The 144179-nt window shown below is 34.8% G+C and overlaps 4 protein-coding genes across 7 annotated transcripts; all 4 read right to left on the bottom strand.

Annotated features, from left to right (window-relative positions):
• Nucleotides 1-18170: 18170 nt before the first annotated feature.
• LOC130858378 (pancreatic alpha-amylase) lies at nt 18171-25990 on the bottom strand. The gene is made up of 10 exons (XM_057744731.1): nt 25802-25990; nt 25300-25446; nt 24244-24441; nt 23668-23898; nt 22782-22915; nt 21889-22011; nt 21696-21795; nt 19946-20064; nt 19715-19840; nt 18171-18385 (listed from the first exon to the last, which is right to left on the bottom strand). The coding sequence occupies exons 1-10, from the start codon at nt 25967-25969 to the stop codon at nt 18196-18198; spliced, it is 1536 nt and encodes a 511-aa protein (XP_057600714.1). The 5' UTR covers nt 25970-25990; the 3' UTR covers nt 18171-18195.
• A 21111-nt stretch (nt 25991-47101) lies between these two features.
• Nucleotides 47102-51053, bottom strand: LOC130831041 (pancreatic alpha-amylase-like). Its single transcript, XM_057698541.1, has 5 exons — nt 50814-51053; nt 50621-50720; nt 48818-48936; nt 48588-48713; nt 47102-47291 (listed from the first exon to the last, which is right to left on the bottom strand). The coding sequence occupies exons 1-5, from the start codon at nt 50909-50911 to the stop codon at nt 47102-47104; spliced, it is 633 nt and encodes a 210-aa protein (XP_057554524.1). The 5' UTR covers nt 50912-51053.
• An 8562-nt stretch (nt 51054-59615) lies between these two features.
• LOC130844071 (pancreatic alpha-amylase-like) lies at nt 59616-109424 on the bottom strand. 2 transcript variants are annotated; one of them, XM_057720129.1, is made up of 11 exons: nt 109290-109424; nt 72028-72241; nt 71523-71669; nt 70464-70661; nt 69843-70073; nt 68964-69097; nt 68074-68196; nt 67881-67980; nt 65256-65374; nt 65025-65150; nt 59616-63700 (listed from the first exon to the last, which is right to left on the bottom strand). In XM_057720129.1, the coding sequence occupies exons 2-11, from the start codon at nt 72193-72195 to the stop codon at nt 63511-63513; spliced, it is 1536 nt and encodes a 511-aa protein (XP_057576112.1). In that variant the 5' UTR covers nt 72196-72241; nt 109290-109424; the 3' UTR covers nt 59616-63510. The 2 variants fall into 2 exon arrangements, with proteins under 2 accessions (XP_057576112.1, XP_057576197.1); XM_057720214.1 differs by lacking the exon at nt 109290-109424 and adding an exon at nt 94696-95010.
• RNPC3 (RNA binding region (RNP1, RRM) containing 3) lies at nt 105193-136086 on the bottom strand. Of its 3 annotated transcripts, XR_009051132.1 has the most exons (16): nt 135583-136086; nt 134368-134415; nt 129743-129861; nt 128807-128890; nt 128282-128393; nt 127133-127201; nt 124070-124212; nt 121048-121173; nt 118453-118604; nt 116310-116471; nt 115128-115222; nt 114981-115039; nt 112729-112861; nt 111940-112011; nt 110191-110913; nt 105193-109368 (listed from the first exon to the last, which is right to left on the bottom strand). XR_009051132.1 is itself a non-coding variant. In XM_057719928.1 (15 exons), the coding sequence occupies exons 1-14, from the start codon at nt 135772-135774 to the stop codon at nt 111952-111954; spliced, it is 1554 nt and encodes a 517-aa protein (XP_057575911.1). In that variant the 5' UTR covers nt 135775-136086; the 3' UTR covers nt 105193-110913; nt 111940-111951. The 3 variants fall into 3 exon arrangements, 2 of the variants coding, with proteins under 2 accessions (XP_057575911.1, XP_057575997.1); XM_057719928.1 differs by having other exon boundaries at nt 105193-110913; XM_057720014.1 differs by lacking the exon at nt 110191-110913.
• Between the last annotated feature and the right edge of the window lie 8093 nt (nt 136087-144179).

Genomic DNA, 144179 nt, shown 5'->3' with positions numbered 1-144179 from the left:
ACAGCCAATAAATAAATAAGTAAATAAATAAATATTTATTTATTTTAAAAAAGAAATCTTTTATTAGCGCTTTAATGTTAGAGACCACTGCATTTCTAAGAGGTTTCGCCAAGCGCAAAATCTGTAGGTACTATTTCCTCTATAGAAGAGTCCAAATTCCACTCTGTTGAATTGTCATGCTGGTCCTTATAGTTTATTATTTGGGCTGGCAATCTCATAGTTTTATGAGAGATGTAGGAGATTATTCCTTATAGTTTTTGTTCTTGTTATTTCCTCTTTTCACTAAGGAAGATGTTTGAGTGGAGATAAGTTTACTCTGCAATCTTCAAACATAAGAAAATGAAACATTTCTTAAAGACTTTCTACTGCTATAAGTAAAATATCTGTGATTTGAAGAAGTTTCCTAAAACAAGATTTGCTTCAAACTCATGTTTGATTTTTTGTGAAAGAATAAATTTTAAAAATTTTAGAATTAGCAAGGATCCTATATAAATTTTGAAAATATGCAAAAAGCTTTTGAAAAGCAAATGGTTAAATTTTGTGATAACTGATAACTGTTATGGATTCTTAAAGTATATAACCGATACTGGTAAATACAAGATTAAATAAAGGAAAAACAGAACTAAAATGTAGACTCACTTTCAACTACTTTAAATCAGTAGCTACAGTGTCAAATTTTATCTGCAGTAATAAGGAACTTAATTTCAAGAATACATTGAAATTGTATTCTATTATATGATTCTTTTTTCTATATTTTTGATCAGCCTTTTATATTTTGAATTAACAAGAGAATCAGATGAAAAGTTCTCTGAAGGTATATGGAATTATTGATCAGTTTCCACTAAATGATAGGTCCTCCAAAGTAAAAGCCACACCTTATGTTTTTGCCTCTCATATTTTAGCATTTTATCTTGCTGGTGGTAGTTAGTCTTCATGTGGGTGTGTACTGTACTTCTATATATAATGTGATGAAAGTATTTAAACAATACTCTTTTATTGTTACTTTTCCAAATAATTAGTATATGTCAATTAAAATATTGGCACTTTTTTCATAAGCACCATCTCATTTATTTCCAAGGACTCTGAAGATTCTTTTCAATGAGTTAAAAGAAAACGAACCACTCTCTATTGAAAGGGGAATAGCAAATCTTCAACAAAATAAGACTTGTCAAAAAACAGATATATCTCAGTCAAATTAAGTTACAGAGAATATTGACATTGAAAGAATACAAGTTCCTAAGATAGAATTGGGTAGAATGCCTAAAGTAATACTCAATTCTTATAAAATGTACCACTAGGAAACAGAGGTTTCATTTTACATCTCATTGCACCTGCACTAAGCAAGCATCTTTAGCCAAGTCCCAACATCCCTCTTCAATTTCAATATGACACTTTATTCTGAGGTTACTAGAATTAATAATACATACACTCAGAATATCAGCTACATCAAGACACTAAATATAGAGAAGGTAATTCTGTGGCTTCTATCCCATTAGGATCCAAATCTAACCAGATATAAGATCTTTAGACTCAGTCACTCCACTACTGGACCACACACCATCTAAGGAAATGCCTCAGTGACAGTGTTGTACTAGAACATCTTTCCTGATGTTCTGGATGTTTTGGAAACGATAGGTTTTACCATAACAAGCAGAGTCCTATGAAAGACTTTGAGTTCGTATAAGACGGAGTAAATTATTAAATGCTAAAGATCACAGTACTGAGGGAAAGCATATTTCAAAATATAAGCATTGATGCATTTAAATTGAATTGTTAATATTACAAATACACTAAGTTAACTAAGTGAAGCAACAAGTCAATTCTCAGTAGAATTATTTCTATGCAAGTTGGGTAGGATGTTTGTAGCAGGGTTAGATGCCAAAATGAGTCCAGAGTGATCATTGCAGACAATCAAAGAAGGAAACAAAGAATAGATCTGATGATTGAAATAATTCTAATAGCTCTCTAATTTCTAACAGTGAATGATGGAACCATTGAGAATTCTAAAGTGTTTCCACTTGGCTACAGGGTATGCTCCATTCCATTTTAGTGTGAAGCTTCTATGATCTTAATTTGCAGTGAGATATTTGATTGTTATTGTTCTAAGAATAAGAGGATGTAATGGGGTTGTATCTTGGAATTCAGGCTGTAAACTTAATGTCTGTAAAAATCCATAAGCCCAATGTATCCAATCAGAGATATTTTGTGGTGGGATTTACAATATGGTCAGAAGCTGTACTTATGATAAAATACAACCAGTAAAAAGGACTGAGGGAAACAAGACCTCTCTCTTTCACAAGGAATCAGGAAATCTTGAAAAGAGAACCCATAAACAAATAAAGGCAAGACTTGACCAAACAGTTAAGGGAAAGGAGTGAGTCTGTGTACTACAATGCCTCTATCTCTCAGATGGATTGTGGTCAAATTCCTATGAATTGATTGCTAAAGTCTGGGGAAGAAAAATATGCACACATACTGAAATTCTTTGTGATAGATTTGCCTTAAAAGGCAACAGTGATTTGAGACTTATGCAACATACTATGGTGGGAAAGACATTCTTCCCAAATAAAACAAGACTTTGGTGCTAAAGAGCTCTATTGGTGGCTTTGGCGTGGAAGTGTGATTTCAACAGCATGGACTTTTCACAAGGAGAATTACCATCAGCAGGGACAGGTCTGGTGGTCCACATGAGCCAAAAGGCAGTTTCACATGGTAGCTTAATAGGCATCAAGGAAACCATAATATAAAGGAGGAAAATGCAGGTTGCCACACAGATCAGAAGAATCTGATCACATCTGAGATACAGCATCATATCTTCCAGGTAGAGAGTCTGGAAGACTTTAAGGGCAAGCTGTCAACGCCACAGCAAATAGGTGTAGTCAGACTTTGAGATATACAATGAAACATGTAAATCTTTGGACACATCTTTACTGAGACAAGAAAGTTGATAAGAATAGCTAACTGAGGGAATGGAGATATTGGTTAAAGAACCCATTATATTTAGCTAATCTGCACTTTCAGGAAAAATAACAAATGAATTAATTATGACTCCAGGATATAGTGAAAAATAAAGGTCACATGGAAGTAGATGACGCTTGAAATGAGGAGTCATGTGTGTGCCAGCAAGGGGATATGACAAGTGAGTCCAGAAAAGAGGATTTTGGAGACAGACTGCAGAGCAAAAAGAACCATAGCTATTAGTATGAATGCTTTGGATTTCAAGTGACCAAAACAATCAAGCAAAATTTGTCAGCTTTGTGACCGATAAGTAAGGGATACAAATGGCTTTGGACTAGAATTAAAAGCTCAAAAAGGAAAAAAAACCTCAAGACATTTTCTGTCTCCATTGCTTGTCTCTGCTTTCCAATGTCTTGGCTGCATTCTCAGGCAGGCTTTTCCCACACGGTGGCAAAACTGTTTAAACCCAGTGTCAATCTTACTTCCCACCAGATTGGCAAACTCAGAGAACAAAACCAAGTACCTCTTTCCCAACAGTTTGAGCAAAAGACTAAAGGCTGACTCTTAATTGGCCTGGCTTGGTTTATCCCTGAACCAAACATTGTGACAAGGGACTGGAATGTCCTGATTATTCCTGCATGAATCACATGCCTACCACTGCAGGTGAGAATAAGGCCAATTGTACCTTAAGAGAATGCATGAAACATGGTCTCTGTGTGGTTTCTTAACAGGAAAGTTATGTACTGTTAGCACTAAAGGAGGAAAGGTTGCTTGACAGGGATAAACATTAAATATTCATCACATGAACATGTTGAGATCTTTTGGTTCATGTGGATAATATCCTGGAAGATATTACCACTAAAAGTTTTTGCTAAGTATAGTAATTAATTATAAAAGAAAACAATAAAATCTTAGAAGTATGGCAGGGGAAATTGTGCACACATATGTAAGTATGTTGTCTAATACACTGCTGATTTAGTACACCACATTTGTCCTGAAGTATCCATGATAAAACTGAGCTTAATTTTTGTTTGTACTTGCTTTTGATATTTTTGGTCTGGATTATTACTCTAAATTCTGTAGTTTGTCATTTATTGAAGAAATATATATCTATGTCTTTTCCTGTATGACTTTGCAATTCCTCTTATTAACCTATACATGTAAAATTTCTTACTCAATTGGTATTACTTCTTACTCAAAGCCACTAATAGCACTCTTGGGCTTCACCATGCACTCTTGGGCTTCACCATGTTTCTTGCTTTAACCAATGGAATATTTTCACCCTGAAGCAAGATAAGGCTTTAAATATTCTTCTATGATTAGACTTGATCCCTATATTTCTGCCTTGCACCATAGAAAGAACATACCTTGAGTAGCCAATGATTGAAGAAAATAGATCAGACCTGACCTCAACTCACAGCCTCAAATCAAACACAGGTGAACTGCAGCATGAAGCAGAGCTGTCTCAAATAACCTACACATTGGGGAGCAAGAAAAATAAGCATTCACTGTTTTAAGTTCCTGAGATTTTGAGGTTCTTGATTACACAGCATTGCTGCAGCTGAAAACTAAATATTCAACTTTTTATACTACTTGTGAGTTACATTCCAGTTATTTTCAGCATAATATATTTTATAAAAATCATGCTGTTAAAAGCAGTAAGAAAATTTTAGGGGAGAAAGCAGGAGTAGGGTTGGGGTGGGATGAATTGGGAGATTGGGATTGCCTATATACATTACTACTAATAAAAAAAATCAAATTGTACACTTTGAATATATGCAGTTTATTGTTTGATAATTACATCTCAATAAAAGTTCTTTAAAAAAGTAGTGGGGCTTCCTAGGTGGCGCAGTGGTTGAGAATCTGCCTGCCAACGCAGTGGACACGGGTTCGATCCCTGCTCCAGGAAGATCCCACATGCTGTGGAGTGGCTAAGCCCGTGCGCCACAACTACTGAGCCTGCGCTTTAGAGCCCATGAGCCACAACTATTGAGCCCATGTGCTGCAACTACTGAAGCCCACGCACCTAGAGCCCATGCTCCACAACAAGAGAAGCCATGGTAATGAGGAGCCCACGCACCACAACGAAGAGTAGCCCCTGCTCTCTGCAACTAGAGAAAGCCCACGCACAGCAAAAAGACCCAACACAGCCAATAAAAATAAATTAAAAAAAAAAAAAGTAGTAAGAAAATTTTTACATATAACATAATATTTCATAACTCTTTTTTAAAATAAATTTATTTATTTATGTATTTATTTATTTATTTTTATTGGCTGTGTTGGGTCTTTTTTGCTGTGCGCGGGCTTTCTTTTTAGTTGCAGTGAGTGGGGGCTACTCTTTGTTGTGGTGTGTGGGCTCCTCATTGCCGTGGCTTCTCTTATTGTGGAGCACAGGCTCTAGGTGCGTGGGCTTCAGTAGTTGCAGCACCTGGGCTCAATAGTTGTGGCTCACGGGCTCTAAAGTGCATGCTCAATAGTTGTGGCGCATGGGCTTAGCTGCTCCACGGCATGTGGGATCTTCCTGGAGCAGGGATCGAACCCGTGTCCCCTGCATTGGCAGGCGGATTCTTAACCACTGTGCCACTTAGGAAGCCCCATAATACTCTTTTTTTGTTGTTGTTTTTGTTTTTGTTTTATTATTTTTTTTTATTTATTTATTTTTTTTGAGGGTACACCAAGTTCAATCATCTGTTTTTATACACATATCCCCATATTCCCTCCCTTCCTTGACTCCCCCCTGCCTCGAGTCCCCCCCACCCTCTCCGCCCCAGTCCTCTAAGGCATCTTCCATCCTCGAGTTGGACTCTCTTTGTTATACAACAACTTCCCACTGACTATCTATTTTACAGTTGGTAGTATATATATGTCTGTGCTACTCTCTCACTTTAAACAGTTTAACTTTTAAACATCTCAAAAACATTTTCCATAGAAGGTTTTGAAATTAAAAATTAAAAAATATAGCAATTATCCCAGTCCCTTAAGTCATCACCCATCATTGAGCTGATCCCCCTGTGTTATGCAGCAGCTCCCCACTAGCTATCTATTTTACAGTTGGTGGCGGGAGGGAGGGTATATGGGGATATACATATAAATACAGGTGATTCACTTTGTTGTATAGTAAAACTGGCACAACAGTGTAAAGAAATTATATTCCAATAAAGAGCTTAAAAAAATAAAAGAGGAAAAAACATATAGCATTTACACAATTTCCTCCTGTACTTAAGTATGACAGCAACAGATCATGCCCCTAAGGTTGCTTTTGAGCTGACCTGGACAAGCAGGGAGAAGGTGAGGGCAGGCAATGCAGCCCCCAAACGTCCCACTGCAGTTCCCAACAGAGGAGCCTCCTTACTAGATTTGTAGACATTGATATTCCACACAAGGTTTTCATTTTAAAAGGGGCAAGGGGAGGGCATTCTTCTGATAAGTTAAAAAACAAGTTGTAACCTACTTAACTATACGTTCATCTTACCAAGAATGTTACAAATTTTCTCCTTACTTCTAAAAGTGATTTGTTTAATATCTTAATTAAATTCACATATAAATAGCTTAAAGATAATCAGTAATTATACTAAATTATAAATCAAAAGGGAAATATCCCTTTCCTCCACTACCTAAATAATCACATTATAAAAAGTAAATGTTTTTCTTATCACATGTTTAACCATGCCTTTACCAGAATATGTCCCATGTTAAACGGTGTCTGTTTAAAAGCTCTTCGCTCCTTGTTATGGGCACTCTTGAGAGAGGGAATGAAACATTCTGTCATTTGCACTTATAAGAATCTATTCCTATGGAATATATATGTTACTGCTAAATGGAAAATAAACATCATTCCATGCAACCTTTCAGTGGATGTGTAAGTAGAAGTCATTATGACAGATTTTGACACTCAGAGCATTCTGTAACCTTAAGCAGATTGTGAGACAGTAGTCAGTGACTGACATTTACCAGTAGAAAGACTGCTCAGAATCTACTTCCAAATCTTTCCTGTTATGTTATCACTACCACCGCAGTCACACCTCTGAGTTAAGACATTATCGCCAGGAGACTTTTTAAATAATTATTAAAATTTAATTCAGTCAATATACACTATGTTAAGCCATTAACGTGTACCAAATTTTTGAGGCAGTAGGAGGTGATAAATTTGATATCCTTGGAAGACTCATTTCCCATACTCTTTTGATAACTTACTGAGAAGATTGACTCCACAGGCCTGAGTGAGCTCAAGGGAAGAACAGGTAATACTAGAGGCTGGACTCAGAAGCCATCTTTTCTAACAAAGCCACTTATTTGCTGTTCCCTCCCCATATTTATATCGCATTGTGGGAGTGGGGGTCTCTGTCTGCTGGAGCACCTTCTGTGGTCACCCAGTCCAGATGTGGTAGCCAAAGCATCACTCTCTGTGGAATAATGAAAGCTCTGAAGCATTTATGTGTTTGTAATTTTCCCAGTAAATGCTCTTTTACATTTGCTATAGTATAGTTAGTATCTCCTTTGAATGAGAAACACGTTACTTTTTGAGATTAGTTAACAAAAAGAAAAAAGGTTTAATGGAAGAAATTGTGAGAGTATAACTGTAAAATTGCAGGAACTAGTCTCTTGAGCTCTCCATAACCGACTGTCACACAAGGGTAGGAAAGTTCCAACAGGGGGAGACAATCATGGGGCATAGATAGGAATTCCAAAGCAAATGAACTGTTACAGAGAGCTCTGAATGTTTACTACAAAGTCACTAGCAAAGAATAGTGAAACTATATAGAGAGAAACTGTAATTGAGGTTCTTTATATTTTTAATATTCTTTTTCTCCTTTAAAATTATTGATGTTAACAAAAATACTTATTCCCCTTTTAAAACATGAAATAGCACGAAGGAGATTCTTTTTTCCTACTCATTTTTTTCTTTTTTAAGGAATAGCTTAACTTACAGAACGGTCTGGCTCCTCTCTGTCACTTCACTCACTAGAGGAAGTGAGTAAAGACTTTTTGATGAGTTTGGAAGAAAATATTGGACACATGTAGCCCAGCTCCTTCTCTTTCTCTAGAAGTAATTTATATGTTGATAAAGATATTCTGCTTTTTTCTTCTAGAGAGGTTCTGCCCTGTCCAGCAGAGCCCTGCTCCAGTTCAAGCTGTTGAGTGTAAATGTCTGTCCAATTCTCAGGTTCACCATTAAGAATGCCACTTGCCCCCTGAAAAAAACTATTCTCTCATCTTATTAGCTTTTAAATAAAGGTAATGTTTTGATTTCTATCTTCCTTACACTTTTGTTTGCTTTGTCAATAAGTTTTACCCCAGGACCTGAGACCATGTACTTTATACAGGGACACCTCTAAGCCTGCACACTGAAAATGTTTCCATATACTAAATCAAAAATTAAACCTCTATAAAATGAAACTGTGTTTCTTTAAAACAACATTTTTTCTTTTTTTTAATTATTTTTTTTTTGGCTGTGTTTGGGTCTACATTGCTGCGTGCGGACTTTTCTCTAGTTACGGTGAGTAAGGGCTATTCATCGTGCGGTGCACAGGTTTTTCTTGTTGCAGAGTATGGGCTCTAGGCCACAGGCTCTAGGGCACATGGGCTTCAGTAGTTGTGGCACATGGGCTTAGTTGCTCTGTGGTATGTGTGGTCTTCCCAGACCAGAGAACAAATCTGGGTCCCCTGCATTGGCAGGCAGAATCTTAACCACTGTGCCACCAGGGAAGTCCCTGAAACTATATTGTACATAAATATTCTCTATCTCAAACAAATATCTACTTGGGTATTAGTTCTTTTTATTTTTCTTCCCTTTGTTGCCTGCTTTTTAACAAAAAATAGATACAAATTCCCTCATTGATTTGGTAACTTCAGAACATACAGCAGAAAATACTTTATACCAGATAATGCTTTTCCTTCTGAATGAAAAAATTTAAAGTTTATAGTTATTGAAGGAGAATTTTGCTTGATGTAAATCTCCATTTTAACTTTTTTTTATGTATTAATGCTTTTTTAATGTATTAATGCTCATTATGATACAGGAAAACATTTTATAAATGAGCTTTCTTCTACAAAGCCAGCAATGTTACTAAAACAATTAGTTCCTGACAGACTGGGGGGGCTTTTCAAATTTTATAGTATGCTTAAAGTGTCACTGGCTTGACAGGTAAAGCAAGGGACAGTTCTATTCTTTCCATCCAAAATGACATAAAAATAGTAAGCAGGAGGTAGATTGTCATTCAATATCAACGCATGACAATAGAAGCCTGAAGTGAGGACTAACAAATACAGATTTATGCAAATCTGAAACAGTTCAAAGACTGGCAGACTTATGTGCTGCTAGTGGACTACAGGAGAATTGAGTTTCATATAAACTACACAGCTGAGGGCAGGTGGGAGGAGAAAAGCAAACCATAAAGATAATGTATACCAAACCTTAACAAACTAATTCTATGTTACTATCAATATAAGGCATGATAGTTCCTAGAATTTCCCCATGGTAACATATGACTATTTTGCATAGATGGTGATATCCTATATATTCAGAAATGCCATTGCTGGTATCAATATATCAAATCTAATAGGAATGCCTTGACAAGAAATGTGTTTTTCTGATATTAATCTCATTTTTACCTATCCAACTTAATTTCCACTAGTATCCTATAAATGTCCCTCTCCAGCTCACTAATCAACAGACCTATTAACCACCACACTGTATCACTCATTCCTTTGTGCCTCTGTCACACCTTTTCTTCTTGGAGCACTCCTCCCTCTTTTCTCTTCCTTACAAATCCTCTTTATCTATATCAAGGCCTTCCTTTTCCACAAAGCTTTCTCAGACCATTTCAGAACATCTATCATATTCCTCCTTTGAAGCCAAACAGCCTACTACCCATACTTAATGATGCATAATCTTAAGTATTTTCTTCTATTTTTAATTAATGTATCATATAGTTCTAATTTGCTCTTTCAACTACACTCGTACTTAAACATGGGTAACATGTTTCAAGTACCTAACAGGGTCTTAATAAATGTAAGTATGGATTGACCTGATACGCCCTTTCATTGTAACATACAGAATTTACTTAACCTTTACTTGGGGCCCTACAGAGCACATGTAAGATAATATACAAAGCTAAGGCTGATGTTTCTGATAGAGGCATTCCTACAGATCCTATGACCTAGAACAGAATTAGAAATACTAAACTCAAGATAGATTTTCTGTCAGGTAACTTTTAGCCAATGACACACACTGACCCTGGCAAGATTTCAAATTAGAGTTAAATGTTACTTTCTCCTTCAATTCCAGTGCTTCATGATATTCTTTCTTCCTTGAGTTATATTTTAGGAGAGTATCAGGTTGCCAGGCCTCGGCATTAAGAATAAGAAACACATCTTTACTGAGGAGATGAAGAAATTACAGTTTAGCCAGAAATAATGATTTAGTATTATATCATATACAATTTCTCATTTAATCCATCAGACTAAAAAAGTAGATCTTATTTTCACTTTAAGGTGAGGAAACTGAGGTTCAAAGAGGTGTTTTCAAAATGTCCATTAGTTGAAATGATGAAAATATAATCATTTTGTGACAAAAAAGTGTTTAAAATATCCAAAATTAAGTTGGATTTTCAGATTTGCAAGTAGAGGAATATAATAAATATTACCTTCTCTTCTAGTGTAAATGGTGCTTTTTGTACCTAAACCCTTCAACACACCCATTTCTACCTAAAAACAAATTGTGTAAGTGGCTCTTACCTATGCTTCTTTTTTTGATCCCACAGAGTTTATGATCAAGGACAAAACAAGCAAATAGCCAGCATGTTTACCCAACCATTCAATTTCTTGTGAAAGACTTTTAAAGGGGTCTTTTAATACATCAGTTTTGCTTTTTTTAAAAAAAGAATTGTTTTTATTGGAGCTCTTGTTTGATTTCTTCTAATACTTTTAATTTTCTGCAACAAATTATAAGCTGCCTCTCATAAATTTAGATTTTTTTCCTTTATTTCTAAATGTTTTTAAAGAGACTTGCAAGGGGAAACAAAACATAAGAAAAATTGAGTTAAATCATTTAACTAAACTTGCCCTGAGTAAAGACCCTGAAATTTTTACAATCACTCTCCAATTGGAAGGAAGGAATTTGCTTTGATACATTCATAAGAACAAAATGCAAATGTTCCAAAAACTTTGGTTTTAATAAAGATTTTTCTACCCTTTGCAAAAACATTATCATTTACCTATTTATATCACAGAAAGTAACCTCTTTAGAGACTTGGTTTCTTGAGCAGAATTGTCTTGTTGGAAGCTTTTACCACATAAAAGTCCAGCACCTAGCTGCACTTTATTTGGAAATTGAATACCAATAAATATGATACTAATTATTATAATATTGAGATTACTCTACAAAGGCATGAGCTGCTATTCCAATAATTCTCTGTGTACAGCCATATTCTATAATGATGCTTGTAGGTTCAGCTTTGAGTTACAAATAAAAGTCATATTGTAAACAACACTTTTTCAACACAAATACTTTCCCTTCCATGAGAAAAGAAATAACTCAATATTCACAGGCAGAATTACGTCTGTAGGTAAAAATGAAACAACTAAAGGAAGAAACTGTTAAGTTATTACATATGAGACAAGTATTAGAAAGAAAGCAATATGAACAGAGTAAAAATAGATTTCAAATTATTATACCCAGACCATGTGAAATCTTTTTTGCATGTTTAGGAATACTTGGTAGACATACTAGGGGCATAGGTTGCCAAGCAATCAACTGCTCTTATGGTTTAAAAATCCTGAAAATATGACGGATTTTGCCAGGGACTTGGCCTCCCCATGATTTTTTTCTAGCTGTAGTGAGGAATAATTGACAAATTAAAGTGTATGTATTTAAAATGTACAATGTGTTGATTAGATACACATAAACACTATGCAGTGATTGCTAAGATCAAATAAGTTAACACATTACATCACTTCACATAGTTAATCTATTTTTTTTTGTTAAGAACTAGTAAGATGTATTCTAAGCAATTTTCAAGTATACAATAGCACATTATTAACTAGTCATCTCACTGTATACTAGACCCTCAGAACTTATTCATCTTATAACTGAAGGTTTATAACCTGTGCTCTATACCTCTCCATTTCCCCACCCCTCCTCCCAGGGCCTCACAACTACCATTTCTACTCTCTTCCTGTGAGTTCAACTCATTTTTTTTAGATACCACATATAAGTAATACCACATGATATTTGTCTTTCTCTGTGTGGCTTATTTCACTTAGCACAATGCCCTTTAAGTTTATATATAGCATTACCTTTATCCATTCACTGTGATAGATATTTAGGTTGTTTCCATGTTTTGGTTATTGTGAGTAATGGTTCCATGAACATGAGGGCACAGATATCAATTCAAGATATTGATTGCATTTCTTTCCAATATATACACAACAGTGGGATTGCTGGGTCATATGGTAGTTCTACCGTTAAATTTTTGAGGACCCACCATAGTCTTTTCACTAATAGTCACACCAATTTACATTTCCACCAAGAGTATACTTGGGTTACCTTTTACCACATCTTTGCCAACATTTTTTTATCTCATGTCTTTTAGATATTGGACATCCTAACACGTGTGAGGTCATATCTTGTGGTTTTGATTTGTTGTTTCCCTAATGATGAGGGAAAAAGTTGAGCACCTTTTCATGTACCTGTGGGTCATTTGTTTGTCTTTGAAAAATGTTCATTCAGTCTTTTCACCATTTTAAAATCAGGTTATTTGGTTTTTCTGTTTGTTTGGTTTTTGTTTCTTTTTTGGTTGTTTTTCTGTTTTTGCAACTAAGTTGTAAGAGTTACTTACATATTTTGAACATTATCCCCTTATCAGATATATGGTTTGCAAATATTTTATCCCATTCTATAGATGGCCTTATTTAATCTTACTGACTGTTTTCTTTGCTCTGCAGAAGCTTTTTAGTTTCATGTCATTCCACTCATTTATTTTTGGATTCTTTGTTTTGGAATCATTGCTAAGACCAACATCATGAAGCTTTTTCCTATTTTCTTCTAGGAATTCATTTCAAATAAATTTTTTCAGTGCTGTAAGACAGGGGTCCAGTTTCATTCTTTTGCATGTAGATAACCAGATTTTCCAGCAACATTTATTGAAAATATTATCCCTTTCCCATTGATTGTTATTGGCACCCTTGTCAAAGACCCTTTGACTGTAAACCTGAGGGTTTATTTCTGGGCTCTGTTCCATTGGTTTATGTGTCTATTTTTTCACCAATGCCATACTATTTTGAATACTATACTTTTGAAATTTAGTTTCAAATAAGGAAGTGTGATGCCTCCAGCTTTGTTTATCTTTCTCAAGTTGACTTTGGATATTCAAAGTCTTTGGTGATTCTATATGGGAATTTTAAGATTGCTTTTCTATTTTTGTGGAAAATACCATTGCAATTTTGACAGGGATTGCATTGAACCTGTAGATCATTTTGGGTGATATAGACATTTTAACAATATTAATTCTTCTATCCAAGAACATAGGACATCTTTACACTTGTTTATGTCTTATTCAGTTTCTTTCCTTAATGTCTTGCAGTTTTCAGCATACAGATCTTACGCCTCCTTGGCTCAATTATTCCTAAGTACTTTATAATTTTTGGTGTTGTTGTAAATGGGATTGCTTTCTTAATTTCTCTGTAGCTTGTTGTTACTCTATTGATGTTTTCATATTGATCTTGTATCCTGTAAATCTATGAATTTGTTTATTAATTCTAACTGATTTTTGGTGGAGCCTTTGAGTTTCCATATATGAGACCATGTCATCTGCAAACAGAGACAATTTTATTTCTTCATTTCTGATGTGGATTCTTTTATGTCTTTGTCTCGCCTAATAGTTCTGGCTAGAAGTTCCCATACTATTTTGAATAGAAGTGGTGATAATCGACAACTTTGTGAGGTTCCTGATTTTAAAGGAAAAACATTCAGCTTTTCACCTTTGAGTATGAGGTTATCTGTGGGCTTGTCATGGATGACTTTTATTATGTTGAGGTACATTCCTTCTATACTTCATTTGTTGAGAGAACGATGTTCAATTTTGTCAACATCTCATTCCTTGTTTTATTATGCTTTGCAGATGTTGCACTTTTTGCAAATGGAAGGTCTGTGGCAACCATGCATTGAGCAAGTCTATAGGCATCATTTTTCCAACAGCATCTGCTCATTTTGTGTCTCTGTGATATATATTGGCAATTCTCACAATATTTCGAACTTTCTCATTATGATTATATTTATTAAGGTAATCTGTGATCTGTGATCGGTGATATTATTAATGTAAAAAAGATTTTGACTCACTGAAACCTCAGATGAGAGCCTCTTTTAGCAATAAAGTATTTTTTATTTAAGGTACGTACATTTTGAAAGATATAATGGTATTGCACACTTAACAGACTACAGTATAAATATAACTTTTGCATGCACAGGGAAGCCAAAAAATTTATGTGAAGCACTTTATTAAGATATTCGCATTATTATGGTCATCCAGGAGAGAATGCACAATATCTCTGAGGTATGCCTATACTTTTCCTGCTTCTACTGAGATTCCATGACATTTACAACCTGAGAAATCAGGAGAAACAGGAATTGTTAAAATTGGGAAGGATTAGAGAGAGGATGAGAGGAATATCTCTATTCCAAGGCCTCAACTTTTACTAAGTTTCTACTTCTGAAAAACTGACATATTTTCTTCTCTTCTTCTCTTTCATTATCTCACTTTGTCTTGCAAACAATTAGTGAGTTCCTAAGTAATATGTACCAGACTCTGTCCTGAGATGAAGGATTCAAGAAAGTCCGAATAGACACTGTCCCACTGTATTATGATGAGTGGTAAGAAAGAAAGTACAGAAAGTCATGACAGTAATAGGGGACTTTGACCTAATCCTGGATAAATGTCTTTATGGAAGAGGCCTTTGAACTAAGATTTGAATGATGAATAGGAGTTAATCAGGAAAACATGTGAGAAAAAAATGTTTCATGTAGGAGAGGCAGAATTTCCTGGCATTGAACATCAGGAGATAAAAGGAGCTTGGTGAGTTTGAGTAACTAAAAGATTAGTGTGGCTTGAGGGGAAAAAAAAAAGTTAAAGAGAAGAATTTGGGAGATGAGGCTTCAGATACAGACAGATGTAACAGTCCTGTTAAGGTTTTGCCCTTTTATTCTAAGGTAAGTGGTAATCCATTGACAGGATTTTGGAAAGGTGGTGGTGCTGGTGGTGGTTTTCTGATTTGAAAAGATCTCTCTCTGGATGCACAGTAGAGAATGGAATGACTAGAGGAAGGGTCTAAAGTAGATGCTGATGCTGCAGTGAGCCCCTCCATAATCAACACAAAGTGAAGTTCTATTAGTCTGGTATTGTACTAGTAATAATTTCAATACACATCTATGATGTATTACTCTCCTGGACAAAATCTTTAGCCTCTACAAATATGCTCCCTGTACAAATACTGTTATTCCATTACAGAATCCCTTTCAAGTATCCTTTTAGAAGCTTTCAACCTTAAGTCCATAATGTTCATCTTCCCTTCCCAGAGGTATAAACCTAATTATCATGTTTACCTGACTCCCCTGCTAACCACCAGGAAATTCTTAAAAGAGTACAATCTTATCTAAAAGAAAGCATGTAATTCTTATATGTTATGAAACTGCTGTGAGGGGTTCCCAGGCCCTTGCTTGTGATTGGTCTCCCTGTGTCCATCCTGCAATGCATTCATTATAAACAATAAAGTCTGGCTTAAATTGTGAGTCTTTAGTGTTTTCTTCATAACAACATTGGTAAAATAAGAGATGTTAGTCATTTAAGAAAAGGATGACAAGATAGTGGCAATAGAGAGAGAAAAGAACAAAGTCAAGAAATACATAGAAGGTAAATTAGGAATGTGATGCTGAATGGGATCTGGGTGACATAAGAGGAGATGGTTTCACAATGAGACCAGACTTTTGATTGCAGAACTGAATAACTGGTGATGCCAGTCACTGAGATATTGGACCACTTGCAAAGAACAGAAGCCAGCCATGCCAAAACCTGGATTAAGAGCTCTCTAAATAAAGTATGGGTAAACATCCAAATAAGTCTTCAAGGTGAAAATACCATGGCATATTCAAGAAAATGAAGAAAGGCCAGAATGCCTGATAGTATGGGATTGCCAAGGGAAAGAATAAAACTGAGGTTGGAAGGCTAGGTTCATGCCGGATAATGTGCAATATTGTACTTTACCACGAGTTGAGATTTTGCTCTAAATGCAATAAAAATTTAACAGTTTTAGGCATGAAAGTTTGTAATTTGACTTGAATGTTATGAATATTATTTTGTGGTTTTTAGTAAAATCCATTAAGGGAGTAAAACAGTACAAACAGGAGACAAGTTGTTTCAGAACACAAACAAGAAATAAGGATGACCTAGATGAAGAGGTGAAAAAAGATACAAGAAAAGAATGCAAGTAATTAAGAGATATTTTGAAGGTAAAAGTGAATATGTCATGCTAAGGTTTATGTGAAGAGATAGAGTTAGTTATTAAGAGAAGGAGGAAAATAATCCAGGACATAATGCAGGTTTCCAAGTAAGTGGTGAAACAGAGCAGCAGGGTGTACTGAAAGACTTGCTGAAGAAAAAAATTGAAGGTCACATTTTACATGTTAAGTATGAGATGTCTGTGAAATATTGAAGTAGAGATGTGAAGCATGTGTTATAAATGTGAGGTTTAAGTCCAAGAAAAGATCTGCTTTGGAGATACAGGCCTCCATGTGAAAGTATGCATTTTAATCCATGGAAATGATTGCAAACACTTAGAAGAGAGGATAGTAAAGAAAGAGAATAAGATCCAAATGAGTTCTTTGGTCAAAGAGAAACTAAGTTATTAAAAAACATCTGAAAAAGAGCTATTGGTGAGAGAGATGGAAAACAAGGAGAAAGTATAATCACAGAGGCCAAAGGAAGAGAGGAGGCAAGCATGTCTCTCCATATTGAATACTGTTGTGAAGTAGAGCAAGATGAGGATAAAGAAGTACATTGTGTGAGTAACAAAATAATTTTGATTATGTTGACAAGAGCAGATTAAATGAAGTGATCATGGAAACTGAGCAGTAAGATGAGGAAAAATGACTAGTGTTGATGATGTTGAGATTGGGTGATGAAAACTCAGAAGTTTGACTTGGAAGGGAAAAAGGGTCACAGAATTTTTAGCTGAAAGATTCTAACCTGATACATGTAATCTGAGGGGACTAATCTATCAGAAAGAGAAAGATGGTTAAATCTGAAGAGAAAGGATAATCTAAGAAATAAAGTCCTCAAAAAAGGTAAAAATGGAGGGAATGGACTTTTTGGTAAAAGTGAAGTGCACTTCATTCATTAAGAAAGGAGCTTGGAAGAAAATGATAGGGTTGAGTGTAGATAGATTCATGGGTGAAGAGAGAGCTTCCAAGTTATGGCTTCTATTTTCTTATTCAACCATTAAAATAAAACAGCTGAGGGTTATAAGAAGACCTAGGTGAGAGCGTTAATAAATTTCACATTTAAAGTCAAGGTGAAGGAGAATAAAGAACTAGAGAATCAGGAAGAAAACCCAGAGTAAATGAGGTCATGAGAGCCACACAGAAATATCCATTCATATTAGGGGTTAAGAGATGGAACAAAAGCCATACAACATCATCATGTGAGAGCCATTGGAAAGAGAAAGGAAAAGAGAAAAGAAACTAGAGAAAGTAAGAGAAGACTGCTGCAAGCTCCAGATAATTAAGAATTATAGACTGCATAATTTGTTTCCTTTAGTTTTTAACTTTTTAACCATGAAAGGGCCTTTATATTATGAAAGGCACCCAAATCTTATGACTTTATCATTAAATCAGCTACCCCTAACTGATTGTTAGAAACACACTATGTAAGAAATACAGACACACATTAGAGATACATAGTTGGGCATATGGTGCTAATGGCAACAAACATGTTTTTCCACAGGATTCTCTGAGTTCTTAGAAATGCCTTTCACAAATAGGTTAATGAGAATCTTCTAAAATATAACTAAATGTTGATTGTAATTATAATCAGAGAAATATATGTGTTTTTTTATGCCTTTCTGAGTTTTTCAAGTTGATTACTTGTTACAGCTTTTAGCAAAAAGTAATGAATTACAAGAAGTTATATAATATTATAGATATGTAAGAACAGAAACATATTTCTCGGAATGTATTTAATTCAAATTTTATAATTTAGATTCAGCATGAATTGCAATAAATGGGTCATCAGCAGAGTTACTAATAGAAAAACTAGCATTGCCATCACCAGAAACATAGACTTTAATTCCTGTACAATCACCACCAACTTTATCTCCAGAAATAACATCACAATATGTACCAGCGGGAAGACCAGTTTGCAAAGTTGAAGATAATGCCCTGTAAAAATAAAATTTAAGATTTAACTTGAATTCAACACAATGAAAAGCAAGAATACAGACTATCTCTGAAACAAACAGCTTAACTTTGTGCTATAGAACTCTAAGCAGTCAAAGTCTCAATGAAAATAAAATCCAAACACAAAGTCCTCTCCAGTGGATGTAACTTGTTTTCTCAGGGCCAACAGTATTCTTATGGAAGACTTAGGAGTTCCCTAGTCAATAGTCAATATTATTAATGAAATAAATAAATAAGTTTGAAGGGTATCAGTGGAGATTTGAGTGAATTGCCTCCCATAGAGGAAATTACTTCCTGTGGTAAACACAAATATTTAAAATTTGTACTCATCTGAGCTTAAGAAAATACCGATTATTTTCAAGAATTCAAATTTGATTCTTTCTTCAAAAATCTCTTGTTGTTTTCAAGAGGTTAAAATAAATTTGGGTTGGAGATGAAAATACTCTCTCATTTCTTTGAACAAGCATATAGTTTTAAAATATAAATCTGTCTCATAAATTTATTTTCTTCCTCCCATCTACAAAGGACAGAAATTAAAGGACTACAAATGGATTTTTGGGAAAAATGAGATATACTTGATTGACTTTTGTCAGTACAATATAATTTGGGCTAGAGTGAGCTAAGCATGAGTGGCAGTTGGCCTTTGATTAAGACATTTCAACTGCTTGCAAAGAGGGCTTCTGAGCTATAGTTCTGCATGTGAGGGAATTAGTATACTTAAGAGGTGGAGAATATATTATCACAAATGAAAAGCCAGTAATGAGATGTCTCAAAACTCAAACTAGAGAATCTCCTGAGCTGAATCAATGACCATAACATACATATTCATTATACATATGCTTTAAAAAGTGTTATTTGTCACAGCGACAAAAGTCCAAAGAACTAAACACCAGAATAGGTGAAAAAAAAAAAAGCAGGAAAAAAAGATATTTCAGCCCTGAGGCAATATTTTTCCATTATTGATTTTAAAAATCCTAGAAGACATTCTTCTAGGGATTTCACAACCTTTATATTAACCACTCTGCGTATTTTATGAGAGGTGTATGTGTAAGCATATACATGTGCCTCATGTCTGCCCATGATATGCAAGAGTGCACAAAAAAAAGAATTGTACTTAGAACAGAAAGCCCTTATAAAGAGAGGAGATCAAAAGAATAAGAGTCATCATCTTTTTTCTTCTGGTTCCTTTCTGATAATTATGTTTTCTTCATCTGCTGAGTAAAGGACTTTTCAGATATGAAAAAGGAAATGAGCAGAATAAACCAAGAATGTATTAGTATAAAATGTTATTTCTAATTCATATCGACTTACCAGTCATCATTGTTAAAGACAATGAATCCTCTGTTTCCTCTTCCAAAAGCTACTTGGTTGCTACCATTATCCCACCAGTTTGTAAAAGGTTGGCCATCAACTACATTACGGAACATAACCATGTTCCTAAGAAAAAAATTGCATACAAATGCTGATGAGTACTTCAACAGTTGAAAACAAAGTGTGAAGAAAGTGTATTATGAGAGGATATCTCCTAATAAGTATTCCTACCTTATTTGACGCCATCGATGTTCACAGACCCAGTCATTGCCACAAGTAGTATCTGGATTAATAGTAACTTCTTTAATGACTCCATTATTATTTGGTGGCCCAATCCAATCATTAACATCCTCAATTAGCAAAAGAATAATTAATCATTTTTAAAAGCTCACATTTTTAACATCACACACATCCTTATTTGCTCTGCCAATCCCAATCTGTCCTATTTGTATCTTTGTAGTGCCTTCATTTAGAATCCAACTAGTTCACTATTTTTACTGAATTTATCTCCTCCCTAACTTCTCATTCTCTAGCGCCATATTTCAAACAAGGGTATGATTCTTTTACCTCCTCATTTTCTTTCCAAGGAATTGCAATGACTTCTTAATATCACTATAGGTAGTGCACCAATGTCATTGAAATGGCAAGAATATTAGTGCCAGAAACAGCAGAACTAAAAGATAAGTTCTGTTACTACTACATACAAAAACTTAGTTAATATACAAAATTTCTGTACCTCACTTTCCTCTTCTGTAAAGTGAAGATATGACCCAGTTGCTATAAAAATTAAATAAGGTATGTAAAAATGCTTTCCAGATAATTGCTAAATAAATGTTTCATTCTTTTTTGTTGAATAAATATACTAAACAAAGCATCACAAAATCCCATACTACATTGACCAAATGTTTAATATTGTGTTTTTCTGATTTGTATTTTCAAAGATAATCATAGGCAAAAACAGATTCTGTCTAGGAAGGTTATCAATGTCTGCCTAAATCATGTGGTATGATGAACACCGGACAGGACTAAGAGGTGATAACAGGCAGAAGACCTGAAGAAGTCTTGGAAATGTTTTGGGAAAAGGAGAAATGGACATATGCCATGGCTCCTGCCATCAGAAAAAAGACCAATTAGTGAAAATTAAAAGAAGCTGGCTCAACATAAAGGGACATCTTCTAAATATTAAGACTAACTATAAAATGAGTTGCTGTACAAAGTAGTGGACTTAGTTTGAAAAGAATCTTCTAGAAACTAGATAAATTCTGGTTTGCAGTGAAGAGAAGTTTCTATATTAGTATGAAGTTGCTGTATGAGGCTGCTCTTGAAATCTTCAGATTGAAAAGAAAACTTTCCACTAACTTTACAAATACCTTAATAATCTTATTGCTCAGTTTCTTTTTAAAATTATTACTCAGATTATTGTCTTTACCATATCGGCCAAATTTTTCTAGTCTTTAATGTTCCCAGAAAAGTCAATTAATGTCTCTTCTCTAATACATAAACTTCCCTTCTTGTTGTAAGATATTTTCCCTATTGAAACTTGGTTCAAATGAATAGTTACTCTGCATTCCACAAAATTTCTTTTAAATGTTTAACAAATATTTCTATTGCTAATACTGTAGTGCAGGTACTGTTTTAATGTTTTTGAAGTGTTAATTTGTAGTCATCACATCAACTCTATGAAGTATGTACTTATGAGAAATACATATTTTATCACTGCATCCTTATTTTAAGTTTTTTTATTTTATTTTGGTGAGGGGCTATAATTGTCCTATTTTTAAATGGCTCACATTCTCTTTGTCAGGAGAGATCATTCATTTTTATTTTGTAACATGCACTGCATTGTTAAAAGAGTCCTGCATCAGATTTGCACTCAATAAATACTGGATACAACAAACAGTGAATAGAATCATGTGAAATTAAAACAAAATTAACTTCTTTCTCTTGAGAAAAAGATCTCTTGGGCAACACCAAAACTTACTTGTCCATTCACAAAATGTCTTGCCCAACGGTAGCTTGACATGACTCGTGTAAATCCATAGGGATGAGCAAGCATAAATCCAACTGCCATTTTGTATAGTCTAAACGGCACAAAATTACATCATTGTACAAACAAATAATACTCTTAATATCATTAAAAGGTAGGTTTAAACCTGGGGAAGCCTGTACCTTACCTGGGGTCCCAGAATGTAAGAATAGATGCCCCCCCAGCTCCGTGCCCTCGCTGGTTGTCATGGTTATCCACAAAGACAAGTGCTCGGTCAGAAGGCATGAAACCCCAGCCTTCTCCCCAGTTCCTATTAAAAAAAAAAAAAAACTTAAAAACATATATATGTATTGTTTTACAAGAGCTTTAGAGTAACCTAAATGTGTATTTCTTTTATCATATCACCCTCTAATGAAATTCTCTCCCTAATTAAATGCTTATCCAGGGGGACTTTTTAAGTATAAAAGATACAGATATACTATCTACAAACACATTCCATGCATGTATGTATGTAGGGGTTACTTGAATTCCATTCATGTTACAGGTATAAGATTTTTGTTACAAAAGTTATTTTAGAACTTTCACTATGTTATACTTTAGATGGACTTCAGAAGGGTCAACATCCATATCATATTATACAGATTGGCAAACTGGGTTTAAATAAGATTTCAATATTATATTCTTATAATGTAAACATTTTAATATTTGAAATTAATTGATTAATATATGTAAATTCTACAGGATGGCCACCTTGTAGGGACTTCATAAATTATAGAATCATTTTAACAATAGCCTGGCCTTCACAAATTATGTGCAACATTAGTCATATCTAGTAGAGTCATGTGATACACAGATTAAAATTTTCAGGTTAACTTTTGGGTCTCAAAATATTTGCTGTGATTGATGTTCTAGGTGATAATGAAGGTCAGTCGGCGCCTGGGGAACTATAACACTTGTTATTAGTAAATGTTTCCTTGAAAGTTGTCTAAATAGGAAGGCTTTAAGAAGGAAACTCATGTTGGGGGAATATCAAAAATAGATCTGTGAAATAATTTAAAGGATAAGTCATATTTCATTTACGTTAAGTAAGCCATCTTCTCTCCATTCCACTTGCGCAGAACTGTGCCTAGTTTTGCACCATACTTAAATTCTGTCACACGGCCATTTCCAAAGTACTCACTGCTTTGAATTGGCTCACTACCCAGATCAATTACCTAGTAGAAATCAAGAAGAAAATATCATTTTAAACAAGAACTCTAAAGAATTGCAACTAAGAAGTTAATATTATATAGAAAATAGCTTTATACACTTAATGTTATATGAAATGCCCAAAGTGGTTTTCCTTTGATCAAGATTCTTATTTTTCTTTATTAAAATATATGTTACAATATTAAAAGTAATGTGACAAATTTACCTGTTGACCTGTGAGATGGCTGACCTAATTTAGTCTTGCACATAAATGATAAGAATAGGACACACTTATATAGCACTGAATATCTGGGTGACACTATTTCTAAGTGCTTGATAAATATTATCTCTTTAATTCTCCAATGAAAACAGACATAACCATTATTATTATATGTTTTGATAAATTTAGAAAAAATTGTTGCTCAGAGAGGTTAATCAATTTGCCTAAAGAAACACAGCTAATAGTGCTATAGCCAAGATTTAAAGTCAGAGCCTGGCTCAAGACAACACTATTATTATTTATCTTCTATAATGGTCTCTGGGAAGATGATAAATGACACACAGATTCTTCAGCCTAAAAACATTCTTGGCACCTGCATAAAAAAACATCTTTTGATAGATGTACTGTCTGTGAATAAAAAAGGAGATTAAGGAACACTCTTCCATCCACATGATTTGCATTTAACCTACAGAAATTGTGTTTTTAATGAAATCTGCCATTTATTTTCAGGTGAATTAAATGACATTATTTTATATGCACATATATGTATTGATGTACCTCCTGGTAAATGAAGGGTTTACTTCCTGCAGGGAACCAGTTTGTGTTCAGATTATGCAGTTTATCCAGAACTGCCTTTATGTCTCCAGGCCACATGTGCTTCGAAGCATCGATTCTGAACCCTGCTACACCAATGTCAATAAGATGGTTTAGATAGTCAGCAATTGTGGAGCGCACGTAATCTTTCCCCAGTGCAAGATCAAGAAGACCAACCAGACGACAATCTCTGACCTATTGAGGTAAAAATTTTGTGATTGGTACATAAAACATCACCTTTGCCTGAGAAGCCATTCATTATTCATTAATTTACTCATTAATGCATATTTCTATAGTGATTTCTTTGAAATATTTTCTGCTATAAAAATGGAGAATGTAGGAAATACAGTGGATGAGCTTTTTCACTGTGAAACACTAACTTGGGAAAAATGTTTTAAGTACTGATTTAAGAGTCTTATTCTTAACAGACAGACTTGGAATCCTGTTTTCCTAAGGAATCTAAACTAACATTTAAAATGGAGATCAATAAGCTACAAGTCGGTACTAAAAGGCATCGATGGCTCTTTTTTTGCTAATTACCTGAGAAGGATCATTATAGCTCTCAATTTCTCCACTTCCAGTTTTGCATTTACCATCATTAAAATCCCAAGCAGAGTATGGGACTGCTGGAAAATCCCTAGTTCCAGGGTTGAAGTAACTTCTACAAGTACTGCTCGTTCCTGCAGCCACACCACTTCCACTCATATGATTAATGACAGCATCCACATAAATATGGACCTGGGGGCAAAATTTCTATTTCAGTTTGACTTACAGAGAGGTAGAAATTTATAACACTATTAAGCAGAGTTTACAGCACCTTAATTACACTCCAAAATATTTCTTTGTTATTTTATAACTTTTTCTGGAAAAGCATCAGTTAAGTGTGAAAGGAAATCATTGTGAACCCAAGCCCTACATGCATTCTGGCCACTTGGGCAAATATTTACATATATGATAAATTTAGAGAAGCCAAAACTACCCTAACTCTTAAAAAAATGCAGAGACTTTCTTTTTTTGGCAGGAGATAAGAATCAGTTGAGGCCAGAGAGATTATTGGTTTTTGAAATTTTCATAGGTCATCCTAAGAAGTAAAAAGCCTATTTAGTAAATACTACCTATTTAGGATCAGAAGAAATAGAAGCAGGTACTGTCTCTCGTTACACCCCTCACCAATGAGAAAATAACTATTTATCATCAAAGAACTTATGGGAAGGCAGGCCCAGGAATATGGGTGGAGACACTAGTCACATAAAAGTAACTGCAAATATTTTAACTTCATTTTTAATTCCTAACTGGAAAAGAGTTCCCCAAAAAGGGTATTGCCATATGGGTTAAAAGTTGATATTTTGCTTTACAAGTAAGTTTGTGGCCTTAGACTTTTACTTACATCTTCTTTAGTGGATAAATGGCACATATACTTGTACAAATAGATACAAAGTCTGAACATAAGGCAACAATTAAATGTTAATTTATAGCTAAAGCATGAAATAAAATGTTAAAACATATGAAAATCGTTCTGCTTGAAAGGAACAAGAGGCAACAGAGAGAAGTCATTTCTCTCTATGACACTTTTAAAGGAAACTTTAATTCACTTACACCAACGTTGTTACATCTAGTCACCATGTCTTTGAATTCATTTTCATTTCCTGATCTTGTACATAACTTGTAGCTAACTGGTTGGTATCTTTCCCACCAAGGTCTTGAAGGGTTAGTAATTACAACATTTTCATTGGGTGGGGAGACCTACAAATAAAACCACCTTAGTAAGTATCATATTGTGGCTTACTTTATATCATTGAATATTCTAGAAATGAAGCAATAGTCTAAAAGTATTTCTGAATCTTTGTATTTGCAGGCATATGTCTTCACAACTGTTTGAAAATATTAACATCACATTGGAAATGTCCTGCTGAAAAAAAATATTGCATTAGAAATAAAACAAAGTTCCCAACAATTTCAGGTTTTTTACTTACTCAGAAAACTGTTCTACTTACAGTAGTTAATTGTGAACTAAAATGTTGTTCCAGCTTTACAGACACAGAACACAATACCGTTTACTCCAAGCACAGCAAGTCTGCAATTTATGAGCAATACTCACCTGAACCCCTCCAAATCCTTTGGGAGCTAAGTATCGCTCACATTCAAGAGCAATATCAACCCAGCGCCACTCAAACAGGTGGACAATAGATGTCAGTCCAGATTTGGTATTTGGGGCATACTGAGCCCAGCAGAACCCAATGGCTGAAAGCAATAGAAAGAACTTCATTTTACTTTGAAGTTGTCAGTGTTCTTTCCAGCAACTATTTATATTCCTGTAAGAAGCATATTTTACAAAGTAAATGTTAACTTGAATAAATACTTGGAGCACAAACTGTTTATTCATAATCTGAAAAGACTATCAACAATAATGTTAAACAGGTGAAGAACATGTATAAATTCTCCCAGGAATACCATCTAAATGATCTTTTATAACAATGTTTTCCTTATTGAATGAATATTAATCTTTTAAAAATCTGCATCATATATATATATGTATGTATATACACACATATAAAGTCTGTAATCATGTATTATTTAACTAGAATTAGATCTTATTTCTGAAGTCCTTCACTAACAGAAGGAAAATAACAATTAGAGCCAACTGAATTCACAGTCAAAATATTGCCTTAACTATGTATTGTAAGCATTGTAATGTTTCAATTTCAAAAAGAACCAGCATATTCAACTCAGTTCTGGTATCACCCACAACCACAATTTTTATTTAAGTTTCTGCACTAAAATTTAAGAAACTATTTGGAAGATGAATGACCATGAATTGAGGATCAGACCTTTCCTCCTTCCCCCTCCATAGAATTGTGCTCTTAATGCATTGGCCATAGCAGCAGAGTGTGGCTTTTTTTTTTTTTTCACTTATTTTCTATAACCAAATATCTCTCATATCTGAAAAAACACTAAATTAATAAATTTACATCTATTTTTCTTCTTAATGTACATGAAATCCAACTAGAGAGAATATAGTAAAGGTGGGAAAAATCCATTCATTCAACAAGCATTAACTGAGTGCTTTTTGCTAAGCACAGGGAAGATATTCAGGATAAAATGATTAACAAGACAGGCAAGATTTTGTTGTTGAGCAACTGACATGCTATTGGAAGGAAAGAAAATACATGAGTAAATAATAATAATAATAATAAAGCAATTTAAGATGGCAATAAGAACTAGTATGAAATAGTGTAATACAATTGAACATGACTTCACCATAAGGGTATTTTAGGCTGAATAGTCAGGGAAGGTATCTTCAAGAGAGTGATCTTCAGCTAGAATTGGAAGGAGCCAGTTATTTGAAGATCGGAAAAAGAGAAATCCAAATAGAAGAAAGTGCAAGAGTAAAAGTCCAGGTAGGAAAAAGCTTACAATACTCAAAGTCTCTCTCTCTCTCTCTCTCTCTCTCTCTCTCTCTCACACACACACACACACACACACACACACACACACACGGTCAGTGCAGCTAAACAATGTGTGATAAAGAGTAGAATAAGTAAAACTAGATTCCTGTAAGAGGCATATTTTACAAAGCAAATGTTAACATGGATAAATACTTAGAGCACAAACTGTTTATTCATAATCTGAAAAGAACTATTGATAATAATGTTAAACAGATGAAGGACACCCATAAATTCTCCCAGGAATACCATCTAAATGACCTTCTATAACACTGTTTTCCATATCAAGGGAATATTAACCTTCTAAACATCTGGCATTTTACAGATATATATAAATATATAAAGTCTGTAATCATGTATTATTTAACCAGGATTAGATCTTATTTCTGAAGTCCTTCACTAATAGAAGGAAAATAACAATTAGAGCCAACCGAATTCACAGTCAAAATATTGCCTTAACTATCTATTGTAAACATTTGTAGAGCTTCAATTTCAAAAAGATACAGAATTTTCTCTTCAGTTCTGAATTCACCGCCAATAAAAAATGCTTGTTTTTTTCAGTTTCTTCATTATGAAATTAAGAAATTTCAATATGGCATTTTATTCTGTTAATAGATATGAATAATACATACAACCATAGGATATCAGCTACATCTAAACATTAAGCATAGAGATGATAATTCTGTGGCTTCTGTCCCATTAGGACATCATCACAGCAACCACATCTGGGACCAGATATAAGATCTTTAGACTCATTCACTCCACTACTGGATCACAGAGCATCTGAGCAAACCCCTCAGTGACAGTGTTGTACCAGAACATCTTTCCTGATGTTCTGGATATTTTGGAAATGATAGATTTTACCATGAAAGGCAGTGTCCCATGAAAGACTTTGGATTCAGATAAGATATGGTAAATTATTAAATGCTAGGGATCGCAGTACTGAGGGAAAGCATATTTCAAAATATAAGCATTGTTGCATATAAATTGAGTTGTAATCTTATAAATACACTAGGGTACTAAGAGAAGCAAGAAGTCAATTCTCAGTAAAATATTTCTATGCAAGTTAGGTAGGAGGTTTGTAGCAGGGTTAGATGTCAAAGTGAGCCTGGAGTGATAATTCTAGATAATCAAAGAAGGAACCAAACAATAGATCTGATGATTGAAATAATTCTAATAGCTCTCTCATCTAACAGTGAATGTGGAACCACTGAGAATTCTAAAGTGTTTCCACTTGGAGCTACAGGGTATGCTCTATTCCATTTTAGTGTGAAGCTTCTAATGTCTTAATTTGCAGTGAGATATTTGTTGTTGTTTTAAGAATAAGAGGAGATAATAGAGTTGTATCTTAGAATTCAAACTGTAAATGTAATGTCTGTAAAAATCCATGAGCCTGGTGTATCCAATCAGAAACATTTTGTGGTGGGATTTGCAACATGATCAGAAGCTGTAATAATGATATAATTTAACCAATAAAAAAAGATTGAGAGACACAAGACCTCTCTCTTTCCCAAGAAATCAGGAAATCTTGAAGAAGGAACCCATAAACAAATAAAGGCAAAACTTGACCAAACGGTTAAGGGAAGTCTGAGTACTATAATGCCTCTATCTCTCAGATGGATTGTGGTCAAATTCCCATAGATTGATTGCTAAAGTCTGGAGAACAAAATATGCATACACACAGGGAAATTCTTTGTGATAGATTTGCCTTAAAAGGCAACACTGATTTGAGACTTACGCAACATAGTGTGGCAGGAAAAAGATTCTTCCCAAATAAGATTTTGGTGATAAAGAGCTCTATTAGTGGCTTTGCATGGGAGTATGATTTCAACAGCATGGTCTTTTCACAAGGAGATTTAGCATCAGCAGGGAAGGGGCTGGTGGTCTATATGAGTCAAAAGGCAGTTTCAGGTCATGTGTGTGCCAGCAAGGGGATATGACAAGTGAGTCCAGAAAAGAGGATTTTGGAGACAGACTGCAGAGCAAAAAGAACCATAGCTATTAGTATGGATGCTTTGGATTTCAAGTGACCAAAACAATCAAGCAAAATTTGTTAGCTTTGTGACCGATAAGTAAGGGATACAAATGGCTTCAGACTGAAGTTAAAAGCTCAAAAGGGAAAAAAAACCTCAAGACATTTACTGTCTCCATTGCTTGGCTCTGCTTTCCAATGTCTTGGCTGCATTCTCAGGCAGACTTTTCCCACACGGTGGCAAAACTGTTTAAACCCAGTGTCAAGCTTACTTCCCATCAGACTGGCAAACTCAGAGAACAAAAGTAAGCACCTCTTTCCTAACAGTTTGAGCCAAAGACTAAAGGCTGACTCTTAACTGGCCTGGCTTGGTTTATAAACCCATCCCTGAACCAAACATTGTGACAAGGGACTGGAATGTCCTGATTATTCCAGCATAAATCACATGCCTACCACTGCAGGTGAGAATAAGTCTAATTGTACCTTAAGGGAATGCATGAAACATGGTCTCTGTGTGGTTTCTTAACAGGAAAGTTATGTAGTGTTAGCACTAAAGAAGAAAAGGATGCCTGAGAGGGATAAACATTAAATATTCAACACATGCATATGTTGAAATCTTCTGGTTCATGTGGATAATATCCTGGAAGATATTACCACTAAAAGTTATTGCTAACTATAGTAATTAATTATAAAAGAAAACTATAAAATCTTAGAAGTAAGGCCAGCAAAAGTGTGCACGTACATATGAGTATGTTGTCTAATACACTGCTGATTTATTAGAATATCATAGTTGTCCTGAAGTATCCATGATAAAACTGAGTTTGGCTTTTGTTTGTACTTGTCTTTGATATTTTTGTTCTGGATTATTATTCTAAATTTTGTAGTTTGTCATTGTTAAAGAAATATACATCCATGTCTTTTGCCATATGTCTGCAATTCTCCCATTAAAGTATACATATTTTCTTACTGAGATGGCATTATTTCTTACTCAAAGCCACTAATAGAGCTCTTAGGCTTGTCCACTAGTCTTGCTCTAATCAATGGAATATTTTCACACTGAGGCGAGCAAACACTTTAAATGTTCTTTCAAGATTAGACTTGGTCCCTCTATTTCTGCTTTGCATCAAGAAAAGAATATACCTTGAGTAGCCAGTGAATGAAGAAAATGGATGTAACCTGACTTTAGCTCACAGCCTGAAGTAAAGCCCATGTAAACTGCAGCTGTCTCAAATAACCTTCCAACCTCAGAGCAGGAAAATTAAGCATTTGTTGCTTTAAGTTCCTTAGATCTTAAGGTTCTAGGTTATGCAGAATTACCGAAGCTGAAAACTATTCAACTTTTTACACTACCTGTGAGTTACATTCCAGTTATTTTCAACATAATATGTTGTATAAAAATGGTGCTGTTAAAAACAGTAAGAAATTTAATTTTTGACATATTACAGATAATTTCATAATACTCTGTTAAAACAATGTAACTATTAAAAGTCTCAAAAACACTTTCCAAGAAGGTATTGAAATTAAAACTTCAAATATATAGTATTTACATAACTTCTTCCTGTGCTTCAGTTTAACAGCAACAGATCATGTCCCCTAAGGATGCTTTCAAGCTGTCCTGGACAAGGAGGGAGAAGGCGAGGGCAGGCAATGCAGCCCCGAGATGTTCCACTGCAGTTCCCAACAGAGGAGACTCATTACTAGATTTGTAGACATTGATATTAAACAGAAGGTTTTAATTTTAAAAGGGGCAGGGGGAGGGCATTCTTCTGATAAGTTAAAAAAATAAGTTTGTAACCTAATGACTACATGATCATCTTAATTAGAAAATTATAAATTTTCTCCTCACTCCTAAAAGTAATTTATTATGTATACACTAATTAAATCCACATATAAATACCTAAAAAATAATCAATAATTATGCTAAATGATACATCAAAGAAGAAATATCCCTTTCCTCCGCTACCTAAATAATCACATTATAAAAAGTGTTTTTCTTATCACACGTTTAACCATGCCTTTACCAGAATATGTCCCATGTTAAACGGTGTCTGTTTAAAAGACACATTAAAATTCAAAGTACTTGTTAAGGGTACTCTTGAGAGAGGGAATGAAACATTCTGTCATTTGCACTTATAAGAATCTATTCCTGTGGAATATATATGTTACTGCTAAATGGAAAATAATCATAATTCCATGCAACTCTTCAGTGGATGTGTAAGTAGAAATGATTATGACAGATTTTGACACTCAGAGCATTCTGTAACCTTAAGTGGATAGTGATATAGTAGTCAGCGACTGACATTTACCAGTAGAAAGACTGCTCAGAGTTTACTTCCAAATTTTCCCCATTATGATATTACTACCACCACAGTCACATCTCTAAGTTAAGACATTTTCTCCAGGAGACTTTTTAAATAATTATTAAAATTTAATTCAGTCAATATACACTATGTTAAGCCATTAACGTGTACCAAATTTTTGAGGCAGTAGGAGGTGATAAATTTGATATCCTTGGAAGACTCATTTCCCATACTCTTTTGATAACTTACTGAGAAGATTGACTCTGCAGGTTTGAGTGAGCTGAAGGGAAGAACAGCTAATACTCAATGCCATCTTTTCTAACAAAGCCACTTATTTGCTGTTCCCTTCCCATATTTATATCGCATTGTGGGAGTAGGGATCTCTGCTGGAGCACTTTCTGTTGTCACCCAGTCCAGATGTGGTAACCAAAACATCACTCTCTGTGGAATAATGAAAGCTCTGAAGCATTTATATGTGTTTGTAATTTTCCCAGTAAATGCTCTTTTACATTTGCTATAGTATAGTTAGTATCTCCTTTGAATGAGAAACATGTTACTTTTTGAGATTAGTTATCAAAAAGAAAAAAAGGTTTAATGGAAGAACTTGTGAGAGTATAACTGTAAAATTGTGGGATGCTAGCCTCTTGAGTTCTCCATAACTGAATGTCGCACAAGGTAGGAAATTTCCAAAAGGGGGAGAAAAACCAAAGACAATCATGGGGCAAAGCAAATGAACTGTTAGAGCTCTGAATATTTACCATGTCACACAATATATTAGAGAAACTGTAATTGAGGTTCTTTATATTTTTAATATTCTTTTTCTCCTTTAAAATTATTGATTTTAACACAAAATACTTATTATCCTTTTAAAACATGAAATGGCATGAAGGAGATTTTTTTTTCCTACTCATTTTTTCTTTTTTAAAGGAATAGCTACATTTACAGAACACTCTGGCTCCTCTCTGTCACTTCACTCACTAGAGGAAGTGAGTAAAGACTTTTTGATGAGTTTGGAAGAAAATATTAGACACATGTAGCCCAGCTCTTTCTCTTTCTCTAGCACTGATTTATGTGTTGATAAAGATATTCTGCTTTTTTCTTCTAGAGAGGTTCTGCCCTGTCCAGCAGAGCCCTGCTCCAGTTCAAGCTGTTGAGTGTAAATGTCTGTCCAATTCTCAGGTTCACCATTAAGAATGCCACTTGCCCCCTGATAAAAACTATTCTCTCATTTTATTAGCTTTTAAATAAAGGTAATGTTTTGATTTCTATCTTCCTTACACTTTTGTTTGCTTTGTCAATAAGTTTTACCCCAGGACCTGGGACCATGTACTTTATATAGGGACACCTCTAAGCCTGCACACTGAAAATGTTTCTATATATTAACTCTAAAATTTAACCTCTATCAAATGAAACTGTATTTTAGAGAAAATATTCTCTCTCAGAAAAATGTCTACTTAAGTATTAGTCCTTTTTATTTTTCTTCCCTTTGTTGGCTGTCCTTTAACAAAAAAATAGATACAAATTTCCTCATTGATTTGGTAACTTCAGAATATAAGCCAGAAAATACTTTATGCCAAATAATGCTTTTCCTTCTCTAATGAAAAATTTTTAACTTTGTTCTCATCGAAGGAGAATTTTGCTGGATGTAAATGTAAATCTCTATTTTAATTTTTTTTAATGTATTAATGCTCATTATGATACAGGAAAACATTTTATAGCTGATTTTTTTTTTTTTAACTGTGGCAATAAAGAGCAATAAAGCTGAAATTTTGCCTAGAAACCCAGCAATATTACTAAAACAATTAGTTTCTGGTGGGTGCTTCAAATTTTATAGCATGTTTGAGGTGTCACTGGACTGAGAGTTAAAGCAAAGGATAGTTCTATTCTTTCTATCCCAAAGGATACAAAAATAGTAAGCAGGAGGTAGGTTGTCATTCAATACCAACACATGACAATAGAAGCCTGGAGTGAGGACTAACAAATACAGATTTATGCAAATCTGAAACAGTTCAAAGACTGGCAGACATGTGCTAGCTGACTACAGAATTGAGTTTCATGTAAACTACACAGCTGGGGGCAGGTGGGAGGAGGGAAGCAAACCATGAAGGTAATGTATACCAAACCTTAACAAACTAATTCTGTTACTATCAATATAAGGCATGATAGTTCCTAGAATTTCCCCATGGTAACATATGATTATTTTGCATAGATCGTGATGCACTATATATTCAGAAATGCCATTGCTGCTATCAATATATTAAACGTTATAGGAAAGCCTTGGCAGGAAATGTATTTTTCTGATATTAATCTCATTTTTACCTATCCAGACTAATTTCCACTTGTATCCTATAAATCCCCCTCTCCAACCTCATTAATCAACTGAACTATTTACCACCACAGAGTATCACTTATTCGTTTGTGCCTCTGTCACACCTTTGCTTCCTGGAGTACTTCTCCCTCTTTTCTCTTCCTTACAAATCCTCTTTATCTATATCAAGGACTTCCTTTTCCACAAAGCTTTCTCAGACCATTTCAGAACATCTATCATATTCCTCCTTTGAAGCCAAACAAGCTACTACTCATACTTTATTATGCATAATGTATTTTCTTCTGTTTTAATTAATGTATCATATAGTTCTATTTTGCTCTTCCAACTAGTCATACTTAAATGTGGGTAACATGTTTCAAAGTACCTAACAGGGTCTTAAGCAATCAATAAACATATCTTGGACTGAACTGATATGCCCTTTCATTGTAACATACAGAATTTACTTAATCTTTACTTGGGGCCCTATAGCACATGTAAGATAATATACAAAGCTAAGGCTGATGTTTCTGATAGAGACATTCCTACAGATCCTATGATCTAGAACAGAATTAGAAATACTAAACTCAAGATAGATTTTCTGTCAGCTAACTTTTAGCTAATGACACACAGACTGACACTGACAAGATTTTAAATGAGTTGTTACTTTCTCCTTCAATTCCAGTGCTTCATGATATTCTTTCTTCCTTGAGTTATATTTTAGGAGAGTATCAGGTTGCCAGGCCTCGGCATTAAGAATAAGAAACACATCTTTACTGAAGAGATGAAGAAATTAGCATTTAGCCAGAAAAAATGATTTAGTATATTATATATAATTTCTCATTTAATCCAACAGACTGAAAAATTAGATCTGATTTTCACTTTACTGGTGAGGAAACCGAGGTTCAAAGAGGTGTTTCCAAAATGTCCATTAATTGAAATGATTAAAAAAATAATCATTTTGTAACAAAAAAAAAGTCTTTAAAAGTATCCAAAAACTGAGTTGGATTTTCAAATTTGCCAGTAGAGGGAAATAATAAATATTACCTTTTATTCTAGTGTAAATGGTGCTTTTATTACCTAAACCCTTTCAACACACCCATTTCTACCTAAAAACAAATTACGTGAGTGGCTCTTAGCCACACTTCTTTCTTTCTTCCCCCAGAGTTTTTGATCAAGCACAAAAAGAGCAAACAGTCCACATATTTGCCCAACCATTCAATTTCTTGTGAAAGACCTTTAAAAGTCTTTTAATATATCATTTTCCCTCTTTTTTTTAAAAAAAAAAGTATTGTTTTTACTGGAGCTCTTGATTGATTTCTTCTAATACTTTATAATTTTCTGCAACAAATTGTAAGCTGTCTCTTACAAATTTATATTTTTTCCCCTTTATCTCTAGATTTTTTTAAAGAGACTTGCAAAGGGAAACAAAACAGAAGAAAAACTGAGTTAAATCACTTCATTAAACTTGCTCTGGATAAAGACCCTGAAATTTTTTCCAATCACTCTCCAATTGAAAGGAAGGAATTTGCTTTGATACATCTATAAGAACGAAATCCATATGTTGCAGAAACTCGTTTTAATAACAATTTTTCTATTCTTTGCAAAAACATTATCATTTATCTATTTATATCACAGAAAGTGACCTTTTCAGAGATTTGGTTTCCTGAACATAATTGTTTTTTTTGGAAGATTTTACCACATATTGGTCCAGCACATAGGTGAACTTTATTTGGAAGTTGAATAGATGATAATAACAATACTAAGTATCATAATACTGAGATTATTCTGCAAAGGCATGAGCTACTGTTCCAATCATTCTCTGTGAACAGTCATATTCTATGATGATGCTTGTTGGTTCAGTTTTGAGTAACAAATGTAAGTCTAATTGTAAATAATACTTTTCCAACACAAGTAGTTATTTTCCCCTACATGAAAGAAGAGATAACTCAGTATTCACAGGCAGAATTACCTCTGTAGATAAAATGAAATATCTAAAGGAAGATACTGTTAACGTTACCACATATGAGACAAGTATTAGGAAGAAAACACTATGAACAGAGTAAAAATAGATGTCAAATTATTATAGCCAGATCTTGTCGCATCTTGTTGCTTGTTCAAGAATACTTGGTTGACATACTAGGGGCATAGATTGCCAAACAGTTGACTGTTCTTATTGTTTAAAAATCTGGAAAACATGATGGGGTTTTCCAAAGGTACTTGACTTTCCCATGACATTTGTCTAGCTTTAATGAGAAATAATTGATAAATAATACATAAACACTATGTATTTATATATACATAAACACTATGAAGTGATTGCTAAGAAAAAGTTAGTTAACACATTCCATCACCTCCCATAGTTAATTTTTTTTTTTTGTTAAGAACTAGTAAGATCTATTCTAAGCAATTTTCAAGTGTACAACACCATATTATTAACCATAATCACCTCACTCTATACTAAATCCTCAGAACTTATTCATTTTATAACTGAAGGTTTATAACCTGTGCCTTACACATCTCCATTTCCCCCATCCCCCTGCCAGGGCATAACAACTACCATTTCTACTCTCCTTCTATGAATTCAACTCATTTTTTTTTAGATACCACATATAAGTAATACCACACAAATTTGTCTTTCTCTGTGCGGCTTATTTCACTTAGCACAATGCCTTTTAAGTTTATATATAACATTACCTTTATCCATTCACTGCTGAAGACATTTAGGTTGTTTCCATGTTTTGTTTATTGTAAGTAATACTTCCACGAATATGAGGGTACAGATATCAATTTAAGGTATAGGTTGCATTACTTTCCCATATATACGCAAGAGTGGGATTGCTGGGTCATATGGTGGCTCTACTTTTAAGTTTTTGAGGACCCTCCATACTCTTTGCAGTAATAGTCATATGAATTTACATTTCCAACAAGAGTATACCTGCGTTACCTTTTCCCACATCTTTGCCAACATTTGTTATCTCATGTCTTTTAGATATTAGGCAACCTAACACATGTGAGGTCATATCTTATAGTTTGGGTTTGGTATTTCCCTAATGATGAGTGATGTTGAGCACCTTTTCATGTACCTATGGGCCATTTGTTTGTCTTTGAAAAATGTCCATTCAGTCCTTTGGCTATTTTAATATCAGGTTATTTGGTTTTTTGCCACTGAGTTGTAAGAGTTACTTATATATTTTGAATATTAACCCCTTATCAAATATATGGTTTGCAAATATCTTCTCCCATTCCATAGATTGCCTTTTTTCATCTTAGTGTTTTCTTTGCTCTCCAGACCTTCTTAGTTTGATGCTGTTTCACTTGTTTATTTTTGGTTTATCAGTATTTTTGGTGTCATAAACATGAAATCATTGTTAAGACCCACATCATGAAGTTTTTTTCCTGTCCTAGGAGTTCATTTCATATAAATTTTTTCAGTGCTGTCAGACAGGGGTCCAGTTTCATTCTTTTGCATGTGGAAATCCAGATTTCCCACCACCATTTATTGAAGAGACTATCCCTTCCCCATTGATTGATATTGGCACCTTTGCCAAAAATCATTAACGGTATATATGATGGTTCATTTCAGGGCTCTGTTCCACTGGTTTATGTGCCTATTTTTGTGCCAATACCATACTATTTTGATTACTATTGTTTTGAAATTTAGTTTGAAACAAGGAAGTATGATGCCTCCAGCTTTGTTTGTTTTTCTCAAGAAGACTTTGGATATCCAAGGTCTTTGGTGATACCATATGGGAATTTTAAGATTGCTTTTTTATTTTTGTGAAAAATGCCATTGGAATTTTGACAGAGATTGCATTGAACCTTTAGATCACTTTGGGGGTATGAACATTTTAACAATATTAATTCTTTCATTCCAAGAACATAAGACATCTTTCCACTTGTTTATGTCTTCGTCTGTTTTTTCCCTCAATGTCTTACAATTTTCAGCATACAGATCTTACTCCCCCTTGGTTCAATTATTCCTAAGTATTTTATTATTTTTGGTGCTGTTGTAAATGGGATTGCTTTCTTAATTTCTCTGTAGCTTGTTGTTATTGTATTGATTTTTCTCATGTTGATCTTGTATCCTGTAATTACTGAATTTGTTTATTAATTCTAACTGATTTTGGGTGGCGACTTTAAGAATTTCTATATATAAGATCATGTCATCTGCAAACAGAGACAATTTTACTTCTTCCTTTCTGATTTGGATGTTTCTTATGTCTTTGTCTGCCTAGTAGTTCTGGCTAGACGTTCCCATACTGTGTTGAATAGAAATGGTGAGAATCGACATCCTTGTCGGGTTCCTGATTTTAAAGGAAAAACATTCAGCTTTTCACCTTTGAGTACGAGGTTATCTGTGGGCCTGTCATGGATGACTTTTATGATGCTGAGGTATATTCCTTCTATAATTCATTTCTTGAGAGAATGATATTGAATTTTGCCAAGTACAGGCATATCTCATTCCTTGTTTTATTGTGCTTTGCAGATATTACACTTTTTACACATGGAAGGTCTGTGGCAACCATGCATTAAGCAAGTCTATTGGCATCACTTTTCCAACAGCATCTGCTCACTTTGTGTCTCGGTGATACATTTTGGCAATTCTCACAATATTTCAAACTTTCTCATTATGATTATATTTATTAAGGTAATCTGTGATCTGTGATACGTGATGTTATTAATGTAAAAAAGATTTTGACTCACTGAAGCCTCAGATGAGAGCCTCTTTGAGCAATAAAGTATTTTTTTAATTAAGGTATGTACATTTTGAAAGATATAATGGTATTGCACACTTAACGGACTACAGTATAAATATAACTTTTGCATGCACTGGGAAGCCAAAAAATTTATGTGAATTGCTTTATTAAGATATTTTCATTATTATGGTGATCTGAAAATGAAGCCACAATCTCTCTGAGGTATGCCTATAGTTTTTCTGCTTCCATTGAGATCTCATGACATTTATGACCTGAGAAATCAGGGTAATCAGGAATTGATTAAATGTGGGAAGAATTAGAGAAAGGATGAGAGGAATATCTCTATTCCAAGGCCTTATCTTTTGCTAAGTGTCTCTCAAAAATTGACATACTTTTCTTTCCTTCTTCTCTTTCATTATCTCAATTTATTTTACAAATAATTACTGAGTTCTTAAGTAATATGTACCAGACTCTGTCCTGAGACTATGGATTCAAGAAAGACCAAAATAGGTGCTATCGCATAGTATTATGGTGAGTGGTAAGAAGGAAAGTTCAGAAAGTCATGACAGTAATAGGGGAATTTGACCTAATCCTGGATAAATGCCTTTGTAGAAGTGGCCTTTGAACTGAGATTTGAATGATGAATAGGAGTTAATTAGGAAAAGAGGTAAGAAAAAAAACCTGTCAAGTAGAATAGGCAGAATTTCCAAGAATTCAACTTGAGATAAAAGGAGCTTGGTGATTTTGAGTAACTAAAAGATTAGTGTGGTTTGAGGAAAAAAAGTTAAAGAGTACAGTTTGGGAAATGAGGCATCAGATACAGATAGATGTAAGAGTCCTATTGAGGTTTTGGCCTTTTATCCTAAGTTAAGTGGTAATCCATTGACAGGATTTTGGAAAGGTGGTAGTACTAGTGGTGGTTTTCTGATTTGAAAAGATCAGTCTGGATGCATAATAGAGAATGGAATGACTAGAGGAAGGCCTAAAGTAGATGCTGATGCTGCAGTGAGCCCCTCCATAATCAACACAAGGTGAAGTTCTATTAATCTGGTATTCTAATAGTAACAATTTCAGTACACATCCTTGATGTTTTATTCCCCTGGGCTAGCTCTTTAACTTCTATCACAAACATGTTCCCTGTACAAATACCGTTATCTCATTACAGAATCCCTTTAAATATCCTCTTTGAGTTTGCAACCTTAAGTCCATAATGTTCATCTTCCCTTCCTGGAGGTATGCACCTAATTATCATGGTTACCCTACTCCCCTGCTAACGACCAGGAAATTCTAAAAAGGGTACAATCTTACCCAGAAGAAAGCATGTAATTCTGATATATAATGAAACTGCTGTGAGGGGTTCCCAGACCCTGGCTTGTGATTCATCTCCCTGAGTCCATCCTGCAATGCATCTGTTATAAACAATAAATTATGGCTTTAAGTTGTGAATCTGTGGTGCTTTCTTCATAATATTGGTAAAATAAGAGATTTTAGTCATTTAAGAAAAGGATGACTAGACAGTAGCAGTGGAAAGAGAAAAGAACACAGTCAAGAAATATTTGGAAGATAAATTAGGAATGTGATGCTGAATGGGATTTGGGTGACCTAAGAGAAGAGGGTTTCAGCAATGAGACCAGACTTCTGATTGCAGAGCTGAATGACCAGTGATGCCAGTCACTGAGTTATCAGACCATTTGTAAAGAAGAGGAGCCAGCCATGCTAAAATCTGGGTTAAGAGCATTCCAAAAAAAGTAGGGGTAAACATCCAAAAAGTCTCCAAGGAGATCAATAGCATGGCATATTCAAGAAAATGAAGAAAGGCCAACATGCCTGAAGTTATGGGATTGCCAAGGGAAAGAACAAAACTGAGGTTGAACGGTTAGGTTCATGCCAGATAATGTGTAGTATTGTAGTTTATCATGAGGAATTCAGATTTTACTCCATATGCATTAAAAAATTAATAGTTTTTAGGTATGGAAATTTGTAATTTGTCTTAAATTCTATGGATATTATTTTGTGGTTTTTAGTAAAATCCATTGAGTAAATAAAACACTACAAACAGGAGACAAGTTGTTTCAGAACACAATCAAGAAATAAGGACAACCTAGATGAAGAGGTGGAAGAAGATACAAGAAAAGCAGTGCAAGGAATTAAGAGATATTTTGAAGATAAAAATGAACACATCATGCTAAGGTTTATGCAAAGAGACAGGGCAAACTGTTAAGAGAAGGGGGAAAAAATCCAAGAAATACCTCATGTTTCTAAGTAAGTGGTGAAACAGAGCAGCAGGCTCATTGAAGAAAAAACTTGAAGGACACATTTTAGATATGTTAAGCATGCGATATCTGTGAAATACTGAAGTAGAGATGTGAAGCATGTGTTGTAAATGTTAAGTTTAAGTCCAAGAAAAGATCTGCTTTGGAGATACAGGCCTCCATGCCAAAGTATGAGTTTTAAATCTGTGGAAATGATTGCAGACACTTAGAAGAGAGGATAGTAAAGAAAGAGAATAAGATCCAAATGAGTTCCCAGGTCAAAGAGAAAATAAGCCATTAAAAAATAAAATCTGAAAAAGAGCTATTAGTGAGAGAGAAGGAAAACAAGGAGAGAGTATAATCACAGAGGCCAAAGGAAGAGAGAAGGCAAGAGTGTCTCTCCATATTGAATACTGTTGTGAAGTAGAGCAAGATGAGGATAAAGAAGTACATTGTGTGAGAAACAAAATAATTTTGATTATGTTGACAAGAGTGGATTAAATGAAGTGATCGTGGAAACTGAACAGTAAGACAAGGAAAAATGACTAGTGTTGAGACATTCTGATGAAAACTCATAAGTCTGACTAGGAAGGGAAAAACTAAGGGTCATGTATTTGTTAGTTGAGAGATTCTAATGTGATACATGTAATCTTAGGGGACTGATCTGTCAGAAAGAGAAAGATGGTTAAGTCCGAAGAGAAAGGATAATCTAAGAAATAAAGTCCTCAAAAAGGTAAAAAAGTAGGGAATGGACTTTTTGGTGAAAGTGAAGTGCACATTGTTCATTAAGAAAGGAGGTTATGCCTAAAGAGGCAAAAGACCTGTACGCAGAAACCGATAAGACACTGATGAAAGAAATCAAAGATGATACAAACAGATGAAGGGACATACCATGTTCTTGGATTGGAAGAATCAACATTGTGAAAATGACTATCCTACCCAAAGCAATTTACAGATTCAATGCAATCCCTATCAAATTACCAATGGCATTTTTCACAGAACTAGAACAAGAAATTTTATGATTTGTATGGAAACACAAAAGACCACGAATAGCTAAAGGCAATCTTGAAAAGGAAAGATGGAGCTGGAGGAATCAGGCTCCCTGACTTCAAACTATACTACAAGGCCATAGTGATCAAGACAGTACGGTACAGGCACAAAAACAGAAATATAGATCAATGGAACACAATAGAGAGCCCAGAGATAAACCCACGCACATATGGGCACCTTATTTTTGATAAAGGAGGCAAGAATATACAATGGAGAAAAGACAGACTCTTCAATAAGTGGTGCCAGGAAAATTGGACAGTTACATGTAAAAGAATGAAATTAGAACACTTCCTAACACCATACACAAAAATAAACTCCAAATGGATTAAAGACCTAAATGTAAGGCCAGACACTCTAAAGCTCTTAGAGGAAAACATAGGCAGAACACTCTATGACATAAACCAAAGCAAGGTCCTTTTTGACCCTCCACCTAGAATAATGAAAATAAAATCAAGAATAAACAAATGGGACCTAATGAAACTTAAAAGCTTTTGCACAGCAAAAGAAACCATAAACAAGACAAGAAGACAACCCTAAGAATGGGAGAAAATATTTGCCAATGAAGCAAAAGACAAAGGATTAATCTCCAAAATATACTAGCAGCTCATACAGCTTAATACCAAAAAAGCAAATAATCCAATCCACAAATGGGTGGAAGACCTAAATAGACATTTCTCCAAAGAATACATGCAGGTGGCCAACAGACACATGAAAAGGTGCTCAACATCACTGATCATTAGAGAAATGCAAGTCAAAGCCACAATGAGGTATCACCTCACACCAGTCAGAATGGCCATCATCAAAAAAACTGGAAACAGTAAATACAGGAAAGTATGTGGAGAAAAGGGAACTCTCCTGCACTGTTCATGGGAATGTAAGCTGGTAGAGCCACTCTGGAAAACAGTCTGGAGGTTCCTTAAAAAACTAAAAATGGAACTACCATATGACCCAGCGATCCCACTCCTGGGCATATACCCAGAGAAAACCATAATCAAAAAGGAAACATGTACCATAATATTCATTGCAGCACTATTTACAATATCCAGGATTTGGAAGCAACCTAAATGCCCATCAACAGATGAATAGATAAAGAAGATGTGGCATATATATATATACAATGGAATATTACTCAGCCATAAAAAAAGAATAAAATTGAGTTATTTGTAATGAGGTGGATAGACCTAGAGCCTGTCATACAGAGTGAAGTAAGCCAGAAAGAGAAAAGCAAATACCGTATGCTAACTCATATATATGGAATCTAAAAAAAACCCAAAATGTTACTGATGAACCCAGTGACAGGACAAGAATAAAGATGTAGATGTAGAGAATGGACTTGAGGACACAGGGTGGCGGGGTGGGGTGGGGGAGCTGGACAAAGGGGAAGCTGAGACGAAGTGAGACAGTAGTACTGACATATATACATTACTAAATGTAAAATAGATAGCTAGTGGGAAGTTCCTCTATAACACAGGGAGATCAAGTCAATGATGGATGATGACTTAGAGGGCCAGGATAGAAAGGGTGGGAGGGAGTTGCAGGAGGGAGGGGACATGGGGATATATGTATAAATACAGCTGATTCACTTTGGTGTACCTCAAAAACTGGCACAACGATGTAAAGCAATTATATTCCAATAAAGAGCTTTAAAATAAATAAACAAATAAAATAAGAAATTTCCATTTAAAAAAAAAAAAGAAAGGAGGTTGAATGATAAGTTTGAGTGTAGATAGATTCGTGCATGAAAATAAAAGAGAGCTTCCAAGTTACGGCTTCTATTTTTTTATTCAACCATTAAAATAAAACAACTGAGAGTTATAAGAAGACCTAGATGAGAGTGTTAATAAATTCTACATTTACAATCAAGGTGAAAGAGAATAAATAGCTAGAGGATCAGGAAGAAAAATGGTGTCAGGAGAGCCACACAGAAATATCCATTCACATTAGGGGTTAAGAAATGGAACAAAAGCCATACAACATCATCACTTGAGAGCCATTGGAAAGAGAAAGGAAAAGAGAAAAGAAACTAGAGAAAGTAGGAGAAGATTGTGGTAAGTTCCAGATAATTAAGAATTATAGACTGCATAATTTGTTTCCTTTAGTTTTTTTTTTTTAACTTTATATTTTTTTATTTTTTACAATAAACTGCATATATTTAGAGTGTGCAATTTGGTATCCCAGTCTCCCAATTCATTCCCCCCACAACCCTCCCTACTTTCCCCACTTGGTGTCCATATGTTTGTTCTCTACATCTGTGTCTCTATTACTGCCTTGCAAACCAGTTGATTTGTACCATTTTTCTATGGTCCATATATATGTGTTAATATACAATATTTGTTTTTCTCTTTCTGACTCACTTCACTCTGTATGACCATCTCTAGGTCCATCCATGTCTCTAAAAATGTCCCAGTTTCATTGCTTTTTACAGCTGAGTAATATTCCATTGTATGTATGTACCACATGTTCTTTTTTTATTTTTTTAAGAACTTTTATTGAGATACAGTTAACAGACAATAAACAGTATATATTTAGAGTGTACAATTTGGTATCCCAATCTCCCAATTCACTCTCCCCCAACCCTCCCTGCTTTCCCCACTTGGTGTCCATGTGTTTGTTCTCTACACCTGTGTCTCTATTTCTGCCTTGCATTTCCTCTTTCATAGTTGTTAGCATTTGCCTTAGGTATTGAGGTGCTCCTATATTGGGTGCATATATATATTTATAATTGTTATCTCCTCTTCTTGGATGGATCCCTTGATCTTTATGTAATGTCCTTTCTTGTCTCTTGTAACATTTTTTATTTTAAAGTCTATTTTATCTGATTTGAGTATCGCTAATCCAGCTTTCTTTTGATTTTCATTTGCATGGAATATCTTTTTCCATCCCCTCACTTTCAGTCTGTATGTGTCCCTAGGTCTGAAGTGGGTCTCTCGTAGACAGCATATATATGGGTCTTGTTTTTGTATCCATTCAGCCAGTCTGTGTCTTCTGGTTGGTGCATTTAGTCCATTTACATTCAAGGTAATTGTTGATATGTATGTTCCTATTTCCATTTTCTTAATTGTTTTGTTGTTGTTGTTTTAGGTCCTTTTCTTCTCTTATGTTTCCTGCTTAGAGAAGTTCCTTTAGCATTTGTTGTAGGGCTGGTTTGGTAGTGCTGAATTCTCTTAGCAGTTGCTTGTCTGTAAAGGTTTTGATTTCTCCATTGAATCTGAATGAGATCCTTGCTGGGTAGAGTATTCTTGGTTGTAGGTTCTTCCCTTTCATCACTTGAAATATATCATGCCACTCCCTTCTGGCTTGCAGAGTTTCTGCTGAGAAAATAGCTGTTAACCTGATGGGAGTTCCCTTGTATGTTATTTGTTGTTTTTCCCTTGTTGCTTTTAATAACTTTTCTCTGTCTTTGATTTTTGTCAGTTTGACTGCTCTATGTCTTGGTGTGTTTCTCCTTGGGTTTATCCTGCTTGGGACTCTCTGCACTTCCTGGACTTGGATAGCTATTTCCTTTCCCATGTTAGGGAAGTTTTCAACTATAATCTCTTCCAATATTTTCTTGGGTCCTTTCTCTCTCTCTTCTCCTTCTGGGACCCCTATAGTGTGAATGTTGGTGCGTTTAACATTGTCCCAGAGGTCTCATAGGCTGTCTTCAGTTCTTTTCATTCTTTTTTTTTATTCTTTTCTGCATCAGTGATTATCACCATTCTGTCTTCCAGGTCACTTATTCACCCTTCTGCCTCAGTTAATCTGCTATTCATTCCTTCTAGTGTATTTTTCATTTCCGTTATTGTGTTGCATATCTCTGTTTGTTGCTCTTTAATTCTTCTAGGTCTTTGGGAAACTTTTCTTGCAAATTTTCGATCTTTGCATGCAATCTTTTTTCAAAGTCCTGGATCATCTTCACCATCATTATTCTGAATTCTTTTTTTGTAAGGGTGCCTATCTCCTCTTCATTTAGCTGTTTTTCTAGGGTTTTATCTTGTTCCTTCATCTGGTACAAAGTCTTTTGCCCTTTCATTTTCTCTGTCTTCCTGTGGCTGTGATTTTCAGTTCCATAAGATGAAATACTGCTGATACTGCTTGATTCTGCTGTCTGCCCTCTTATGGAGGAAGCTGTCTAGGAGGCTGGTGGGTGCTTCCTGATGGGAGGGACTGATGGTGGGTTGGGCTGGGTGGGTGGAGCTCAGTAAAACTTTAATCCAATTTGGTGGGTGGAGCTCAGTGACACTTTAATCTGCTTCTCTGCCAATGGGTGGGGCTGTGTTCCCACCCTGGTGGTCGTTTGGCCTGAGGCGACCGAGCACTGGAGCTTACAGGCTCTTTGGTGGAGCTAATGGTGGACTCTGGAAGGGCTCACGCTAATGACCACTTCTCAGAACCCCTGCTGCCAGTGCCCCTGTCTCCTCGGTGAGCCACAGCTGCCCCCCACCTCTGCAGGCAACCCTCCAACACCAGCAGGTAGGTCTGGTTCAGTCTCCTATGGGGTCACTGCTCCTTCCCCCTGGGTCCTGGTGAGCACACTTTTTTATGTGCCCTCCAAGAGTGGAGTCTCCATTTCCCCCAGTCCTGTGGAGGTCCTGCAATCAAATCCCGCTGGCTTTCAAAGTCTGATTCTCTGGGGATTCCTCCTCCTGTTGCTGGACCCCCAAGTTAGGAAGCCTGACATGGGACTCAGAACCCTCAGGACTTCTGTGGATAACTGTTCTCCAGCTTGCGAGTCACCCACCCAGCATTTATGGGATTTGATTTTAATGCGATTGCACCCCTCCTATCATCTCATTGTGGTTTCTCCTTTGTCTATGGATGTGGGGTCATTTTTTTTGGTGAGTTTCAGTGTCTCTCTATCAATGGTTGTTCAGCAGTTAGTTGTAATTCTGGTGCTCTTGTAAGAGGGAGTGAGTGCACATCATCCTACTCTGCCATCTTGATTCTTCTACTGTTTCCTTTAGTTTTTAACTTTTTAACCATGAAAGGGCCTTTATATTATGAAAAGCACCCAAATCTTATGACTTCATCAGCTACCCCTAACTGATTTTTAGAAACACCCTATGTAAGAAATACAGACATACATTAGAGATACATAGCTGGGCATATGGTGCTAATGGCAACAAACATGTTTTTCCACAGGATTCTCTGAGTTCTTAGAAATGCCTTTCACAAATAAGTTAATGAGAATCTTCTAAAATATAACTAAATGTTGACTGTAATTATATTATACCACTAGGATTATATGTGTTTTTTCATGCCTTTCTGAGTTTTTCCTGTTGATTACTTATTACAGCTTTTAGCAAAAATTAATGTTATGCGAAGTTATATAAATTACATATATGTAAGAACAGAAACACATTGTATTTCTCTGAGTGTAAGTATTTAATTCAAATTTTATAATTTAGATTCAGCATGAATTGCAATAAATGGATCTTCAGCAGAGTTACTAATAGAAAAACTAGCATTGCCATCACCAGAAACATAGACTTTAATTCCTGTACAATCACCACCAACTTTATCTCCAGAAATAACATCACAATATGTACCAGCAGGAAGACCAGTCTGCAAAGTTGAAGATAATGTCCTGTAAAAATAAAATTTAAGATTTAACTTGAATTCAACACAACGAAAAGCAAGAATACAGACTATGTCTAAAACAAACAGCCTAACTTTGTGCTGTAGAACTCTAAGCAGTCAAGGTCTCAACGAAAATAAAATACAAACACAAAGACCTCTCCAGTGGATGTAACTAGTTTTCTCAGGGTCAACAGTATTCTTATAGAAGACTTAGGAGTTTCCTAGGCAATAGTAAATTCATAAAACTATAATAATAATAAGGTTGAAGAGTACCAGTGAAGATTTCAGTGAATTGGCTCCCTGAGAGAAAATTAATTCCTGTGTTAAACATGAATATTTAAATTTTGCTCTCTTCTGAACTTAAGAAAATACTAATTACTCTTAATTTAAATTTGATTCTTTCATCACTAATCTCTTTTTTTTTTTGCAAGAGGTTAAAATAAATTTAGGGAGGAGATGAAAATACTCTCATTTCTATGAACAAGTATATGGTTTTAAAATATAAAGCTGTCTCATAAATTTATTTTCTTTCTCACATCTACAAAGAACAGAAATTGAAGGACCAGCAATGGACCCTTGGACAAGAACAAGATACACTTGATTGACTTTTGTCAGTAAAATATAATTTGGGCTAGAGTGAGCTAAGCATGAGTGGCAGTTGGCCTTGGACTAAGACATTTCAGCTGCTTGCAAAGAGGGCTTCTGAGCTATAGTTCTATATGTGAGGGAATCAGTATACTTGTGAGGCAGAGACTATAGTATCACCAATGAAAAGCCAGTAATGAGATGGCTCAAAACTAAAACTAAAGAATATCCTGAGGTGACTCAATGACCATAACATACATATTCCTTATACATATGCTTTAAAAAGTGTTATTTGTAAGAGAGAGACAGGGAAGCTACAAAAGTACTCTGAAGAAATAGATACCAGAGTAGGTGAAAAAATGATATGTCAGCCCTGAGGCTGTACTTTTCCATTATTGATTGTAAAAGACCTAGAAGACATTCTTCAATATTAACCACTCTGCATATTTTATGTGAGGTGTAGATGGAAGCATATACATGTGCCTCATGTCTGCCCATGATATGTACGAGTGCAGAAAAAATAACGACTTAGAGCAGAAAGACCTTATAAAGAGAGGAGATCAGAAGAATAAGAGTTATCATTGTTTTTCTCCTGATCACTAGGTTTTCTTAATCTGCTGACTAAAGGATTTTTCAGATATGAAAAAAGTAAGTGAGCAGGAAAAGAATAAACAAAAACATATTAGAGTAATATTATTTCTAATTCATATCGACTTACCAGTCATCATTGTTAAAGACAATGAATCCTCTGCTTCCTCTTCCAAAAGCTACTTGGTTGCTACCATTATCCCACCAGTTTGTAAAAGGTTGGCCATCAACTACATTACGGAACATAACCATGTTCCTAAGAAAAAAATGCATACAAATGCTGATGAGTACTTCAACAGTTGAAAACAAAGTGTGAAGAAAGAGTATTATGAGAGGATATCTCCTAATAAGTATTCCTACCTTATTTGACGCCATCGATGTTCACAGACCCAGTCATTGCCACAAGTAGTATCTGGATTAATAGTAACTTCTTTAATGACTCCATTATTATTTGGTGGCCCAATCCAATCATTAACATCCTCAATTAGCAAAAGAATAATTAATCAATTTTAAAAGCTCACATTTGTAACATTACATGCATCCTTATTTACTTCATCAAACCCAGTCTGTCCTATTTGTGTCCTTGTAGTGTCTTCATTTAGAATCCACCTAATTCAGTATTTTTATTGAATTTATCTCCTCCCTAACTTCAGATTCTCTAGTGCCATACTTCAAACAAGGGTATGGTTCTTTTACCCTCTCATTTTCTTTCCAAGGAATTGCAATGACTTCTTAATATCACTATAGGTAGTGCACCGATGTCATTGAAATGGCAAGAACATTAGTGTTAGAAACAGCAGGACTAAAAGATAAGTTCTGTTACTGCTAGCTACAAAAACAGTTAATATACATAACTTCTGTGCCTCACTTTCCTTTTCTGTAAAGTGAAGATAAGACCTAGTTGTTGTAAAAATTAAATAAGATATGTAAAAATGCTTTCCACATGATAATTGTTAAACAAATACTAGTTTCTTTCATTTTTCTTTGTTGAATAAATGTACTAATCAAAGTATCATGAAATCCCATAGTATATTGACCAAACGTTTAATATTGTGTTTTTCTGATTGGTACTTTCAAAGATAATCATAGAAAAAACAGATTATGTGTAGGATGATTACCAATGTCTGTCTTAAATCATGTTGTATGATGAACACTGGACAAGACTAAGAGGTGCTAACAGGCAGAAGACCTGGAGAAGTCTTGGAAATGTTTTGGGAAAAGGGGAAACGGACATATGCCATGGCTCCTTCCAACAGAAATAAGACCAATTAGTGAAAATTAAAAGAAGCTGGCTCAACATAAAGGGCCATCTTCTAAATATTAAAGCTATGCAAGTATAGAATGAGTTGCTATACAAAGTAGTGGACTTCTCAGTTTGAAAAGAATCTACTAGAAACTAAATAAATACCTATCTGGTTTGCAGTGAAGAGAATTTTCTACCTCAGGTATGAAGTTGCTGTATGAGGCTACACTTGAAATATTCAGTTTGAAAACAAAACTTTCCACTAACTTTACAAATACCTTAATAATCTTATTTCTAAGTTTCTTTTTAAAATTTTTACTCAGATTATTGTCTTAATTTTTACTTATTGTCTTTACTATATACCCAAATTTTTCTCGTCTTTAATGTTTCAAGGAGATTCAGCTAATGTCTCTTCTCTAATACATATACTTTCCTTCTTGTTATAAGATACATTCCATATTGAACCTCGGATCAACTGGATAATTTCCTTGCATTTCAGAAAACTTTTTTTTAAAAGTTTTTAACAAATATTTCTATTGCTCATACTGCAGTAGAGGTCTTAATTTTTTTGAAGTGTTAATTTGTAATCATCATATCAACTCTATGAAGTAGGTATTTGTGAGAAGCACATATTTTACTCACTGTATCCTTATTTTTAAGTGGTTTTGTTTTGTTTTGTTTTGTTTTCGGTGAGGGGTTATGATTGTCATCCTTTGAAGTGGTTTACATATTTTTTCAATAGAGCTCATTCATTTTTATTTTGTAACATGCACTGCATTGTTAAAGCGTCCTGCACCAGGTTTACACTTAATAAATATATGAGGCAACAAAGAGTGAATGTAATAGCATCATGTGAAATTAAAACAAAATTAACTTCTTTCTCTTGAGAAAAAGATCTCTTGGGCAACACCAAAACTTACTTGTCCATTCACAAAATGTCTTGCCCAACGGTAGCTTGACATGACTCGTGTAAATCCATAGGGATGAGCAAGCATAAATCCAACTGCCATTTTGTATAGTCTAAACGGCACAAAATTACATCATTGTACAAACAAATAATACTCTTAATATCATTAAAAGGTAGGTTTAAACCTGGGGAAGCCTGTACCTTACCTGGGGTCCCAGAATGTAAGAATAGATGCCCCCCCAGCTCCGTGCCCTCGCTGGTTGTCATGGTTATCCACAAAGACAAGTGCTCGGTCAGAAGGCATGAAACCCCAGCCTTCTCCCCAGTTCCTATTAAAAAAAAAAAAAAACTTAAAAACATATATATGTATTGTTTTACAAGAGCTTTAGAGTAACCTAAATGTGTATTTCTTTTATCATATCACCCTCTAATGAAATTCTCTCCCTAATTAAATGCTTATCCAGGGGGACTTTTTAAGTATAAAAGATACAGATATACTATCTACAAACACATTCCATGCATGTATGTATGTAGGGGTTACTTGAATTCCATTCATGTTACAGGTATAAGATTTTTGTTACAAAAGTTATTTTAGAACTTTCACTATGTTATACTTTAGATGGACTTCAGAAGGGTCAACATCCATATCATATTAGTAGATTGGCAAACTGGGTTTAAATAAGATTTCAATATTATATTCTTATAATGTAAACATTTTAATATTTGAAATTAATTGATTAATATATGTAAATTCTACAGGATGGCCACCTTGTAGGGACTTCATAAATTATAGAATCATTTTAACAATAGCCTGGCCTTCACAAATTATGTGCAACATTAGTCATATCTAGTAGAGTCATGTGATACACAGATTAAAATTTTCAGGTTAACTTTTGGGTCTCAAAATATTTGCTGTGATTGATGTTCTAGGTGATAATGAAGGTCAGTCGGCGCCTGGGGAACTATAACACTTGTTATTAGTAAACGATTCCTTGAAAATTGTCTAAATAGGAAGGCTTTAAGAAGGAAACATGTTGGGGGAATATCAAAAATAGATCTGTGAAATAATTCAAAGGATAAGTCATATTTCATTTACGTTAAGTAAGCCATCTTCTCTCCATTCCACTTGCGCAGAACTGTGCCTAGTTTTGCACCATACTTAAATTCTGTCACACGGCCATTTCCAAAGTACTCACTGCTTTGAATTGGCTCACTACCCACAAAAACTACCTAGTAGAAATCAGGAAGAAAATATCATTTTAAACAAGAACTCTAAAGAATTGCAACTAAGAAGTTAATATTATATAGAAAATAGCTTTATACACTTAATGTTATATGAAATGCCCAAAGTGGTTTTCTTTTGATCCAGATTCTTATTTTTCTTTGTTAAAATATACACTACAGTATTAAAGTAATGTGACAAAGTTACCTGTGGACTTGTGAGAATGCTGACCTAATTTAGTCTTGTACGTAAATGATAAGAATAGGACACATGTAGCACTGAATATCTGGGTGACACTATTTCTAAGTGCTTGATAAATATTACCTCTTTAATTCCCCAAAGAAGACAAAGACATAGCCATTATCACTATTCCTTTCAGGCTGTTGAGTGTAAATGTCTGTCCAATTCTCAGGTTCACCATTAAGAATGCCACTTGCCCCCTGATAAAAACTATTCTCTCATTTTATTAGCTTTTAAATAAAGGTAATGTTTTGATTTCTATCTTCCTTACACTTTTGTTTCCTTCTCAATAAGTTTTGCCCCAGGACCTGGGAACATGTGCTTTATATAGGGACACCTCTAAGCCTGCACACTAAAAATGTTTCTATATATTAACTCTAAAATTTAACCTCTATCAAATGAAACTGCATTTTAGAGAAAATATTCTCTATCTCAAAAAAATGTCTAGTTAGGTATTAGTCCTTTTTATTTTTCTTTCCTTTGTTGGCTACTTTTTAACAAAAAAATGAATACAAATTTCCTCATTGATTTGGTAACTACAGAATATAAGGCAGAAAATACTTTATGCCAAATAATGCTTTTCCTTCTTGAATGAAAAATTTTTAAGTTTATTCTCATCGGAGGAGAATTTTGCTGGATGTAAATCTCTATTTTAATTTTTTTAAATGTATTAATGCTCATTATGATACAGGAAAACAATTTATTGCTGAATTTTATTCTACAATGCCAGCAATATTACTAAAACAGTTTCTGGCAGATTGAGGGGGGGTGCTTCAAATTTTATATTATGCTTCAGGTGTCACTGGACTGAGAGTTAAAGCAAGGGATAGTTCTATTTTTTCTATCCCAAAGGATATAAAAATAGTAAGCAGGAGGTAGGCTGTCATTCAATACCAACATATGACAATAGAAGCCTGGAGTGAGGACTAACAAATACAGATTTATGCAAATCTGAAACAATTCAAAGACTGGCAGACCTATGTGCTAGTGGACTACAGGAGAATTGAGTTTCATGTAAACTACACAGCTGGGGGCAGGTGGGAGGAGGGAAGCAAACCATAAAGGTAATGTATACCAAACCTTAACAAACTAATTCTGTATTACTATGAATATAAAGAGTGATAGTTCCTAGAATTTCTCCATGGTAATATATGATTATTTTGCATAGACTGTGATATCCTATATATTCAAAAATGCCATTGCTGGTATCAATATATCAAATCTAATAGGAAAGCCTTGACAGAAAATGTATTTTTCTAACATTAGTCTCATTTTTACCTATCCAAATTTATTTCCACTTGTATCCCATAAATCCCCCCTCCAGCCTCACTAATAAACTGACCTATTTACCCCCATAATGTATCATTCATTCCTTTGTGCCTCTGTCATACCTTTTCTTCTTGGAATACTCCTCCCTCTTTTCTCTTCCTTGCTAATTCTCCTTATCTGTATCAAGAACTTCCTTTTTCACAAAGCTTTCTCAGATCATTTCAGAATATGGCTTTGAAGCCAAACAACCCCTCCTTTGAAGCTCATACTTTATTATGCATAATGTTAAGTATTTTCTTATGTTTTTAATTAATGTATCATATAGTTCTATTTTGCTCTTCCAACTGTCAACTACAAATTGCCACTTGCCATTGGCACTTGCCATCTACCTCTACAAGGATTAAATCACATGTGCTACTGCAGCTACTGACCTTCAACATCCCCTGAAGGGAATTCAGGGTGGAGGTCAGGAATGAGGTACTGTATGCTTTGGAAAAATGAGTGGAACAGGTATTCAGATAGTTAGATGTTTTCAGGAGCTGATCTTGTGAGCCAATCCTTGTATCTCCTCATATCTAGAAAAGCACTAAATCCCTTCATGGTGATGTCTGCTCCTCCCCTGACTAGTAGAAATCTTCCACAAAAATATGTGTTTGTTTGCATGCACTCCTCCTTCACCAAGATCACATATATTCTGACCTTCCCCCTACCTCTTTGGAGCAGTTTCTCAGAGATATCTGAAATGTTGTCTCCCAGGCTGCAGTCTTCACTTTGCCCCAAATAAAAATTACTTTTCAACTCTCATGTTGTGCTTTTTTTTTTTTTTAAGTCAAAACAACTACACTCATACTTAAAAATGGGTACATGTTTCAAAGTAACTGAGTCCTATGCACTTAATAAACACATGTTGAATTGAACTGATACAGAATTTCATTGTAACATACAGAATTTACTTAATCTTTACTTGCAGCCATATAGCACTTGTGAGATAATATGCAAAGCTAAGGCTGATGTTCCTGATAGAGGCATTCCTACAGATCCTATGACCTAGAATGGAATTAGAAACACTAAACTCAAGATAGATTTTCTGTCAATGACTTTTTGTCAATTGTCTTTTAGCCAAATGACACACAGACTGACACTGACAAGATTTTAAATTAGAGTTGAATGTTACTTTCTCCTTCAATTCCAGTGCTTTATGATAGTCTTTCTTCCTTGAGTTATATTTTAGGAGAGTATCAGGTTGCCAGATCTCAGCATTAAGAATAAGAAACACATCTTTACTGAGGAGATGAAGAAATTAGCGTTTAGCCAGAAATAATGATTTAGTATGTTATATACAATTTCTCATTTAATCCATCAGACTAAAAAAGTAGATCTTATTTTCACTTTACAGATGAGGAAACTGAGGTTCAAAAAGGTGTTTTCAAAATGTCCATTAGTTGAAATGATGAAAATATAATCATTTTGTGACAAAAAAAGTCTTTAAAAGTATCCAAAAACTGAGCTGGATTTTCAGATTTGCAAGTAGAGGGATATAATAAATATTACCTTTTATTCTAGTGTAAATGGTGCTTTTTGTACCCAAACCCTTTCAACACACCCATTTCTACCTAAAAACAAATTATGTAAGTGGCTCTTAGCCATAATTTTTTTGTTCCGCAAGAGTTTATGTTCCAAGAAAAAAAGAGCAAACACCCTGCATGTTTACCCAACCGTTCGATTTCTTGTGAAAGACTTTTAAAGGTCTTTTAATATAATCACTTTCCCTTTTTTTTTGTTTTTAAAATATTGTTTTTATTAGAGCTCTTGATTGATTTCTCCTAATAGTTTATAATTTTCTGCAACAAATTGTAAGCTGCCTCTCACAAATTTAGATTTTTTACCTTTATTTCTAGATATTCTTAAAGAGACTTGTGAGGAGAAACAAAACAAAAAAAGAAGCAAAATTGAGTTAAATCACTTAATTAAACTCACCCTGAGTAAAGACCTTGAAATTTTTAGAGTCACTCTCCAATTGGAAAGAAGGAATTTGCTTTGATATATCCATAAGAACAAAATCCAGATGTTCCAAAAACTTTGGTTTTAGTAAAGATTTTCCTGTGCTTTGCAAAAACCATCTCATTTATCTATTTACATCACAGAAAATAACCTCTTTAGAGATTTGGTTTCCTGAACATAAATGTTTTCTTGGAAGATTTTACCACGCATTGGTCCAGCACCTAGGTGAACTTTATTTGGAAGTTGAATGATAATAATAACAATACTAAGTATCATAATACTGAGATTATTCTGCAAAGGCATGAGCTACTGTTCCAATCATTCTCTGTGAACAGTCATATTCTATGATGATGCTTGTTGGTTCAGTTTTGAGTAACAAATGAAAGTCTAATCATAAATATAATTTTTCAACACAAGTAGTTACTTCCCCTTACATGAGAAAAGAAATAACTCAGTATTCACAGGCAGAATTACCTCTGTAGATAAAAAGAAACATCTAAAGGAAGAAACTGTTAACAAGTTATTACATATGAGACAAGTATTAGAAAGAAAGCACTAAGAACAGAGTAAAAAGAGATTTTAAATTATTATATGCAAATCTTGTGGCATCTTGTTGCCTATTTAGGAATACTTGGTTGACATACTAGGCACATAGATTGCCAAACAATTGATTGCTCTCATGGTCTTGAAAACATCATGGGGATTTGCCAGGGACTTGGATTCCCATGATTTTTTCCTAGCTGTGTTGAGGAATAATTGACAAATTAAAGTGTATATATTTAAAATGTACAATGTGTTCATTAGATATATATAAACACTATGCAGTGATTGCTAAGATCAAGTAAGTTAGCACATGACATCACCTCACATAATTAAATTTTTTTCTGTTAAGAACTAGTAAGATCTATCCTAAGCAATTTTCAAGTGTATAATACCATATTATTAACTATAGTCACCTTACTGTATACTAGATCTTCTGAACTTATTCATCTTATAACTGAAGGTTTATAACCTGTGCCCTACACCTTTCTATTTTCCTACCCCCCACCCAGGGCCTGACAACTACCATTTCTATTCTCTTTCTATGAGTTCAACTCTTATTTTTTTAGATACCACATATAAGTAATACCTCATAATATTTGTCTTTCTTTGTGTGACTTATTTCACTTAGCACAATGCCCTTTAGTTTTATGCCGGGAGCCGTCCGGGGATTGCCTAAAGGCTCAGGCAAGGCCGAGCACTTCGGGAATAGCCTGCAAGGTGGGAATTCCGATGAAGGCACCTTCGGTTCGGGAGAGCTGCAAAGCAGGCATCTTGGAAGTACCGGAGTTCCCCGAGATTTAGTTTCACTATGAGTCTCCTTTGTGTACTTTTTCTTTCTAGGAATGATGAGCTCTCTGGGTGAGGGGCGCCAACGCTGCCTTCAAGAATGGTGGCTACCCCCCGCTTTCTTGGTGTTGTGGAAATTCTATGGGCCACAAACAAATCACATTTAGACCCTTAGGGGGCCCGGGTAATGGAGGAATGTTTAAACTTATTGTCCCCACCCTTGGGCCCTGCTGGCAATTCGGCTGTAATGGGCCATGCATTGTGATCAGGAATGCTGCCTCACCCAATCACAATTATCCCAAACCTCTGAAGTGAGGGTCAGTCAAACCAAAGTTGCCTATAAAATATCCCATGCACTCTTCCCTTATAAGAACAGAATATTACGGGTATCTATGTTATGTCCATGTCCTGTATGTCTGCTGTCACGTAGCATAGAGAATGTAGCTCACTAATTAAGCTTAACCTGCTAACAATGTTTGTCACTTCAAGCCTGGGCGCCTGAGAGGCCTGCCCTTAGAGATTGTTATCCTGTGTTCCCCTCCCCCTTGTAACCACTGGAGGGTTAAAACAAGAATGGTAATGTTAAGCATGGGGAAAAAACTGTTTGATTGTTTATGGACAAGAACGTGAAGAACTGATGAGAACTGATGATTACATAGAAGACTCGTCACCTGACTAAGGACAAGCCCCCGGCGGAGTCATTGGGACATTTGGGGGAGGGATATGGGGCCCCTAATGGAAAAATCCACAAAGCAAGATGTAAGATATATAAGACCCGAGCAAACATTAAAGTTACTCTTACTCTCACACTCTCTCTCACACTCTCACTCTCTCTCTCTCTCTCTGCCTCCTGTCTCTGTCTCCTTTTTTTCTCGCCGACTCTACCCCTCCCAAGGGACTCCCTGGATCCTGCCTGGGCTGGACCCCGGCAGTTTTACATATAAAATTACCTTTATCCATTCACTGTGACAGACATTTAGACTTTTTCCATGTTTTGGTTATTGTGAGTAATAGTTCCATGAACATGATGGTGCAAATATCAAGATATTGATTTCATTTCTTTCCAACATATACATAAGAGTGGGATTGCTGGGTCATATGGTAGTTCTACCTTTAAATTTTTGAGCATCTTTCATACTCTTTTCACTAATAGTCACACCAATTTACATTTCCACCAAGAGTATACCTGGGTTACCTTTTACCACATCTTTGCCAACATTTGTTATCTCATGTCTTTTAGATATTAGACATCCTAACACGTGTGAGGTGATATCTTGTGGTTTTGGTTCGGTATTTCCCTGATGATGAGTGATGTTGAGCACCTTGTACCTATGGGCCATTTGTTTGCCTTTGAAAATGTCCATTCATTCCTTTGGCCATTTTCAAATCAGTTTATTCAGGTTTTTTGATATTGAGTTGTAAGAGTTCCTAATATTTTTTAATATTAACCCCTTAACAGATATATGGTTTGCAAATATTTTCTCCCAGTGCATAGATTGCCTTTTTTCATCTTACTGACTGTTTTCTTTGCTCTCCAGAACCTTCTCAGTTTGATGTCATTTCACTTGTTTATTTTTGGGTTGTGTTTTTAGTGTCATATACATGAAATCATTGCCAAGACCCATATCATGAGGCTTTTTCCTATTCTCTTCTAGGAGTTCATTTCAAATAAATTTTTTCCGTGTTGTAAGACAAGGGTCCAGTTTCATTCTTTTGCGTGTGGATATCCAGATTTCCCAGCACCATTTATGAAAGAGACTATCAATTGCCATTAATTGTTTTTGACACCCTTCTCAAAGATCATTTCACTGTATATGTGAGAGTTTATTTCTGGGCTCTGTTCCATTGGTCTATGTGCCTATTTTTGTGCCAATACCATACCATTTTGATTACTATCATTTGGAAATTTAGTTTGAAACAAGGAAGTGTGATGCCTCCAGCTTTGTTTGTTTTTCTCAAGATGACTTTGGATACCTAAGGTCTTTGGTGATACCATATGGGAATTTCAAGATTGCTTTTTATTTTTGTGAAAAATGCCATTGCAATTTTGACAGGGATTGCATTGAATCTGTAGATCACTTTGGGTGGTATGGACATTTTAACAATATTAATTCTTCCAATTAAAGAACATAGGACATCTTTCCACTTGTTTATGTGTTCAGTTTCTTTCCTCAGTGTCTTACAGTTTTCAGCAAACAGATCTTTCACCCTCTTGGTTAAATTATTTCTATTTTATTATTTTTGGTGCTGTTGTAAATGGGATTGCTTTCTTAATATCTCAGGTAGCTTGTTATTGTATTGATTTTTTCATGTTGATTGTATCCTGTAACTTTTTTGAATTTATTAATTCTGACTGATTTTTGGTGGAGCCTTTAAGAGTTTCCATATATGAGACCATGTCATCTGCAAACAGAGACAATTTTACTTCTTCATTTCTGATGTGGATTCTTTTATGTCTTTGTCTCACCTAATAGTTCTGGCTAGAAGTTCCCATACTATTTTGAATAGAAATGATGAGAATTGACATCTTTGTGAGGTTCCTTACTTTAAAGGAAAAGCGTTCAGCTTTTCACCTTTGAGTATGAGGTTATCTGTGGGCTTGTCATGGATGACTTTTATTATGTTGAAGTACATTCCTTCTATACTTCATTTGCTGAGAGAACAATGTTGAATTTTGTCAACATCTCATTCCTTGTTTTATTGTGCTTTGCAGATATTGCACTTTTTGCGAATGGAAGGTCTGTGGCAACCATGCATTGAGCAAGTCTATAGGCGTCATTTTTCCAACAGCATCTGCTCATTTTGTGTCTCTGTGATATATATTGGCAATTCTCACAATATTTCAAACTTTCTCATTATGATCATTACAGTGATATGTGATCAGTGATCTTTGATGTAATTACTGTAAAAAGAATACAACTCACTGAAGCCTCAGATGAGAGCCTCTTTTAGCAATAAAGTATTTTTTATTTAAGGTACGTACATTTTGAAAGATATAATGGTATTGCACACTTAACAGACTACAGTATAAATATAACTTTTGCATGCACAGGGAAGCCAAAAAATTTATGTGAAGCACTTAACAAATTCACATTATTATGGTGATCCAGAAGTGAATGCACAATATCTCTGAGGTATGCCTATACTTTTCCTGCTTCTACTGAGATTCCATGACATTTACAACCTGAGAAATCAGGAGAAACAGGAATTATTTAAAATTGGGAAGAATTAGAGAGAGGATGAGAGGAATATCTCTATTCCAAGGCCTCAACTTTTACTAAGTTTCTACTTCTGAAAAACTGACATATTTTCTTTTCTTCTTCTCTTTCATTATCTCACTTTGTCTTGCAAACAATTAGTGAGTTCTTAAGTAATACGTACCAGACTCTGGTCTGAGATGAAGGATTCAGGAAAGTCTGAATAGACACTGTCCCACTGTATTATGATGAGTGGTAAGAAAGAAAGTACAGAAAGTCATGACAGTAATAGGGGACTTTGACCTAATCCTGGATAAATGTCTTTATGGAAGAGGCCTTTGAACTAAGATTTGAATGATGAATAGGAGTTAATTAGGAAAACATGTGAGAAAAAAATGTTTCATGTAGGAGAGGCAGAATTTCCTGGCATTGAACATCAGGAGATAAAAGGAGCTTGGTGAGTTTGAGTAACTAAAAGATTAGTGTGGCTTGAGGGGAAAAAAAAAAGTTAAAGAGAAGAGTTTGGGAGATGAGGCTTCAGATACAGACAGATGTAACAGTCCTGTTGAGGTTTTGCCCTTTTTTCTAAGGTAAGTGGTAATCCATTGACAGGATTATGGAAAGGTGGTGGTGCTGGTGGTGGTTTTCTGATTGAAAAGATCTCTCTCTGGATGCACAGTAGAGAATGGAATGACTAGAGGAAGGGTCTAAAGTAGATGCTGATGCTGCAGTGAGCCCCTCCATAATCAACACAAAGTGAAGTTCTATTAGTCTGGTATTGTACTAGTAATAATTTCAATACACATCTATGATGTATTACTCTCCTGGACAAAATCTTTAGCCTCTACAAATATGCTCCCTGTACAAATACTGTTATTCCATTACAGAATCCCTTTCAAGTATCCTTTTAGAAGCTTTCAACCTTAAGTCCATAATGTTCATCTTCCCTTCCCGGAGGTATACACCTAATTATCATGGTTACCCGACTCCCCTGCTAACCACCAGGAAATTCTTAAAAGAGTACAATCTTACCTAAAAGAAAGCATGTAATTCTGATATGTTATGAAACTGCTGTGAGGAGTTCCCAGGTCCTAGCTTGGGATTCATCTCCCTGAGTCCATCCTGCAATGCATTTGTTATAAACAATAAATTATGGTGTTATATTTTGAGTCTGTGGTATTTTCTTCATAATAATGTTGGTAAATAAGAGATGTTAATTACTTAAGAAAAGGATGAGTAGTCAGTACCAGTGGAGAGAGAAAGGAACACAGTCAAGAAATATTTCAAAGATAAATTAGGAATGTGATGCTGAATGGGATTTGGGTGACCTAAGAGAAGAGGGTTTCAGCAATGAGACCAGACTTCTGGATTGCAGAACTGAATGACTGCTGATGCCAGTCACTGAGTTATTGCACCGTTTGTAAAGAGCAGGAGCCAGCCATGCTAAAACCTGGGTTAAGAGCACTCCAAATGAAGTGTGGGTAAACATCCAAAAAAGTCTCCAAGGAGACCAATACCATGGCATATTCAAGAAAATGAAGAAAGACCAGTATGCCTGAGGGTAAGAGATTACCAACAGAAGGAACAAAGCTGAGTTTGGAGCACTAGGTTCATGCCAAATAATATGTAGTATCATAGGTTATCATAAGGAGTTGAGATTTTACTCCAAATGCAACAAAATTTTAATAATTTTAGGTGTGAAAATTTGTAATTTGTCTTAAATGCTATGAATATTAATTTGTAGTTTTTAGTAAATTCCATTGAGTAAAACAGTACAAAGAAGAGAGAAGTTGTTTCAGAACCCAATCAAGAAATAAGGAGGACTTGGATGAACAGGTGGAAGAGGGTACAAGAAAAGCAGTGCAAGGAATTAAGAGATATTTTGAAGATAAAAATGAATAGACCATGTTAAGGTTTATGTGAGGAGACAGAGCAAGTTGTTAAGAGAAAGGGGAAAATATCCAGGAAACATCACAGGTTTCTAAGTAAGTGGTGAAACAGAGCAGCAGGGAGTAACAAAATGTTTGCTGAAGAAAAAAATTGAAGGTCACATTTTGGATATGTCAAGTACAAGATGTCTGTGAAATACTGAAGTAGAGATGTGAAGGAACTACTGTAAATGTGAGGTTTAAGTCCAAGAAAAGATCTGCTTTGGAGATACAGGCCTTCATGCCAAAGTATGGGTTTTAAATCCATGGAAATGATTGCAAACACTTAGAAGAGAGGACAGAAAAGAAAGAGAATAAAATCCAGATGAGTTCTTTGGTCAAAGAGTAACTAAGCCAGTAAAAAAAGAAAATCTGAAAAAGAGATATTAGTGAGAGAGTGGAAAACAACCACAGAGGCCAAAGGAAGAGAGGAGGCAAGCATGTCTCTCCATATTGAATACTGTTCTGAAGTAGAGCAAGATGAGGATAAAGAAATACATTGTGTCAGTAATATCAATATTTTGATTATGTTGACAAGAACAGATTAAATGAAGTGATCACGGAAACTGAACAGTAAGGAGAGGAAAAATGACTAGTGTTGAGGATGTTGAGACTGGGTGATGAAAACTCAGAAATTTGACTTGGAAGGGAAAAACTGAGGGTCACAGAATTTTTAGTTGAAAGATTCTAACGTGATACATGTAATCTGAGGGGACTAATCTATCAGAAAGAGATAAGCTATCAGAAAGAGAAAGATGGTTAAATCCAAGGAGAAAGGATAATCTAAGAAATAAAGTCCTCAAAAAGGTAAAAATGGAGGGAATGGACTTTTTGTAAAAGTGAAGTGCACTTCATTCATTAAGAAAGGAGGTTGGAAGAAAATGATAGGGTTGAGTGTAGATAGATTCATGGGTGAAAAGAAGAGAGAGCTTCCAAGTTATGGCTTCTATTTTCTTATTCAACCATTAAAATAAAACAGCTGAGAGTTGTAAGAAGACCTAGATGAGAGCATTAATAAATTCTACATTTACAATCAAGGAGAAGGGGAATAAATACCTAGAGGTTCAGGAAGAAAATCTGGAGTAAATGATGTCATTAGAGCCACACAGAAATATCCATTCATATTAGGGGTAAAGAGATGGAACAAAAGCCATAAAACATCATCATGTGAGAGCCATTGGAAAGAGAAAGAAAAAGAAAAGAATATACAGAAAGTAGGAGAAGACTGCTGTAAGTTCCAGATAATTAAGAATTATAGACTGCATAATTTGTTTCTTTTAGTTTTTAACTTATTAACCTTGAAAGGGCCTTTATATTATGAAAAGCACCCAAATCTTATGACTTTATCATTAAATCAGCTACCCCTAACTGATTGTTAGAAACACACTATGTAAGAAATACAGACATACATTAGAGATACATAGCTGGGCATATGGTGCTAATGGCAACAAACGTTTTTCCACAGGATTCTCTGAGTTCTTAGAAATGCCTTTCACAAATAAGTTTATGAGAATCTTCTAAAATATAACTAAATGTTGATTGTAATTATAATCATAGAAATATATGTGTTTTTTATGCCTTTCTGAGTTTTTCAAGTTGATTACTTATTACAGCTTTTAGCAAAAATTAATGAATTATGAGAAGTTATATAATATTACAGATATGTAAGAACAGAAACACATTGTATTTCTCTGAATGTAAGTATTTAATTCAAATTTTATAATTTAGATTCAGCATGAATTGCAATAAATGGATCTTCAGCAGAGTTACTAATAAAAAAACTAGCATTGCCATCACCAGAAACATAGACTTTAATTCCTGTACAATCACCACCAACTTTATCTCCAGAAATAACATCACAATATGTACCAGCAGGAAGACCAGTCTGCAAAGTTGAAGATAATGTCCTGTAAAAATAAAATTTAAGATTTAACTTGAATTCAACACAATGAAAAGCAAGAATACAGACTATGTCTAAAACAAACAGCCTAACTTTGTGCTGTAGAACTCTAAGCAGTCAAGGTCTCAACGAAAATAAAATACAAACACAAAGACCTCTCCAGTGGATGTAATTAGTTTTCTCAGGGCCAACAGTATTCTTATGAGTTCCCTAGTCAATACTCAATATTATTTAAAAAAAAAAAAAAAAAAAAACACTTGAAGAGAATTAGTGAAGATTTCAGTGAACTATCTTCCTTAGTAGAAATTATTTTCTGTGGTAAACACAAAGATTTTAAATTTGCCCTCATCTAGACTTAAGAAAGTACTGATTACTTTCAAAAATTTAAATTGGATTCCTTCTTCAAAGATCTCTTTTTTTCAAGAGGTTACAATAAATTTGGAGTGCAGAGAAAAAATCTCTCTCATTTCTATGAACCAGTATATGGTTTTAAAACATAACGCTGTCTCATAAATTTATGTTCTTTCTGCCATCTACAAAAGACAGAAATTAAAGGACTAGAGACGGATTCTTGGACAAGAACAATATTCACTTGATTGATTTTTATCAGTAAAATACAGTTTGGGCTAGAGTGAGCTAAGCATTAATGGCAGTTCGCTTTGGAGCAAGACATTTCAACGGCTTGCAAAGAGGGCTTCTGAGCTATAGTTCTATATGTGAGGGAATCAGTATATTTGACGTAGAGAATATAAGTATCACAAGTGAAAAGCCAATAATGAGATGTCTCAAAACTAAAACTAAAAATGTCCTGAGGTGAATCAATGACCATAACATATATATCCGTTTATATGCCTTTAAAAATATTATTTATCACAGAGAGACAGGAAAGTGACAAAAGATGTTCGAAGAAATAGATACCACAGAAGGTGAAAAAAAGAGACAGAAAAAAATATATTTCAGCCCTGAGGCAGTATTTTTTCCATTATTGATTTAAAAAGTTTTATAAGACATTCTTTAATATTGACCACTCTGTGCATTTTATGGGAGGTATATGTGTAAGCATATATATGTGCATCATGTCTGTCCATGATATGCAGGAGTGCACAAAAAAAGAATTGTACTTAGAACAGAAAGCCCTTATAAAGAGAGGAGATCAAAAGAACAAGAGTTATCATTGTTTTTCTCCTGATCACTAGGTTTTCTTAATCTGCTGACTATTTTCATAGTTTTCATATTTTAATAATTTTCAGATATGAAAAAAGTAAGTGAGCAGGAAAAGAATAAACAAAAACATATTAGAGTAATATTATTTCTAATTCATATCGACTTACCAGTCATCATTGTTAAAGACAATGAATCCTCTGCTTCCTCTTCCAAAAGCTACTTGGTTGCTACCATTATCCCACCAGTTTGTAAAAGGTTGGCCATCAACTACATTACGGAACATAACCATGTTCCTAAGAAAAAAAATGCATACAAATGCTGATGAGTACTTCAACAGTTGAAAACAAAGTGTGAAGAAAGAGTATTATGAGAGGATATTTCCTAATAAGTATTCCTACCTTATTTGACGCCATCGATGTTCACAGACCCAGTCATTGCCACAAGTAGTATCTGGATTAATAGTAACTTCTTTAATGACTCCATTATTATTTGGTGGCCCAATCCAATCATTAACATCCTCAATTAGCAAAAGAATAATTAATCAATTTTAAAAGCTCACATTTGTAACATTACATGCATCCTTATTTACTTCATCAAACCCAGTCTGTCCTATTTGTGTCCTTGTAGTGTCTTCATTTAGAATCCAATTTGTTCAGTACTTTTACTGAATTTATATTCTCCCTAAGTTCTCATTCTCTAGTGCCATACTTCAAACAAGGGTATGATTCTTTTACCCTCTCATTTTCTTTCCAAGGAATTGCAATGACTTCTTAATATCACTACAGGTAGTGCACTGATGTCATTGAAATAGCAAGAACATTAGTGTCAAAAACAGCAGGACTAAAACATAAGTTCTGTTACTACTAGCTACAAAAATTTAGTTGATATGCATAACTTCTGTGCCTCACTTTCCTTTTCTGTAAAGTGAAGATATGATCTAGTTGCTGTAAAAATTAAATAAGGTATGTAAAAATGCTTTCCACATGATAATTGTTAAATAAATATTAGTTTCTTTCATTCTTTTTTGTTGAATAAATGTACTAAACAAAGCATCACAAAATCCTGTACTATATTGACCAAATGTTTAATATTGTGTTTTTCTGATTGCTACTTTCAAAGATAATCATAGGGGCTTCCCTGGTGGCACAGTGGTTAAGAATCTGCCTGCCAATGCAGGGGACATGGGTTCAAGCCCTGGTCCGGGAAGATGCCGTGTGCTGCGGAGTAACTAAGCCCATGTACCACAACTACCGAGCCTGTGCTCTAGAGCTGGCGAGACGCAACAATTTATCCCATGCACCACTACTACTGAAGCCCGCATGCCTAGAGCCCGTGCTCCACAGCAGAGAAGCCAGTACAATAAGAAGCCTACGCACTGCAATGAAGAGTAGCACCCACTCTTTGCAACTACAGAAAGCCTGAGCACAGCCATGAAGACACAATGCAGCCAATAAATAAAAAATAAATAAATTAAAACAAACAAAAAACAAAGATAATCATAGGAAAACACAGATTATGTCTCGGAAGGTTATTAATGTCTGTCTTAAATCATGTTGTATGATGAATAGTGGATAAAACTAGGAGATGCTAACAGGCAGAAGACTTGGAGAAATCTTGGAAATGTTTTGGGAAAAGGGGAAATAGACATATGCCTTGGCTTTTGCCATCAGAAATAAGACCAATTAGTGGAAATTATAAGAAGTTGGCTCAATATAAAGGGACAAATTCTAAATATTAAGACTATCTAACTATAGAATTACTTGCCATACAAAGTAGTGGACTTCTCAGTTTGAAAAGAATCTACCAGAAACTAGATAAATACCTATCTGGTTTGCAGTGAAGAGAAGTTTCTACTTCAGGTATGAAGTTGCTGTATGAGGCTGCTCTTGAAATTTTGTTTGAAAAGAAAACTTTCCACTAACTTTACAAATACCTTAATAATTTTATTGCTCAGTTTCTTTTTAAAATTATTACTCAGGGAATGCAGGGGACATGGGTTTGATCCATGGTCCGGGAAGATACCACATGCCGCGGAGCAACTAAGCCTGTGTGCCACAATTATTAAGCCTGTGCTCTAGAGCCCGTCAGTCACAATTGAGCCTGTGTGCTGCAACCACTGAAGCCCATGCGCCTAGCCTGTGCTCTGCAACAAGGGAAGCCACCACAATGAGAAACCTGCATACCACAATGAGCAGTGGCTACAATTTGCCAAAACTAGAGAAAGCCCGTGTGCAGTGACAAAGACCCAACACAACCAATAAATACATAGATACATAGACACATACATAAAATTAAAAAAAATTATTACTCAGATTAATGTCTTTACCATACTGCCCAAATATTTCTCGTCTATAACGTTCCCAGAAGAGTCAGCTAATGTCTCTTTTCTAATACGTATACTTTCGTTCCTGTTACAAGATACTTTCCTTATTGAATCTCAGTTCAATTGGATAATTTCTCTACATTCCATAAAACTTTAAAAAAAAGTATTTAACAAATATTTCTATTGCTAATACTGTAGTGCAGGTACTGTTTTTTTTTTTTTTTTTTTTGGGCACACGGGCTTAGTTGCTCCGCGGCATGTGGGATCTTCCTGGAGCTGAGATCGAACCCGTGACCTCTGCATTGGCAGGCAGATTCTTAACCACTGCGCCACCTAGGAAGCCCAGGTACTGTTTTACTTTTTTTGAAGTGTTAATTTGTAGTCATCACATCAACTCTATGAAGTATGTACTTATGAGAAATACATATTTTATCACTGCATCCTTATTTTAAGTTTTTTTATTTTATTTTGGTGAGGGGCTATAATTGTCATATTTTTAAATGGCTCACATTCTCTTTGTCAGGAGAGATCATTCATTTTTATTTTGTAACATGCACTGCATTGTTAAAAGAGTCCCGCATCAGATTTGCACTCAATAAATACTGGATACAACAAACAGTGAATAGAATCATGTGAAATTAAAACAAAATTAACTTCTTTCTCTTGAGAAAAAGATCTCTTGGGCAACACCAAAACTTACTTGTCCATTCACAAAATGTCTTGCCCAACGGTAGCTTGACATGACTCGTGTAAATCCATAGGGATGAGCAAGCATAAATCCAACTGCCATTTTGTATAGTCTAAACGGCACAAAATTACATCATTGTACAAACAAATAATACTCTTAATATCATTAAAAGGTAGGTTTAAACCTGGGGAAGCCTGTACCTTACCTGGGGTCCCAGAATGTAAGAATAGATGCCCCCCCAGCTCCGTGCCCTCGCTGGTTGTCATGGTTATCCACAAAGACAAGTGCTCGGTCAGAAGGCATGAAACCCCAGCCTTCTCCCCAGTTCCTATTAAAAAAAAAAAAAAACTTAAAAACATATATATGTATTGTTTTACAAGAGCTTTAGAGTAACCTAAATGTGTATTTCTTTTATCATATCACCCTCTAATGAAATTCTCTCCCTAATTAAATGCTTATCCAGGGGGACTTTTTAAGTATAAAAGATACAGATATACTATCTACAAACACATTCCATGCATGTATGTATGTAGGGGTTACTTGAATTCCATTCATGTTACAGGTATAAGATTTTTGTTACAAAAGTTATTTTAGAACTTTCACTATGTTATACTTTAGATGGACTTCAGAAGGGTCAACATCCATATCATATTAGTAGATTGGCAAACTGGGTTTAAATAAGATTTCAATATTATATTCTTATAATGTAAACATTTTAATATTTGAAATTAATTGATTAATATATGTAAATTCTACAGGATGGCCACCTTGTAGGGACTTCATAAATTATAGAATCATTTTAACAATAGCCTGGCCTTCACAAATTATGTGCAACATTAGTCATATCTAGTAGAGTCATGTGATACACAGATTAAAATTTTCAGGTTAACTTTTGGGTCTCAAAATATTTGCTGTGATTGATGTTCTAGGTGATAATGAAGGTCAGTCGGCGCCTGGGGAACTATAACACTTGTTATTAGTAAACGATTCCTTGAAAATTGTCTAAATAGGAAGGCTTTAAGAAGGAAACATGTTGGGGGAATATCAAAAATAGATATGTGAAATAATTCAGAGGACAAATCATATTTCATTTACTTTAAATAAGCCATCTTCTCTCCATTCCACTTGCGTAGAACTGTGCCTAGTTTTGCACCATATTTAAATTCTGTCACATGGCCATTTCCAAAGTACTCACTGCTTTGAATTGACTCACTACCCAGATCAATTACCTAGTAGAAATCAGGAAGAAAATATCATTTTAAACAAGAACTCTAAAGAATTGCAACTAAGAAGTTAATATTATAGCTTTATACTCTTTATGCTATATGAAATGCCCAATATGGTTTTCCTTTGATCAAGATTCTTATTTTTCTTTGCTAAAATACACGCTACAGTATTAAAGTAATGTGACAAAGTTACCTGTTGACCTGTGAGAATGCTGCCTAATTTAGTCTTGCACATAAATGATAAGAATAGGACACACTTATATAGCACCGAATATCTGGATGACACTATTTCTAAGTGCTTGATAAATATTATCTCTTTAATTTTCAAAAGGAAAAAAGACATAACCATTATTATTATACCTTTCGATAAATTTAGAAAAAATTGTTGCTCAGAGAGGTTAGTCAATTTGCCTTAACAAACACAGCTAATAGTGCTATAGCCAAGATTTAAAGTCACATAGTATAGCTCAACAACAAATATATTATTATCGATCTTGTATAATGGTCTCTAGGAAGATGATAAATGACACAGATTTTTGCAGCCTAAATAAAAGTTTGCATAAAAACCTTCTTGTGATAGAATTAGATGTACTGTCTATGAATAAAAGGAGGTTAGACAAACCTCTTCCATATACGTGACTCATTATTTAACCTACAGAAATTGCATTTTTAATGAACTCTGCCATTTATTTTCTGATGAACTAAATAATATTATTTTATATCCACATGTATGTATTGATTGATGTACCTCCTGGTAAATGAAAGGTTTACTTCCTTCAGGGAACCAGGTTGTGTTTAGATTATGCAGTTTATCCAAAATCGCCTTCATGACTCCAGGCCACATGTGCTTCGAAGCATCAATTCTGAACCCTGCTACACCAATGTCAATGAGACGGTTTAGATATTCAGCAACTGTGGAGCGCACATAATCTTTCTCCAGTGCAAGATCAAGAAGACCAACCAGGCGACAATCTCTGATCTATTGAGGTAAAAATTTTGTGATTGGTACATAAAACATCACCTTTGCCTGAGAAGCCATTTCATTATTCATTCATTCACTCATTAATACATATTTCTGTAGTGCCTTCTTTGCATTGGTCTCTGGGGATACTGACATTCCAGTATGGACATACCTTTGAAATATTTTCTGCTATAAAAATGGAGAATGTAGGAAATACAGTGGATGAGCTTTTTCACTGTGAAACCCTAACTTGGGAAAAATGTTTTAAGTACCGATTTGAGAGTCTTATTTTTAACAACCAGACTGGAAGTTCTGTTTTCCTAAGTAATCTAAACTAATATTTAAAATGGAGATCAATAAGCTACAAGTCGGTACTAAAAGGCATCGATGGCTCTTTTTGCTAATTACCTGAAAAGGATCATTATAGCTCTCAATTCCTCCATTTTCAGTTTTGCATTTACCATCATTAAAATCCCAAGCAGAGTATGGGACTGCTGGAAAATCCCTAGTTCCAGGGTTGAAGTAACTTCCACAAGTACTGCTCGTTCCTGCAGCCACACCACTTCCACTCATATGATTAATGACAGCATCCACATAAATATGGACCTGAGGGCAAAATTTCTATTTCAGTTTGACTTACAGAGAGGTAGAAATTTATAATACTATTAAGTAGAGTTTACAGCACATTAATTATACTCCAAAATATTTCCTTGTTTTTTTTATATCTTATCTTCCTAGAAAAGCAACACTGAAGTGTGAAAGGAAATCATTATGAACTGAAGCCCTACATGCATTCTGGCCACTTGGTCAAATATTTACCTATATAATAAATTTGGAGAACCCAAAAGTACCGTAACTATGAAAAAATGCAAAGAGACATTTTTTGGCAGGTGGGGGCGGGGGAGATGCAGGAGATAAGTATCAGTTGAGGCCGGAGAGATTATTGGTTTTTGAAAATTCCATGGGTCATACTAAGAAATAAGAAGCCGGTCTCTACTATTTATTTAGAATCAGAAGAAGCAAATGTAGGTATTATCTCTCGTTATGCTCCTCATCAAGGAGAAAATAATTATTTATAATCAAAGAATCTATGGGAAGGAAGACCCAGGAATTATGGGTGGAGACACAAGTCTCATAAAACTAACAGCAAATATTGTAACTGCAATTACAATTCCTAACTGGAAAAGTGTTCCCCAGAAATGCGTACAGCCATAAGGGTTAACAGCTGATATTTTGCTTTACAAGTAAGTTTGTGGCCTTAGACTTTTACTTACATCTTCAAATAGCACATATACAAATATTTACAAAAGCTGAATATAAGGCAACAATTAAATTTTGGTTTATAGCTAAAGCATGAAATAAAGTGTTAAAACATATGAAAATCGTTCTGCTTGAAAGGAACAAGAGGCAACAGAGAGAAGTCATTTCTCTCTATGACACTTTTAAAGGAAACTTTAATTCACTTACACCAACGTTGTTACATCTAGTCACCATGTCTTTGAATTCATTTTCATTTCCTGATCTTGTACATAACTTGTAGCTAACTGGTTGGTATCTTTCCCACCAAGGTCTTGAAGGGTTAGTAATTACAACATTTTCATTGGGTGGGGAGACCTACAAATAAAACAACCTTAATAAGTATCAAATTATGGCTTACTGTATGTCATTCAATATTCTAGAAATGAAGCAATAGTCTAAAAGTATTTCTGAATCTTTGTATTTGCAGTCACATGTCTTTATAACCATTTGAAAATATTAACATCACATTAGAAATGTCCTGCTGAAAAAAAATATTGCATTAGAAATACAATATAAAGTTGCCAAGAATTTCAGATTCTTTTCTTCCTAGAAAACTATTTTAGAGTAGTTAACTGTGAAGTGAAATGTTATCCCAGCTTTATAGACACAGAGCATAATACCATTTACTCCAAGCACAGCAAAGTCTGCAATTTAAACTATGAACAATACCCACCTGAACCCCTCCAAATCCTTTAGGAGCTAAGTATCGCTCACATTCAAGAGCAATATCAACCCAGCGCCACTCAAACAGGTGGACAATAGATGTCAGTCCAGATTTGGTATTTGGGGCATACTGAGCCCAGCAGAACCCAATGGCTGAGAGCAATAGAAAGAACTTCATTTTGCTTTGAAGTTGTCAGTGTTCTTTCCAGCAACTATTTATATTCCTGTAAGAAGCATATTTTACAAAGTAAATGTTAACATGAATAAATACTTGGAGCATAAACTGTTTATTCATAATCTGAAAAGACTATCGACAATAATGTTAAACAGGTGAATATCATCTATAAACTCTCCCAGGAATACCATCTAAATGACCTTTTATAGCAATGTTTTACTTATTGAGGGAATATTAATCTTTTTTAAACATGTGGCATTATATATATATATATTCCATAATCATGTATTATTTAACTAGGATTACATCTTATTTCTTAAGTCTTTCACTAATAAAAGAAAAATAACAATTAAAGGAGCCTCGAAGATGGCAGAGGAGTAAGACATGAAGATCACCTTTTTCAAAATATCAAAAATACACCTGCATGTGGAACAACTCCTATAGAACATCTACTTAACACTAGCAGAAGACCTTACATTTCCAAAAAGGCAAGAAAATCTCCATGTTACTGGGAAGGGCAAAAGAAAAAAGAAAAAATAAGAAACGAAGGAATTAGGACAGGACCTGGGCCTCTGGGACAGAGGTTTGAAGGAGGAAAAGTTTCTGCATAGGAGGAAGCCCTGTTACTGGTGTGGATGGGGTGGGGGAGCTTCAGAGTCTCAGAGGAGAGTGCAGCAACAGGGCAGTGGAGGGCTTAGCGGAGAGAACTGTGCACAGATGCTCATTGTCGACCAGCACTCCCCAGCCTGGGACATTTGCCCTCCCTCTGCAGCAGGTTGGGGTTGGGTGCTGAGTCTAGGGCTTCTGAGGTCAGACTCCAGGAAGAGGACTGGGATTGGCTGCTGAAGACAGCCTGAGGGGGCTGGTGAGCCACAGCTGAGGGAGTCCAGGAAGAAACCTGGGCATGCCAGAGAGACAAGGGACTGTTGTTGTGGGGTGCACAAGGAGGGGCAGGCCCTCCATAGGAGCTTCTTTCTCTGTTTGCTCACAGATACCAGGGCACCAACTACCTGAGCTCCAGGGGTGGGCATGAGCCCTGGCTGCTATCTCAGAACTGAGAGGCAGGCATGACACCTACTACTGCTGCTGCTGTCACCAAGGGTCCTATGACCAAGTGAAGGTCACCCTCTGACAGCCTGTGCAGCTCGCTACTGCTGAGGGTCCTGTAATCTGAGGCCAACTTCCCTGGGAGAGTGCATGGCAAGCGTCAGGCTGTTGCAGCTTCCCACTGGCTTCTGCCACCACAGGCACTCCCCACACATCCCAAATGTGACTGCCATAGCTCTCCCTCTCCCTGGCCTGAGTGAGCAAGTGAGCCTTAATCAGCCACAGCTTTCACCCCCTCTTGTCTAGGTGGGGAACAGACCTCTGAGGGTGGCCCACAGGCAGAGGCAGGGCCAAAACCAAAGCTGAACTCCAGGGGCAGTGCGACCAAAGAAGAAGGGAAATCTCTCTGTGCAAGCCACAGGAGCAGCAGATTAAATCCCCACAATTGTCTAGGTAAACCCTGCATCTGTGGAATACCTGAATAGACAACGAGTGTTCCCACAATTAAGGCTGTGGACTCTGGGGACAACCATGGCTTTGGGGGCAAGTACATGCAGGAGTTGGGGCAGGTCAGAATCTGAGCTGGTCCCACAGTCCCTACAACAGGTCAGAGATCTATCTAGAGTTTGCTATCTGCTTTTGATTTGTTTTTGGTTTTTAGTTTTTGTTTAATTAGTGTTTGTTTTCATTTTTGGGTTCGTTCATTTGTTTGGTTGCTCTCTTCTTTTTTGTTTTCTCTTTGTGTGTGTGTGTGTCTTTGTGTGTTCTTGTCTGTTTGGTTTTGCTTTTATCCTTTGTCTAGGGGTTTTGTTTGTCTGTTTCCTTTTCTTTCTTTCTTTTTTTTTCCCCTTTACTTCCACACTATGTGGTTTGCAGTGTCTTGGTGTTACGGACAGTAGTCAGGCTTGAGCCTCTGAGGTGGAAGAGCCAGGCCCAGGACATTGGACTCCCAGAGAACTCCTGGCCCAAGGGAATATTAATCAGTGAGACCTCTCCCAGAGGTCTCCATCTCAACACAAAGACCTGGCTCCTTCCAACAGCCAGCAAGTTCCAGTGCTGGATGCCTCATGTCAAACAACTAGCAAGACAGGAACACAACCCCACCCATTAGCAGACAGGCTGCCCAAAGTCATACTAAACTCACATATACCAGAAAATACACCATTGTATGTAGCCCTGACCATCAGAGGGACAAGACCCAGCTCTACCCACCAGAAAAGAGACAACAGTCCCCTCCATCAGGAAGCCTATACAAGCCACTGGACAAACCTTACCCACTGAGGGCAGACACCAGAAGTAAGAGGAACTACGACTCTACAGCTTGCAGAAAGGAGGCCACAAATACAGTAAGTTAAACAAAATTAAAAGACAGAGAAATATGCAGCAGATGAAGGCATAAGGTAAAAACCCACAAGACTAAACAAATGAAGAGGAAATAGGCAGTCCACCTGAAAAAGAATTCAGAGTAATGATAGTAAAGATGATTCAAAATCTGAGAAATAGAATGGAGAAAACAGAAGAAACATTTAAACAAGGACCTAGATGAACTAAAGAACAAACAAACAGAGATGAACAACAAAATAACTGAAATTAAAAATACTCTAGAAGGAATCAATAGCAGAATAACTAAAGCATAATGGATAAGTGAGCTGAAAAATAGAATAGTGGAAAAAAATAGAATAGTGGAAATAAATGCTGCAGAGCAGAATAAAGAAAAAAGAATGAAAAGAATTGAGAACAGTTTCCAAGACCTCTGGGACAACATTAAACACACCAACATTCGAATTATAGGGGTCCCAGAAGAAAAGAGAAAGAATAAGGGTCTGAGAAAATATTTGAAGAGATTATAGTTGAAAACTTCCCTAACATGGGAAAGAATATAGTCAATCAAGTACAGGAAGCACAAAGAGTCCCATACAGAAAAAACCCAATGAGAAACATGATGAGACACATATTAATCAAACAAACAGAGATTAAATACAAATATTAAAAGCAAGGGAAAAACAACAAACAACATACAAGGGAATCCCCAAAAGGATATCAGCTGATTTTTCAGCAGAAACTCTGCAGGCCAGAAGGGAGTGGTGTGATATATTTAAAGTGATGAAATGGAAAAACCTACAACCAAGATTACTCTACCCAGCAAGGATCTCATTCAGATTCAACAGCGAAATCAAAAGCTTTACAGACAAGCAAAAGCTAAGAGAATTCAGCACCACCAAACCAGCTCTACAACAAATGCTAAAGGAACTTCTCTAAACAGGAAACATAAGAAAAGAAAAAGACCTACAAAAACAAACCCAAAACAATTAAGAAAATGGTAATCAGAACACACATATCAATAATTACCCTAAATGTGAATGGATTAAATGCTCCAACCAAAAGACACAAACTGGCTGAATGGATACAAAAACAAGACCTGAATATATGCTGTCTACAAGAAACCCTCTTCAGACTTAGGGACACATACAGACTGAAAGTGAGGGGATGAAAAAAATATTTCAAGCAAATGGAAATCAAAGGAAAGCTGGAGTGACAATACTCATATCTGATAAAATAGACCACAAAATAAAGACTGTTACAAGAGACAAGGAAGGACACTACATAATGATTAAGGGACCAATCCAAGAAGAATATATAAGAATTGTAAATATTTATGCCCCCTACATAGGAGCACCTCAATATATAAGGCAAATGCTAACAGCCATAAAAAGGGAAAATTGATGGTAACACAATAATAGTGGGGAACTTTAACACCCCACTTATACCAATGGGTAGATCATCCATACAATTAATAAGGAAACACAAGCTTTAAATGACACAAGAGACCAGATAGATTTAATTGATATTTATAGGACATTCCATCCAAAAACTACAGAATACACTTTCTTCTCAAGTGCACACAGAACATTCTCCAGGAGAGATCATATCTTGGGTCACAGTCCAAACCTCTGTAAATTTAAGAAAATTGAAATCATATCAAGAATCTTTTCCGACCACAATGCTATGAGATTAGAAACCAATAACAGGAAAAAAAGTATAAAAAACACGAACACATGGAGGCTAAACAATATGCTACAAAATAACCAAGAGATCACTGAAGAAGTCAAAGAGGAAATCAAAAAATACCAGAGACAGATGACCCAAAACCTATGGGATGCAGCAAAAGCAGTTCTAAGAGGGAAGTTCACAGCAATACAATCCTACCTCAAGAAATAAGAAAAATCTCAAATAAGCAATCTAACCTTACACCTAAAGGAACTAGAGAAAGAAGAACAAGAAAAACCCAAAGTTAGCAGAAGGAAAGAAATCATAAAGTCAGAGCAGAAATAAATGAAATAGAAACAAAGAAAACAATAGCAAAAATCAGTCAAACTAAAAGCTGCTTCTTTGAGAAGATAAACAAAATTGATAAACCTTTAGCCCCACTCATCAAAAAAAAAAAAAAGAGGGAGAGGACTCAAATAAATAAAATTAGAAATGAAAAAGAACTTACAATGGACACCACAGAAATACAAAGCATCATAAGAGACTACTACAAGCAATTATATGCCAATAAAATGGACAGATTCTTAGGAAGGTACAAGCTTCCAAGCCTGAACCAGGAAGAAATAGAAAATATGAACAGACCAATTACAAGTAATGAAATTGAAATGTGATTAAAGATCTTCCAACAGACAAAAGTCCAGGATCAGATGGCTTCACAGGTGAATTCTATCAAACATGTAGAGACGAGCAAACACCCATCCTTCTCAAACTCTTCCAAAAAATTTCAGAGGATGGAACACTCCCAAACTCATTCTACAAGGCCACCATCACCATGATACCAGAACCAGAAAAAGATAATACAAAAAAAGAAAATTACAGACCAATATCACTGATGAATTTAGATGCAAAAATCCTCAACAATATACTAGCAAACAGAATCAAACAACACATTGAAAGGATCATACATCATGATTAAGTGGCATTTATCCCAGGGATGCAAGGATTCTTCAATATATGCAAATCAATCAATGTGATACACCACATTAACAAACTGAAGAATAAAAACTATATGATCATCTCAATAGATGCAGAAAAAGCTTTAGACAAAATTCAACACCCACTTATGATAATAACTCTCCAGAATGTGGGCACAGAGGGAACCTACCTCAACATAATAAAGGCCATATACATTAAACTTACAGCTAACATCATTCTCAATGGTGAAAAAGTGAAAGCATTTCCTCTGAGATCAGCAACAAGACAAGGATGTCCACTCTTGCCACTATATTCAACATAGTTTTGGAAGTCCTAGCCACAGCAATCAGAGAAGAAAAGAAATAAAAGGAATACAAATTGGAAAAGAGAAAGTAAAGCTGTCACTGTTTGCAGATGACATGATAATATATATAGAAAATCCTAAAGATGCCACCAGAAAACTACTAGAGCCAATCAATGATTTAGTAAAGTTGCAGGATACAAAATTAATGCACAGAAATCTCTTGCATTCCTATACACTAACAATGAATGATCAGAAAGAGAAATTAAGGAGACAATCCCATTCACCATTGCAAAAAAAAAAAAAAAAAGAAATACCTAGGAATAAACCTACCTCAGGAGGTAAAAGACCTGTACTCAGAAAACTATAAAACACTGATGAAAGAAATCAAAGGTGACACAAACAGATGGAGAGATATTCTATGTTCTTGGATTAGAAGAATCAATATTGTGAAAATGACTATACCACCCAAAGCAATCTACAGATTCAATGCAATTTCTATCAAATTACCAATGGCATTTTTCACAGAACTAGAACAAAAAAAATCTTAAAATTTCTGTTGAGACACAAAAGACCCCAAATAGCCAAGGCAATCTTGAGGAAGAAAAAAAAAAAAAATGGAGTTGAGGAATCAGGCTTCCTGACTTCAGACTATACTACAAAGCTATAGAAATCAAGATAACATGGTACTGGCACAAACAGAAATATAGATCAATGGAATAGGATAGAAAGTCCAGAGATAAAACCATGCACCTATGGTCAACTAATCTATGGCAAAGGAGGCAAGAATATACAATGGAGAAAAGACAGCCTCTTAAATAAGTGGTGCTGGGAAAACTGGACAGCTATGTGTAAAAGAATGAAATTAGAACACCCCCTAAAACCATACACAAAAATAAACTCAAAATGGATTAAAGATCCAAATGTAAGACCAGACACTATAAAACTCTTAGAGGAGAACACAGGAGAACACTCTTTGACATAAATCATAGCAAGATCTTTTTTGACCCACCTACTAGAGTAATGGAAATAAAAACAAAAATAAACAAATGGACCTAATGAAACTCAAAAGTTTTGCACAGCAAAGGAAACCATAAACAAGATGAAAAGACAACATCAGAATGGAAAAAAATATTTGCAAATGAATAAATGGACAAGGATTAATCTTTAAAATATACAAACAGCTCATGCAGCTCAATATCAAAAAAACAAACAACGCAAACAAAAAAATGGGCAGAAGACCTAAACAGACATTCCTCCAAAGAAGACATATAAATGGCCAACAAACACATGAAAAGATGCTCAACATCACTAATAATTAGAGAAACGCAAATCAAAACTATGAGGTATCATCTCACAGCAGTCAGAATGGCATCACCAAAAAATCTAGAAACAATAAATGCTGGAGAGGGTGTGGAGAAAAGGGAACCCTCTTGCACTGTTGGTGGGAATGTAAATTGATACAGCCACTATGAAGAACAGTATGGAGGTTCCTTAAAAAACTAAAAATAGAATTATCATATGACCCAGCAATCCCACTACTGGGCATATACTAAGAGAAAATCATAATTCAAAAAGGCACATGCACCCCAATATTCATTGTAGCACTATTTACAATAGCCAGGTCATGGAAGCAACCTAAATGCGCATCAACAGACAAATGGATAAAGAAGATGTGGTACATATATACAATGGAATACTACTCAGCCATAAAAAGGAATGAAACTGGGTCATTTGTAGAGACATGGATGGACCTAGAGAATATCATACAGAGTGAAGCCAGAAAGAGAAAAACAAATATTGTACATTAACACATATATGTGGAATCTAGAAAAATGGCACAGATGAACCTGTTTGCAAGGGAGAAATAGAGACACAGACCTAGAGGACAAACATACGGACACCAAGGCAGGGAAAGGGGGAGGGGGGTGAATTGGGAGATTTGGATCGATGTATATACACTAATATGTATAAAATAGATAACTAATGAGAACCTGCTGTGTAGCACAGGGAACTCCACTGTACAGTAGAAACTAACACAACACTGTAAAATAAGTATACCCCAATTTAAAGAAAAGATTAAAAAAAAAAGGGGAATTGCAACCAAAAAATTCATTACGTCAAATTCATTAAGAGGACTAAATAAATTGAGTAGAATAAATAAGCTCATGGACTGTTTAATAACCCAATTAATAAAGAGAAGAGAATCATATGAATACATCGGAAAAAATTAAATACCTTGATTACTTGACACCAAATACTGACATCAGTGACTAATATAAACTCGTAATATGTCACTATAATGAGGATGCCAATGATAAATTCGTTAATGACTGTCATCAATTCAAAGTATTTAAAATTAGACACTGCACAAAAACTCTTGAAATGCCCTAAAAATATACAGATCATATACGCAAAAAGCTTAAAAGAGATTTTCCAAATTTAACAACAATCCTAACAATTTATATGACATTGCCAATAATGAGTTTGAAGCTGCAAGAAATGTTTCTAAACTATATAAAAAAATTTAATCAGGGTGAAGGAAACACTAAATTATCTTTCTATTCTCTATGGAAAATATTCTCAAAATATCTCATATGAAAAAACAACCAAAGAGTTTGCTTCTAAAAATATCCGGGAAAAATTATCAAAGGCATTTGAAAGGAGTTAATTAATAAACACATGACATTACTTTTCCAGATGTTGTGATGTTTTTATTATTTGTCATTCTTTGTAATTTCTTTCCTTATTCCAAATAAATAATGACTCATAAAAAAATTACGATTAGAGCCAACTGAATTTATAGTCAAAATATTGCCTTAACTATCTATTGTAAACATTTATAATGTTACAATTTCAAAAAGAAACAGAATATTCAACTCAGTTTTGGTATCACCCACAACCAAAATTTTTAGTTATTTAAGTTTCTGCATTAAGATTTAAGAAAATATTTGGAAGATGAATGGCCATGAATTGAGGAAACAGACCCTTCCCCCTCCATCAAATTGTGTGTTTAATGAATTGGCTATAGCAGTAGAGTGTGGCTTTTTTTTCCCCCTTATGTCTTAAAACCAAATATCTCATATCTGATAAAACACTAAAGTAATAAATTCACATCCATTTTCCTTCTTAATGTACATGATATCCTACTAGAGAGAATATAGCACAGATGGGAAAAAATCCATTCATTCAACAAGCATTAACTGAGTGTCTGCTTTTTGCTAAGCAAAAGGATGATACCCAGGATAAAATGAAGAAGACAGACAAGATTTTGTTCTTGAGCAGCTTACATTCTAGGGGAAAGGAAGGAAAATACATGAGAAAATAATAATAATAATAATAAAACAATTTAAGATGGCAATAAGAACTAGTTTGAAATAACAGTGTAATAAAGTAGAAAATGACTTCACCACCATGGTATTTTAGCCTGAATAGTCAGGGAAGGTATCTCTGAGAAAGTGATTTTTAGCTAGAATTTGAAGGATTAGAAGGAGCAGTTATTTGAAGATAGGAGAAAGAGAAATCTAGATAGAAGACAGTGGAACATTAAAAGCCCACGTAGGAAAAAGCTTAGAACACTCAAGTGACACTAAAAAAATAAAATAAAATAAAGTCAGTGCACCTAAATAATGTGTGATCCAGGGGAGAGTAAAACAAGATGAGGTCAGAGAGGTAGGCCAGATCACATAGGACCCCATGGATCATAATGAAAGAGAAAGCCACGGAGGCTTAAAGAAGGAGAGCTAAGAGATTCTGATTTACTTTAAAAAAAAAAAAAATCATTCTTCCTCTGCTGTGAAGAAATTGGATTATAGGAAGACAAGAGGGGAGGCAAAGAGATCAATTAGGCTTTTACAGTAGTCTAGGAAAGAAGTAAGTGTCTTGGAGTGCTGCGCTGACAGAATACATTTCAGAGGTAGAAAGGCAATAGGTTTATAGACTAGAGCTGAAGAATGAGGAAAAGAGAAATATTAAAGAAATAGGTATTTGCTGATACCATTTATTACGATGAGGAAAAATGAGGAGGTTCCAAGAGCTCTCTATGAATCCTAATGCTCTCTTTTGGTCATTCCTCCAACTCTCTCTGTGAATATACTCTGTGTCCTATTTTCTTATTCAGTTCAAATTGCTATAACAAGAATATCATAGACTGGATGGCTCATTAAATATTATTAAATATTTATTTCTCAGATTTCTGGAATCTGGGAAACTCAAGACAAAAATATCAGAAGATCCAATGTCTGGTGAGAACCCCCTTCTATATTCACAAAGGGCCATCTTTTTTTTTAATTAATTGATTGATTAATTAATGGCTGCATTGGGTCTTTGTTGCTGCATGTGGGCTTTCTCTAGTTGTGGCGACCGGGGGCTACTCTTTCGTTTGCAGTGCACAGGCTTCTCATTGTGGTGGCTTCCCTTGTTCCAGAGCGTGGGCTCTAGGCACACAGGCTTCAGTAGTTGTGGCACATGGGCTCAATAGTTGTGGCTTGCGGGCTCTAGAGTGCAGGCTCAGTACTTGTGGTGCACAGGCTTAGCTGCTCTGCGGCACGTGGGATCTTCCCGGACCAGGGATCGAAACTGTGCCCCCTGCATTGGCAGGCAGATTCTTAACCACTGTGCCACCAAGGAAGTCCAGCCATCTTCTTATATCCTCACATGGTATAGAGAGAATCTTAGTCTCTTTCCCTTCTTACAAGGACACTAATCCCATCAGGGAGGCTTCACTCTCATGACTTCACCTTAACATATTTACTTCTCAAAGGCTCCATAGCCTAATATCATTTCACTGGGAGTTGGGTAACAACATTTGAATTTTTTGGTGGGGGTGGAACACAAATACGCAGTCCCTAACACCTATCCATTGCAAAACTAAAATTTCTTCATATTTTACAAGGGAGTTTATTCCTCCATGACTTTCAAGTACAGTACTTTCTTTCTTTCTATGGTTCCCTTCCATTGCCCCTGAATACCTAGTAACATCTTTCTGGAGCTTATCTTGATAGTCCCAGGAATAGATAATGACTCCTCTGTATGATAGCTTTTTAACTTATATGATGTTATTAAGTGATATTTGATTTATATTGTAAAAAGTAATTAAGAATATGGCCGTTATTCTGGGACCAATCTTCTTAAAGCATAACGGTTTATGTAATCAATAAATGGTTGCAACATAGAGACTCTAAGTTTCAGATATTGTGCAAGACATTGGTGTAGCTTTGGTCATGTCCATATTGATTTTTTTTTTAATAAATGAACACTATGTCAGAAATTGTATAATACAGTCTACTCTAATCCTTGCACAAACTTTGTATATATAATGGAATTAAGGCTCAGAGAAATTGAATAAATTGTTCAGGATCATATAATAAGTAACAAAGCCAAAATTTAATAATCGTCCTACCACACGTCATCATTCTCTGTACCACACCAATGTTTCTCAAAGAATTCTCAAGTTGTAATGTCCAATATGGTAGTCACAAGCAACACTTTGTTACTGAACCCTTGAAATATGATTAGTCTGAATAGAAATTAGCTATATATGTAAAATACATTCTAGATTTTGAAGTTAGTATGAAAAAGAATGTAAAAAATTAATTTGCATGTTGTTTACATGTTGAGATAATATTTTGTGATACAGTAGGCTAGATAAAGTTTATTATTAACATTAAATTCCCCAGTTTCATTTTACTTCATTTAACACAGCTACTAAAATTTTTTAAATTACATATGTGGTTTTCATTTTATTTCTGTTGGACAGCACTGTTGTAGCACCTTTCTCACACTAAGTCTGAGAAAGAACACGTCCATGCACAAATACAAATAACAATAATAAAATGAAGGATATGATCACTATCTTAAGAGAGATATGAGTAAAGTGCTTTAAGATTTCATTAATAGGAAAATCTTTTTGTGACCAATGGGAATAGAGGAAGGTAAAACTGACTTGAAGAATGGGTTTGATTTTAATGAAAAGAGGTAAGGTGAAATGGCTTTTAAATAAGAAAAAATACATATCAATTGCAGGAACTGGGCAAGGAGAATAGCAAGAAATTAATATGGTTTTTGTAGAACATGGAGTTAGAAGTGGATGAAGCCATAGGACTTAGGAAAATTATATTGGGGGACTCTCAGAGTCAGGGAGAAGAAAGCAGACTTTCTTCAGAAAGCTATGAGAAGGTATGGAAGGCTTTTATTCATTTGTCTGTTTTTTAAAAGGAAAGTAACATGATTAGAGTTTTTGGAGTATAGCAGATAGACTGGCAGGCAAAGAGAACTGAGATAGTAACAGTTGAAAACTTGTATATAGTAAAACAGAGTAGTGATGAAAATCTTAACTACGATTTTAGCAGTAAAAATAAAAATTAGGAGACTATGGTAAATTGTAACAATAAGTGCCACCCAGCAAATGACAGTTGCCCGTATGCATATTTTTTGTGGAATTTCTTCCAACATAGACTATGGAATTGATTTGTAACTTTTTTTTTTGTCCAGAGGGATGTCAGCAAACAAGCCACAAACACAAAGAGAAGTTTGATTAGCATCTGCATGTCTCTTGAAAACCTGAGGTCATTGTGCTGTGATGATAACTGGGATGAAAGACCACATGGAGAGGTCTAATTGGCCTTAGCTATTCCAACCATGTTAGCTGACCTACCAGCTAGGTCAACTAACATGGTTGAAATATCGTTCCAGAGCTAAATTAGCAGAACAACCACTTAGTCAACTCATAGACATATGAGACATAATAAATTATTATTGTTATTCAGCAATATTGAATTGATATAGAAAGGAGAGATGCAATAGATTTGGTGGAGATAATTCTACAGAAATGGTAGCTAATCAGATATAGGGGAATAGAGAAAAGGAAGAATCAAAGAGGACTCTATGATTTAAAGTTTAGTGAGTGGAATGATGACAATGCCATTATCATGCATAGTGCAATCTAGAGGCAGACTTGATTTAGGGAAACTGAAGAGCCAATATGGAATATACCGAGTTGGGGCTATAAAAACAATTAGATACGATGAAAGAAGAGAGGCTTGGCAGCTTTCAACAAAGAAATGATAGTTTCAGAAATGGCACACAAAATATTTAACAACTGATTGAGCACAGACACCAAGCAGTCAGAACAGATGCCATTCATAAGCAACTAGTATGTAAGGCCAATGCACTCTGGTGGGATTATCAGGCCTGGAGAGCTGCACCCTTGAAAGTTGACAAGGTACCAACAGAGATGTTAAATCCAGTGTTACAGCTTTGCAGTCTACATGATAGGGCAGGTAGGAGGGAACATATAAAGAGTTGCCTTCAAAACAGGGAGAAGAGTTTAATTACCAAAGAAAGGTTTTCAAAAACAAATAGGAAGGAAACTTTGCAAGGAGGACACGAGAGTAACTGAATGTACATAGATATTAGAAAAAAAATAGGAGAGAAGACTGACTAGATAGTGGATGATATAAGGCTGATGGTGATAAGGAGTTGAGAGTTAGAGAAGAGGAGCATCATTTGAACTTCACAGTTGATTCAAGGTTCTAAATGTTAAGATATAAGGTTAAGAACACAACCTTAGGAGTAGGACAAACTATAGTTTAAATTCTGATCTTAGCATTTACCAGCTGTGTGATCCTAGAAAGTAACCTCTCTAAATTTATCTATAAACTAGAAAAAGTAGTATGTACCGCAAAGAGTTGTTATGATGATTAAATGGATTAACACATGTAACACTGTTATCCCAGTGCATGGATGTAGTAAAAGCTCAATGTATTTGGTTGCTGTAATATTGTAGTAATTATTGTATTATTTTTACTTCTGGTACTATTCAAACTGCTAGAAACTCATGTTCTCTTCCCACTTTCGCTTATCATTACTTGGACATTCTGTCTTTCCATTCCATTCTTTCCAAATTCTAACAATGCTTTCTACATCTCAGACATATTTTTAACCCCCAGAGGAACAGATGATGATAAGAAGGAACCAGAAATGTTTTCTACCTCCAATTTTTTCCCCATTCTCTTTTCATTTTCTTTCTTTGTCTCTCTCTTTTTAAAAACTCTTTAGAGCTTCTGGCAGTCTACATGTTAGCTTTGAGACAACTCATCATTGCCTCATCAGTTATCTCTGAACCGTTCTTTAAATAACAAATAAGTGTTTTTGACAAAGCATTTAAAATATTATTAAAATAAAGAATAACTTGCAAACACAATTTGGGGGATTTTATTAGCATCTTAGCATAGGTGGAGATATGCAAACGTGGAGATATGCAAACATATAATAAGCTTCTACCAAGGATCAGTCATTGTCATATGTTTTCTCATTTAATCTTAATTTTCATTTTAGTCAATCTAAAGAACTATAAACTTCATAGCAGAGGCATTAAAACAACTAAAGTCTATTTATATCTTGGGAAGTAAAACCTGCAAACAAATTCTTGACATCTTTGGTATCAATAACAAAACAAAAAGATAAGAACTTGAAGTAGTTGTTATGTTTGCTTTCCATTATAGTTTTCCTAAAATGGTTCTCCTCAGAGAAGCTATACACAGTTAGCAATACTAATATCAATGCTCTGTTGCCCAGACCTCATTTTTTCTGGATTGCTCTAAAAAGAGGAAATTTCTTTTTATTTTAAAGCTCTAATGGTTACTATAATGTGCTAAATGAGATGTCTTGGGAATTCCTAAATAATATTAAATAGATTATTTGGTAATATCTTAACAACAAAGCAATACTCTTTAGGGAGTATTTATATTTGAAGTTTCAATAAAACATATCCAATGTTAAGAAGAAAAAAATTCTGTTAACTCAGACTTATCCACAAGGTTTATTCTCAGGATAATAAGTTACATGTGAAGATTAGAGAAATGAAGGCAAAGATAATCAAGTTTGCATACCACATTTTTGAAATAAGAGAAACATTTTAAGCCAAGGCTCAGATGCATTTCAAACACAAACAGTATGCTGCTGGAAACTGAAACTTGTGTTGTTAACAAACCTAAAACAGACTGTGAAACTCTGAACTATATCAAAGCATATGACAGAAACCACTTATTTCAAGAAAAAAGGGAGAGGGGGAACTATATGACATTCAAAAACCATTAAAATAACTTACCACATCAACTTTCCTAAAGTCAGCAGTCTCTCAAATCCACAGTTCAGTCATTTCAGTTACAAAACAACAAAATCACACAGTTCTGGTTTTGCTTTCTCTGCAATTAGGCAAATAAATGCTGAACTTAGGACTTTATAGATTTCCTATAATACTCTTCCTTTTAATAGGTGCTCTTACAATCCTGCTCTAATTCTCCAAACCCAATTTTTACAAAATGTCTAATCTGAGCTCCACAATGGCACCACTATCACCTTCCTGAGCAAACCACTGACTTCCCTCCCCCCAGCTTAGCTGGCTGCCCTGCCACCTCTTCTAATTACACTGTACTTTTTCAGTTGCTTGCTTTCTCTTTGTCTTCCTTTCTCACCCTCAATATCCTTTTCCAATCTCAACCAGTCATTTTCTTCCTGAACCATTTATATCAAACTATAGGGAAAAAAAAGTTTGCTAAAATAACCTTAAAGACACAGATTAGAATATGATTGTGTCAAATTAGTTAAATAAAATAAGTGTGACCAGAATGTAAACAAAATCTCTAAATATCTAATTTTGAATCCAAGCTTTGTCATCAACTATGTGAACCTTAGAGAAAACATTAAAGTCTATACATTGCATTTAGGTTTTCATTTAGAAAATGGGAATAATAGTACTGTTGATAAATATGATAAAAACACAAAAAATAATTAACAACAACTACCAACATGCATTGAGTGTTACTATGTGCCATTTCCATGTATTATCACTTTGACTCCTCACAGATACGTAAATTCAGGATAGAATTATGATTATATTCAGTCTTAAAAGAAGGAAACTGAGGCAATGAGAAATTAAGTAGCGCAATTTGTCCATGAACATATTTTAGTAAATGTTGAGACTGAAATTCAAAACCAAGTGATCTAACTCTGTAGTGAGCTTTTAGCCACAATTCAATCTTTTTAATCTCCCTCACTGGGGTGTTCTAAAAGGTCAAATAAAAAATTGTATGTGAAGATATTTTGGAATCTGGAAACTTCTGTTTAGCTAATATTAATATGTTCAGAATACTGCAAAAGTAGTAAGTTATTCTCAACTTTCCTGCTTTTCTAATTTTCATTCTAAATAAAATTCATTTTTCTGTTAGTTTTTATTCCTAATATCATACTCACTGACAGAATATATTGTTGTTTATAAATATTCAGTGCTCTTCCCTGAAGGTGAAATATACCCCCCTGACCTACTGAATTCAAGAGTGCTCATGTGATTTGCTTTGGCAATGAAATGCAAACAGAAGTAATGTTTTACTTTGGGGTTTCTATATTGTAAAATATGTGTCAAAATGTTTCTGTGACAGATTGTAAAGTGACTGATACGCAGAATTCCTTGTTGATCTGAGATGAACAAGAGAAATACACTTTGCTATTGTAAAGCATTAAGAATTTTTAGTTCTTTGTTACTTCAGCATAACTTATTCTATCTCAATCGATAAAACCATTAAGTTCCCTTAAGATATTTGATTCATAAACCATTCTTATATGAAATTTTCTTTCTCTTGGGATGTAGAAAGTCAAGGAATGAATAAACCATAAGATCAGAGAATGTTAATATTGAGAGAGACTACTGGAATAAACTAGTCCAGTGTTTCTAGATTTTAAGTAATAATTAAAATTTCAAAAAATGATATAAAAACATATTTTAATACAAAGTCATGAAATTGTAGCTTTATAAAAAATCTGCCATTAATACATTGTTCTTGTCCCTTTTTTTAGTCATTTGAAAACACTTATCTAAATATACTCATCTTGTTTTATTGATATAGAAAATAAGACCAAAGAACAAGACAAGTAGCATTTACATTAGACAAATAACCACTCTAAGAAGTAACAAAACTGACATGACATCAGCATCATGGTGGTATGCATTATTTCTTTTTTCTCTCCCCTTTGATTTACAACTAATTGGACATCCATAACCAAACAAAAGTCCTCTGCATTTTATACCATGATACCTAGGAGATTTCTACCCAACTGTGCATTCAAAGTAGGTAGATAGGACCTCAGAGGGGTCTGCAGATCCAAGGGAGTAGATGAGCCTGCCTCACTCTCACTTGCTCCAATTGGGAGAAGGGGAAACTGGAAAACACACAACTGGATGGACCCTCACAGGAGACAGAGAATTTGTAGAGGTAAAGCCAGCCTGGTGGTAGAACCCACCATGCCATTGGAGCAGGACTGAGACAAGTTTGGAGGTAAAGGAGAGGGAGGAACTTGCTCAGGCAGCCCCTCTTTCCAAGGTGACCCTAAACAACACTGGGCTTTTAGCAGTGGGAGTAGCTACCTCTGTGTTAGAGAAGGAGGAAAGCAAAAGTGGTGAGTGACAAACTGCCCAGATGCATGTGGGTTGCAGCTGGAGGGTCCCATTTCTCTCCAGTAGACCTGCAGTTCTGAGGAGGGACCTCCATGACTGCAGGGAGGAAGAAGATAGGAAAGAGGGTAGAGACTATCAAAGGGCATTAAAGGAACATGATTCCTGCTATCTGCTTCAAGACTCTGGGATTTCCTCACTCTAGGATTCCCCTATGAGGCCATGTCACCCCCAAAGTCTCAGTTGTTAAGTGCAAGCCTCCTCCCATCTGATGCCAGCTCTTTTTACAACTCCCAAGCACAGCCCCAAGAGTCAGTTTCTACAGGAGAAACCTAAAACTTGAGCTATAGCGACACCTTCTGGAAAACAAGAGAAAGTTTTCTAATTGCCAACCTGTTGAGCTGTAACAGCCAAGGAAAACAAATCCTTAGCTAAGAAAAGTGTTTTGTACTTCAACTGTGAAAGTAGAAGCACATATCAATGAACATGAAAAATAAAGGAATATGGTATCACAAAAATAAAATAATAATTCCCCAGAAACTGAACTCAAAGGCACAGAATACTAAGATCTGATAAATAATTCAAAGTAGCTGTTATGAAGATATTCAATAAGCTATAAGGAAACTCAGAAAGGCAAGTCAATGAACTCAGGAACAAAATTAATGACCATAAGGGATCCTTTACAAAAGAAACTGAATTTTTTAGGAACCAAACAGAAATTCTGAAGTTGAATAAATCAATGAATGAAATAAAGAACTCATTAGAAAGCAAAGGTAACAGAATAGATCTGATGGAAGAAAGAATAAGTGACCAAGAGGATAAGAATTTAGAAATGATTCAGTTAGAAGAGAGAAAAGAACTAAGATTTTTTAAAAATGAAGAAACGCTATGAACCTAAGGATTTGATCAGAAAAGCAAATATAAGAATAATTGGTGTACCAGATGGAGAAGAGAGGGAAAAGAAAATAATAGCTGAGAACTTTTCAAACCTGGGGAAGGAATTGGACCTACAAGTCCACGAAGCTAACAGAACACTGCATTGTCTCAATACAAAAAGTCTATTTCCAAGACACATTATAATGAAACTGTCAAAAAAAAAAAATCAATGATAAAGAAAGAATCCTAAAGGCAGCCAGGGAAAAAATGAAAGTAATCTACAAAGGAACCCCCATTAGGCTATCAGCAGATCTCTCAGAAGAAACTCTGCAGGCCAGGAGAGAGTGACATGACATATTCAAAGTGCTGAAAGATTGAAAATTACCAGCCAAGAATACTTAATCTGGAGAAGTTATCCTTCAGATATAAAGGAGATATGAACAAAAGCTGAAGGAGTTCACCACCACTAGACCTGACTTACAAGAAATACTAAAAAATTCTTCAAGCTGAAATGGAAAGATGCTAATTAGTGACAAAAAAACATATGAAAACACACTTCAGTAAAGGTGAAAAATAGACAATCACAATTAGAAAATCATAATCTATATTAGAATGATGTTAACCATTTAATTCTAGTATAAATGTTAAAGGAAGGAAGCATTAAAAACAATAATAGCTACTGCAATTTGGTAATGAATGCACAGCACATCAATAGGAAAACTGTGACATCAAAAACATAAAAGAAGTGGGACTTCCCTGGTGGTCCAGTGGTTAAGAATCCATCTTGCAATGCAGAGGACACCAGTTCAATCCCTGGTTGGGGAACTAAGATCCCACATGCCATGGGGCAAGTAAGCCTGCACACCACAACTACTGAGTTGGCACACTGCAACTAGAGAGAGGCCCGTGCACTGAAATGAAGAGCTCGCGTGCCACAAAGAAAGATCCTGTATGCCACAACTAAGACCCAACGTGGCCAATAAATAAATAAATAAATACATATTTTTAAAGTGTCTATATATAAAAGAAGTAAAAGTATTGAACCTTTATAGATGAAAAAAGAAAAGTTGTTATCAGGATAAAAAGGACTATTTTATTCCTATGGAATGTTTTATGTAAGCCTCATTGTAACCAAAAAGCAAAAATCTACAATAGGGACACAAAATAGAAAAAGGGTACTGAGAAAATCACTAGGGAAAACCACTAATTTACAAATGTAGGCAGAAACAGAGGGAAAAAGAAACAATAGAGATGAAAATCAAGCAGAAGGCAAATAATAAGATGACAATAGTTAAGTCCTTACATATCAATAATCATTCTAAATGCAAACATACAGAATTTACTAATCAAAAGTCACAGGGTGGGCTGGGAAAAACAAGACCTAACTATATGCTGCCTACAGGAGACTTATTTTAGGTCAAAGTGATATACATAGGCCCAAAGTGAAGGGACAGAAGGAAATATTTCAAGTAAGTGAAAACCAAAAGAAAGTGGGTTTAGCCATACTTACATCAGACAACATAGACTTAAAGCCCAAAACAGTAATAAGAGACCAAGAAGGTTATTATATAATGACAAAAGGGTCAATTCTTCAAGAAATATAGCAATTGTAAATATACACACATCCAACATTAGAGCACTAAAATATATTAGGCAAATACTAGATGATCTAAAGTGAGAAATAGACAACAATAAAACAATAGTAGGGGACTCCAGTATGCTACTATCAGCAATGGATAGGTCATCCAGACAGAAAACCAACAAGAAAACATTGGATTGAACCATACTTTAGAATAAATGGACCTAACAGATATTTATAAAACATTTCACCCAACAGTAGCAGAATATACACTCTTCTCAAGTGCACATGAACAGTCTCCAGGATAGATCATATAATAGGCTATAAAACAAATCTTAGCAAATTTAAGAATATGGAAATCATACTATCTTTTCTGACTACAATGGTATGAAACTAGAAATCAACAAGAGGAAAGCTGTAAAGTCTACAAATATGTGGAAACTAAACAACACATTTCTGAACAATGAGCTGAAGAAGAAATCAAAAGGGAAATAAAAAATTTTCTTGAAACAAATGAAAATGAAAATACAACATATCCAAATGTACAGTATGCAGCAAAAGTAGTTCTGAGAGCAAAGTTCATTGCAATAAATGCAGATATTAAGAAATTAGAAAAACCACAAATAAAAAAATCTAACTTTATATCTCAAGGAACTAGGAAAAAAAGAACAAAGAAAGCCCAAAGTTAGCATAAGGAAGGAAATAATAAAGATCAGAGAAAAAATGAAATAGATAGAGATCAGAAAAACAACAGAGAGGAGCAACAAAACTAGGAGCTGGTTCTTCAAAAAGATTTTTTTTAAATGACAAATCTTAAGCTGAACTAAGAAGGAAATAGAGAAAACTCAAATAAAGAGAATTAGAAAGTAAAAAGGAAATGTTAAAAATAATATACAGAAATACATAGGCTCATAAGAGATTATTAAGAACAATTATATGCCAACAAATTAGATAACCTAAAAGAAACAGAAACATTTCTAGAAACACACAAATTATCAATACTGAATCAGGGGGCTTCCCTGGTGGCACAGTGGTTAAGAATTTACCTGCCAATGCAGGGGACACGGGTTCAATCCCTGGGATGGGAACATCCCATGTGCTATGGAGAAACTAAGCCTGGGCACCACAACTACTGAGCCTGTGCTCTAGAGCCCATAAGCCACAACTATTGAGCCCACATGCCACAACTACCAAAGCCTGCACATTTAGAGACTGCTCTGCAGCAAGAGAAGCCACCACAATGAGAAGGCCGCTTACCACAACAAAAAGTAGCTCCCACTCGCCGCAATTAGAGAAAGCCCATGCACAGGAACGAAGACCCACTGCAGCCAATCAATCAATCAATCAATCAATCAATCAATAACACTGAATCAGGAAGAAATAGAAAATCTGAACAAACCAATAAGTAAAGAGATTGAATCATTAATCAAAACCCTTCCGTGGGGGGGACTCGAGGGGGGGGGAGTTAAGGAAGGGAGGGAATATGGGGATATGTGTATAAAAACAGATGATTGAACCTGGTGTACCCCCCCCCAAAAAAAAAAAAAAAAAAAACCCTTCCAACACAGAAAACTCCAGGACCACACAGCTTCACTGGCAAATTCTACTGAACATTTTGAGATGAATTAACACCAATCCTTCTCAAACTCTTCCAGAAAATTAAGCAGAAGGGAATACTTCCAAATTCATTCCACATTGATTCCACGAGGCCAGCATTATCCTGATATCAAAGCCAGATAAGGAGTAAAACTGTAGCTATTAGCAAGTGATGTGAGCTTGTAAACTGAAATTCCCAAAAGACTCAGCCAAAAAAAAGTATTGGAACTAGTCAGTTTCAGTAAAGTTGCAGGGTACAGTATCAACATACAGAAGTCAGTTGTATTTCTATACACTAATGATGAACCATCTAAGAAAGAAAGAAATATACCCCATTCAAAATAGCATCAAAAACAAGAAAATATTTAGGAATAATAACCAAGAAAGTGAAAGATTTGTACAACAAAAACTATAAGAGTTTGCTGAAAGAAACTGAAGAAGACACAAACAAATGGAAAAATATCCTGTGTTCTTGGATCAGAAGAATTAATATTGTTAAAATATCCATAACACCCCAAACCAGCTACATAGATTCAACACAATACCTATCAAATACCAATGGCATTTTTTACATAAATAGAAAAAAAAGTCCTCAAATTTGTGTGGAACCACAAAAAACCCTAAATAGCAAAAGCAATACTGAGGAAAAAGAACAAAGCTGGAGATATCACACTACCTGCTTTTAAACTATACTATAAAGCTATAGTAATAAAAACAGTATGAGACTGGCACAAAAATAGACACTTGGATCAATGGAACAGAATAGAAATCCCAGAATTAAAACCCCTGAATATCCAGTCAACTAACAGTCCAGAAGAGAGCAAAGAACACTTGGGGGTAAGGATAGTCTCTCCAACAATTGGTGTTGGGAAAACTGGATAAACACATGCAGAACAATAAAATTATACCCTTATGTTACACCCCATGGGAGTGCAAAAAGAGTTTTGAATTTTTAGAAAGATTACAATATACAGTATTTCTATCACACCTCAGAATTCCCTTTGTAGTCAATTCATCTACCCAGACCTGGCCCCTTGGGGCCCATTCATCAGGTAGCTGTACTATACTTTTGTTTTTATATTATTTCATAAAATGTATCCACATAGTATGTGACTTTCTAAGTCTGGCTTCTTTTACTGAACATGATACAAGGGTGAGTAAAAATAATCTGCACTCCGGAGCACTTTCCGTTCAAGGCTACTGTCTCCCCAGTCACTGCTGTGCAGGTTTGAATGAGTTATATCTGTTCATTTGCAATTGCGGTGCGAGCAAAAATGGATGCCCCACTTGTGATATGCACGACAGAAGAGCAGCACGCAGATTCAGTTTTTTTGGTCTGAGGGTGTACCTGGTGCCATTATTTATCAAAGACTTTGTGTGCAGTATGGAGAATGTTTTGTCGTGAAGAAGTGTGTATGAATGCATAGAGAAGTTCAAGGAAGGTCGCACAAGTGTTAGCCATCAAAAAGGAGCCAGACGCCTGTCCATGAGAAGATGTGACGATAGCAGTGCATTCATGGCTTGCAGCTCAGCCTAAAACATTTTTTAATGAGGGAATACGAAAGCTTGTTGACAGATGGACAAAGTGTATTGAAAAACAGGGAGATTATGCCAAAAAATGATGTATTTGTCTTTTCTAAAAGTTAATTAAAATAAATTCTACAGCCAGAGTGCAGATAATTTTTGACTCACCTTCATACATTTGAGATAAATCCATACTGTTCCATGCATCAGTCATCACTATTTTGTACAGAGGTACTACAATAGTTGAAGAACATTTGGGCTGTTTCCATTTCGGAGGATGATGAATAAAGCCACTATAAATGTTTACATGCAGGGGTTTTTGTTGTTGTTGTTCAAATTTTTGTATTGTGGAAAATACATATCAAAATTTACAGATTAATTTTCTAAGCATACAGTTCAGTGGTATTAAATACAAACATAATATTGTACAACCACCATAACCATTGATCTCCATAGGTCTTTTCCTCTTGTAAAACTGAAATTCTGTACCAATTAAACTCCCCAGTCCTCCCTCCACTCAGCCCCTGGCAACCACTGTTCTATTTTATGTCTCTATGATTTTTATTACTCTGAGTATCTCATATAAATGGAACCATATGACATTTGCCTTTTTGTAAGTAGCTTGTTTCTTTTAGCATAATGTTTACCCTGCAAGGTTTATCTCTGTTGTAGTATATGGCAGAACTTCTTTCCTTTTTAAGGCTGAATAATATTCCATTGTATTTATATACTATATGAGACATCCATTCATCTGTCGATAGACATGTGTTTCTTCCATCTTTTGGCTATAGTGAATATTGCTGCTATGAACATGCTTGTACAAATATCACCTTAAGATCTTGCTTTCAATTCTTTTGGATATTCACCCAGAAGTCGAATTGCTGGATCATATGATAATTCTACTTAAAAATATTTTAATGAATTGCCATACTGTTTTCCACAGTGGCTATACCATCTTAGATTCCCACCAGCAGAGCACAGGGTTCAGTTTCTCCACACCCTTACCAACACTTCTTGTTTTCTGTTTTCTTGATCGTAGCAGCCTTAGTGTGAAGTGGTATCTCATTATAGTTTTGATTTGCATTTTCCTAATTATTAGTGATGTAGAGGATCATTTCATGTGCTTAGGAGCTATTTTCTTTGGAGAAAAGTCTATTTAATCCTTTGCTCATTTTTCAATTGGGTTGTTTTTTTGTTGTTGAGTTTTAGTTGTTCTCTATGTACTTTGGATATTAATCCTTTATTAGATACATGACTTGCAAATATTTTCTCCCATTCTGTGGATGGATTTTTCCTCTATTGATAGTATCTTTTGATGTACAAATTTTAAACATTTTCATGAAGTCCAATTTGTCTGTTTTTTGTTACCTGTGCCTTTGGTGTCATATCTAAGAAATCACTGCCAAATAAAACATTGTGAAGTTTTTTCCTATATTTTGTTCTAAGGTTTCATTGTTTTAGCTCTTAAATTTAGGTCTTTGATCCATTTTGAGATAATTTTTGTATATAGGTAAGTGTCCAAATTCATTCCATTATGTGTCTATACAGTTTTTCCAGCACCATTTGTTAAAAAGAATCTTTCCCCATTGAATGGTCTTGGCAATCTTGTCAAAAACCATTCAACCATATATGTATCACATTCATTTCTGGGCTCTCTATTCTATTTCATTGGTTTATATGTCTGTTTTTACATTACCACACTATTTTGATTACTGTAGGTTTGTAGTAGGTTTTGAAATCAGGAAGTGTGAGTAATTCAGGTTTGTTCTTCTTTCAAAAGACTGTTTTGGCTATGTGAGGCCCCTTAAGATTCCATATGAATTTTAGGATGGGTTTCTCTATTTCTCAAAAAGTCATGGGGATTTTGATAGGAATTGCACTGAGTCTGTAGATCACTTTCCATAGAATTTATATTTCAACACCATTAAATATTCCAATTCATGAACATGGGATGTGTTTCCATTTATTTATGTCTTCTTTAATTTTTTTCAGCAATGCTTTGTAGTTATCATTGTATAAGATTTTCATCTGCTTTGTTAATTCCTAAGTATTTTATTCTTTTTCATGTTACTGTAAATTAAATTTTCATAATTTCCTTTTCAGATTGTTCATTATTAGTGTATAGAAATGCAACTGATTTTTGTATGTTGATTTTGTATCCTGCTTTGTTACATTTATTACTTCTGACAGTTGTGTGTGTGTGTGTGTGTGTGTGTGAAATCTTTATGGTTTTCTAAGTTAGATTATATCTACAACTCAATAGAAAAAAACACATAGCCCAATTTCAAAATAGGCAAAGGACCTAAATAGATATTTTTTCAAAGACATAAAAATGGGCAACAGGTACATGGAAAGGTTCTCAACATCACTAATCACCAGAAAAATGCAAATCAAAACCACAATCAGATCACCACCTCACACCTGTTAGAATGGCTATCATCTAAATGACTAGAGGTAACAAATGCTAGCAAGAATGTGAAGAAAAGAGAAGGCTTATACACTGTAGGTGGAAATGTAAACTGTCATTATGAAGTCATTATGAAGAACAGCATGAAAGTTCCTCAAAAAATTAAAATACATCCAGTATATGGTCCACTAATCCCACTTCTGGCTACATATTCAAAGTAAACAAAATCATTATCTAGAAGAGGTATCTGTACTCCTATGTTCACTACAGTAGAACCTAAAAGGGCATCAACAAATCAATGGATCAAGAAAGTGAGATTATACACACACACACACACACACACATAATATTCCATTGTGTGCGAATGAGCTTGGAGGCATTGAAGAAACCAGACAGAAAAAGACCAAATACTGCATGGTATCACCGTATTATTTTTATATTAAAAAAAAAAAAAGTTGAGCTCATATCCAGAGAGTAGGAAAGTGGTTGCAGGGGCTGGGTGGTGGGGGAAATAGAGAAAGGTTGGTAAAAAAGTACAGACCTTCAGTTATAAAATGAATACGGATTGAGGACATATGCATAATATGATGATTATCATTGGTAACAATGTATTGTGTAATTGAAATTTGCTGAGTAGTACTTAAATGTTCTCATCAAAACAAAACAATCCAAAAAAACCCTGATATGATGGATATGTTAATTAAATCAATGTGGAAATTCCTTCACAGTGTATACATATATCAAGTCACCATGTTGTATACTTTATCTTAGAATTTTATTTGTGAATTATACCTCAATAAAGCTGAAAAAATCATATTATCTGTGAACAGAGATAATTTTACTTCTTCCTTTTCAATTTGAATGCTTTTTATTTCTTGCCTGATTGCTCTGGTTAGAACTTCCAGCACTATGTTGAATAGAAGTGGCAAAAGTGGGCATCCTTGATTTGTTTCTGATCTTAGAGGAGATGCTTTTGATCTTTCAGTATGGAGTATGATGTTCACTGTGAGTTTTTCATGTAAGAATATTATTGTATTGAGGTAGTTTCCTTCTGTTTGCAGTTTGTTGAATGTTTTTATCATGAAAGGATGTTGAATTATGTCAAATGCTTTTGTCAACTAAGATGATCATGTAGTTTTTGTCCTTCATTCTGTTAGATTTGATAGATTTTCATATATTGAGCCATCCTTGCATTCCAGTATAGATCATGATGTATAACCCTTTTAATATGTTCCTGAATTTGGTTTGCTAGTGTTTTATTAAGGAGTTTTGCATCAGTGTTGAACATAAGGGATATTGCCTGTAGTCTTCTTTTCTTGCAATGTCTTCATCTGGCTTTGATATCAGGGAAATATTGGCCTCGTGGAATCAGTCAGGAAATTTTCCCTCCTCTTCAATTTCTGTGAAAAGTTTAAAAACTGGTTTTAATTCTTCCTTAAATGTTTGCTAGAAATCAATAGTGAAGCTACCAGGTTCAGGGTTTGTCTTTGTTCTGATCACTGATTCAATCTCCTTACTAGTTACAGGTGTACTCAGAATTTCTATTTCTCTGTAGTTTAGTCTTTAGTAGGTTTGTGTTTCTAGGCATTTGTCCATTTTATCTAGTTACACAATTTGTGGAGAATTGTTATGGTACTCATAATCCTTTTTATTTCTGTAGAATCTTTAGTATGTATGTCCCCACTTTCATTTATGATTTTAGTAACTTTCATTTCAGACTTTAGTAATTTCTTTCTTAGTCCTTGTAGGTATAGATTTGTCAATTTTGTTGGTCTTTTCAAGCAATCAACTTTTGGTTTTATTGATTTTTCTACTATTATTTTAAAATTATCTATCTCTAATCTATATTAGGTTCTTCCTGTGCTAGCTTTGGGTTTAGTTAGCTCTTCTTTTTCTAGTTCTTTAAAGTTGTAAAGCTAGCTTGCTGATTTAAATTCTTTATTTTCCAATGTTCGTGATTGTAACTATAAATTCTCCTCTTAGCACCACTTTTTATGCATCCCATAGTTTGGGCAAGTTGTTTTTGTTTGTTTTTAAGTATTTTTGTTTCTAATTTCCCATGTCATTTCTTTGACCCACTGGTTGTTCAAGAGTGTATTATGTAATTTCAACAATAGTGTGATTTCTCCACTTTTCCTTCTGTTATTCATTTCTAACTTAATCCCATTGTGGTTGGAGAAGATACTTTGTATATCTCTTAAAAAATCTACTGAAACAATTTGTGACCTGACATATGGTCTATTCTGGAAAATATTTAATGTGCACTTGAGATAAATACGTATGCTATTGTTGGCTACAGTATTCTGTATATGTCTGTTAAACACAGTTTTTAAATCCTCTATTTTCTTACTTCTGTTTGACTGAACTATCCATTATTATTAGAGTCCCGAAGTTTCCAACTATTATTGTAGAATTGTCTATTTCTCCCTCCAACTCTGTCAGTTTTTGCTTCATATATTTTGATGATCTGTCATTAGGTTTGTAAATGTTTATAACTTTTATACTGTTTTGTTCTATTGAAACTTTCATCAATATATGTTTTTCTTTGTCTCTTTTAACCTTTTTTGACTTAAGTCTATTTTGTCTGATATTAGTATAGCCACCCCTGCTCTCTTTTGGTTATTTGCAATGAATATCTTTTTCAACACTTTCACTTTCAATTTATTTGTCTTTGGGTCTAAAGTTGCTCTTGTAGACATCATATAATTTAATCCATTTTCTCAATCTTGGTGTTTTCCCTGAAGAGGTTAATTCACTTATACTTAAAGTAATTATTGAAAAGGAGGGACTTACTTCTCTCACTTTGCTTGTTCTTTATATACCTTATAGCTTTTTTTTTCTTTCCTTTTTTGATCCCTCACTTCCTCCTTTACTGACTGTGTTTTATGTTTAGTTGATTTTTTTTTGGTAGTAAAATGTTTAAAATACTTTCTCATTTCCTTTTGTGTATATTCTGTAGCTCTTTTCCTTGTGGTTACCATGGGGTTTACATTTAACATCTTAAAGTTATAACATTCTAATTTGAATTCATACTAGCTTAACTTCAGTAATACACAAAAAGTGCCTTTACAGTTCTTTCACCAGTCCTTTCAGTTGTTGAAATCCCCCAAGTTACATCTTTACACATTGTGTGCCCCTAAACATAGATAACTATTTTAAGTGCATTAGTCCCTTAAATTATGTAGAAAACAACATGTGGAGTTACAGACCAGTTACCATAATATCACTACTAGCTTATAGACTAATAATTGTCTATTCAATATATTAGTCTGTTAAATCATGTAGATAACAAGTGTAGTAGCAAAACCACTGTTACAATAATACTAGCTTTTATAATTGTTCATGTATTTCCCTTTGTTAAGATCTGTATTCCTCCATATGGCTTTGAGTTATGGTCTAATGTCCTTTCATTTGATGTTTGTAGGAGTCTTGTGAGCATTTCTTGCAGGGCAGGTGTAGTGGTAACAAACTCTCTGACCTTTGTTTATTTAGGAATGCCAATTTCTCCCTTACTTTTGAAAAATGGTTTTGCCAGATATAGGATTCTTGTTTGAATTTTTCTTCTTTTAGCACTTTGTATATATCAGCCCACTCCTTCTGGCCTCAAGTTTTTGATGAAAAATCTGCTGATAATCTTAATGAGAATCTCTTGTATGTGAAAATTAACTTCTCTCTTTGTCTTTGTTGTAAGTTTTATTATGTCTTGATATGGATCTTTGAGACAATCTTACTTGGAATTCATTGAACTTCTTGAATATTTATATTCATGACTTTCATTAGATTTGGTAAGTTTCCAGCTACTATTCTTTAAATATTCTGTCTCTTTCCCTCTCCCTTCTGGGACTCCCACAATGTGCATGTTGATCTGCTTGATGATTTCCACAGGACTCTCAGGCTATGTTCACTTGTCTTCAATCTTTTGTCTGTTCCTCAAACTTGATAATTTCCATTGTTCTATTTTCATTGTCCTACATTCACTGATTCTTTCTTCTGCATACTCAAATCTTTCCTGAAATTCCTCTAGTGTATTTCTCATTTCAGTTATTGTACTTTCCAGCTCCAGATATTTTTGGTTTTAGATTTCCTATTGATATTCCCATTTTATTCATAAGTTGTTTTGCTTTTACTTCCTCCACATTTCTCCACACCTTCTGATAGTCCCTTGAGCATCTTTAGAACAGTTATTTCAGTCTTTGTCTAGTATTATCTGCCATGAGGTCTTCTTCAGGGATAGTTTCTGTTCATTTATTTATTTCTCTTTGAATCACCCATATTTTCCACTCCTTTCTATGCCTTGTAAATTTTTTTGTTGAAACACTTGAATTTAACACTATGGTAACTGAAATTCATATTCTCCCTGTTCCACATGGTTTGTTCTTTTGTTATTGTTTTTTGATTATTGTATGTATCTGTGCTAAGGATCGGCCTGAGGTGTAAAACCCAAGGTCTTCTCAGATTTTTGAGGCTTTCCCTGGGATTAGTGGTCAATTTCTAATTATTCCCACATGAGCAGATTTTTTTGAATGTCCTAGTCTTTAAGAATGTCTGGCTCCCAAAAGGGCAAAAAGAAAAGAGGGGAAAATGGGGTGCCTGTCTTATTATTCCCCTATAAGTCACTTCACTGGGGTGAGGGATAGGTGGGATAGCTTACAAAAATTGGAGGAGGTACAACCATGGCTGCCAACCTCTTTGCACCTCTGTGGTCAAAAGCAGCAATTAACAATTAGAGCATAGATTCCCCAACATTTAGAGTTCAGGGTTCTTTTTGCCCACCGTGACTCCTACCAGCTGCATAAAAGGTGCTCCAGGATACATACATGGCTGCCTGCCACATGGTTGGTGTTGGGGGGGAGGTTTGGTAGCTGTTACCATGCTAAGAGCTGAAATTGACCTAAATTAACTACAATTTATTGTCCAAGGCTTCCCCTGGAATTTGCAAGCCCTTAATTGACTCCAGAATTCCAAAATAGTGACATCAGGCAGATTCTGCTGGTGCAACTGTCTAGGTGGGGATATGGATCACTGGTACTTCCTACTCTACCATCTTCCCAGAAACCTCTTAGGTACAGATTTTTCTGTGAACAGTTTTTTGTTTTTTATCTTCTTGGATAAATACTTAGAAGTGTGGTGGATAGGTCACATGTAAGTGCATGTTAAGTTTATTACAAACTTCCCCAAACTATTTTGCAAAGTAGGTGTACCATTTTGTACTTCCACCAACAATGTGTGAGAGCTGTAGTTGCTCCACATTCTTGACTGCTCTTGGTAGTATCAGAATTTAAGCCTTTCTAATAGGTGTGTGGTGCCATCTTCTTATGGTCATATTTTGCATTTGTCTAATGGCTGATGACGTTTAGCATCATTTCATGTGCTTATGTGGCATGTGTAAATCTGTGGTGAAGTGTCTTCAAATTTATTGTTCATTTTTTAAAAAGTAATCTAGCTGTACTTATTTTTGTTTAAATATTTACTTATTTATTGGCTGCACTGGGTTTTCGTTGCCACACACAAGCTTTCTCTAGTTGCAGTGAGCAGGGGCTACTCTTCATTGTGGTGCACGGGTTTCTCATTGCAGTGGCTTCTCTTGTTGCAGAGCACAAGCTCTAGGCACGTGGGCTCAATAGTTGTGGCTCATGGGCTCGAGTGCAGGCTCAGTACTTGTGGCACAAGGACTTAGTTGCTATTGTTCATTTTTGGTTTTCTTATTGAGTTTTTAAAGTTCTTTATATATTCTGGATACACTCCTTTGTCAAATATACGCTTCCCAAAGATTTTTCCTACTCTGTGGCTGCCTTTTCATTCTTGACAGTATCTTTTGAACAGCAAGATTTTTATTGAAGTCCAATTTATTAATTTTTAATGGATCAAATTTTTCGTGTTGTATATAAGAGCTCCTTGTGTAAGCAAGGTCACACAAATGTTTTGCTCTAAGTTTTATAGTTTTACATTTTACATGTTGGTCTATGAGTTATTTTGAACAATTTTTGTGTGAAAGAAATGTATTAAGGTTCTTCCTTTTAGGAGGGGCAGGGTATACAGGTGTCCAATTACTCCAGCATCTTATATTTAAATGACTACCTATCTTCACTGAATTGTCTTTTCATTTTTGTCTGAAACTAATTTACCATACATGTGTGGGTCTATTTCTGGACTCTTCTGTTCCAATGAAATGTATCTATCTTTCTGCCAAATAACACCCTATGTTACATATTCTAGCTTTAATATAAGACAATTTTATGTCTTAGAAGTATGTAAACTGTCATATAATTGTTTTTCAAAATTGTGCTGGCTATTCTAGTTGTTGCTTTTCCAAAGAAATTTGAAAGTCAGCTTAGCAATATCAACAAGATATCCTGCTAGAATTCTCAATTTGAAATGAATCTATATATTTGAGAAGATGTGATATAATAATTGTGAGTCTTCCGAACCATGTACACAGTACTATCTCTCCATTTACTTAGGTCTCCTTTATTTTTTATTAAAATTTGGTGGAGGGTCTTCAGCACAAAGGTTTAGTACACATTTTGGTATATTTATACCTAACTATTTCAGTTCTGGAACTATTGCAAATGTTAATTGTAGAAAAAAATTTCAATGTCTAGCTGCTCATCACTAGTATATAGAAGTATAATTGATTTCTACATATTTACTTTTAAAATCCTGCTTAACTCAACTGTAGGAGCCTTTTAATACTTTGGGATTTTCTACATAAACCATCACATCATCTCTGTATAGAAACAGTTTTATTTCTTAATTTCCAATTTGCATAGCTCTTCTCTTCTTCATTTTATGCACTGGCTGTCAGTGAGATGTTGAATAGGAGTAATGAGTGTGCCCTTCCTTGCCGTGTTTCCCCTTTCCTTAGGAGATAAACATTTAGCCTTTAACTGTTAAATATCTGGATAAGTGGAGGCTTTGCAGACACTTTTCAGCTTGAAGCTCTTTTCTGTTCCTAGTTTACCGAGTTTTTATGAAGAATGGATATTTAATTTTGTCAAATGCTCTTCTTTCACTTATTAAGATGAACATATGCTTTTTCTTCTTTAGTCTATTGATAGGATGAATACATTTATTGATTTCCAAAGGTTCAACAGCCTGCATTTCCCAAGATGAACTTCTCTTGGTCATGATTTAAATCCTTTTTACATACTGCCTAATTCAACCTGCTAATATTTTGCTGAGGATTTTTGCATCTCTACTTAGGAGAAATAGGAATATGTAATTTTCTTGTAACTTATTTTACTACCAGGGTAATGCATGCCTCTTAAGATGAATTTGAAAGTGTTCTGTTGCATAGTACTGTTGGCTTTTTTCATTTAATGTTTGGCAGAATTCACCAGTAAAGCTATTCAGGCCTCCAGCGAGATTTTTAACTGCAAAGTAAATTTATTAGATATAGAATTTTTCAGATTACCTACTTCTCAAATAAGCTTTGGTAGTTTAACACCTCCAGGAAGTTGGCCCATTTCATCAAAGTTATCAAATTTATGAAAATAAATTTGTTAAAAATATTCCAACATCATCTTAACAATTTGAGGGGAAGGAAGGGTTATTTTCCTTGGTAGTCAGGCTAGGACTTTTTCCATTTTATTGATCTCAGGAACTAGTTCTGTTTCCAAGGATATTTTCAACTGTTTTCTGTCTACAAGTTGACTGATTTATGATTATTTTTATTATTTCCTTGTTCTGCATGCTGTGTGTTTAATTTACTCTTCTTTTGTTAGTTCCTTAAGGTAGAAGGTTAAATCTGTTGGTTTTTTTTCTTTTCTAATATAGCCAAATTCTCTTTAAACCCTCCTCTTAGCTGTATCCCCCAAATTTTGATGTTGTATTTTCATTTTCATTCAAGTATTTCCTAATTTCTCTTAAAAAAGTCTCTTTTGATTCATATATAATTTAGAAATGTGTTATTTAATATCTAGGAACTTGAACATTTTTTCAGATATTTCTGCTATCAATATCTAGTTTTATTCACCTAAGATCAGAGAACGTACATTGTAAGATTTAAGGTTCTGAACTTGTTAATGTTTTGTGATACTGAATCATTTGTCTTCTAAATGATTCACTATTGTTCTTGGGGTTGGGCAGGAAGAAAATTTTACTCTTTTTAAACAAAAAGACAGATACACATACAGTTCAAACAGACACATAACATCATATTGTGGTATTAAAATTTCATATGGGATGATCAGGAAAAAAAAAAATGTCTGAAAGTCCTCCTGAAGGGGGGAGGAAAAAAATGGCTAAGAAACTCTGGATTAGAGGTGTTTCACTATTTTGTTTTATTTTTCATTTAAGATGTGATATATTTGTCATACAGAAGAGTGTAAAAAAACATAACAGACCCCCATATCCCAACACCCAGATTTAACAGATGTTAACATTTAGACAAACTAGCCTTCAAACATCTTTTCTAAAGAAAAATCCAATATATATAGAACTACCCACTTAAACTTCAATCTCTTTCCCTTCCATCTTTTTCTTCCACATCAAGATATTCAATTGTCTTTATAAATAATATATAATATTTTATGTATCTTATTAAGCTCTGAAAAGATTCATACAATAAAGAAATCAATCAGTTGCTCAGATTTTTTTCTGGAATTCTTAGATTTTCAAAGATCCTGGTATATAAGTACTACAGAAGTGGTATATTGATGCTATACCGTAATTTAAAAAAATAAAACTTCCTGTGTAGTTAAATACCCTTATACTCATTTCTTATATATATATAAATATATACATATTTTTAAATGAATGTTATCACTTTAAATCTTTGTATATTAAATCACAGATATCCCATTTGATCTCCCAGTTTTTCCCCATGGCATTAAAGCTTATGCTTGGTGGGTATAGGATCTCTCTTTCCTGGTACTTTTTCAGTATTTGGTGAGTCTTGGTTGTTTATTTTCGATTCCCTATACTGGCCTTTGTGTGACTACTATACCTCTACTATAGTTTGCTTTCAGGAAATGCCAGAGTAGAATATATACTAGCTTAAGTTCTTGGGGTCGCAATTCTACTTCTATTTCTGAGAATCATCAGTTCTATCTCTTATGTGCCTAATACATGTAATTAGCTCTCATCTCTACTGAACAGTCCTACTGAAGTCATTATTTTTCGTTTTACATGCATTAGTAAAGGATTTTAAATGTAGCAAAGTATCTTATTAACTTAGAGTTGAAGTTTATTAAACTTCTCCATTACTCACAAAGGGAAATGTTCTCTTCTTACAGGGTAGTAAAGATCAAAGTACTACATCTAAGCACTTAGTAACAGGCCTTTTGAATTTTAGGTACTTAATAGGTATTGATTCCTTTCCCTTACTTCCTTTCAAAGACTTAATCTCTCTTGATATTGACTTTTGAAAGAGTCTCATTTGCAAATACTTTCCAAATCATCTAAAACAGCAACTTGTATGCTGCTACTTTTTATTTGATGATTTACCTAATCAGGATTATGCTGATTCTGTTCATGACTAGGGTGAAGTGAGGAGCATTTGCATTACTCTGAGAGCATAAGCCTCCCTCGCTTTACACTAGTCCCTGCCCTTGTAAAAGGCATAAATGGAAAACAGCCATATGACAATTAAGAGTTTTATACATTGCATATTGTAGTAAAACATTTGCTTTTGGCTGCCTAATATTGAAGTTCCTCTTTTGAATACACAGTGCTATGCTTTTCCTTTAGAGAACAAGTTCATTCCCAACTCTCATTTCATGTGGTTTATATGAAACTTCACTTTTCACCTCAGAGGTGACATACTTGACCCATACTTGGCCAGTGTGCCAAATCTCTCTGGCAAAAAGAAAAAGGTACTTAATGTTTAAAGTAACTGAAAAATTAAATGACATACTAGTTGTTAGGGCTTTTGCTATGGGATCAAATTATAAGTACTTCATCTCCATGACTTTTTAAAAAACTCATGGGTTGGGGGCAGTTTCTGTACAAGTCCTAGAAATTTTTCTAATTTTACTTACTTGGGGCACACGTTCAGTTTACAAAGTAGTCATGCAGTTGGAATGTGTGACGCCAAAGATCCTAAACTTATCAAACAGTCTCATGCTCCCTAAGAATGGCAAGAAAGAATCTGGCATCTCAGTGATAATCAAGATAGAAAGATGACGGAAGCTTTATCTAAGACCTCAGAATTTTAGAAGGTACAGAACTTGTCCGAGGCTATAAAGCAATTAAACTACAGACACAAGATTTGAATTTAGAACCTATATCCGTAAAACCACTTTAATACCCTATTTCTCAGTAAACTATTTAGGCTGAAATTCCTGTCACTGTGGCAGGATAGGGACTCCAGTTTTATTTAGGTTGATTTTCAAAAATATTCTTTTTTGGCATAGCTAACAGATTTACATATTCTAAGGAATAATTTTATTTAGCTTTTGGTTCACTACTCCTGTCATAATTACTGATAATTTCAAAATCCACTTGGATGATCCTAATGATACCTGAGTTTCTCAATTTCTTGAATTCATCTCTTTCCATGACCCCGCTTTCATTCAACTACCATGTTCACATTCTAGAATGTGAACTTAGTCACTAATTACTGTACTCTAATATTGTCAATTTCAGTCTCTTACTCTCTTCTTTCAACCTCCCAAATTTCCTACCTCCAGAAAATAACAACACATCTTCAATTACACTGCAATCTCAATGGATCATACATTTCTCCACTGTGCCTCAAACTCCTTCATTTTCTCAATTTGCTCATTATCAGATTACTTTCCATGTCCCTTCTTTATCATCATTCTCTTGATTATATCAACACCTTTCCCCTTCTCACTTTTTGTTTTATTCACCTGGGAAAATTCCAACCCTAAACATTTCACTCTATGTCTATTCAATGACAGCACCAAGCTTAAACTTAACTGGAGAAAAACACAAAACCATGTTGACTCATCTCACTTAAATTAACAACCATGGACTTCAAGTAGGCACTTTATTTCTAGCGATCCTTCTAAGAGTCTGCTCATTCTTTCATTTTCCTAAATATCTATTTTACATCTTCTTTTCTTTCCTCAATCCAACACATTTTTCCCCAACACTTTTTCCCTCTACTTCACGACCTTGCTTCCTATTTCACTGAGAAAATATAACACAACTTTTATATGCTCCCACTATATGTACCAAACTGCAAGTATCTAGACCTACATAATCTGTTCTTCTTTCCACTATTAATGAGCTGTTTACACATCCATCTTTAAAACCAAGCCTTCTATTTGTACACCATATTTATGGCTCCAGCCATATTCCTCTCCTTTCTCCATCATTTTTCTCTACTAGCTTAGTCCTATTAACATATAAATCTGCTATATCTTCAATTTTTATAAAATAAAATAAAAACAAAAACCTTCTTGATACTATATCTCCCTATATTAACAGTCCATTTCACTACTTCCCTAGAAAGCAAGATTTCTTAGCAGTTATCTTCAGAACTCATGTTTCTTGCATCATTAACAGACCTGACATTTAATCACTCCTTCCTAGCTGAGATTCTTTATTCATTTGGCTCTACCTATTCTAGTCATTCTTCTTCAATGTGTTCTTACCACTTGACATCTAAATATTAGCACATTCCAAGGTTTATATTCCCATTCTTCTAATTTCTATCTTTAAATTTTTCATTTACCTTATTTCACAAAATTACGAGTAAAAGGGGGAGAAGCTGTGATTCACAACATTCCAACAAAGATATAAGTGACTTTAAGGTAAAACTGTTACTACATACTGAGAGTATCAATCAGAACAAATTAAACATATCAAAGTTTCATACCTAACATACAGCTGAAATTAATTTCACTAAGGGAACAGAATAATTTTATATGAGAAATATTTACACCACTGAATGACATCCTGATAGATTGGGGGACACAAAACTGGAAGACTAAGTTAGGGCAAGGATATAAATTCCCTAATCTGCAAAAAAAACCCCACTACTAAAAAAAACCCAAAATCAATGACAAAAAAAATCATCAAAAGTCATAGCCAAACAAAACCACTCCTAGAATAATTACAAAATATAAGAAATAAGATTACTATAAAAAAAATGTTAAGTGCATCAGTATCCAGATAATCATGAAAAAGGGCAATATTTGTAATCATAAAAGAAATTTACATTTAATATCATAAAATTATTTAATAAAAAATTCATGTAATTATCAAATTACACTTTCCCTGATGTATAAAACAACATAAAAGTTAAGATCATTATTTTATTGGAAAGAAAATAATTTATTATATATGAGGAAGATGATTAAAATACATGTGATATATCTCTACTAAAGTGATTTAAATGCATATAGATTTAATTTTTAAATACACTTTAAAAGCTGTTACGCACAGTTCCACAGCTCAAGTGGTCAATTTTGTCTCCACAAAGTTGGAAAGCACTTGAGAGAGATGGAAGATTCAAAAGGAACCTAAAACACCATAAAAATTCATTAAAAATAATCATGATTATAAAACAGTTCACTAATTTTAAAGTAACTAAAAACTAATACATTTATATTTAGAAAATTAGTGAATCATGTCAGTACAACAAAATTTTAATTATCTAAACAGCTTATACAGAAACTGATTTATAACACTGAAAAATAAAACATTTTAACTGTGCCAATAGAAAAAAGCAACAGCAATTTCAATATCTCTAACTTTTTGTACTCTAAGAGTGATAATAATTATTAACAGAATGTTGCATTGGTTTCATAGTACTATTTATAGAAGATCTGCAAGAAAGAAATGTAAAGGCTCCAATGCTTTATTTTCCTACTTATAAAAGTTTAGGTGGCTAAGTTGGTGTCTCAGATTCACCTTACCATTTTAATATAACAAAGTAGTACCCAAACTGGTCAGTCCTTAGAACTCCTAAGGACCTTTTTAAATTAGATTCTTGGTTCCCATTCCATAGATTCTGATTTATCAGTTCTAGGACAGAGTCCAGGAATCTTTATGTGTAAAAATCCTTCCTCAGTGGTTTTCAATTTTGGTTGCACATTAGAAGCAATACTTTGGGAAGTCTGAAAATCCTAACATCTACGCTGCAATCCAGACCAACTGAATCAAAACTCTGGGGGAGAAACCCAGGCATCAGTATATTTTTTAGTTTATTACTATTATTTTCTTTAGTCAGTATTTTTTTTTTTTAAGTCCCACAAGTCATTCCAATATGCAGCCAAAACTGAGAACCACTGTTCAGGTGGTTCTGGTTATCAACTAGTCTGGAAACCACTGCTCTTACATACCTACCAGAATTGTTTCATTCCACTTATTGAGCTACCCTGAGTCAACATTATGTCTTCTCCTCTCTGTTACTCTTTTCTTATTCCTTTTGTTTAATTTTGCTTAGAAAAAGAAAGGAAAAAAGACTTCTACTTGCTATCTCAAAGGAGCTCTCAATAATAAAACTTCAGATGTAAGGCCTGCTACTCTTATTTGGAATTTATATTGAAATCCAGTTATTTAAATTTTCAACAAATGTACTTTTTAATAGGAGAAAAAAAAACCTTTCCCCAATCAAATTTTACAACATGTTATAAACATAGAACACCTAAACCAGATACATAATGAAAGAGAAAGCATATATGTTACTGAGTTAGGTTTAGAAAATACATAGAGGAAACAAGAATAAAATCTGTGTTAAAGCAAATGTATACATTCTTCAAGTAAATAAGTTGACCTGATTCACTAACTTTCCCTGGAAAAACTACAGAACCTAAAGGACAGCACGGAAAATTCAGCAACAAATCTAAAAATCACATAAAAGATTTGTTCAGTCAACACAGATAATTTTAGAAATAGTTCATTTCAATACATTGTAAAAAAAGTATTGCTTAAGCTGGATCAATGGGTTGGGGAGAGACAAAACACTTGTAGGAAAATCAAAAAACACTGCCCCAAAAAGGATACGACAAGAAAGGATACACTTTGTATGACAGTATTACAGCAGTATTTACGCAGGAATGCTTCTAAAGAAGAACAGCAGAATGCAATTTAATTTTTTTCTTATTTTTCATGTTAGATTTACAAATAACATGATTTTTTAAAACACACTGAAAATGGTTTATTTTCATCTGTTCTTCTAAGGTATTTGTAAGACTTCTGACTATACCAGTATAGATACATTACAACAAAATTCAAATATTCAAGGTGTCTCCCCAAAAAAATAAACATTAGGCAAATTTCATATAATTTTTTCAGCTTAACCATCATGAATTTTGGTCCATTTACTTGATGTTTTTCCAGTATACTAAGGCAGAGATATTTAGTAATAAAAAACAAAAAGAATGTATTTCTACTCATCTTTCTTAAATCAATGTGACATAAGATACACAATTCTACCATTTTTAATCACTAAATCACTTAAGTATGAATTAAAATTACTTAATCGAAAGATGAAATATCTCATTCCAAAAAAATATGTACATATTTCTGTGAGGTGTGCCACTAGTAATTAGCAATGCAAATTCTCAGATCCCACCAAGGGTAACCAACTTGTCCTGGAGTGACAGACACTTTCCCAGTGTTAGCATTAAGAAGTCCAGCAACCTGGAAAACCTCTTAATCATAGGAAAACTAGGGATGACTGACTACCCAAGGCCCAACCCCCTTACAGACCTACTGAATCAGAAACTCTGGATAGGGGTGAGGGGAAACCCAGTAATCTGTGTTTTATCAGGCCTCTAGGTAATTATAACATGTTAAAATTTAAGAACTACTGCTTTAATCTAGGAAGAGAAAGTAAATAAAGACGAATAAAGATACACTGCCCTTATAAAATTCATTCCCCAAATTTAACTTTTACATACAAATAGTTTTTATTCCAAAGTTACATTTGTGAAGTTTAATGTAACTGCACAGACAGAAAAAGTCAGGGGGAGGATCCTTTAAAAATGTTAGAAGATACATGAACTACTATTCTCTCAGGCTGTTATCCTTCCTTAATTTTATGTCAAGAAAGTCTTGTTCTTTTATCATGTTATCGCCACACTTACCTTTACTAATTTTTAACACTTTCTTTTTCCTTCTTTAGAATCTTGTTTTGGTCTAGCAGATCGAGCAAACTGCTAATATTTAAAAATTAAGGTTTCCTTCACAAACATGAAAGTAATCTTTTCTAAAGAATTATCAAGAACTTTCTAATGTAGGGTAGGAGTACAGTTTTTAATTTACCTCTATATTTGTCTTCCTACTCAGTCATTCCTCAAATATTTGTTAACTGCCTCCTAGCTGTCTATGATCTGCGGAAGAAGTAAAAACTTTACCTTTTCTTTTATAGTCATTTTTTACACCTAGACCTTTGCTCCTTCATTTATACCACTGATTTCTAGTTTGAAACTACATTAACTGCTGAAAGCAGGATGGTTAATCAATGATATACTTTGTTATTAAAATTCTCAAACATAAATTACAATAAAATAAAATATAAAATAATAAAACTACAATGAATCACATCTTGTTTTAACCATTCCAAATGTACTTCTGGATACTGCAGTACCTTTGGTATATTTTAAGCTGTATTAAGTAAAATGAGTATGTATATTTTAAGCTGTATTAAGTAAAATGTTTAGACTTGGCTGTATTTTAATAACCTCATGATGCTTATTTTCCAATAAAAATTTAAATAACATTGTCATCTGACTCAATATATTTATAACTGAGTATTCTCAAGCCAGAATGCCAGCTGTTGAGATAAAGCATAATATAAAAATTGGTTTCAATTATACCCTTACTCCTAAAAACTACTGATACCTAGTCTTGGAACAGACTGATTTGAAGGATACAACTACCATAGGTTTTCCAAAAAGAATATATCCGTTAGCTTCCTTTAAAGCTTTTGCTGCTGCTTTTTCATTTGGAAGGCCAATGAAAGCTTGTCCTTTCATGCGACCTTCTTTCATCAAGCGTATATCAAACCTAGAAGTCAAGGAAGAAAGAATGGTTTTGACTCAAAGAATGTCAAAAAATTCTGATGGAAGTAAATGGGAATGTGCTGAACAAGTTAAAATTTTGCTATTTCAGAAAAAAAATAACTATATTATCTGATCAGCACATTAATTCAGGCTTTCTAAAATTATATTCTATATTCTGTTCTAAAATTGATTCTATAAGTAGGTATTACTTACAGAATTATTTTGATGATGTGCTCATCTTTTCTTAGCTATTATAAATGTATGTGATTTAAAGATCATATTACTAGAAACTATAAAAGCAAACTTCTGAAGTTTTTCTTTCACATCTCTATTTTTAAAAAGTTTTATACAGCCAATTTAATACTACTGATATTTACTCAAGTGAAAAAAAAAAACAATTATACAACCAAGAATAAAAGGGCTGACAGGAACTACAGAAAAGTAACATGGAATTTCAGACTAGGAAAGGGCCTTACTGATTATCTAGTCAAAAACCACCATTTTACAGATGATGTGTACAGAGATGGAGTGACTTCTTCAAGGTCACACCAATAGCTAAAGCTAGAGCCAAAAACACAAACGAGATTTTGTATTCCAAGTGTAGTCTTCTATTATTCCCTAGTGTATTCATTTTTCAACATTTTGAGGGTGCAAACTATACTCAAAACTACTTAGAAAAACAGACTATAATTTACAACTAAAGTACTGCCTAGCATTTAGCCTGAGACTAGCAAAAGCATATAAAGAATTTCTGAAGTATTCAAAAAATGCAGTTAAATTCTTTTCTAAAAAATTCACATCACTAGTACTACAGGAAACAATTATTAATTTATCATTTTGATGTGTACAGCTTTCTCAATATAGAATTTTTTGTTCTCTTCAAATTCTAATGGCAGGAAATCCTGGAAATAAAAAGGATGTATATACATGATATATACATATATGTATAAATATATACACACAGTACATATACATATATATCTATGTGACACACACATATATTTTTATATATACACACACACACATATATATTTTTAAATTTTCCCCCTTATAATCATGATTTAAAGGCAGCAACAAGAAAAAGGGCCAGTATACTGCATGGCCAGCAAAAGAAACTTTTGGTGTCCTGATAAGAAGAGATATCTGCCACTAATGAATATAAATGGACAATTTTAAGACATGGTGCCCACTGTGCATGCCTATATAAAAAGGTACATAGCTCAGAAAAGGCTTTAAAAACATTAGTTTCACATGAAGATTAAAGCAAAATTAACTAGTTAGAGTCACTTCTCTAATTTACCTCTATTCAAAAGTCTCTCTCATTGCCTTTTCTAATTTTCTTTACTTCTAATTTATATAGCTAAGGTCATATAAACTTTAGAGTTAACTAATTATAAAATTTTAAAGAATGAAATTCTAACTCCAAACATTAGCTTTTACATCATTTACAAAAAATATCCTTTTGTACTCACAAAGCATATCCTTCTCTTTTGCACTCATAAAACTGGACACCTTCCCAACTAAAAGAAGTTACTGCCATGGTAAGAATCTAAAAAACTTTGCCTGACTGCTATATATTTCTGGATGAGTCATTAAAATTCTAGTTTTCAAAATGTAATCTTTGGACCAGCAGCTTAGTCATCATCCATATATTTTTTGAAACACAAATGCATGGGCCCTATTTCAACCTGGAAAATTGGAGTGTCTAGGGATGGACCAAGGAAATAGTTTTACTAAGCTCTAACACAGGTTAAAGTTTGAGAACCACTGCCTCAGAGCTAGAGATTGAGTCCAGAATGCCTGTTTCTACAAATAATGCTGTACGGGAACTCAGCCATTAATATTCATTTATGTATTGTTTACAGCTGCTTTCATGCGACAAAGACAAAACTGAGTAGTTGTAACAGACACCGTAATATTTTAGTATAAAAATATTAAATTTTACTGTCCATTTAAAAAGAAGTTTGCTGACTCTTGCTCTAGATGTCTAAAAGATTATACAACACATAAGAGCAATTTCTTCATATAATTTTAATCCCTAAACAGAAAATGATATTTTAAAAAGGGTTAATTTCTAACAGATTAAAAACAAAACACAATTTGAGAGTATACATGCCACTTACATTATCCGTTGTGTTTCTGATGAAAAGTCAACGTATCTTCCAAAGATAAATTTAAGGTCCTAGAATTTCAACAAGAAAAAGACTAATAAGGAAAGCCAGAGGAAAAACATGTAAAATAATAAAACCAATTTATAAATTTCAACTTACCTTTTCTTGAACATGTTTAGCTAAATTCTTTACATAAATTCTACAGTTTGGTTCACCAGGTTCATAACTTCTAAAAACTGAAAGTGTTTCCATTTCTTATATAAAAACAAAACAAAACAAAGATATAAAATTAAGACAGTTTCATCAACTTTTCAAAAAAAATTATAATGGCATTCAAGTATAACTGTTGAACAGACAAAATAAGCATTAAGAAAACGTTAAAATCACACAAATTAATGGCAATGTTACTAATGGGATAAAAATACCCATTAAAAATCTGAAGTGGTTACATGAAAGTAAGTTTAAAAATTTCAGGCATCTAGAATAACTAAAATTTATCCAATAAAATATTTCTATTAAAACTCTTTAAAGCTTAACTTTAAGATGAGTTAAAAAAACTAAAATCTAAAAAAAACTGAAGCAAATAAAGATATTATCAAATATCTGTGTAATTATTTTGCTTAAAGTCAATCTCCCAGGCACCAATATATTCAAATGTAAGAACATAGTATTCAAATGTAATAATCAAGTATTTCTGACAAACTGTGACTTCCGAATCTCTATAGGGCTACTCCTATTTAGTGTCAATAATCAATCTTTCCTGATAACTAGATGTTTTAAGCAAAAATGTTAGTTAGAAATCTGTTTCCCATCATTATGGGAAAAATTACCATGTGTTACATGTCAATCTAAAACCCCTACATATTTTCCTAAAATATATTAAAACAGGAAAAACCCATTAGAAATAAAAAACCATCACATTAGGATAAAAAATTCATAAACACAGGCTTTTAATCACCAAATAGTTAAAACTATTTTTTTTTTTTTTTTGGACAAACAACTACTTCAGGTACATCTCAGATACAGTACAGTGATGGTCTATCAAACTGTGTGAAGAATGCAGAATTCCAGACTGTGGGCCACACTGATTTAACATGACATATACGGTGCAGGAATGAACACATTATTCCAAACACAGACTAGAAACATATTGAGAGATACTCTCCTCCCTATAAAGTATGGGTACTAAAAATCAAAAGTGGTGATTAAAAACATTAACTAGAGAGATGTTTTGAAGTGTGTGCTTTAAATAAGGTAAATAACATGAAGAGATCTGTTGTGCTTCTGAAGGGCCAAAGAAACGTAAAATGGAATAAGCGCTGGTTTATTTAATGAAATTACCTTCTCTAGAAATTCTGCCCTTTTCCAACTCCCTTCTAGAAATACATTCTGATGGCATTTCATCAGAGTCTTCTTTAATCTCCTCTGCGATGTTCAAATTTGGTTTGGGGAAGATTTTTCCAAATCCTATATTGGATTCATCAACTTCAGTAGCAGGTAAGTCTAAGAGTTAACATTGACATCAGCCATTAAAAATGCCTCCCTTCAAAATACTTTTTCTTTTCCATTTTTAATTTTTAATATATCTTCTAGCACTAAAATTCTTTGGTGTTTTTCTCAATACTCTGAAACTCGGGTAACCAAACTTTTTCTATAAAGGTTCAAACAGTAAATATTTTAGGCTTTGCAGGCCATATGGTTTCTGTCATGACTATTCTGCCACTTAACATGAAAACCATGAAATAAGACATTTCCATTTTCCATTTGAGGGTACTTAAAAAAAAAAAATCCATCATACCGCTCTTCACTAGAAGAAAAAAAAAGAAAAAAAAAGCCAATCCTAATCGTGGTCCTATAAGAAGTCCGGAAAAAGAAGTACTTGCATACTTAATTACCTATTCAATTGGGAAAATTAAAAACCATTATAAATTTTTAATTTACAACATAGCAACATAATGGATTTCACTCAGAAAACATGACTTAGAGCTTCAGTGAAAACTAGACTTGAGGGAGAGGGTTGGGAAGGATAAGAATAAACACTCAGTAGAAAAATTCTAGTTATACTACCTAAAAAAACAAAACCCTAAAAAAGCTGTGAAAATGATGCAAATAACTGCCACATTTAGGATTATAAAAGTCTCCTCACAGTGTAAAAAAAAACTGTTGTACCCACAGACCTCCCGTGGCCTGAAGGAATCAGTAAGAGAAAAACTTCTAAAACCGTTTTTACTGTTAATTCAGCATTACTCTACATTGATGCAGAATGGGATGACTTGTCCCCTCCTCACAAAGGCCTAAGTCCTTGAGTAAATTAAGCTTAAAAAAATAAAAAGTCATGTCAAGGGGTGACTAGCCACGAGATAAGAAAGAAAACCATACAAAAATACAAATATAAACATTGAAACAAACAAAACTGGAGCTATCTGAAAAGGCAATGCAGTCTCACTAACCATCAGAGAGACAGGAATTAAAACCAGTTACAGTTTTTCACTTAGTACATTTGCAATACTTACTAGAACTCTATCCTATACTCACACAAGTGCTCAAAGATATATGTACAAAAATGTATATTCCAGAATTTTCTGTAATAATAAAAAAAAAATGGAAACCTCAACTTCTATCGAGTAAAATTAAATACAGATTGATATAACTATATTATGGAGTGTTATGCAGCCATAAAAATGTAACCCATGATAGCTATTTAAAAAAAGAAGCAAGAGAAAATAAAACGTTTATATACAAGTATAGGATAAAATCTGGAAGGATTATCTTCATACCAAATTATTAACAGTAGTTATCTCCAAGTATTGGGATAGGGAACAGTGGGGTTTGAGGTGTTAACTTTTTAAAACTTTATATGCTCCTGTTTTTATTTCATTTTCTATAAGCTGGTATTATTTCTGAAATTTAAAAATTAAAGAACAAAGAAATGTCATTGTAGTATAATATCAAATTAATGTTTAAAATAAGCAGAAAAAATCTGTAATTTCAATACATTATCTTTAAGCTTAAGAATAGTATCTTGTTAAATAGTCTTCCAAGTCTTATTGGATTAGAAAAAAAATTTTACATGAGATCTACAACTCAAAAGATAATCACACTACTTGTTTTCCTAACCAATAATACAACTGTACTAATAAAACCAGAGCGACACAATGAACAAGCAATGAAAAATTATATCAATACAAGAAACTCTTCTATTATATTTAGTGTAAACATCAGCAAAAACCAGACTAAATTTCACCCTAGAGTTCTTTACTGGCAAAAGGTAACAGTGACAATCTTACCAGTAAGCACCAATTTTAGTTATATAAAAAAAGTTTAAAATGGAGAGTATTCCAAGACAGTAACGAAGACCTAATTGCATATCTTAAATATATTCACAAATACTAAAAAACAGAAACATAAAAAACTTAATTCTAATACAAAAAACTGATTGAGAAGAATTTTTACATAGCATGTTAAAGAACTAGAATATGCTTACCACAATTTTGTTCTTCACAATTTTGTTCTTTTTCAGAATCTTTCTTAAATGCAGCTGACATGTCGGTAGATATATGGAATTCAATTTTTTTACTACCTACAGGTTGTGGTTGGTCAAATACATCCGAAGGTAACAACACTGGATGTAAATTGCTGTTTATAAATAATCACAGCATTACTTTGTAATTGCAAATAAATTTTTGAGTATAACATTATATTTACTTTAAATTTAAAAAGCTAACACTGATAAAACACACTATAGGCACTGAACAAAGTAACTTACATCTAATATTTCAATTAATCCTAACAAATGTTCTCATATGCATATTATTGAATTCCTAGTTTAGACAGATAAGGAGTTTGAGGTTAAAGGATGTTAAGAAGTTGCATGAAGTCACTCAGTAAATGACAGAGACAGAACTTTAGGACTATTGATTTAAAACTTCAGGATATTTACCAATAAGCAAAATGTTCACTCTATGTTTAATGCAAGCATTTTATGCACTGTATTCTATATACTGTATATAATAAACCTATGCTGGCCAATGGAGTAGCCATAAGCCACATGTAGCTAATAAGCACTTGAAATGTTGCTGTACTTCTGCTCTAAGTACAAAATATACACCAGAATTTAACAACTTTGTGTGAGAAAAGAAATATAAAACATTTCAATAATGTTTTATATTAATTATATGTTAAAATAACATTTCAGATATAATCAGTTAAATAAAATATATTATTAAAATTAATTTTGTCTTTTAATGCGGCTATTAGAAAACGTAATTGGTTCACATTACAGTTGACCCTTGAACAAGTCAGGGATTAGGGGTCCCACAGCAGTCGAAACTCCCTCCACAGTATATACTTCATCAGTCTTCCAAATCCATGGTTCCTCTGTATCTATGTATCTGTATCTAGGGATTCAACCTCAGATCATGTAGTACCACAGTATTTATTGGAAAAAAAAAAAATCTGCATGTAGGTGGACCCACACAGTTCAAATCCATGTTGTTCAAGGGTCAACTATATTAATACTTAATTGTTTGGTGCTGCTACAGATCAAAACCATGGGTCTATGGTGTCAAACCATACGCAGGTGTGAAATATACATCATATTATACTTAACATGAAATAGTACTTAACATCATACTTAACAAGAAATAGTAATTTAAAACACCCAAAATTAAAGACCCATTCCTTTAAAAACATAAAAAGATAATTTTAATAAACTTCTTTCTCAATTTATGAAGTTACTTACAAGTTCAAGGGAAATTTACCTTGTAGAAAAGGTGAATAAAATTAAAATTGCAATTAATGGCAATTTTCATCTGATTAAGACTGCATATTTCCTGGAAAGTTTATTACAAGATGACAAAGTCTGAAAGAAATTCTTAACTGTTTTTAATGTCAATGGCTTTACAATGGCTCCCTCAATGTATTCTAACACCATAGCCTAACATTTAAGGCAGATATCTCCACATCCTTCTAGCTTTCCCTTTCATCATTTCTATTCCTATGCATTAAATTTTCCTACCTCTGGAAACTCACTTTTTCATTCACATTGGATATCTCTTTCCTGCCTAATTTTTGCCTCTCATCCTTCAAGCCCAGCTCAAGTGTCTCCTCTCTCTTAAAGTCTTTTCAGATTTCTTAACTGGCTATGATCTCTCCTTTCTCACAACCCTTCATTCTTAGTTATATCTTCTTTTTATGTCATTTTTTATAATTGCTAATGCAACAGTCATCTATGCATATGGCTTACTTGCCCATAAAACTATTAACTCACTGTTTGAAAAGATAGTATTGAGCTTTGGAAGAATATTCCAAGCCACAGAATATTTAGAAGAAAACATTACATATTTAATAAACATTTAAAGGTGGGTCCTGTGTGAGCCATGTGAACTTTTACCTGGTAGGGTACTTTGAAGTAAAAAAAAAAAAAAAAAGTTTGATATCAGGTAGTAGAATTAGGAGAAACTAACAAAATTTCATATAAACACACTGGTGATGCCATTATCAAAACTGTGAATGCAGAAGGAGAAAGAGATAATGAAAGGAATATAATGAATTTTGTTTTGGATAGTATCTTAAGTGCCTACAAGACACTCTGAGTATGCAAATAGGAAGTTAGAAATTAAGAGTTTAGATCTCAGGAGGTTAAATCTAGAGGAGATGTGGGATCTATTAGCTGCAACAGATGAACAATAAAAATTAATGATATTAACAAGGAGTATAAATATATGAACAGAAAATGATTATGGGCAGGGGTATACGGAATCCAATTAAAAAAAAGCAAGTATGTGAAAGTCACAAAAGAAAACAAGTAGGAAGGAAAAAAGGAAGAGAGGGAGTAAGATGAGAAATACAAAAAGAGAATGTAAAATTAAGAGTGGTCAATTTCAAAACCTGGGGTAGTCAACAGTATCAAACGCTGGTCAAGTTTGAGAGAATTAGGGATAGTTGTGAATTTGGCAAATAAGCAGTCACTGGTAAACTGGTGGACTGATGAAATAAAAATCAGACTAAGGAATGATTTGTTAAGCAATTGGACAAAGTACATATAGAATCCTTGTTTTATAATCCCAAACAAAACTACCTGTGTGAAGCAGATGATGGTATATTCAACATATCCTTTATTTTTCTCTTTTTTCTCACATGGCGCTGCTTTATTGTTTTTGGTCTTTTGGGCTGAAGATTTGCTAGTTCCATTAGTTTGGTCATTCTACATTAGAGGTAGGAAAAGTAAAAAAGATTTCTTTATTTAGAAGCACAGCTATTTACCACTGTTTTTGTTAAGCTTAAATTTATATTTGAGCTTAAAAATTATAAAATGATTTCTATGGCACAAGTATAATTTCTAAGCCATCAATTAAGATATAATCAATTTGACAAAAGCTCAAGTTATAAAATCTCCTTGCTCAACTTTCATCTTAGTTTGAAGGAATTGGGAATTTACTTAATTGCAATTTGTCATTTTTAAAGATACATTTTACTAAAAAAATTAATTGCCCAAATAAATGACTGAACTTTGATGCCAAAATGTTCACAAGATACACTAAAAATAATCTATGTAACTTTATTGCTCTTTTCTTGACTGATAACCAAAAGACCTTATGAACATATTAAAATTATTTTGACTCATTCTAATTATTAAAGAGAACCTGGACTTAAGTACTTTTATTTAAAAATATTTTGTGCATAATTGTTGGAAAGCATCATCATATAAACAAGATAACTTACTTGAGAACAGAGTTTGCAAATACTATATACTCTGAAGTAGCTTAATCAATCAAGGGGTGACAATTGATACCTTATACATAGCTTATCTCCATTATGACTATTAATAATATTTAGAATAGATCTTGTCTAGGTTTTCTTGGATCTTCCACAGGACCAGGTATAGTGGTTCCACAGAGCAAGTTCAAAAACCACTAGTCACGGCTCTACTTCTCCAGAGTTAAATTTATGAAATTCAAAAGCAAAACAAGCACAGTAAAATGTAGTGAAGAAGAGTGTGGTTAAAATAAGTTTTCAACCTTTTCATTAAGTGAGGAAAAATGAAAACATATGCTATAAATTTTTAAAGGCTCTTAACAATCATGGTTTACCCAAAATTTTATGAACAAATCCAGTTATACAAAACATATGTCTATATTCATAAATTGCTCACCCAAAGTATACTAAGCCTCTACAACAATGCAAGGCATAAATTAAGTAGTCAATAAATATTTGCTGATACACACATAGTAGCATATTTCATAATATTTCCAGAAGACAACAGAGAAGCATGAAACCAGAGGTTACTTCATGCAAAGGCTTTGTTTTCATGACTCAAGATGAATTAACTGCAGAATTCCTCACTACATCCCTAAATGGAAACCTAAACAAACCAAAACACAACCAAAAATGGTTTTGACTAGCCTATTACAGCATTTCTCATTACTATCATTATTTTTATAAAAAAAATTAAATGTACAGAGGTTAAGTAATTAACTTATTGCAATACTCCCCATTCTTTATTTAGCAACAAGTTAGTCTATCAAGAACTGTCAGCCTTCCTAAATGTCTCTATTCAAGACAGATACTCTATTCACTCCCATTTTAGTAGTTTCAACCCCACCTATGTTTTGATTTTAACTCTTTCCCTAGAAAGAGAATATATATGGAGCCACTACTCAAGTGGATATTGCCTCAATAATAGTCAAATTGCTGCTGATTACTTATATTTGTTGCTTAGATTCTCTGCTTGGATTTTTGACTCCAGTCAACCACTCCTTCTTTTTTTTTTTTTTTAGCCACTCCTTCTGTATCTGGTTGCTTCTGCGCATATCTGCCTAAGACTCCCATCATTTGCCTATACAGGTCTTTTAGGCTAGGGGTTGACAAATTAAAGCCAAAGGACCAAATCTAGCCAGTGTCTGGTTTTTTTAAATAGAAAGTTTTGTAGGAAGATGGCAACATTCACTCATTTAGGTATCATCTATGGCTGCTTTCCACAACAGGACTCTTTGGCCGTCTAGAGAAAATGTTTAGCAATTCCTGTTTTAGGCTATGCTGTGGATTATACACCTGAACATTATTAACAATTTATTACTCTTTGTCAGAATCTTTAAATAAAATATATGTAGATCAAGAACAACCAATAAAAGAACAACTCATTTGCAGTAATATGTTTTTGAATAAAATCCTATAGAACTGCTCTAGAAATTATTCTGAAGTTAATAAAGTCCAGGGGAATAAGCTGACCAAAACAGAAATTCAACCTAATTTTGTTCTGTAAAGTCTCCACAAACACTGAATTAGTGAATAATAGATCACTGTCCCCAAGGGAAATTCAGGATTAGGTTCCTGCAAGCATGTGCTCACTTTTCACCAACTGATCAATACATACCTTGTTTCATGTGTGTTTCTACTTAAGAACACCTTATTTAATATAAATTGTTGTTTCATTAACACTGAAATCACTGTCAATAGTGCTATAACTCAGGCCTGAACAAAGTTAATCTAACACAAAATTTTCTCCATAAAGCACATCACAGCCTTCTTGATTTTGGAAACACTAGGCAGCACTTCAACACTATGCTTGGGGACCATTTTAAACAGCAAAATCATCAACAAACAGCACAAAAAAAATGTGAAAAACATGGTACAAATAGTGAGAAAGACATTTGTTTATGGTATGAGAGCTGAAACAAGGCAGAATGTCACCCTGTTCTACCTCATCTAGGAATGTGCACGTCAAGCGACTCATATTGTTCACCATTCTGCACATGCCAATGTCTGCAGAAGACCATAAAAGCACTGCAATTATTGATGTTGAAGTTATAAATTGTAACAAGAAGGCAAATTTGCAAATACAGAATCAACAAATAACGAGAATCAATTGTATAACATAAACATCAATCCCAAAATTACTCATAATACAAAAATTTTCCCTTTGGTCTTCATATCTAGTCTCAGGTCCTAGTCTACAGCACAATGGGCAGCTGGGGATGGACAAATTCTAAGAAAGCCAAATTATGAAGAATTATATGCAAAACTTAAGAAGAGCAAGAAAATCTCTTTCCCATACTCTATGTTTCTTAGAATTTAAACAAATATTATTTGACATTATAAACCTTTGACGGTCTTCCTCATCACTGCTTTCATATTCTGATTCTTTACTAGATAATTCCTCATCCTCATCTGGCAAAGGAGGTTCCTCCGGCAGCTGAGGAGATGCAGGTGGAAGAGGTGCATGTAATGGCATATAGTCTTCATACTAGTTAAAAGAACAAAACAAAAATACTGTGGTAATCTATGACTAGAAAACCATTTCCATTCAGTTACATGATTACATGATTCTCACGTCTCTCTCTCTCTCATGATTTTCTTCTACACATTCAACATATATTGATGGAACACCTGTCTTAGACTTTAGCTGATCACAAAACTTGTTTCTTCTTCCTTGGCACCTAGCTGGACTAAATTTCCAAACCTCCTTTGCAGTTAGATTTCATTTCAGTTTTAGTCAATGAAATGGTAGCATAAAAAACTCCCACACATATAATCCTCTCTTTCTTCTTGATCTGCTGGCTGCATGGTGACGTCCTCACCAACCTGGGAATGCACATAGTGAAGATAACTTACATCTTTTGAGTGACTCAATAAAGGAGAACACCATTCTGCCCTACTTTTGGAATGAACTTGGCATGAGCAAGAAACAACTTAAATTGTGTTAAGTGACTAAGATTTGAGTTTTGTTAATAGCAGCTAGCATAATCGTAACTAATATCCTTGCAATGTGCCAGGCATTGAGGTGCTGAAGTTGTAAAGAAAAATTATGAAGCTAATAGTATACACATTAGAAAAGCAACCAATACATAATACGAAAGCAAATCTTCTGTTTAAATGTTAGTCCTCAAAATAATTTCTCACTGCTGTTATCTAAAAAAAGGACTAAGGGTAAATATATAGAATGGAATATTACTCAGCCATAAAAAGGAATGAAGTAATGCCATTTGCAGGAACACGGATGGACCTAGAGATTGTCATACTGAGTGAAGTAAGTCAGACAGAAAGACAAACTTCATATGATATTGCTTAGTGGAATCTAAAAAAATGGTACAAATGAACTTACAAAACATAAATAAAGTCACAGATGTAGAAAACAGACATGATCACAGTGGGGGTGGTGAGGAAGAGGGATAAACTGGGAGATGGGGATTGACATATACACACTACTATATATAAAATAGATAACTAACAAGAACCTACTGTATAGCACAGGAAACTCTACTTAGTACTCTGTAATGGCGTATATGGGAAAAGAATCTACAAAAGAGTGGATATATATATAACTGATACACTTTGCTGTATACACCTGAAACTAACACAATATTGTAAATCAACTATACTCCAATTAATAAAGTAAATAAATAAAAATAAAAAAACCAAAAAAGTACTAAGAGTACTACAGCAAAATACTGGGTTGGTCAAAGGCTCATTCGTTTTTTTCCATAAGATGGCTCTAGTAGTGCTTAGCTGTCTTTAACTTTATTGGAAACAATTTTGTTAGAATGTATTCTGACAGCTGTCATATCAGTGTGCATTCAAAAAAGAAGTTATCAAAATTGGTGAATTTCTGTGTAGTCATTTTAATACTGAAGATGGAAGAAAAAAGCAACATTTTCAGCATATTATTTCAAGAAAGGTAAAAATGCAACTGAAATTCAAAAAAAGATTTGTGCAGTATATGGAGAAGGTGCTGTTGTGGCTGATCAAACATGTCAAAGTGGTTTGTGAAGTTTTGTGCTGGAGATTTCTCGCTGGATGATGCTCCACGGTCAGATAGACCAGCTGAAGTTGCTAGTGATCAAATCAAGATAATAACTGAGAACAATCAATGGTATACCACGTGGGAGATAGTCAACATATTCCAAATATCCGTATCAAGTGCTGAAAATCACTTGCACCAGCTTGGTTACGTTAATCGCACTGATGTTTGGGATTCACATAAATTAAGCAAAAAAAACTTCTTGACCATATTTCCACATGCGATTCTCTACTTAAATGTAATGAAAATGTTCCATTTTTAAAACAAAGTGTGAGGGGTGATGAAAAGTGGATACTGTACAATAACGTGGAATGAAAGAGATTGTGCGGTAAGTGAAATGAACAACCACAAACCACACCAAAGGCTCATATTCATCCAAAGAAAGTGATGTTGTGCATATGGTGGGATTGGAAAGGAGTCCTCTATTATGAGCTCCTTCCAGAAAACCAAACGATTAATTCCAACAAGTACTGCTCCCAATTAGACCAACTGAAAGCAGCACTCAACAAAAAGCATCTGGAATTGGTCAACAGAAAACGCATAAACTTCCATCAGTATAACACAAAGGCCACGTTTCTTTGATGACCAGGCAAAAACTGTTACAGCTTGGCTAGGAAGTTCTGATTCATCCACTGTATTCACCAGATATTGAACCTTTGGATTTCCATTTATTTTCATCTTTACAAAATTCTCTTAATGGAAAAAAATTTCAATTCCCTAGAATACTTTTTAAAGACTTTTAAGGCACCTGGAACAATTCTTTGCTCAAAAAGATAAAGTTTTGGGAAGATGGAATTATGAAGTTGCTGGAAAAATGGCAGAAGGTAGTGGAACAAAAGGGTGTATACACTGTTCAATAAAGTTCTTGGTGAAAATGAAAGATGTGTCTTTTATTTTTACTTAAAAACTGAAGGCACTTTTTGGCCAACCCAATAACTAAAATTGTTCAAGAGCAGACACAGCCTACCATTGAAATTGATAGATCTGCATAGTAAATTCTAATAAAAAATTATCAACCTTTTGCAACTGCAGATTAGCAATAAAATTAGAAAAATGGAAATTTTAGACAATTCAGTTGGCTAAATGTAACTATTTTACAGAATATAGCACAACGTTCTAGGTCAAAGGACTGCACAACAACAATGGCAGAAATGATGGCCTCTATTACCAAAAGCATCTCTTTACTGTTCTGGCTTTCTTCCACTTTCAGTTCTCCAATGTACTATTATTATGTTAACTTTATATTTGTTCTTCACTTTCAATACACATTAGAGGTCACTGGCACAACATTTGTAAAATTTAGCATCAATAATCTCAGCTCAGGAAGAGAAATTTTGAATCTTGAAAATTCTAAGAGCTTTCTTACCATGGGAGGCCTTGCAGTAATTGGTCCAAAAGGTGTGGGCAAATTCATTTTATTCATGAGATGAAGCACCTTAATAAAAGTGGTAAAACATTCAAAATCAAATAGAAAAATGATTCAACTCACAAAGATATTTTATGCACTACTTTGCAATAACACTATTAATTTAGTGCAAAGGAAGGACCACCTCTTGCCTTTATAATCCCAGGACAGGGCTAAACTGGTATATCTCAGGCACTGGTATATCTCAGAAGATTAGCGTTCCTAAAATATTTGTCAATTCTACAAATACCTTTATTCTTCTTATTAAAAATTTCATGTTCTTACAATGTAAAAATTTACTGAAAATTTTCCCCTTGATTATTGTGCAATTATGAAACAAAAAAGTACAAGAAAATAAACATCATCTATATTTTGTATTTAAAAGTATCTTTTATTGTCAATACTTTCAAGCATTTGCTGAGGGGGTCCTCTATGTCTTTTCCTTTAGCATAGGAAAAGGTATATGCTAAAGTAACAAAGAATTACCAGAAATTATATTTCCCAAATTAGCTTATGTTTATTAGTATTATTAATGCTAAACATATCAGTATTTTTATGCTATAGTTTATAAAAGCCTTTACTTGAATGTAGTAATTTTTTCATTACCTTTTGCAATGGACTGAATGTTTGTGTCCCCCTTTAAATTTCATAGCTTGAATCCTAACCCACAATGGGATGGTATTAGGACATGAGGCCTTTGGGAAGCAATTAGATCATAAAGGTAGAACCCCCATAAATGGGATTAATGTCCCTTATAAAAAGCACAAAAGAGAGAGAGAGCTCTCTCACTCTCCTTCAGCTACATGAGGATACAAAGAGAAAATGGCCATCTGCAACCCAGAAAAGGGCCCTCACTAGAATCTAACCATGCTGGCACACTGATCTCCAACTTTCAACTTTCAGACTGTGAAAAATAATTTTTTATTATTTAAAAGCCACCCAGACTTTGGTACTTATAGCAGACCAAACTAAGACACCTTTAAAAGAGTGAAATATCATTGTCCATATAGGAATTAGCCTAATACTATTATAAAAACATTTGAGAATTAGCATGAAAAATAACATATCAGGTTATACAAGTATTTACTTTGAGGAATGTTTTATTCTTACCTGTACGTAGAACTTAGGCACACTTGCCAAAGCATTTACTATGTTTGCTAGGATTGTGCTTGAAGGTGGTGGGTACATATACTTGAGGCATGAATTTAGAGGAAAAGTCAGCCTAAAAAAATATTTAAAATGCTTATTGTGTTTTAATAAATTTCATATCAATAACTTTTAGGTAACCTAATAACATACAAATTGCTCAAATGATTCAGTAAGATATGTTCCTAACATAGCCAAATGACTACATTTAAAAAGAAACTTGCCTTCTGATTGTATTATAGAAGAATATGGCATTTCTTATGAGAGCTTATCTTACAACTTTGAGCACTTTAATGGAACCAAATTCAGTGACAAACTCTTAAAGCTCAGTATGTTTAATCAACACATTAAAAATATGCAGGATACCTAATAAAACATCCTTTAAAAAATTATCTTATTTGCAACACACACACACATCCCATACACATACCACCTATCCAAAACAAAACCAAACCAAAAGAACAATGAAATACAAACAAAAATGCTAACCCATGGTTTGGTGCAATTCCATTTTCTATGGTTAAACAATCAAGTTCTTTCTTTTCTTTATTATCTTCCACAGGATCATCTGACCTAAGAAATACAGAATCAAAGTTGATCTTATCTTTAGAAACAGAATGAAAAACTGCATACAAAATGACATATTATCCTTTCAAACAGGGCATTACGAAAACAGTTCCATAAGTAAAACTTTCAACTGAGTAAATACCAATGAAAAAGAATATCTATTCCAGATGTTACAGAAGGCATGCCACATTTTCATTTACTCTTCACAGCAACCCTATGAAGATGGTATAATAAATCCGATACTCCCCTACCCCCAAAACTGAAGTTCACATGGTATAAATTAGCGGCACACAAATTTCCTCAATGTACACCCAGTGAGGGTCTGTTAAAACTCAGACTGCTGGAGCCTATCCTCCTCCCCACCCCCAACACCCCAAATTTCTGATTCAGTAGGATTAGGTTAAGGCCCAAGAATCTTTCTTTCAGTCAAGATCCTAGATGATGCAGCTGGTGCAGGGATTATACTATAATCACTGGTGTAAAGCAAATTTATAAAGTTTATATAACTACCAAGAATTATAGCTGGGAACCAAATACAAGGCTGTGCTTATTCAAGATACCTTGCTATACCTAATGAAAGGACTTTATACTACTTACCTTCCCTCCACTTAAAATTGAATGCTTTTCACTCAACTCTTTCCCCACTTCACACTGACTAAATATTAAATCAATACTCAGGTTCCTAATGCACAAGTAGGAACAAACAAATATACTGCCTGAACGTACTAGATTCAGTAGAGAGATATAATCATTTACTGTTTCAAATTATTTACTTGCTAGTCTGAAAACAATCCAAGAGTAATACAACAGATTAAAAAAAAACCACTTTTAAAATGTTAGGAAAACCTATCTACATACCTTTTCTTTTTTTCAGTGCCTGAAGAGGGACATGGTGAATGAACTCGATCTTGATCCTTTGCAAATTCAACAACTAAAGTATGACCTAAAAGTTTCAGCTGATGAAGTCTTGTCAGTGCCTTCAGTTAGAAGAACAAAAGAGTAAAAAAATTAACTGTACCAAAATTATTCATTAGAGGCCATATATAAAATAATTTATACATGTTTTTTGTTATTGCTCTTAACATTTCCTTGGCTATTTCTTACCCATTTCTAATCTCAGGCTGCCAAGCCTTCATGACCTACAGAACAATTGCTTCCAATCACTTAGCAAAACTAAGATCTGGTTAAATCCAACTCTGCCTATACCCAGGGAGCTGAAAATGGTTAGAAAAACAAACATAACGAATTGGGCTGGTCTCACTTTAAATTCACAACCACAAATCTGAGGGCGACACTTAATGAAGCCACAGTTACAGTATTATATTCCTAGTTCATTTTTTTCAACCAATCTCTAAGACAATATTTTGTACTCTTTCCTTCTTCCTCAACCTCACAATATTCCTGTCCCATTCTTTTAGCCTAGGATATTGCTTCCTACTTTGAGAAAACTGGAGCAACAAGATACAAACTTGAGATTTCTCACCATGACTTCCCATCTATCAGCTTCTGCATCCACATACTCTACCTTCTATCTGTTACCACATTATTAATGCTCCCTGTTTTTATTTAAATCTAGTTGTTTGACTTGTATACTAAATCATAACCTCTCTTCTACTCTCTGGAACCGTACAGGGTATGTTTCTACCTACATTACTAATTTTCTGTCCTCTATTGGATTATCCACATCAGCATACAAACATAGTCTGATTTCTCCCATCCTAAAAAATATTTTTTCTTCATTTATTGATCCCACTTATCACTATCTCCCCTGCCACCCCTTGCCAATTTCAATTACTCTTGCAGTAAAACTCAAGAGTTATCTATGCCCTCTACCTAAAATTCCTCTCCTCCCAACCAGTCTCAAACTCACCCCAATCAGATTTATGCCTTATCAGTCCACTGACACTGCTTGTCATAAACAACAAATTCTGTACTGTCACACCAATGGTCAACTCTCAATCTCCATTTTATTGCATTTAACACAATCACTCCACTCCCTCCTTGATACATGTTCTTCACTTGGTGTCTAGACACTGTAACTTCCTACAGTTTTCTTCCCAGCTCATTGGTTTCTACTCCTCAATCACTGTGGCTTATGCCATCTCGAACTCTTAAGGTTGTCATACTCCAGGGGTCTATTATTGGTCCTCTCTATCTAATCCAGCACCCTAATTTTAAAAACCATCTCTATGCTGATGATTTCCAAATTTATAGTTTCAGCCCAAACTTCTGTCCTCAAGTCCAGAAACATATATGCAAACTACTGGGTAGCTTCTCTTAATTTTAAATATTTTAAAATTAAGACATTAGGAATTGAATCTTCTCTCCCCATCCCGCCCCCCCTCAAATGTTCTCCATCTGGAACCTTTCAATGGTAACTCGCTTCTTTCATTTACTCATGTCAAAAATCTTGGAATCATCCTTAATACCTCTTTCCCACATTGCATATCCAAGCCACTGAGAAATCCTACTTGCTTCTACCTTCAAAATATATTCAGAATCTGACTACTTCTTATCATCTCCATGCTACCACCATGGTCCAAGCAACCATTATCTCTGGACCAAATTAACAGTACAACCTTTTAACAGATTTCCCTGTTGCTACTTTTCCCTGTCTTCCATCTACTCTCTACACAAAGTGATACTTTTAAACATAAGTCGAATTATGTTACTGCTTTGCTCACAATACTACAATGGCTCCCAATTTTACTCAGAGTAACATCTAGGGTCCTTACAATACCTACATGATATGGTCCTCTCTTACTTCTCTGACCTCAAATTCAGTATCTCCCCTTATTTTTTCTGCTTTAGTCACAAGCTAGTGCATTCCAGCTATCCCTCTTATTGGAATGCACTTCCCCAGATATTCCCTTGGGTAACTTCTTTCACCTCCTTCAAAATGTTGCTCAAATATGATCCTAACTACCTTACCTGTAGCTTAACCCTCCCAACCTAGCACTCCTGATCCTATTGTTCTTCGTTTTTTAACAGCATTTTCATTATCATTTTCTAAAATATTAAACTTAAGTTTATTATTTATGGTCTGTTTCCCCTTTTGAGAATGTGAGTTCCAATGAGGGCATAAATCTGTGTTTTATTCACTGATATATTCCAAGTCCTAAAGCAGCATCTAGCACATAGCAGGCACTTAATATTTTTTGAACAAATGAAACTTTAGGCCTTAACTGGGACTATAATTTTATTCTACCATCTTTATTCGACTCCATTACACAAAGCAAGTTTCTAGATATTTCAATAATTTTCAAGTCTTTAAATCAATCTAGACCTCTTCACTATCAGTGAGCCTCTGATTATCTGAAATACAGCTGAATTGCTTCAAGTTTCTTCCTCTCAAAATATATGTCACACAGTCTCTCCTTTTCAAAGTTATGGCTTTTAATTTTTAATGTTAGACAATGACTAGTTCCATGTCCTCTCCTCCAAGTTAATCTTGACTGTAAAACAATGTGGTTTTCATTACCATATTTTACTAACAACTTTTTATGCTACATTTCAAAAGGTCTTTTCTGAAAAAATTTTTTTCCTATACTTTAGTACATATAATGTGAAAGTCTTCTGTAATCCCATACTTGGAGAAAGACATTTATTATTAAATTTGGTGTATAGCTCTGCTACATTTTGTTCTATGTATAAACTAACATACACAGTATTGCAATTAGTTTTCCAAAACTCCAAGGTTACATATTATATAATGTTTTGCAACTTTATTCATGTACTCTATCTGGGCTACATTTCTTATTAATACATATTCATCTGACCTCATTCTCTGAGGGCTGTAGTCCAGTATACAGATATACTACAATTTAAAGTGTCCTTTCCTCTGATGGATAAGAATCTGGGTCAGACTTCCTAGGTGGCGCAGTGGTAAAGAATCTGCCTGCCAATGCAGGGGACATGGGTTCGAGCCCTGCCCTGGGAGGATTCCATATGTCACGGAGCAGCTAAGGCTGTGCGCCACAACTATTGAGCCTGTGCTCTAGAGCCCATGAGCCACAACTACTGAGCCCATGTGCCACAACTACTGAAGCCCATGCGCCTAGGGCCCGGGCTCCACAATAAAAGAAGCCACTACAATGAGGAGCCTGCACACCACAATGAAGAGTAGCCCAGCTCGCAGCAACTAGAGAAAGCCCATGTGCAGTAACGAAGACCCAACACAGCCCATAAATAAATAAATAAATTTATTAAAAAAAAAAAAAAAGAATTTGGGTCATTTCTAGTTTCACAATAAAAAGTACTTTACTGACAGACTGTGTTCATTCTTCACCTTGTGTCATCACAGGATCTTCTCAAAATTCTCTTCTCTTTGCATCAATGAGAATTTATTTTCTAGTTCTACTTCCTTTTTAATTTCTGCCTCCCAGTCTTCTTTGCTTGCTTTTTTCCCTTTGGGAACCATATCCATTTGTAACCCTGCCTCAGCTCTAGACCCATATTTTTAATTGTTTCTAAAATATTTTCACAGAAGTACCCCCACTGACCCCTCAAAGTTAATAGATAACATGTGAATTCATTACCTACCTTTGCAAACATCCTTTGAATCCTGCCCCTCATGTCAGCTAACGTAATAACCCAATAACTTAGTCCAAAAATCTCCAAGTATTCCCGCTCTCTTGACCACTACATCTACAGGGATCACAGGACCTACAACAATCTCTACCGAATGTATATCTACTTCTTCCTTTGTCTTCTTACTGTCTTATTCGGGGCCATTGTCTTGCCTTGCCCATTATAAAATTTCTCGTCTTGGCTTTCCATTTGGTCTTTCTACCGCTAATCTTTTTCCATATCCAATCCATTACATGAACTCTACCAGATATCTTTCACAGACCTGACCCTATTACTGATCAGCTCAAATGTATTAAGTGCCTTAAGAATAACTATTAAACAAAATTCAATCCCTCCCTGCCTTCCACCCAAATTTAGACTCAACCTATCTTTCAAGTGCTATTTTAATTTCAACCCTTAGTTTTTGCTCCACTTAGAACTTTCCATGCCCCACAGCTTTATTTAGTGTTCTTTAAACCTAGGACCATCTCCCTTTGTTTTCTTCTCAAAATCCAACTAATCATTAAAGACCTACCTCACAGGTCACCTCCTTTGCAAATGATCCCCTAGGATTTTTTTTTAATATATATATTCTCCATTTAATGCTTAAAACATCTTGCCTTGCAACAGTTACAGAGACAGTTATCAATGTTTGCATCCTTTAGAACTTATCATTTTTAATTACATATGAAATTACAATTCCATTTTAATTCACATTTCAGTTAATTACTAGTCTTATGTCCAAACACTGAGCAAAATCTGCCAACCGAGAAACCAAATGTAGACTAAGGGGCAAACTCTGGAAATACAAACCCTTTTGCTTTTAAAAACCATAGTTTAACATTATGTTTCATTTTTGAACTGACTGGATAATAGAAAATTTTTAATAACTAATAGAGAAGAAAAAGTCATACCTTTATAGCTGCTTTTTCATTAGAGAAAGTAGCAAAAGCTGTATGTTTCTGAAAAACAATTAAGGTACAAATTATTTCAAATATTTGTTTCTCATAAGGAAGTCTGATATTTTACCAGCTGACAGTGATTTGACACATCAATAAAATCACAGAAAAGGACGGCAAATCAACATCATCTAATTACTAATTTCAGTAGTGCTTTTGAATCAGTTTAGGATCAGACTTTGAGATGAAAGCCTTTCTCATATAAAGGTGCACACACACACACACACACACACACACAGCATGCTTACCTATATTTTCAAGTAGTTCAACAGTCCATAAGTTTAAAAACCCCTACTATACATAGAAGACCAACCTTAAACCATCCAAAAATATAAAATATCTGCCATGTGTAACGCATCTAAAGATTTAAACTTTCTTCTATACAGCCAAATGCAAAGTTTAAATTGGTCTTTCTTCTAACTCAGTAATTCTCAACCCTGGTTGCATGTCAGAAACATGTGGGACGACTTTAACCATTGATGTTTCACCCCATCACAGACCATCTGGCAGAAATTTAACGTCACCATTACTATTTTAATGGAGAGAAACCATCTAAAACATCTTAGTGTATAAAGGAAAATAAGTGTGTACATTCCAGTGTCGGACTTTTAACAGTCTTAAAATATTGCTCCCTGAAGGATTCCGTTGGAAATTTTTTATGAAGATCATCGTCCTCAAAAACCTAGTAGAAATCCTGTAACTAGTTTACTCAAGTTACCGACTCCTGTAGTTTCTCCTCTATTTTGATGAATGTCTTAACGCTGTCTTATAAGTAAACCAAGATTTTTAAACAGTCCTTCGTTACAGATTTGTGAAAGTATTCTTTAGCCTAAGAGAAATATCTCCAAATTGAGAGGAGTTTCGAGATTCCCAGGATGGGTGAGAAGATGGAATATAACTAAGCTTCTTTTTCATTCTTTCTGCTTTGTCCTTCTCACCTGCCCTTTTCCGCAGCGCGGCGACTAACCTAGGCTCGAGCCAATTAAAACTCGACCTGGGACGCAAGATATTTTGATATGAAAGAGGAAAGACGGGGAAGTCCCCACCGCACAAGCGCATGTTCCTCACTCTCCTCCGTCTTCTTCCTTCTGTCAGAACTCCCCCCCACCCCCCCCACCGGAGCAACAGCCAACGGCCATCCCCGGAGGCTCTGGACTGGCGCGTCCTTACCAGTCGCCCCTTATCAGACAGGACGCGCACAGACTGCGCCCCGAAATACTTCAGCAAGTCCTCTTTCTCCTCAGCTGTCAGCTCCGCTGGCAGGTGCCGCACTAGAAGGGTCCGGTCCCCCCGCGACGGAGAAAGCGAAGCAGAACTCTGGCATCCTCTCGACATCGGCAGCGGCTGTTCCGGCGCCGCCATTTCTCACGCAGAACCTGCAACAGGGAAGCCGCTGAAGACACCGCAGTAACCAAAAGAAGCTGAGCTAAATGAATCTTTTTCCACTTCGCGCTAAGGATTCTGGAAACAAGGAAGCAACGCGAGAGATGGTCGCCTTCTCGCGAGACTTGCACCACAGACGGGTGACACCTCTTCTGAGACACGTTCCTCAGACCGAAGGGCGAGGTTCCATAGTGATGGGAAAGCAAAATGATTCAAATTCCAGGTAGCTGATGAGGGCCCTAAAAACAAAAATTCCCCCGAGACATGTGAGGATTAAAAAAATTGTCAAAGTATGAGGGACTTCAGCCGCGTTTACGAAAGAGGAAGTAATCGCAAGGACCGAAGGAGTCACTGCTGCGCATGGGCGAGCGGGGAGCGGGTCTGGGCGTGGCGCCTGCGCGGCCTGCAGCTGCGCTCTCCCGGTTTATAATCCTGGCAGGTTGCGATGGGCCTGTGGTAGCCTGGCGGAGACCTGGTGTGGGAATACAGGGTGTGCGTCTACAGTTTTGGGATGGTAATGCTTAAAGACTGCACGTTCTTTTTTCGGCTCAGTAGCCTTCACGTAGCCAGGGGAACTCAGCTTTAAGAAGCAAAAAGTTGACACAGAAACGTGTTTTGTTTTCTTGAATCATCGGACACACAGCAGCCGGATACGATCTGGCAGTGGTTCTCTTTCACGAAATAAGCGGCCTCTAGGGAGAGATGCCCTAATATAAATTCCATCAACAACTCTAAGGGGTAGGTATACTCCTCCCCATTTTACAACTGAGGACACTGATGTACAATACAAGGAGGTGTAAGTCACATAGCTGGTAAATGACCGAGCTGGGATTTGACCCTGCTAGTGTGACTGGGCTTTACGCTATTTTGCCCTGTTTCTGAATGGAGTGAGGCAGAGGTGTATCTTCCTTATTCCATACGAAGAGGGCCTTGAGGATTCCGGATAGAGCTATTATTTTAGGTGCAGCTACTACAGTCTGGGGGCCTAAGATTCCTCTTACTGCTCTTTTTATTTACTACTCGATTAGGTGGTAACTGTATAGCAGTAAACACTATATCAAAGTTTGGCTCCCATGGAAAATGGGATGGGGAGCAGGGGAGGGACAGACATTAATAAAAACTAGAAAAACCATGGAGAACTCCTCCACAAGATGTCATATATGTAGAGCCAGGTTGTGAGGGCCCTGTGGGTTAGTTTGGAGTCTTGATTATCTGAAGAGCAATTGGAAGCTCACAGAATTTTTTAGTAGAGGTCTGTGTGTATGTGTATATGTATGTAATGATTAAATTTTAGATATGAAAATTTCTCTGGTTGCAGTGTGAAAAATGGAGTAGAAGCAGGAAGACCAGTTGGGCTACTGCAGTAGCCCAGGCAGAAGATACTGTTAGAAATAGTTTGTTAACAGAAGATATGGAGAAAAGGAACAGGAATTGAAATGTATTTTGGAAGTAGAATTGATAGACTTGTAGATGAAGAGTAATTAAGGATAAAGTTTGGGGTTTTGACTTGAGCCCCAAACTGTCCACCATCTAAGTGGATGATGATGTCATTTACTGAGCATGAGAAGAATTACTAAAATGTAGCTAGCTTAGGGACCTTAGGGGAGGAAGGAACACATTAAAGTAATGTTCAGTATCCATGTTTCAAGTAGGCAGTTGGATGTGTAATTATGGCATTCTGGAGAAACATCAACACTGGATACATATGTAGCATCAACACATATTTATATCCAAGGCATAAGAGTGTAGGTAGAGAGAAAGGGGACCAGTATTGATTCATGGGGCATGCCAGTGTTGAGAAATTGAGAGGAGGAAGAGCAAGGCAATCCTTGCTCTCTTAACACTTACATTCTAGTAGTAAAGATGTTGGAGGAATCGGTAGAGGTAAGCAGGACACCGAGGCTTGTAATGCAGGAAGCAATGTTAATTGTACCGGTACAGGCCCAGTGGATTCACATCCAAAGACTGAGCCCTGAACTAAAGGAGAGCTTCTCCTTTTATAGACTAGTTCCTGCACTTTTGGGAGCCTGTAGCTAGGTTTATCTATGCAGAAGCAATGTACAGAAGCCAGAGTGCATACGTTAGTTGTTTTTTTTTTTCTTTTTTTTTTTTTTCTTATCTTGTTGACCCAGATGTTTGTGCTGCCCCTGGCAGGGTCCTGTGAAAGAGGCCACAAGTTATTTATTCCCTGGGGCTTGCATTTTCTTATTTTTGCTTTGTCCTTCCCTGTTTTGTTATTAACCTGCCTCAAAGACAGACTACAACATGTAGATAAATAAGTAAATGAGTTCCTTTTGGAGAGTAAATAAGTGCTTTGAGGGAGAAAAAAAAAAAGAAAATAGAGCCAGGGTAGACGGATAAAGTAATTGGAGAGGGCATGCTACTTTAAACACTATCCTTTGCTGGCTTTTTCCTGCATCTCTTATAGTTACTGTTATCTATGATTAGCATATATTAGACATATAAATATTTGTTCAATGAATGAATGAATGCATGAATGGATTAACTTTAATATTACCACTGCCACCTATGGTCAAGAATTGCTACATGGGTCATCAGGATAAGTTTAATGGTCTTTACTGTAATTGAGATATCACAACTCAGTGAGATAGGAACAGGACAGAATTTTATTTTCTGTTTACTTAAATTGCTTTTAATTGTACTCAATTAAATCTGCCTTATCCTTCCCTTGACAATAGCTCAGGCAGATTTTATAATGTCTTAGTCATTTTCAGTTACTAGCAGTCCAAGTTGGTTTGAAATGTCAACCTCAGACTCTAATAAGGTTACACTTCTTTCCCTCCCATCATGTAAGGCTTGACCTGAGGCATAGGAGGAGGATGTAATTTGCTTTCGTCTCTCCCATGTTTAAGTGGAAGTGGTCGTGGGCTGCTTTGAATTGCACTTTTCTCATTTCCTTTCCTTGGTATAGCCCAGAGGTTCCCAGACTTTCTCAGCTCATGGTGTCTTTATTGTCTCAGTAATTTTTTCACAGCATTGCTAGATGCCACCTTGTTTCTTGTTACCCCTCGATTTTTAACAGGCACTGCCACCTTGGCAGATAAAGTAAGATTCAGCAATTATGTCATATATTCCTCTGCATTTTCCAACTCCCATGTTAGGTGTAACCATGTGATTTATTCTAGTCAGTGGACTGTTATGAAAGTAACATGTGACAATTCCAGACTATAGTATGGAAGAGGGTGTGTGAAAGCAGTGATCCTGGAGGCCACGTACTCAGGTCAGAGACCTGTGAGGTAAACTCTGTGTAGAATACCTGGTCACCACATCAATGACAACTGTCCTACAAAAGTGCTTGATCCCCTCCAAACTTTGCTTAAGTAACAAATAACGTTTATTAACTTGTATTAGTAAATACATTGATAGTTTAGGGTTAATTTTTTTTAAATTTTATTTTTTTTACCATAGCAAAGCCTATTCTTTCACCATTAAAAATACACTTTGTGATGGTTCATTTTATGTGTCGATGTGACTGGCCACAAGGTACTGAGGTCAAACATTATTTCTGGGTGTGTCTCTGGGAGTGTTTCTGGCTGAGAGTAGCATTTGAATTGTTGAACTCAGTAAAGTAGATTGCCCTTCTCTTTGTGGGTGGGCATCATATATTCATTGAGGGCCAGAATACTTTTGAACTTAGACTGAATAACGCCACCAGCTTTCCTGGATCTCAGGCTTGCAGATGGCAGATCATGGGACTTTTCAGCCTCCATAATAATGTGAGCCAATTCCTCATGATAAATATCCTTTTCCTTTTATTTATATATATATTATATTTTTAAAATATACAAATAAATATAATAGATACATGTATAAGTATATATTTTAATATATAAATATATGGTATTTTATATATTTTATTTCTATAAAATATAAATATATAATAAATATAAAATATACTTTTATTTTATTTATTCATGTATAAAATTATATACTAAATCAACATGTAATTGTTATTTATTTTATTTTTATTTATAAATTTTTAATTTATTATACATAATATTATATATAATATAGTCTCCAATATATTTTTGTCATAGCAGCCAGGGTGATTCTGTTATGCCCTCAGAACTCTCCAGTGGCTTTTCCTCTCACTTAGACTGAAAGCTATAGTTCTTCCTTTGATTTGTAAGAGCTTGTATGATCTGGCTCCCCCAGTGTATTACTTTTTTAACTTCATCTATTCTTTCCCCTTCCTTCACACTGTACTATAGACATAATAACCTTCTAGCTGTTCTTGAACTCTTCAGACCGATGACTCAGATCTTGGTAGTACTTGCTAAAACTTTCACAAAATCCTTTCCCACAGATATCTGTGTTTTGGCTCCCTTTCTTCAGGTGCTCAAATGTTGCCTTTTAACTAAATTGTTCATTGTCGGTCAACACCACCTCGCCTCTTCTGTTCTGTTCTCTGTGTTGCTTTGGCTGAAACAAAGGAAAGTAGATTTTTCAGTATTTTTGTTGTCTATTGCTGTGTAATAAATCACCCCAAAACTTTGTACTTGAATACAACCACCATCAAAGACTTTTCCTTTTCCCACGGCAGAATTTATGTCTTCATTACATTTATTTTTATAGTAGGAATCATCATATATAAATTTTATTATAGATAATTGTGTTTATATATAGTTTCCTTATTACTGGTAAGCTCCTTGAAGATAAGAATTGCTATATTCATTTCTGTATCTTCCAAGCATTAACGTAGTGCCTTAGAAGTAGATTAGTGGCCACTGAATGTTAAAACATGTAAATTAATATTACTCACAAGAAACTAAAATATGTGCTCCTGGCAACTAGGGATGGCATATTCATTAATTTGAGTGATGACTTTAAGAAACCAGGCTAAAGAGTTCATTGAAAAATTATCACACTAGTCAGAGACAAAATGTCAATATTATTCTGTGTTACTTATTGAGAGAGGATTGTGTGTGGATCTCACAAATAGCCATTTGTAGATTTATGCCCTGTGTAAAATAAACATTTTACATAGCCATGAAATCTTATGTTGGTGTGAATATGAGGGCAAATTTTTGTCATAAACTTTCAAAAACATAATCCTTAACATGTGTTTAAATAAAATATAAACATGCCTTTTAACCCAACAATTCTGTTTTCAGAATCTGTGTTAGACAGCTTGGGCTGTCATAACAAAATACTATAAACTGAGTGGGTTACACAATAGAAATTTATTTTCTCATAGTTCTGGAGGCTGAAAGTTCAAGATCAGAGTTTCAGCATTGTTGGGTTCTTGTGATAGCTCTCTTCTTGGCTTGCTTTCTAACGGTATCTTCATGTGGTAGAGAGAGAGGGAGAGAGAGAGAAAGAGGGCATTAATTTCATCATGAGGGCCCCACCTTCATGATCTCATCTAAACCTAATTACATTCTGAAGGCCCCATCTATAAATACCATCACATCGGGGGGTTAGATCTTTAACATATGAAATTTAAGGGAAGGTAATTTAGTCCATAGAAGAATATATCTTATAGAAATAAAAACATCTGTGTGTAACCAGTTGGCTCATTGGTTTAATTTACTTGAATCTCATGGAGCTGCCAACTTTTACATGTCACATCCCTCACATTTATTCAGTCTCTTTTCAGATGTCCTTTCCTCAGAGAGGACTTTCCACTGCTCTAGAAATAGCGTGCCTCTTCACCTACCCATCACTATGCACTTACTTGCCTTATTAATTTCTTGGCATATAACAGCCTAGAAGTTATATATTAATTCTTATATGTGTGTTTGTATGTGCATGCATGTATGTGTTTATGATACACTCCATGGAGTTAGAGTGTTCTTGTCTTTGTTTTATTTGCTTCTTTATGTATAGGCCAAACATAGTATCTGGTACATTGTAGGAGGTTGGTAAATATTTATTGGGTGAATGAATGTTGTCCAGTAATAATTAGTTTATCTTCCTCGCATATATCACAGTTTCAGTTTTACATTCAGAGGCCATTAAAAGCACAGATTTGTGAGTGAAACAGTCTGAGTTTTATAATCTGCTCTGCTCTGACACCTAGGAGAAGTTACTTAACCTCTCATCTTCAGTTTTCTGATCTGTAAAATGAAGATAATGTCTTTATCATAGAATTGTTATAAGTATTAAATGAATTATTCTGGCACAGAGTTGGTGCTATAGAAGTGGTTATGTTTGTTATTTTTACATTTAATTGGTGATTATTTGCATAATTTCTGTCTTCCCCAGTAGACTTTTAGGAATCATATTAATTTTTTCCAACCATCGTTATCTCCACATCCCAGCTCAGAATAGGAACTCTATTAATATTTGTTGTGGAAAAAAAGAATGGTTTAAATTTTGAGGCAATGCATGCATGCTTGTATGCACTAAATGCATTTGCATATCCAGTAGTTACAAGTCATTGTCACTAGATGGCAAGCTTGTCCTAGGTAAGGCAAATGTTGCTGGCATTAAGCCCTCAAAATGAAGAATTTGGGCGCAAGGTTGGGGAAAATGTCATTTGTGTGTTTCTTAGGTTGGATAGGAAGATGAAAGTTTAAACATAAAATAAAAATTGCCTGTATATTATTCTGCTTCATTCCATTGCGTGCTCTATCCTTCTGACTAGCTCATATTTTGCATAGTAATGCACTTTAGCATTTCTGTCATTCCACTGACCTCATTACTATGTTCACAATTTCTGTTAAAAAAAACAATGTTTAAAAAGGTCTCTTAGACTATTCATTATTTTATTTATTTATTTCATTGGCTGTGTTGGGTCTTTTTTGCTGGGTGCGGGTTTTCTTTCAGTTGCATTGAGTCGGGGCTATTCTCCCTTGTGGTGCGTGGGCTCCTCATTGCCGTGGCTTCTCTTGTTGTGGAGCACGGGCTCTAGGCGCATGGGCTTCAGTAGTTGCAGCACATGGACTTTATAGTTGTGGCTCATGAGCTTTAAAGCGCAGGCTCAATAGTTGTAGTGCACGGGCTTAGTTGCTCCGCGGCATGTGGGATCTTCCTGGAGCAGGGATCAAACCCATGTCCCCTGCATTGGCAGGCGGATTCTTAACCACTGCGCCACCTAGGAAGCCCAGACTATTCATTATTAACAAGAGGTTTCTAATTCTTTCAACCTCAAACCCTTTACCTGTTGTTTTTAAAATCGATTATGATTTTGGCTAGGACGTAAGTTTGTCTATATCTTATATCCTCTATTACTCATTCTTGGGCAAGTCTTTATTTTTTTCCTGATTATTGGTCACTCAACATTGATATAAAGCACATGTCTTTTTTCAAGTATATAAATTTATTATTTTCTATCCCAGTTTTATTGATATATAATTGACATACAGTGCTGTATAAGTTTGAGGTGTACAACATAATGATTTGAATTACATACTTCATGAAATGATTACCACAATAAGTTTAATGAACATCCATCATCTCATATAGGTACAAAATAAAAGAAAGAGTTTGCCTGACTGGCCCAATTGTCTTGTCTGCATTCCCTCCTGTGTAAGGTATTAGATGTCAAACACACCTCTGCAGAGCCAGTGATCACAAGTCCCTGGGCTTAGAGGCTGCCAAAGAGAAGAGGGGAGAGGAGGGAAGAAGAGGAGAGGAGAAGGGGAGTGAGAGGAGGGCAGAAACATAGGAGAGGCTACTTACTGCCTGCTTGCATTTTTGAATAAGGCTGACGTAAGACTAATGTTGGTGGCTCTTCCAAGTAGGCGTAGGGGTTAGGGGGTGGGGGTGGAGATCAAAGACAGTCAGGGTGGTGTGCCTTGCAGACAATTTATTTATCTGGAATAGCAGAAGTGATTGAGGTGAGTATAGGCATCTGACAGCTTTCTCCCTGGTCGTGATTTGTTACACCCAACTCTATTTCTGACAGGTATGTATCCTTCCAGCTCAATTTTAAAAGTTGCATTAAACTTGACTACACTTAAGAATGGGGCACGATCACTTATTTTATGTGTCAATTTGGCTGGGCTATGGTGCCCAAATATGTGGTCAAATATTATTTTAGGTGTTTCTGTGAGGGTGGTTTTAGATGAGATTAATTCTTAAATAGTTAACTTTGAGTAAAACGAATTACCCTTCATAATGTGGATGGGCCTCATGCAATCAGTTGAAGATCTGAATAGAAGAAAGACTGACCTCCCCCAAGTGAGAGGGAATTCTGCCTTTAACTTGAACTGCAGCAGTGACTCTTCCCTAAGTCTCCAGCCTCCCAGCCCACCCTGCATATTTTGAACTTGTTAACCTCCATAATAAGGTAAGCCAATTTCTTAAAACGAATGTCTTCATATATTCAGGGAGAACCCTGGCCAATACAAAGACATAATGAAAATAGTTACTAAGTATGAAATATGTTCATATTCATTTTGCAAGAGAGACTTCAA

This window comes from Hippopotamus amphibius, chromosome 1 (genome assembly GCF_030028045.1).
Source record: "Hippopotamus amphibius kiboko isolate mHipAmp2 chromosome 1, mHipAmp2.hap2, whole genome shotgun sequence".
NCBI classification, from domain to species: domain Eukaryota; kingdom Metazoa; phylum Chordata; class Mammalia; order Artiodactyla; family Hippopotamidae; genus Hippopotamus; species Hippopotamus amphibius.
Note: the sequence above shows the minus strand (reverse complement) of the source record. Positions and strands in the feature narration are given on the sequence as shown.

Coding starts and splice junctions, on each gene's coding strand:
- LOC130858378 (XM_057744731.1), bottom strand. CDS start 25,969: ATGAAGTTCTTTCTATTGCTTTCAGCCATTGGGTTCTGCTGGGCTCAG. Junction 25,447..25,801: donor AAGGATTTGGAGGGGTTCAG/GTGAGTATTGCT, acceptor TTTTATTTGTAG/GTCTCCCCACCCAATGAAAA. Junction 21,796..21,888: donor CTTACATTCTGGGACCCCAG/GTAAGGTACAGG, acceptor TGTGCCGTTTAG/ACTATACAAAATGGCAGTTG.
- LOC130844071 (XM_057720129.1), bottom strand. CDS start 72,195: ATGAAGTTCTTTCTATTGCTCTCAGCCATTGGGTTCTGCTGGGCTCAG. Junction 67,981..68,073: donor CTTACATTCTGGGACCCCAG/GTAAGGTACAGG, acceptor TGTGCCGTTTAG/ACTATACAAAATGGCAGTTG. Junction 63,701..65,024: donor GTCTTTAACAATGATGACTG/GTAAGTCGATAT, acceptor TTATTTTTACAG/GACATTATCTTCAACTTTGC.
- RNPC3 (XM_057719928.1), bottom strand. CDS start 135,774: ATGGCGGCGCCGGAACAGCCGCTGCCGATGTCGAGAGGATGCCAGAGT. Junction 128,891..129,742: donor GGCACTGAAAAAAAGAAAAG/GTATGTAGATAG, acceptor TGTATTTCTTAG/GTCAGATGATCCTGTGGAAG. Junction 121,174..124,069: donor GATGAGGAAGACCGTCAAAG/GTTTATAATGTC, acceptor CCTCTAATGTAG/AATGACCAAACTAATGGAAC.
- LOC130831041 (XM_057698541.1), bottom strand. CDS start 50,911: ATGCCTTCTGACCGAGCACTTGTCTTTGTGGATAACCATGACAACCAG. Junction 50,721..50,813: donor CTTACATTCTGGGACCCCAG/GTAAGGTACAGG, acceptor TGTGCCGTTTAG/ACTATACAAAATGGCAGTTG. Junction 48,714..48,817: donor CATCGATGGCGTCAAATAAG/GTAGGAATACTT, acceptor TTTTTTTCTTAG/GAACATGGTTATGTTCCGTA.